General features: G+C 37.4%; 16 protein-coding genes and 1 long non-coding RNA gene across 33 annotated transcripts; 9 read left to right on the top strand and 8 right to left on the bottom strand.

Moving 5' to 3' along the window:
• Positions 1-22,443: 22,443 nt before the first annotated feature.
• LOC117602850 (S-methyl-5'-thioadenosine phosphorylase) lies at positions 22,444-26,465 on the top strand. Of its 2 annotated transcripts, XM_034321365.2 has the most exons (7): positions 22,444-22,627; positions 24,857-25,017; positions 25,111-25,331; positions 25,397-25,599; positions 25,667-25,777; positions 25,860-25,876; positions 25,959-26,465. In XM_034321365.2, the coding sequence occupies exons 1-7, from the start codon at positions 22,607-22,609 to the stop codon at positions 26,017-26,019; spliced, it is 795 nt and encodes a 264-aa protein (XP_034177256.1). In that variant the 5' UTR covers positions 22,444-22,606; the 3' UTR covers positions 26,020-26,465. The 2 variants fall into 2 exon arrangements, with proteins under 2 accessions (XP_034177256.1, XP_034177255.1); XM_034321364.2 differs by having other exon boundaries at positions 25,667-25,876.
• On the top strand, positions 22,998-24,827 carry LOC117602857 (uncharacterized). The gene is made up of 3 exons (XR_004581056.2): positions 22,998-24,241; positions 24,341-24,516; positions 24,614-24,827. It is a non-coding gene; the product is annotated as an uncharacterized LOC117602857 (long non-coding RNA).
• A 1,587-nt stretch (positions 26,466-28,052) lies between the features above and the next one.
• Positions 28,053-36,658, bottom strand: Vha44 (V-type proton ATPase subunit Vha44). Of its 3 annotated transcripts, XM_034321362.2 has the most exons (9): positions 36,476-36,658; positions 35,369-35,691; positions 32,806-33,408; positions 29,478-29,664; positions 29,256-29,354; positions 28,961-29,169; positions 28,735-28,879; positions 28,531-28,666; positions 28,053-28,399 (listed from the first exon to the last, which is right to left on the bottom strand). In XM_034321362.2, the coding sequence occupies exons 2-9, from the start codon at positions 35,652-35,654 to the stop codon at positions 28,304-28,306; spliced, it is 1,761 nt and encodes a 586-aa protein (XP_034177253.1). In that variant the 5' UTR covers positions 35,655-35,691; positions 36,476-36,658; the 3' UTR covers positions 28,053-28,303. The 3 variants fall into 3 exon arrangements, with proteins under 3 accessions (XP_034177253.1, XP_034177251.1, XP_034177252.1); XM_034321360.2 differs by lacking the exon at positions 32,806-33,408 and having other exon boundaries at positions 36,476-36,649; XM_034321361.2 differs by lacking the exons at positions 32,806-33,408; positions 36,476-36,658 and adding an exon at positions 35,800-36,013.
• A 242-nt stretch (positions 36,659-36,900) lies between these two features.
• On the top strand, positions 36,901-38,069 carry LOC117602849 (replication termination factor 2). Its single transcript, XM_034321363.2, has 3 exons — positions 36,901-37,093; positions 37,169-37,552; positions 37,635-38,069. The coding sequence occupies exons 1-3, from the start codon at positions 37,025-37,027 to the stop codon at positions 38,031-38,033; spliced, it is 852 nt and encodes a 283-aa protein (XP_034177254.2). The 5' UTR covers positions 36,901-37,024; the 3' UTR covers positions 38,034-38,069.
• On the bottom strand, positions 37,805-43,802 carry S1P (membrane-bound transcription factor site-1 protease). 4 transcript variants are annotated; one of them, XM_034321343.2, is made up of 14 exons: positions 43,664-43,802; positions 42,660-43,192; positions 42,436-42,567; positions 42,141-42,350; positions 41,884-42,068; positions 41,506-41,803; positions 41,278-41,429; positions 40,918-41,198; positions 40,723-40,834; positions 40,371-40,629; positions 40,029-40,303; positions 39,612-39,901; positions 39,245-39,521; positions 37,805-39,158 (listed from the first exon to the last, which is right to left on the bottom strand). In XM_034321343.2, the coding sequence occupies exons 2-14, from the start codon at positions 43,179-43,181 to the stop codon at positions 38,789-38,791; spliced, it is 3,363 nt and encodes a 1,120-aa protein (XP_034177234.2). In that variant the 5' UTR covers positions 43,182-43,192; positions 43,664-43,802; the 3' UTR covers positions 37,805-38,788. The 4 variants fall into 4 exon arrangements, with proteins under 4 accessions (XP_034177234.2, XP_034177232.2, XP_034177231.2 ...); XM_034321341.2 differs by having other exon boundaries at positions 42,660-43,189; positions 43,664-43,799; XM_034321340.2 differs by having other exon boundaries at positions 43,429-43,797.
• Positions 43,491-52,983, top strand: DNAlig4 (DNA ligase 4). Its single transcript, XM_076691290.1, has 12 exons — positions 43,491-43,506; positions 47,507-47,671; positions 47,757-47,914; positions 47,995-48,263; positions 48,335-48,649; positions 48,711-49,017; positions 49,094-49,223; positions 49,299-49,556; positions 49,616-49,804; positions 49,864-50,169; positions 50,244-50,486; positions 50,565-52,983. The coding sequence occupies exons 2-12, from the start codon at positions 47,516-47,518 to the stop codon at positions 50,904-50,906; spliced, it is 2,673 nt and encodes an 890-aa protein (XP_076547405.1). The 5' UTR covers positions 43,491-43,506; positions 47,507-47,515; the 3' UTR covers positions 50,907-52,983.
• Positions 43,808-47,384, top strand: LOC143305206 (general transcription factor 3C polypeptide 3). Its single transcript, XM_034321351.2, has 5 exons — positions 43,808-43,947; positions 44,250-44,690; positions 44,761-44,964; positions 45,053-46,854; positions 47,000-47,384. Exons 2-5 carry the CDS (start codon positions 44,287-44,289, stop codon positions 47,278-47,280), a joined length of 2,691 nt encoding a protein of 896 aa, XP_034177242.2. The 5' UTR covers positions 43,808-43,947; positions 44,250-44,286; the 3' UTR covers positions 47,281-47,384.
• A 729-nt stretch (positions 52,984-53,712) lies between the features above and the next one.
• On the bottom strand, positions 53,713-55,392 carry LOC117602844 (uncharacterized). 2 transcript variants are annotated; one of them, XM_076691291.1, is made up of 8 exons: positions 55,021-55,392; positions 54,896-54,955; positions 54,709-54,758; positions 54,548-54,595; positions 54,340-54,438; positions 54,184-54,239; positions 53,922-54,111; positions 53,713-53,844 (listed from the first exon to the last, which is right to left on the bottom strand). In XM_076691291.1, exons 1-8 carry the CDS (start codon positions 55,116-55,118, stop codon positions 53,837-53,839), a joined length of 609 nt encoding a protein of 202 aa, XP_076547406.1. In that variant the 5' UTR covers positions 55,119-55,392; the 3' UTR covers positions 53,713-53,836. The 2 variants fall into 2 exon arrangements, with proteins under 2 accessions (XP_076547406.1, XP_034177246.2); XM_034321355.2 differs by lacking the exon at positions 53,713-53,844 and having other exon boundaries at positions 53,854-54,111; positions 54,312-54,438.
• A 2,029-nt stretch (positions 55,393-57,421) lies between these two features.
• Positions 57,422-58,718, top strand: LOC117602851 (uncharacterized). The gene is made up of 2 exons (XM_034321367.2): positions 57,422-57,854; positions 58,441-58,718. Exons 1-2 carry the CDS (start codon positions 57,422-57,424, stop codon positions 58,716-58,718), a joined length of 711 nt encoding a protein of 236 aa, XP_034177258.1.
• A 286-nt stretch (positions 58,719-59,004) lies between these two features.
• LOC117602841 (uncharacterized) lies at positions 59,005-62,858 on the bottom strand. Of its 5 annotated transcripts, none has more exons than XM_034321345.2 (8): positions 62,428-62,858; positions 62,151-62,314; positions 61,688-62,064; positions 61,426-61,621; positions 60,068-61,317; positions 59,584-59,954; positions 59,271-59,510; positions 59,005-59,208 (listed from the first exon to the last, which is right to left on the bottom strand). In XM_034321345.2, exons 1-8 carry the CDS (start codon positions 62,524-62,526, stop codon positions 59,005-59,007), a joined length of 2,901 nt encoding a protein of 966 aa, XP_034177236.2. In that variant the 5' UTR covers positions 62,527-62,858. The 5 variants fall into 5 exon arrangements, with proteins under 5 accessions (XP_034177236.2, XP_034177237.2, XP_034177238.2 ...); XM_034321346.2 differs by having other exon boundaries at positions 60,068-60,736; positions 60,818-61,317; positions 61,426-62,064; positions 62,428-62,857; XM_034321347.2 differs by having other exon boundaries at positions 60,068-61,000; positions 61,121-61,317; positions 61,426-62,064; positions 62,428-62,857.
• Positions 62,859-62,875: 17 nt separating this feature from the next.
• Positions 62,876-63,589, top strand: mRpL54 (mitochondrial ribosomal protein L54). The gene is made up of 2 exons (XM_034321371.2): positions 62,876-63,039; positions 63,220-63,589. The coding sequence occupies exons 1-2, from the start codon at positions 62,943-62,945 to the stop codon at positions 63,501-63,503; spliced, it is 381 nt and encodes a 126-aa protein (XP_034177262.1). The 5' UTR covers positions 62,876-62,942; the 3' UTR covers positions 63,504-63,589.
• Positions 63,590-64,164: 575 nt separating this feature from the next.
• On the top strand, positions 64,165-66,799 carry LOC117602846 (chitinase-3-like protein 1). 3 transcript variants are annotated; one of them, XM_034321358.2, is made up of 5 exons: positions 64,165-64,302; positions 64,886-64,949; positions 65,142-65,803; positions 65,932-66,221; positions 66,302-66,799. In XM_034321358.2, the coding sequence occupies exons 2-5, from the start codon at positions 64,886-64,888 to the stop codon at positions 66,681-66,683; spliced, it is 1,398 nt and encodes a 465-aa protein (XP_034177249.2). In that variant the 5' UTR covers positions 64,165-64,302; the 3' UTR covers positions 66,684-66,799. The 3 variants fall into 3 exon arrangements, with proteins under 3 accessions (XP_034177249.2, XP_034177248.2, XP_034177250.2); XM_034321357.2 differs by lacking the exon at positions 64,165-64,302 and adding an exon at positions 64,680-64,774; XM_034321359.2 differs by lacking the exon at positions 64,165-64,302 and adding an exon at positions 64,761-64,779.
• Positions 66,800-71,215: 4,416 nt separating this feature from the next.
• On the top strand, positions 71,216-72,278 carry RpS16 (ribosomal protein S16). Its single transcript, XM_034321370.2, has 5 exons — positions 71,216-71,330; positions 71,427-71,471; positions 71,552-71,683; positions 71,879-71,993; positions 72,074-72,278. The coding sequence occupies exons 1-5, from the start codon at positions 71,322-71,324 to the stop codon at positions 72,217-72,219; spliced, it is 447 nt and encodes a 148-aa protein (XP_034177261.1). The 5' UTR covers positions 71,216-71,321; the 3' UTR covers positions 72,220-72,278.
• An 816-nt stretch (positions 72,279-73,094) lies between these two features.
• On the bottom strand, positions 73,095-93,887 carry Bruce (BIR repeat containing ubiquitin-conjugating enzyme). Of its 4 annotated transcripts, none has more exons than XM_034321336.2 (43): positions 93,606-93,887; positions 92,682-93,001; positions 92,360-92,604; positions 91,942-92,281; positions 90,375-91,872; positions 90,129-90,300; positions 89,838-90,056; positions 89,341-89,764; positions 89,127-89,277; positions 88,898-89,048; positions 88,588-88,812; positions 88,259-88,513; positions 87,916-88,189; positions 87,673-87,834; positions 86,969-87,280; positions 85,846-86,142; positions 85,557-85,768; positions 85,330-85,486; positions 84,847-85,253; positions 84,515-84,768; positions 84,256-84,434; positions 83,982-84,178; positions 83,768-83,912; positions 83,447-83,606; positions 82,966-83,335; positions 82,757-82,892; positions 82,512-82,676; positions 82,030-82,193; positions 81,714-81,951; positions 81,339-81,639; positions 81,088-81,263; positions 80,816-81,014; positions 80,509-80,736; positions 79,904-80,434; positions 79,563-79,833; positions 79,187-79,446; positions 78,806-79,088; positions 75,858-78,730; positions 75,554-75,774; positions 75,228-75,467; positions 74,960-75,148; positions 74,769-74,903; positions 73,095-74,555 (listed from the first exon to the last, which is right to left on the bottom strand). In XM_034321336.2, the coding sequence occupies exons 1-43, from the start codon at positions 93,790-93,792 to the stop codon at positions 74,268-74,270; spliced, it is 14,211 nt and encodes a 4,736-aa protein (XP_034177227.2). In that variant the 5' UTR covers positions 93,793-93,887; the 3' UTR covers positions 73,095-74,267. The 4 variants fall into 4 exon arrangements, with proteins under 4 accessions (XP_034177227.2, XP_034177228.2, XP_034177229.2 ...); XM_034321337.2 differs by having other exon boundaries at positions 82,757-82,880; XM_034321338.2 differs by lacking the exon at positions 86,969-87,280.
• A 315-nt stretch (positions 93,888-94,202) lies between these two features.
• On the bottom strand, positions 94,203-95,309 carry mRpL11 (mitochondrial ribosomal protein L11). Its single transcript, XM_034321368.2, has 3 exons — positions 94,940-95,309; positions 94,608-94,797; positions 94,203-94,550 (listed from the first exon to the last, which is right to left on the bottom strand). Exons 1-3 carry the CDS (start codon positions 95,075-95,077, stop codon positions 94,285-94,287), a joined length of 594 nt encoding a protein of 197 aa, XP_034177259.1. The 5' UTR covers positions 95,078-95,309; the 3' UTR covers positions 94,203-94,284.
• Positions 95,310-114,508: 19,199 nt separating this feature from the next.
• On the bottom strand, positions 114,509-117,941 carry LOC117602918 (uncharacterized). The gene is made up of 5 exons (XM_034321481.2): positions 117,674-117,941; positions 115,948-116,708; positions 115,052-115,903; positions 114,761-114,933; positions 114,509-114,692 (listed from the first exon to the last, which is right to left on the bottom strand). The coding sequence occupies exons 1-5, from the start codon at positions 117,939-117,941 to the stop codon at positions 114,509-114,511; spliced, it is 2,238 nt and encodes a 745-aa protein (XP_034177372.2).
• Positions 117,942-118,086: 145 nt separating this feature from the next.
• Positions 118,087-118,836, bottom strand: LOC143305949 (uncharacterized). The gene has a single exon (XM_076691282.1). The coding sequence runs from the start codon at positions 118,834-118,836 to the stop codon at positions 118,087-118,089; it is 750 nt and encodes a 249-aa protein (XP_076547397.1).
• Between the last annotated feature and the right edge of the window lie 20,336 nt (positions 118,837-139,172).

Below are 139,172 nucleotides of genomic sequence, written 5' to 3'. Positions count from 1 at the left end.
TTTATGGTATAGTAAGGGCGGGGGACGCAGTAGAGAGAATGAGATGCGTGGAAGGACTTTGGAAGAATGGGTGTTAGCGAATGGCATGATTGTGTTAAATAAGCCAAGTGAGTATTATACTTTCTCAGGAGTGAGAGGATAGAGTGACATTGATGTCACTCTGGTGAATGAATTGTCAGCCAGGTGCCGTTTTGAATGGGAAGTGAAGGGAGACTGGGGAATAAGTGATCACAATGTGATATTAATTAGGATGATGTGCGATGAGCGACAGCAGAGTGCCTCGAGTGTGCAAGCGATGGGTGTGCAAGGACGTGGACTGGGAACGATACAAGAATGATTTAATGGAATATGCGTCGACGTGTGATCAGGATGTGTAGAATGGGACAAACGTGGATAGGATGCTTGAGTGTATGGTATGGTGCAATGGATCCAGGGCGTGAATGATAAGAGGATGAAAGAGAAAAAAAGAGTCAATGACAGGAAGACAGTGTGGTGGACGGATGATTTGAGGAAGTTGAGAGCTAAAGTGCGAAGGAGTAGAAAGTTATGGCAGAGAGCGAGAAAGAGAAGAAGCGAGGATGTGGATGCGCGACTGAGTAGGTATAAAAGTTTGATGAGTGAGTACAAGCGGGAGATGCTGAGAGCGAAAGAGGAGGACTGGCGACAGTTCGTGAGTGTATCGTCAAACCTGGATCCGTGGGGCCCTGTGTACAGGGTGTGTAGAGGTAAGACTGGGCGGGAGAGAATGAGTTCGCTGAATGTTGATGGAGTGAATTATTCCACGTGGAGAGAATGTGCAAAAGTGCTGTTGGAGCGATTCTTCCCAGCTGCGAGTATGTCAGGAGGAGTACGTATTGTGGCTGAGAGGACGGATGAGATAGAGGAGTTTGAATGGGATGAAGTGAATGAGACAGTAATGGCAGCGAAACTGGCTAAGGCACCTGGCATGGATGGAATAACGGTGAAAATGTTACGAATGCTTTGGTATGCAATTCCGGGATATCTGTTGAGACTGTATAATGAGTGCTTGAAATCTGGATATTTTCCGAACGAGTGGAAGAAAGCGTGTGTGGTAGTTCTCCTGAAGTCCCTGGAGAAACCGCGTTCGGACCCTGCGTCATATAGACCGATTAGCTTGTTGTCTGTGCTAGGGAAAACCATGGAACGAATGATGATGAAAAAGCATGAAAAGAGAGTGTGTGATTGTTCGGGATTAAGCGCGCGTCAATTTAAAATAGGCAAAGTTATGCCAGACGCCGAAAACACCTCGGCGTTGTCATTGCGCTAACGATTATAAAAACCGCGACGCGGCGACGATCGGACTACTCTTTCGCTCTTCACGACGAAAACAAGTGTTATTACCACAAAGATTTTGAACACGCGACTAATTCGCTCAAAGTACTTCAACTGAAAGTACAGTTTAATACTCAGTTTTGCCTTTACTAATTAAAGGCCACGCAGTGTACGGTGACTAAACACTCCCTTTTTTTGTTTATTAAATTATATTACGTGCATTAAAAGTGTCTATAAAACTTTATTAAAACTCCTTCCTTCCTTACTAAAATTACCGGTATTTTGCCCAGAGAAAAAATTTATTCTCTGCGCGCAACAGTGATAGTATAGATGATGCCCAGCACGGCTTTCGCAGGGGCCGTTCGACGGAGAGTGCTTGGCTAAGAATGAGAGGGTATGTGGTAGAGAGTGAGTGTAAGTATGTGCTTGGAGTGTTTGTGGATTTTAAAGGAGCGTTTGATAATCTAGAGTGGAGTAGTGTGATTGAATGGTTGAATGAGACAGGTTGTAAAGAGATGCCCCTCTGGAAGAGTTACTTCCAGAGGAGGGTAGCGTATATGTGTAGTGCGAATGACGTTGTGTGGAAGGATGTTGAGCAAGGGTGTCCGCAGGGGTCCACTTCCGGTCCATTTCTCTGGATCGGGAGGATGGACAAACTCCTGCGGCGCCTGCGAGAATGCGGGTGCAAGTGTGTTGCCTTTGCGGACGACCTGACGTTGATTGTGGAGAGACAGAACCGAATGGAAGTTGAACGAAAGGGAGCAGAGTGGATGGCAATAGTGTGTGAGTGGAGTGCGGAAGTGGGTGTTAGTGTGTCCGAGGGTAAAACTGTGGCAATGCTTTTGAAAGGTAGTATGGCTGCGAGTAGACGTCCGATTGTGCGTATGAATGGGAAACCAATCAAGTATGTGGTAAGTGTAAAGTATTTGGGAATTTGGATGAGTGAGAGAATGCACTTCAAAGTGCACTTGGAGTACTTGAGGACTAAAGTAATGAATGTTGTAGGTGCGATGAGGAGAGTGTTGAAGAGTGAATGGGGTATGAGCAAGAGAGCGGTGAGACTTGTATATAAGGGACTGTTTGTTGCGTGTGTTATGTACGGTGCGAGTGTGTGGTATAAGGTGATGCAATATGCATATGCGAGAGATTTGATGAATAGATGTCAGCGAGTGGTATTGTACACATGCTTGAATGTATGTAGAACCGTTTCGACGGAAAGTATGCAAGTGTTGATGGGCACCTTGCCTTGGGACCTGGAGTGTGTAAGGAGGGGTGTGTGTTATAGAATAAAGAGTGGCAGTAGCGTAGGTGTGAACGAAATCGTTGCTTCGGACGACTTGGATGGAAGAGCGGTGGATGACTGTGTGAAAATGGTAGATGAGAGAGCGTATGATTGTTGGCAGAGAAGATGGGACGAAAGCGAGAAAGGGTATGTTACGTATGAGTATATTACGAATGTTAGGTTTGCGGAGAGGTGTGTGCAGTTTGAGCCGAATGTGTATGCATGTTTCTTGTTGACTGGGCATGGGAGTATGAATGCATTTTTGTATAAGCGTGGCCTGAGTGTGAGTGAGCGGTGTTTATGTGGAGCTGAGCGGGAGGATTGGAAGCATGTGTTGGCTGAATGTTCAATGTATGAGGACCTCTGGGACCTGAGTGAATGTGGTGTGGTAAGGAAAGAGGATGGTAGTGTGGATGTGAGTGGTGTGCTAGTATGCAAGGAAAAGTATGAACGGTTTTGTGCGTATGCGAGAGAAGCGTTTGAAAGAAGAAGAAGAATGTGTATGCATATTTAGCGTGAGTGTGTGGGTGTCGAGAGGATGGCGCAGGGGGGACACGAGCAGGTTGAAAGACCTGCTTCGTGTCCTTTGGGGATTGGCGTCCCCACGCACCCGAATCGCTGGCTGACCCCGGTCGTGGGTAGGACCATCGCGGGGGCAGTGGTTAGGCCGCATGCTGGCAAGAGGGCCTGGTGGTGCGTCTCGACCTCTACTCAGGCCTTCGGCGGGTGAACTGCTTACCCTCAGCTCGGGAACCAGCTTGCATAGCTGGTAGAGTGTTGGAAAGTCACTCGGCCCCACCAAAGGTCTGGTACCAGGTCCCGTGATTACCTGGTGCCGATCTGGTAGCCCTCCGCCTTGGCGGGGACGCGCTGATTGGGCGTATCCCAATCCCACGCCTATGGGGGCCGTGTGGTGGAACCGTAAAGGTAGTAACCGCACGTAAAATCACGAAAGACATCTGTACATAAAGCGACGTATGCTTCCCGATAAAATCTTTTAAGATTTGAAGCTAAGTGTGCTTCCCCAAAAATGCCACGTAACTCTAGCACGGTGTCCAAAAACAATCTGCCCCTTAAGGACATTTTTGCTCCCACATCGATGTGACTGTCCCCACTCTTTGAACACGTTGAGAGTGGGGAACAAGGGGTGATTTTAGATGAGCGGGCCCTGGTGACGTTTTTGGAGTTCCCCAAGTTCGCTTACTGGTACCTGTGACCCTAACGGTTCACGCGAATTGAGGAAAAAACCAATCACGCTTGCCTGGCGAAAACTCCATCATTTATGACACGGCTATTTGATCTAACTTCTTGAACTGAAATAACTTGACGATATTAGACCCGGATGTCCACTATCCTTTGAAATTGTAATTTTTCATTTACCTGCATTTTCCACGTCCCTAAAACTCTAAAAACGGCTGGCCGAGTGTCATAAATGATGCGAGCCGAACCTCCAACATAATTAATAAACTGTCGTTCATTTGTGTTTCAACCCTCTACACCAGGTTTTCAGCACCCACGCGCACAACATAGCTAGACTCTCTCGCGAGCCGCGTGTTTGCCCGCTAGGGTGCTTGAGACGCAAATCCGAACACAACCATGTGCGCCATATTTCTTTTGTCTCTTTAAATTTTGAAACAATTGAAAAACGGGGCGACAAATTTCGTGGGAACATGACGTCACGATATTTTAAGTTGTGTATGTTAAAATCAATGATACAAGCTATGCATGTAGAAAAGCGACATCAGCGCCACCTGGAAGTCGGAGGGTGAGTAAAAATTTGCATCAAATTCACAATAATGGAGTTTGGAGGGCCTGGACCTGACTGCACTGCTGTAGCAGTGATTATAGATAGTAGAAGACTGGACATGACATGCCTTTGTTCTCAAAGGCTCGTGAATTTGTGCTTCGAGAACGAGCGCCATCTACTCTATCCTAATATAAAAATGTGAAACACTTCGCACAATAAAACACTAATAAAACATTACGATTGAGCATGTACTATCGTGTGTTCACTTGCCAATACTGAAATAGTTCGGCATAGTAATGAATTAAAGTGAAACACCGTATATGTCATAAAAAAATGTAATAATGTGATCATCTGATATACTATTATCAAATGGTTTCAACAATTTTTTAATATATTCTGAATCACTTTTTCCTTATACATAATTTACAGAGTCCTAGAAATTGAATAAAAATATTATCAATGTAAAAAAAATTAATGTCTACAGAGGGATTTAAACCTGGTACAAAACCGTTACACTGTCTTGGCACTCTGATACATTGCCTCAGAACTACTAACACTGTCGAAAATATGTACAGGGTGTAAAAAAATTAAATATCACAAACCATGTGGCGTGATTCTACACCTCTGGATCAGTGGAAATCTGTCAAAGAAAGCGACCGCAAAATTGACCTTGACCCTTAATTTCAAGGTCAAATTTTTTTATTGGGTTATCGTATAGTGCTCATCGAGGGGATAAAAAGTCTGAAAGGAACCATGCCCGGAAATCAACCCTTCCTCCAGAAAAAAGCCGTCAAAGTTTCCCTATACGTTAATGCATTAAACGTTGAGTCGCGTGGTACCCCTCTCCAGTGGCCTCGGCGCGTCAGTCTCGCGTATCGCTCGAATTTCATGTTATAAGACAATTTTTGAATTTCAATCACAATGCCAGCATATAGGAAGGGTAAATTCTAAGAGAGCATATTTAAAAAGATAAAATAACTACTGCGTTTAAGGGGGGACCTCTATGTAGGAGGAGTAAAAAAAGTAATTTTTTTTTATTGCCTAAAAAGTTACTTTGGAACCTATAGAATACGAAACGCATTGGTATTTGGAGTGGAGCACAAAGCTATTGCTGTGAGAGCCTGCACCCGTGACCCACTTTCGTCCCGATCCGAGACGCGCACGCTAGTATAATGACCGGGGAGCTGTTTATTTACTATCCCTGTTCGAAGTGCTTCTATATCTGTAATAGGGTTTAGTCAGATGTTTCGGAAGAAATATTTATGCGGAATTTTCAAAGTAATGGTAGGTATAAAAACCGTTCAACCTCTTGTGCTGAAACACATCCGAAACACCTCCATTCTGGATTGAAAATAGTGGAAATCGCTGCATTTAAAGCCGGTGGCATTTTTAATGAAGGGTATTTTTCAATCTTAAAAATAATGCAAGAATTAAAGCTGACAATTGGAAAACAAGCGATGGATTATGCCGAGAAATCCAACCAGCGCCGGATTCAAAGGCAAGAGAGGCGCAGCTCGTTGTCCACAAAAGAGGCCTGCAAAGCACGTAGAGAACAACTGGCGGAGCAAAATGACTATTTTGAGGAAGGTGAAGGATTATTGTACGGTGCTGGAATAGCAGACTAGCCAGCAAGTCACAAAATCATACATTTTTCTCTTGCCGAAACTTTAAACGCGATTTTCTCGAAACTTGTTTTTTCGCTAAATTGAAAATCGGTGTACACGATTACTCAAAACTTACTCAACGGATCGGACTGAAATTTTGTACACATTTTAATGGTAGTAATGTCTCTTGGATGAACCTCAAAGTAAGTTAAAATCACAGAAATAAACATTTTTTTTACTGTAGAAAAGAGTACAATGTTTCTTCAAAATATTAAGCTTTTTGTTCTGAGGTCTGCCATTTTTCCAATTTTTAATTTTTGCTCGATATCTCAGGTTCATCCATTTACTACAGCTATAATCAGATTTCTTTGCTTGGCTGTTTCAAATAATAAGAATCGACACTAGAGTGTACATTTAGAAGTCGCTTCACGATGCTTCTGGCGCATTATGCTGTATTTCCGCCATTTTGTATCTTATTTAAACAAAAAAAATTGCAAAATGAAGATAAAGTACTTATTAAATAATCCTCAAAACCTTGAAAATATTTATTCATTCCTTATCCTTCAAAATAATTATTGAAAATCGGCTTAATTTCGGCTTTCTACATAGAGGTCCCCCTTGAATAAAAATAAAAATGAATTTAATCGAAACATTCGTAATATAATATAATATAATACAAGTATGATTTTATTATAATTATTATTGGTCAGGTTGAGGCTAGCCGGGCACTCAGTCCAGGGGACCATTGTACCCGGGCCGCTAGGCAGCCTCTTTACTGGCTGTGCCTTGGCAGCTGGGCTTCTGTAGCAAAATTTAGAAGCACCGGCACCAGGCCAGCTGAAATGCTTAATGATGAGGGTTCCAAGGTCCCCAGGATTGATCCTCTTAGGGCCCTTAGTTCCCTGCACCTTAGAAGTACGTGGAGAGGTGTTTCGTCCTCTTCCTCACACCTCGGACATGTTGTCTCCTCTGTGAGTCTCATGCGCGCGAAGTGTTTCCTCGTGTACCAGTGTCCTGTCACTAGGCCCACGAGCATGCGCAGTTGTGCCCTGTCCAGGTGAATTAAAGTGTCACCCAGCTTCTGTGACGGTCCCTCGTGTGTCTCATGCCATTAGCGTTATGCTAGAGCCTGGTGAATTCCTGGTTTAACCAGTCCTTAGCCAGGCCTTTCAACGCATAGGTTGAGACACCAATGGGGTACTCATGGCATGGCTGGGAGCTTGTCGCCCCCAGTCGTACCAATTCATTAACCCTCTCGTTTCCTGGGATACCAGCGTGACCTGGTACCCATAGCAGCTTAACTCTGTTGTTCAGAGATAGCTGTCTCAAAGTCAGTGCATAGTCCTTGACTAGCTTTGACCCAAATTCTACTTTGTGGAGGGCTCTGAGCGCGGCCAGGCTGTCACTGCAGATATATATGTGTTTGCCTGAGTGGACCCTTTCCAAATTATATTTAAGGATCTCCAAGCCCGTGGTGGCGAGGTACTCCAGCAGTGCTGTGCCTCCACCGTTGATATTTGTACTGCCCCATACGGTGTGGTGCGAGTTGGCGTCGCTGCCGATCACCAGGTGCAAACCGTTGATGGCACAGTGATCTATCAGAGCCCTGAGTTCCCTCGTAGGTGGAGGTTCCTCAGAGTCGTACGGCAGGTACGCCGAGCATACCACTAGCTCTGACGTGTTCCCGCCGAAGTTAAGTTTAACCTTAACCGCTGAAAGATCAGCTGTACCGAATTCATTGAGTTTCAGGGCCGCTATCTCCTTCTTGACGAAGATGCAGGCCCTAGGCCTTGTGGATGTGGCATCGTAGTAGAGTGAGCCGCACCCCGTGTTTAGCCTTCCTACACGTTCCTTTTGGATCCAAGGTTCTTGTATGAGGGATATGTCTGTCTGCCTCATCGCTATGCGGCGATGGAGAATGTCCGTCGCCGCCTTGCAATGTTGCAGGTTGATCTGCGAGATCTTGGTACCATCTGACACCTTATTGGTGCCAGCATTGGTCCTGTCTCGCTTATTTTTGGTGGGTGAAGAATGTTCCCCCCAGGGGCCCATTACACCTACCTTTGAGGGGGGCCCTTACCAGAGCTCTTCCCTCTCCATACTTTAGTACCGGCCTTCATGGTGCTCGGGAGGGTACGTTGATTACCCTTCTTCACTCCCAAGAGTCCGGTCTTTTTCGTTGCCTCCACTGCGGTTGGCCTTTCCCTGGACGTCGCTGTCCTGGGGATGCTCCCGCTTTTCGAAGGTCCTCTGTTCCTTGGGAGGATCCAGCGGCCGCCACTTGTTCTTTATTCTCCCGGGGTGGGGTGGTGTTGGTGCGGGGGATGAGGGTTTCCGAGAGCATCCCTGGCGGCGCCCTGATATCCCCTTCGTTGTTTTTCACTTCCTCGCGCCCTTTTCCTTCCTCTCCCCCCGGGGCCGTTGTTGCCGTTCCGTGCCCGGCTTCCTCTGAGACTTGTTTGAGTTCCTCCGTGGTTCCGGTCGGTCCCTCTCTGAAGAGGGCCCTCCGTAGTCCCACGTGGACCTCAAACTTTTGCCTCTCAATGAGTCGATGGGAGGCAGGATCAACCCCCAGGACAAGGGTGACCGAATTTGGTCCTTCCCTTCTACTCCACACCCTCCATAGGTTGGTGTGGAGTCCCGGGTTTTGTCCCTCCATCATCCTAAGAATGGTCTCCGTCTTGGTCGGGGGTCCCGGGATGACCGTCATCATCCTCTTTAACTTTGGGAGGCGTTTGCTGTCCAGCACCTGGAGTGCGCGCCTTCCCAAGGTTTAATAGCGGTCGCCGTGGCTTTCAGCCATTCTACCGCTCTTACGTCCGCGCACATCACCAGAAGGACCCCGCCACCAAACCGGCACTCGTCAAAGCGCGGCATGGTTCCCTCCTTGTGGACCCCACACATCGCCTCCATGATCGCCCGTTCAACGGCGGAGGCCTGCACCTCGTTAAGTGTCGACTCCGGATAGTTGGCCGGCACAATTGCCAGCCTCCTCTCCGCAGTCAACGCCTCCTTGAAGCTTACTGGCGCTGGGAAGATCTTTTGTTCTCTTTTGGCGAGCGGTTGGGTGTTCGGGGAGGTGGAAGGTCGGGCCCTTTTTAGCCCTTCACCGTCCGCCTCTCCCCTTCTTTCTTTCGACGTCACCGCAGGGGGTAGCCCGGTTTGCGAGCCTCCCCCCACAGCGGTCGTCGTCGGGTTCGCCCCAACCTCGCCTGCTTTCACGGTGGGGATAGCCCCGCTGGTGTTCCCTTCCAGCGCTGCACGCGCCCTTCGGGCCCTCCGCTTGGCTGCCGCACCGAATTTTTTCTTTTCCTCCTGCACTGCCTGTTCCGGGTTTGGGATATCTCCCTGCCCAGCCCCGGCAGCACCTGAGGAAGGTTTCTCGCTGAGGGTGAGTGTATCCAGAGCCGGCAAGATTGAACTCTCGCCCGCTGCGGATATACCCTCTGCATTTCAACCCAACAACGGTTCCTCGGAGGCGGTTCCCGTGAGTGGACCCCTAACCTCTTCAGACACCTCGTCCTTGGGTGTTTCTGTGTTTGTTTTTGTGGTTTGTGTATTGTTTGTTTTTGTGTTTTCTGTGTCCATAAGTGTCCCACGAGTAGTCGGGAAGTATAGGTCCGCCCCTGCAGAGCCCGCATGCAGAGGTAAGGCTAAATACAATGGGGGTTCGCTTGGTACCCCAAGGGCATCGTTCGTGACACCATTACCCCGGTGCCATCCAGCTCTCGGCACGATTGCTTACACCTTAGCTTGGGGAGCTGGTCCGCGACGGGGCTTTTATTTCCCACCTTAGGTTTTTGGGCCCAAGGGGGTCCCTTATAGCGCCCGCTGGCCGGAGCATTCCACAGACACGCCTTTCACGTGTCCCGGTCACCTGAGGCGAACCGTTCCACGTTATACGGGGTCCGCTTCACGCTCCGGTCGTCCTCCTATCCGCCACCCGGAGACGCGCTCGGTTGGGGCTCAGCCTGGTACGACCGAAGTCGACCTGGTCCCCCTCGCCCCTTGCGGGGGTTGGGCAACTCCGAGATATATACAAGTATGATAAGTAATATAATATATAAATAACAATAATAAAAGTAATACAATAATAATAAAAATATAATAGAAAAGAATTATATAAAATAATAATATAAAAAGTAGATAAATAGATAGATAGATAAGTTTATTCCGCATCCCTTTCGGGCTTGCGGGGCGCTTTATGGGTAGCGTTCGTTCCCAACCTTACATCTAATTGTTTCTGTTTATACATGTAACGTACATCCTAACCCTGTTTTTCCTTATACATCTTTCTTTAGTTCCTGCTTCGCCTTCAATACCCTACCCTTCTTTTATTCTTACTTTTACAATACTGCTTAACTCTATCCTATAAGTCTTATCTCTCTTAGCGTAAATCAAAAGCAAAACTCAAAAGCAAAAATAAAACAAAAACTAATATCACAGCATCATAGATCATAATCATAAATCACTCGACATACATATTGCGTCGTTGCTCAGGATACCTTCCTTAAGCATCCTGTTTCAAACTAAAAACTAAAGCAAAATCAAAATCAAATACAAAAAATACAAAAACAACCAAACCTAGATTGCCATGAGACCATAAGTGAAAAGAACATAAAAAATAATAACTTTGCACTGTTGCTACTGTTGTAGAATTACACAAAGATAAAGCACTTATGCAGATAATATATAATATAACAACAATATAACAAGAAACTGTAGAGCATGTTTCCAGGATTCTCTGCTTTCTTTTCTCTTCTATTTCTTTGGTACGTTCTTCCATTTTCCTTCCTCTTCAAGCCATTTCCATTCTGTCCCGTCAACCCAGACCCTCCTGTTGGTGAACTCCACCTTTTTCCCTTTGCTTTTCTCTTCTCTAGCTTTCTCTTTGATCCTCCATTTCATCTTTCTTTCCTCACATGAAAGATTTTCCTCTACTACGACTCTCCACCTTTCCCATATCTCATCCTTCTTCCATAGCATCGTGTCCCTGTCCTCTTCATCATCCAATTCCATCAGGATGAGCTTTCGCCCCCTTCCCTTACCAGTTCTGTTGTCTTTCTTATTACTACCTTTTTTCCCATCTCCATCTGCAGTATAATTTTAGTTCTCCTGGCTCTTTCTTCTGTACTGCTGCCTCCTACTCCTTTCCAAACGAGGCTTCTTTTCCTCCTCCCTCTTCTCCCACTTTCTACTTTTTCTTTCCCATCTCTCCCTCCAGTCCTCCTCTTCACCCTCGTTCTTGCTCGCACCTTCACTCTCTTCATTTCCACCTTTTTCCTCCTCCTTGTTTTTTCTCCTTTTTGTCTTCATCTCCCCCTCTTCTATTTCCAGCTCCTCTGCTTCTTCTTGCTCATCATTCTTTTCTCCTTTTGCTTTATCTCGCTCTTCTCGTCTTTCTTCGGTCTTTTCCTTGTTTCGGTTATCTTCCTCTTGATTCCGCTTGTTGCCATTTCCCGGTTCTTCCTCTTCTGCCCCTTTTTCTTTTCCCATTCCTTTTCTCTCTACTTTCACTTGCTCTTCATTGTCTCTTCTTGTTCTTCCTCTTTTCAATTCTTTCTTTATCTCCTCCACGTTTTCTCCTATCTTTTTCAATTCTTTCAGGACCTCTTCTCTCCATTTGCTTTCCATTTTCTGTTACTCCCTCCTTCCTTGTCCGCTTCACACACCCTTTTCTTTTCTCTCCTACGCTTTACTGTTCTATATCCCCGTTTTATCTTACTTTCGCTTTCCTCGACGTTTTCTTTGGTCTATTCCGCACTGAACCCGTCTCTTATCTTGCACTTGTAATGCCTGTTTATCTTGCTCTGCCGTTCACCTGTTGCGCAGTTGAGCAGTCTATTGCCACGTGCTTTTTCAGTAGTGCCAACTGCTTTTCGGCTTACTGGTGGCGCCTTCCCCATCTACTTTCACCTTGCCTCTTCCGTTCGTCGTAAGTGCTGCCGTCAGTGTTAACGACGCCTCTCTTCTCTGCTACTTAGTTTCTGCTTTCTTCTTCTTCCCCTTCCCCTCTCCTACTGGCTTCTTCTATTATACGCGTCTGCTAAGTTGAGACTCCTAAGGAATTGGGTCTGATTGGTCGGAGCTAGATGGGCCAGACTTAGACACGCACACTTATACAGTTGACCCACACGCATTCTCGCTATTCGCTCTCTAGGTTACAACTACTAGTAGAAACTACTACTACTACTACTACTAGACGAGGGTTCGAGGTGAGGATTAGGCGGAGCGTTTCACACCTCTCAACTTAGTAGACGCTTACAATACGTCTTTCACCCACGCTTCCCTTGCTCCTTCTTCTTCCAGTAGCTCCTGCACTTTTTCTTGCCACCCTTCTTTTCTTTCTTCGCTCGAGCTGCACCTCTCCTATACGTGCTCCCATGTTTCTTTTTCCCAACCACATTTTCTGCACTTTCTTTTCTCCTCACTCTCCCAGTATCTGGCCTCGTTTATTTCGTTCCCCAGTCTGAATCTGGCGATTCGTCTCCACCTCGCTTCCTTCCATCCTTTTTCTAGGTATTTAGGTTACCCGGGCTTCTTAATCATCTTATACCACTTATTGTAACTCGATGTCTATCTTTTCCCATCTCTCTTTTTCTTGCTGTTGCATGTCTGCCTCTTCCATCTCCTCGTAACCCATTTCCCCCTCCCTTCTTTTTCTTTCCCGTGCTTCAATTCCTACGCCAAGCCAGCTTTCCCGCTTTAGTCCTCATCTTCGACCTTTGCAGCTCCTCCCTCATCATGTACCCCGGGGTGCACCAATCCACTCCTAACGTCCACCTCAAGTTAACACTCCTGCAGCCCTTCTATTTCTTTCCATTCCCTCCACCCCCACACTTCCGCACCATAAGCTATTACCGGCCAGACCAGCCTATCCCACAGCCATAACCTCCTCTTCCAGTCCTTTCCAAATCTTCTTTTCCCGATTCCCCATATTTGTCTCATTACTATTCCTGCCTTTCCCACCCTGTCCTTTATATGCATTTCACTCCCCCCATTTCTTCTTATGGTGTACCCTAGGTGTTTAAAGGCTTTCACCTCCTCCATTTTCTTTCCCTTCCACAGCCAATCCCTTTTCTTCCACCTCCCTCCGCCTTTCCTAAATCTCATCACTTTTGACTTTTCTCGGTTTAGCTCCAGCTTTTTTTTGTCTAGATACCCTTCTAACTTCCTTATCATCACCGCCATGTCCTCTTCTTTCTCCGCCAGCAGCACCACGTCATCGGCGTACGCCAGGGTGTATATTTTCTTTTCCCCCGGCTTAATTCCCCCTACCCCTCCTTTTCGTATCTGCTCTTCCATGTCCGCCGTTAATATGTTGTACAATAACGGACTCGGTGGGCACCCCTGTCTCAGACCTCTCGCTGTCCAGAATGGTTCCGTCATTCCTTCGTTTGTCCTCATCTTGCTCTTGGTTTCTCTCAGTAGCTCCTTTATTTTTTCTCTCAGCTCTTTACGAACTCCTCTTTCTCTAAACGCTTCCATCAGCACACCTCTGTCTACCGAGTCAAAAGCTGCTTTCAGGTCGATAAAGCAGGCGACCATCTTCTCTTTTGCCTTCCTTACTTGTCTGTTTACCATGTAGTTCAGCACATATATATTATCCATGGTGCCCATGCCTTTCCTGAAACCTGTCTGATTTGGGGGCAACAGCCCTTTTCGCTCCATCTCCTCCGTTAGTCTCTCCGTAAGCACTGCCGCGTATATCTTATACGCTGTTGGCATCAGGGTCACCCCCCTGTAGTCTCCGGCCTGGTTACCATTTCCCTTCTTTTTGATCGGGGCTATTATCTCCTCTTTCCATCCTTCTGGCCAGCCCTCTCCCTTCCATACCCTGTTGCAGATCTCCCTTACCCATTCCACTACTTCACCCCTCCGTATTTCCATACTTCGTTTGGGATTTCATCCCCTGCTGGTGCTTTTCCGTCCTTTAGTTTAGCCACCACCTTTCTTATCTCTTCCCTGCTGATTTCTTCTTCCCCGTCCTCCTCTGCCTTTCTTATGCCTCCCAAAACTACCTTTTTCTCCGTTCCCCCCAGCAGATTCATGCAATGGTTTCTCCATTCTTCCTCCTTTATGCTTTTTTGCGCCTGTCCTTTCTTCTTCCTCTCCCTGTTTACTATTTTCCAAACGTCTTTGTCTGTTCTTACCCCCTCTACCTCTTTTATGAACCTACCATTTTCTTCTTTCTTCTTAGCTTCACATAGCTTGCTGTACTCCTTTTTTGCCTTTTTGTATGCTTCACCCTTCTCGCTCCCTCTTCTCCATTCTCTTAGTACCTTCCTTGTTTTTCTTTTCTTTTCCATGCACACCTCGTCCCACCATCTTTTAGGCTTGACTTTGCTGCTCTTTCTGCTGCCTCTCTCCAGTCCATTTCCAAATTCCTCTAGCATGAGGTCCATGTCCTCATCTAGACTCCCTTCCTTCGATTTCCTCCATGTTATTTCCTCTCTGAATTTCTTCCTTCCTTAGTCCGTCCAGTCACCTTTCGGAGTAACTTTCCTTTTTGTTTCTTCTTCTCTCCTTTCTTCTCTTCCCCCCTTTAACTTTACTATTAGGGGATGGTGGTCTGAATCTATCCTACTTCCATTCTCTCAATTCTCTCCCTCCCTTCCTCTTCCGCTATAACGTAGTCTATTACCGTGTCCCCTCTGGCTTCTATTCTTCTTTTCCCCTGTCTCCTCCCTTCTCACTTTCTGTTTTCCTTCACTCCCCTCCGTCTTTCCCCTTTCTTCTTTTCCGCTCTTCTTTTCTCTCCTTTTCTGTCCTGCGCCTTCCCCTTTGACTTCTCCCTCTATGTCCCTTATGATTCTTCCCCCTTGTTATACGATCTTTCTTACATGCCCCCTCGTTTTCTGCCTTCCCCATCTGTCAGCCTCCCACTTACGTCGTCCCATTTCCACCACTTCTCCTCTATTCTTATTTTCCCATGTTCCACCCATACATATTTTCCTTTCTCTCTTTCCTCCCTGGCAATTTTTCTCAGGATCCACTGAGTTCTCCCCTCCGCCAATGTTTTTTCTTCCATTATTCTTCTTTTCGAATCTACTGTTTTTATTTTTAGTTGTACCATGTTGACCCCTTTTCCCCCTTCTGTAAGTCCTATCGCTTTTGCCTCTTCTACAGCTTCTTTTACCCCTATTATTTTTAGGATTTCTTCCGTCTTTTCTTTCATCTCTTCCCTTGTAGTTTTGATTCCTTTAATTATTACATTCTTCTTTCTCTCCTCTCTCTCTTTCCTCTCCCATTTATTTTTTAGTTCTCTCACTCTTTCCCCTAATTTCTCCCCTCCCACCTCCTCCTTTTTTTCTCTATTTCCTCTTGCACTGACTTTTGCACTCTCTCATCTATCTCGTTCCAGCCTGCGCTTCCTGTTCCTTTCCTTCCAGCTCCTCTATCTTCCTCTTCATCTTTTCTATTTTCCCCTCCATTCACTTGTCGTCTCTTCTCTTCATTTCTTCTTTCAGCTTCTCCATCTCACCTCTTAGGTCCTTCCCCATCATCCTCATGTTTTCGTCCATCCTCTCCATCTTCCCTCCTAGCTCCTTGCCCATTTCTTTTATTAGCTCTATTATTTTTCCCTCTTCTCCTTTCGATTCCTTTCTTTCTTTCTTTCTTCTTCTCCGGGGATCTCTCTGTCAGATTGCTTTTATTGAATATCCAATCGCTTGATCCGCTCTTCTCGCCCCCGTTTTTCTCTCTTTCCTCTTCCTCCCCGCTTTCTATGTCTCTTTTTCTTTTCCATATTTCCTCCAGATTTGTCATACTTCCTATGCTCTGGCTTCTCTCCCTTCTCAATACCTCTACATTCGAGGGCCTTCCTCTTCTTCCTCCTTTTTCTACTTTTCCGGGCTCGTCCTTCGTTTCTGTTTCTTTTATTTCTTTCGTCATTTCTGCCATTCTTTGCTTCCCACTCCTGCTTTCTGCTCCTGGCACTGCCTTACCGGCCAAACCTCCTTCATGCTCTGCTTACTTTCATCTCCCCTAGATGTCGTTCGCTTCCGCCACTATTTCCCGCCTTCAGCTTTTTCTTTGCTGTCTCACTCCTAACTTCGCTTCCGTTAACTTTTTCAACCTCCTTTTACCACCCCTTCCACTTTCTTCTTCCCTTCTCGTGAACTTTCCCTCCTACACCGGGCTTTTCCGCCATCCAGCGCACTGATCTACCCCTCACCAGCACCTTTACTTTTTACTTTCCACCGCGTACTACTGCACTAGCACTTAAGGGGGTAGACACGGATAATGCAGCGAGGTGACATTACCGGCAAAAATGGGCCTATTAATGGGTTTACGGGAATCGGTTATTTGTCCATATATGAGAACACTTAGGGCTGAGTGAAGGCTCATTCGAAAGAGGAAGGTCCAATGCAGGGGGCTCAACCGATGGTTTAACGAGATTGTGTTAATATCTAATAATATGAGTGTCCAAAGTAGAGGAAAAATCGAGAAAATACGCCCGTTGAATCCAAGTACATTTTAAGTAACTATAGGAGTTTTGTGACTAAAACGATTTGTTGAGCCCCCTTCATTGAACCTTCCTCTTTCGAATGAGCCCTTATTCAGCTCAAGATCTTCTCATATAAGGACGAATAACCGATTCCCGTAAAAGCATTCCCAAAGACGAGTTCCGCCATTATCTGGATACTACAGAGCAAGTTACGTGACAAATTTAGTTCAGCTAGTAGTTATAAGGTGGCGTCTAAATAGAAAGGCTGCCGATTTGGAATCGTAGTCAGAATCAAGCGTTAGCTTGATTACGTCACTCGAACTATGCTGCGAAGGCAAGCGAAAAAGGCAACATCGCCCGAACGCTGAGTGAGACGCACTACAGTCATGCTGTCCTTCTCTCATTCTGAATGTTGAGATTGTTCCTTTTCGCTAAGTTTTGACTGCAGCCCGCCTGTATTTTACACAGCGCCCCATAACCTCGTCCCATTCAAACTATATTGTGTTTGGTATCATTTTAATCAGAAAAGTTTCACCAATGCGCTAGTAAAAGTTTCAGTAAAAAAAAGTCAAAAAGAAAAAAGTTTTATAATTGAATTAGTATTAATCACACCGATACGTTTCGGCTCTTTCCTTTGATCATTAGACCTCTCTCTCTCTCTCCTCCACTATCTGTCCCTTTCTACGTTCACGCTTGGCTGGTCGTTCCATCTAATTCGAGATTCGACATCTCGGCTGGATATGTCAATGCAACGTCTGGTTCCCAATCTCTGTTGCATATATTCAGCTTTTACTGTGTATGTAGACGCGAGGTCCCTCCATTTATTAGTTCTAATAGTACCTTAGTACTTTTTTATGCAGAATGTTTCAAGGAGTTGACACAAGTAAAAAAAAAATGCAATTCCATTTAAATAAAAAGTGGATCATCGCGATGCCTCTGGCGAGATGAGTGTTTGAATGTGTTTGTAAAAATACTTGAGGCGCTGTTGCCCTCCTAGATCGTGTTGCGCGCACGCTAGCTGAGAATTAAACCTTTCAAGTTCATACCAGACCACGCAAGTGGCTCCACCAGGCCCAACGAAAAAACTGCTGTAATACCGACGTCCCGAATCGGAGAGGTCACGTGTCGTGTCTAACCCCTTAACACGTCTTACCGCGATCGTTTCCAACATGGAACCCCCATAATATAAAAAATAATAATATATGATTTAAAATAATATAAAAAATAATAATATGTGATACAAGATAATAATATAAAAAATAATATGTAATATAATAATGAATATAATAAGGTAATAAATGTGATAAAATAATTTAATTAAAATAATTTAATTATCTGTTGACGGACGGGTGTGCTATTGACGAAGCGGGACGAAATTCCTTTAGCTCGTAAGATATGCGTTTATATTCGAAGTGCAAAACTTCAGTGAATTAAATTCATTTTTATTTTCTTTTACACGCAGTAGCTCTTTTGTCTTTTTAAATATGCTTTCTTAGAATTTACCCTTCCTATATGGTGGCATTGTGATTGAAATTCAAGAATTGTCCTATAGCATGAAATTCGAGCGATACGCGAGACTGACGCGCCAAGATCACTGGAGAGGGGTACCGCGCGACTCAACGTTTAATGCATTAACGTATAGGGAAACTTTGACGGCTTTTTTCTGGAGGAAGGGTTGATTTCCGGGCATGGTTCCTTTCAGACTTTTTATCCCCTCGATGAGCACTATACGATAACCCAATAAAAAAATTTGACCTTGAAATTAAGGGTCAAGGTCAATTTTGCGGTTGCTTTCTTTGACAGATCTCCACCGATCCAGAGGTGTAGAATCACGCCACATGGTTCGTGACATTTAATTTTTTTACACCCTGTACTTTAATTTCTTTAATTTCTATGCTCGTTTGTTGCATTTACAAATATTAAAGATTGCATAAAACACTTATTTGATAAAGAATGAAATTTCTGTATATATGTATGTATTCTTACATCTGTTCTTAAAGACGTACAGATATAATATAAAATTTACATATTAAGAAAGAAAAATTCTCCTCTCTTTTGTTTAAATACTTCGCAAATTAATAATTATCAAGCTTTCATTTTTTTAAAAGGTTACAAACTAATTAAAAATAAAATTGTCCCCGTGGGATTCGAACTCGATCTTCTGAATGTGACTTCTGTATTCAGATTGCTCGGGAGTCGCGTCAGAATACGTGAATTGATGGTGGAAATCACCGAAGCGATAGCGCACACAGATGGAAGCAGATATATGCTTGTGTGTGAAGTGTGAATATTAATTGGAATGGACTGAATGGAAGTAGATGTGGCAACACTGCAGTCGTACTAAACGTGTGTACGTCTCTTCACCTTACCGTAATCGATAAGTTAGTTGTGCCAGTGAGGTATGGTAACAGAAGAACTGCCAAAACAGGTACATACGACTGTAATTCCGACTGTGGAAACCTCTCTTCATACTGGGGGGACACTCGCCCCAAAAATTACACATTACATTACATTATATTTAGGCTTTACACGGGCGAAGCCCGAGATGGCGTTCTGAAGGAGGGCTCCCCTCCTATATTGCCCAACGAACATCGGCGGCCTTATTGAATATATCAAAAACATACCATTTCGAATACATGATTGACCTTTCACATGCACTCACATTTCTTTTTAAAGCGTATTAAAGAGAAAAGAGTAGCAGAATGAGAGTAATCCTTACCACCTGCGATCCGTCCCGTTAGACTAAACGAGGTCTCCAGCCCGGTACCTTTCCAAAATCAGAGTCAAATTAGATTGGTTTACCTAGTTTATCAAGGAATTTGGACACCTTTTTACAGGTTCCCAGGCTCCCTTTCATTAAAATTTCCAACACATCCATACCATAACTAAACCCTTTTTCTTCCAGATATCCATTTAATTCAAGTCTTTCTTCCACGAACCTATCACATTCCCATAATACATGCTCGATCGATTCTTCCCTGTAACCGCATCTACATTCTTTGTTTTCTACCAAATTCTTCCTATACAGGGTGTCCAATGACTACGTGATCAACGTTTGAGGGATGATTGACAATGTGATTCTAAACAACTTTTTCCTTTGCCAAAATGTTGACGAACGTTTCGTTTTCGAGTTATTAACAAAAAACACTGGCCAATCAGAGCGCGCCTTTAGCACGGGCTGAACCATGAGTGTGTTGGGTTTGTTCTGCGTTCAAGCCGTGATCAAGTGCATCGGCACCACGTTGGTATAGTAGGATTCGTCGGGCAAAAGTTGTATGGAATAATGAATGAAAAAAAGAAAAGAATAATAGTATCGAATTATTGGTTGCTCATGAACAAGCATGCTGATGCACTTGATCACGACCACGGCTTGAACGCAGAACAAACCCAACACTCTCGTGGTTCGGCCCGTGCTAAAGACGCGCTCTGATTGGCTAGTGTTTTTTGTTAATAACTCGAAAACGAAGCTTTAATCAACATTTTGGCAAAGGAAAAAGTTGTTTAAAATCACCTTGTCAATCATCCCTTTTCGGTTGTTGACGTAGTGGTTGGACACCCTGTATAAATGTACATACGCGCAGATGGTGTTTAAATTTCGCTCTTGATTTATAACCATCGATACAAAAGATCCTCGACTGATACTCGAGACATATCGATACTACAGACTATCGATAAATATTCCCATGGCAGTGTCGCCTTACCACTCTAAACATATTCACGTGATAACGTTTCACGTTACACTTACAAAAAATTGTATGGCCTCATTGTCGTCTTCCAAAAACTCCGTCACCCATTCCTCGTCGTTTCCAGGTTACTCTACATCTTTATTCTTCTCTAGCCCAGCGGGTTCACCCTCACTGCGACTTCTAAAGGGTATAGCAGGATAAGATGGTCAAAAGTGCCCTTGAGCCGAATTTGCTTCGCAATGCACCATTCGATAGCATATCCCAAAAAACCATGGTACACCAAGTTTCAACCCTGTACCTCAACCGGGAGGGTAGTTACAGGGTAAGAAAGAAAAAGTAGTTTTTGCTATATTTTCCCTATTTAATGGCATTCAAAAAATCTGAAAAAATTCTAGAATATTCTAGCCATGTTTCTTTATGATTGTGAATTTTCTCAGATTTTTCGATTGCAAATCCTAGGCGTGAAAAATCAAAAACGCAAAAAAAAGTCGAAAAATAGAGATTTCGAGTAGAAGCTTTCGAGACACTAGATTTTTACTTTTACAGTAGTTAGATATTAGCATGACTGGTGTCCTCAAATTTTTTAAGATTTTTCATTCTGGTGCGTCAAACCGAAAAAAATCAAAAACCGATATTTTCGACATATTTCGTGCGATAACATGAGAAATACTTTCAATTTCTACATTTCCTTTACACACTTAGTGCATTATGTGATTTCGAACATTTTTGCACTGGATGCAGTAAAATCTGAATGGAGAGAGTGAAGTTATTATAAATAATTGAAAATTACGCACCTTATCCTGTAAAATATTAGAAAGTTTTTTAACGTTGACGATGGATAAGTCGGTAAGGTGTCCGACTATGGAACCGCTGGGATCTTTTTTGTCACGAGTTCGCGCCCCATGAATGTACAATTCTATTTTTTGTCATAAAACAATTTTTTTTTAAGTTATTAATTACGTAAGAATACACAATAATCATTTAATAACGTATGAAAATAATTTTGAAATATTTTATTATTAAGTATACATAAAAATCAGTGGTACACAACCGACTCTTTGGCTATATGTACAATTAAGGTAAAATATACATATCTGTATTGCTTTCAATATCCATCATAAACCAACAACCACACAGCTTTTCAATTAACAAAATATTGGGAGCTATCCGTAATTAGAACAGTACGAAATCAGAAAATCGGTAGTGCACCACTTATTTTTATGTATACTTAATAATAAAATATTTCAAAATTATTTTCATACGTTATTAAATGATTATTGTGTATTCTTATGTGATTAATAATTTTAAAAAAAATTGTTTTATGACAAAAAATAGAATTGTACATTCATGGGGCGCGAACTCGTGGCAAAAAAGTTTCCACCGGTTCCATAGTCGGACACCTTACCGACTTATCCATCGTCAACGTTAAAAAACTTTCTAATATTTTAGAGGATAAGGTGCGTAATTTTCAATTATTTATAATAACTTCACTCTCTCCATTCAGATTTTACTGCATCCAGTGCAAAAATGTTCGAAATCACATAATGCACTAAGTGTGTAAAGGAAATGTAGAAATTGAAAGTATTTCTCATGTTATCGCACGAAATATGTTGAAAATATCGGTTTTTGATTTTTTTCGGTTTGACGCACCAGAATGAAAAATCTGAAAAAAATTGAGGACACCAGTCATGCTAATATCTAACTACTGTAAAAGTAAAAATCTAGTGTCTCGAAAGCTTCTACCCGAAATCTCTATTTTTCGACTTTTTTTTGCGTTTTTGATTTTTCACGCCTAGGATTTGCAACCGAAAAAACTGAGAAAATTCGCAATCATAAAGAAACATGGCTAGAATATTCTAGAATTTTTTCAGATTTTTTGAATGCCATTAAATAGGGAAAATATGGCAAAAACTACTTTTTCTTTCTTACCCTGTAACTACCCTCCCGGTTGAGGTACAGGGTTGAAACTTGGTGTACCATGGTTTTTTGGGATATGCTATTGAATGGTGCATTGCAAAGCAAATTCAGCTCAAGGGCACTTTTGACCATCTTATCCTGCTATACCCTTTTAGACGAATTTTCTTCTTAATTTTACGGCGGTTACTCCCGAGCGACGCATCTACATTGCCCGGGAGCGCGCCCTCCCCCTGCCCCTCAATTCCTGGACTGAGAAAAATTCTCTCAGCCCAAGTAAAACCTAAGGTTTTTCACCACTCCACCAATGCACCAACAAGAGTTCTTGGGAAAACTCACCAAGCGTCACCTCTAGATGCACCGTACTCACAGGAAAAAACCAGTAAAAATTTATCTCTATCGCACCCGCCTCGATTCCGACCGTTCGTCTCAACCGTCTCAGCGGAAGTCTCGGCGAGACTGTCTCGCCCCAAAAATGACCACCCTTCGGTAACAAAGGCATGTGACAAAGACATGCCGCATGTCCAGTCTTCTACTATCTATAGTCACTGGCTGTAAGCTGATAAACTGAAATTTTTATCTAAGAAAGCAGAAAATGGTATACTGAGAACAGTAACGAGAACAGTTAAAATGGCTAAACATAATGTAAAGGTAAAATCAATTTTTGTTGTATAATTAGAAAAATTTTAAATATTTATTCAACTTATTTTAAGGTATATTCCTAGGAAACGGCCCATTCAGCAATCGTGACAAATTATACGTCGTTTGATTCGTCTTATTGAGTATATTAATAATTTGTAGTGATTATTTGCGGAAATTCATGGTTTCGTTGAAACTTTGCTGTAAAGTTACAATAAAAAAGTAAGGTTAAGTAGGTTTTGGTACGTTTATGGACGAAAGCAAGTGACTGTCATATTGACCTCTACCCACGCACCAAATTGGCTGAAAAATTTAATCTAGGCACCCTGATTTTTAAATAAAGATAGTACACACTGTACTTCAAAAGGTGGATGAGGTTGGTTTGGTTATATATTTTTGCGGCCGCCAACACATGTGGCATTTGTGCATTGAACAAACATTTTTTTGCATAACTTTTGAACCGTCTCTCATTTGGCGGCTACACATTTTCAACTTTGATCATTGTCCTTTATGTAATGTAATGTCCTTATGTTAATGTAATAATGACAACCACTTTGCTATTTGGATGCTTACAATATCCACTTTTTTATAATTACAAGCAGAGTATAGGTATCTCTACTTCCAACAGGTACCAAAGATATCTATATTTCTGGTTTTCATCCTTTATCATTATAGCATTGCCACATTATGAACAATTCATTACTTTCTTTATTAATATCTAATCCTGTAGGAATTTGAAAAGTAGAATTCAAATAATTAATAAATGAATCTTCTTCTGTTTATCAAACTGAAACTTCTGATTTTCTTGTTTTTCAAAGTTTGTGCATGTAGTGATTTGTAGTAAAAATGAGTGCATACGTGGTTCCAAAAATGTGGAATTTGATAAAAATTCGTGAGTTTTGCTAAAATCATAACTTATTTTTCAAATTCCTGCAGGATAAAATGTTACTAAAGAAAGGAAAGAGTTGTGCACAATGTGGCAATGCTATGAAAATGATGAATGGAAACTGTAGATGTAGATTAACTATTCCAGCATCTTTAAATCTTAGTAAAAGAAAAAAGTTTGTGATGCCAAAATCTCCATAAAAGAAGGTACATGGTTTTCAAAAACAAAACCAAGTTATGAAATGGTATTAAAATTAACATACATGCTTGTATATAATTACGACCCTTATTACATTATAAAAAAGCTGGAATTAAACAAAAATACTGTTTCGCAATGGTCCCATTTTGTTCTGCATGTCATGGTTGATTGGTTACAAAACTGTTGTGAAATGATCAGTGGAGAAGGAAAGATTATAGGACAGTGGGTATTCGGTGGTATTGAAAGGGACAGTGGAAAAATATTTTTGGTGCCTGTCAAAAGCAGAGGTATTAACACCTTGATGGCTGTGATAAAAGAGTGAATTAGGCCAGGGACAACAATCATATTCGATAGTTGGAAGGCCTATGATGTATTAGAAAAAGAAGGTTTCAAGCATTTAAAAGTAAATTATAGATGAATTTAGTCATAAATCATTTAGTAAATTTTGTAGATCCCGATACCGGTGTCCATACCAATTCAATTGAAAGTATGTAAGTACTTGGAGGCACACAAAATATTTTTTACCTGAATACATATTGTTGGTTAGTATTTATAACAAAAATTATTTAAATGAGAAAAAAACAATCATTTTGTCTCCCTTAAAGTAATGTTTAAACATTATTTTTATTATCTATTTCTAGAAAGAAGAATAATTTCATAGGTTATTTAAGCCACTATATTTTTACTAAATGGGCCAGAGATGATAATTTATATTTATTTGACACGGTTTTAACAGAAATAGCAAAAATATTATTTGATTCTGCTGAAAATCAAAATATGTCGAATTTGGAGGATTGATTCTGTTCATATATATTATGTAAATATAGAATGGATGTAGTAATGACAGTCACTTGCTTCTATTCATAAATGCGTCAAAACATACTTAATCTTACCTTTTTATTGTAACTTTACAGTAAAATTTCAACGAAACCACAAATTTCCGCAAACAACGATATACAAATTAATAACATACAGAATAAGACAAATTGAACGACGTATAACTTATGATTGCTAAACGGACCATTTTCTAGGAATGTTCCCATTTCTGTTATGTAAAATATTTAATTAAAATCATTGTGATTTTACATGTGGCTGATATTTCTTTTTTAATTTAAAGAACACCTGTTTATATAGATTCACATAATTATAAATTACAGATTGGAATAATTGGTGGTTCTGGTTTAGACAGTCCACAGAATCAGATATTAAATTGTTGTACAATCACCATACGGGAAGAAGCAAAAAATGATTTTGGATTACCATCTAGTGATCTTTATCATGGTAATATTAATGGCGTAGATGTCATCTTGTTATCGAGGTAATATTTCTCTCCTTAAAATATGTGAAATATATATTCTAATGTAACAAAGAAATATATTTAAAAAAAGAAATTTGATGTAATTATGTATAGACATGGACCAGGTCATAAAATAAGCCCCAGTGAAGTAAATTACCGAGCAAATATTGAAGCTTTGAAATTAGCTGGATGTACTCATGTACTTGCATCAACAGCCTGTGGTTCTTTACAAGAATCCATTTCTAGAGGACAACTAATTATTCCTGATAGTTTTTTAGATAGAACAATAGCTAGAAAGGTAACTTTATATGATGGTGCTTCACCAAAATATAAAGGTAAATGTTTTATTTTAATATAGCATTAAATCTTCAATTATATAAATTATAATGTAAATTTTCAGGTGTATGCCACATACCAATGGAACCAGCTTTTGATCCAAGTACATCTGAAATACTATTTGAAATTGGAAAAGAATTAGGATATGAAATAAGAAAAGGTGGAACAATAGTAACTATAGAGGGACCTCGTTTTTCCTCAAAAGCTGAGAGTAATGCATTACGCCTATGGGGCGGACACTTAGTTAATATGACTACATGCCCAGAGGTACTATTTCATTAAAATGTTTAGCACATATAGAATAGAAAATACACTGTATTGTATTTTTGATTAGGTATATCTAGCAAAAGAAGCAGGACTTTTATATGCAAGTATAGCAATGGCAACAGATTACGATTGTTGGAGAGATTGTGAAGATAATGTTCATGCAGCAGATGTAATAGCGGTATTTAAACAAAATGTTAATAAAATAAAGAATATACTTGTAAAAGCAGTTGAAGTTATTAATGAAAGACATTGGGACAAAGAAATTAGTTGTTTACAGGTAATATTTATCAAATATTTAAACAATAACGAAATGATAAATTGATATCAGACAAATAACCATCAATTTTTTCTTATTTCAGAAATTGTGCCAAACCAGTAATGTCTCTTCTTGAACTTCATAATTTAGTATTATTCAATTAACCCTTTGCAGACGGGACAATTCGAAGCTGAGCGCTTTGTAGAGTAGAGTCGCTATAGCAGCTGTTTTCGTCGAATTCATATATGCGTTATCGGCTGCATTCATGGTTTACGTTGAATATACATATATACATACAGGGTGATTCTCTCGCTACGCAAGACAAAAGCCGTGCCGCACAATGGAACCCCCGCTGTTCCGTTTCTTGTTGTCTCAGTCATAGACACACACGGAGCAGTTTTGGGTCCGGCAATATGGGCCCTGGGTCTCTTTACCCGCAAAAACAGCAGATTGTGCGGCACGGCTTTTATCTTGCGTAGCGAGAGAATCACACTGTATATGCGTCGATCGTCCCTAAAGGATTAAATAACTATCATTCCGATTTATATACATATTAAAAGGTTTTAAGAACACGTATTATTTTTTTTAATAAATGCGACAATGACAAGGACTTTGCATTTATTCTTTAATAGTATTCACCTATATAATTAATAAAAGCAAGTCAGTTAAATGATATATCTACAAGCTGTAATGGCATAATTCGTCATATACATATAAGAACTCATTTATTCATAAATTCAACAAATAGGTGTGCTTTAACTAACGCTATTATTGCTTTAACTATGGAGTTTTTACAATCGGAATTTAAAAATAATACAATACAAAGATTGTAATCGATTTCGGGATATATGTATAAAATATAATAGTACATTTTAAAAATTATTATTATATGATACACGTAACATTTTTAATACATGGAATATTTTTACCGCATGACGCATAGGCAACTGTTCTCTGTTCTTCCTTCTTCCACTTTTTTTAATTTTTAAATAAAATTTAATCGATGACGATACAATTTTATGTTCTTTTTTTTATTAACAGTTTATCGTCAACAATATAATTACATTTGGAATACAAGTGTTTTGTAACACTGGCTAATTATTGAAACAAGAATTATAAACTGTGTAGATTATTTTTAATGAATTAAAACATGTTGCACAAATTAGAAACAGTGTTATCATACCTCTAAGCCATTCTGTTTTTAAAACATATGTACAGATTATAATATTTAAACATACACTTTCGTTTATGCTTGTGTACCGGAAGTATTATTTCGAAGAAAATTAGATATGAGCAATATTTAAAATAATATCGCATGATATACTTTTTATACACAAAGCATTTATAATACAATCTGTTCAATCACTTGAAATTTACTATAGTGATTTATTAATGGTACTTTTTCAATTTTTGTGCAGCCTTCAAATCAATACTTTAATACTTCGTTTCAATTCATTTAGGTACTATCCGAACTTGAAATATAATGTTAATAGTAATACTTCAACGTTTAACTAATATTTTATAATTTTATAACTCCTAGTTAGTAACACTGATACTGGCACGTATCTGTATACTCTGGATTGTTAAAACATCAGTTTTCAATGTTTTACGAAAGGAATTCATATATTTTAACATTTATATAACACTTACTTTGCTGTTTACCTCATAATACATGCATTATGAAGATTTTTTGGATGAACACAGTGAAAGCATATTGATCCATATTATAATATATGTTTTCGTAATAATATGAACTCTTCCTTTCAATATTAACAATTTTCTTAATTTTATAGATAATACATAAAATAATACAGTTTTATGTCGGAGTATTTTTATTTTGACATAGTTTTCATTCCTTTTTCTCTTGTTGTAATACTATGTAAAATAGGTTGTGCTATATTTAACGGAAACTTTAATAAATTAGCGTATATAGACATTGCAAAGAATATATCCTTATTACAATAATAATAATAATTTCGATATTTTCAGTTTTTTAAACATGGAAAGCCAATACAACAATTGTATTATGAATTTCATTTGTACTAGTATTTTGTTCGGTTAAATGTAGCCTGTTCAAAAAAAAAGGAAAGTTTTTAATGTGTTTTCTAGAATTTATACAAATAATTGTACAATCTATTATGCACAGTTTATATTGAGCTAATAACAAATTACATACATCTCTCCAGGCATTTTGATGCACTATAAAAATATCATTTTTTTTTTTTCAATAAATATTTTTTATTTACTCCTGGAAGTGAACCGATGAGAATTACGTTTAAAATTGAAAATGAAAACAATAAAACGAAACAAAATGCAAAATATACTTCATGTATATAACAATATTATTTTGCAGTACGCACCTTTGTTAAGTACCTGGAGTTACAGAAGTATGTATTATTTAAATGAAAATATATTTAAAATATAGGGAAATAAATTCATCTCTGATGATTAAACCTTATTGTCGACCATATCTACGTTGATTTTATAATACACATAAGGAAAATAGTCATTTTGACCAAAACCTAATCCTGGTATATCCACACTCTGCTTGAACAAACCAACATGAAAAAAGGGTATTAATTCAAGTACTTTAAGGGAACAAACTTTCATTAAAAAGTTAGGTAAACGAATAAAATATATTGATAAAATAATGTTATCAGAATACTGTAACTTACATCTTGATTTCCTGCAGAAGATGTAGCAGAGGAATCTAGATGAGCATAAAGCTGATTAAGAACATCACGTAATCGTCTCGCACATTTTTTATGAGGATGCAGTAATATTGCTTGGAAATTTACAGGCAAGCCGTACCTATTTATTATTATTTTAATTAGTATGTAAATATGTTCTTAATAATACCAATTATTGCGCATTATTACCTTAGGACAGACTCTACAAATACACGTAGGGCTTTTACATGAATCCATGCACAGAAACATTCACTGAAATTAACTTTCAACCAACGTACAAGCGGGCCAAATTGTTTCTTTTTATCGGTTACCAATTTTGTTATCTCATTTTTTCCTATAAGACAGTTTAGTTAATTTGACAATTATAAATAATTAAATACGAATAAAAGTAGGCCAATATCGAAGTATATATTACCTGCCGCTAATTCTTCTTCATTGTATGTAAAATCACGAACGATAAATTTTTTCTCACGAGCATGTAACTTAAATTCATCAATGACTTTCTTGAATAAAGTAATAGTAAATAATCCATAGTCAGCATCTTGAATAATAAGCTGTGAGCTACGTGGTACAATCATATTCGTTAACTTTTCATATCCGCTGTACCAATCATGGAAGTTTGCTCTAAAAGTTTCATAATCATTATTATCACAGACAATTAAACATTAACAATAAGTGTTAAAATAAAATATATAAATAAATGTATATACCTTGGCACAATTACAAGTAAAGTAGTTAGATATTCACTATCCAGGATGAAATGTTCTTTTTTCACCAAATCTGCCAAATTTCTTGTTAATAAACTTCCTCTGTATAATAATAATGTAATATCATTATTTCATATAGATTTTTTAATAAAATACCATGCTCAAGATTTAAAGATATGTAAATTATTAAACAATACAACAAACAAATATTAATGATAAACTTACGTTTGTTTCTTTTCAAGATTTTGTAAACTGCCTTTTAAATTGTTGTATGTTGTAGATTTCGTTTTGAGATCTGCATCAATCTGACCAACTTGTTTGCTGATTATATCAGCAATGTTTCTTAATGATTGTTTGATAGGATATTTTGCCATATCCCACTGGAATCGAGTTATATAAGATGGTAGATCACCTAGTAAATTTAAAATCTTAGTATAGTTGTCTTTTGGGATAACATTTTTTTAGGTGTCTGCATAAGTATTCGAACAGAGCTCAATAAAACTTTGGAAATATATGAAAGTACAAATAACATGCAATGTTTAAATCACATGTAATGTACTAAGTGCTTAAATGTGTTTACAAATGCAATACTGAGTAGATTTTAAATGATTTGATAAAATTGATAAGCTAAAAATAATAAAGCTCTGTTGAATTGTATGGTGTATTGGTCAAACACACAAGCTCGGTGAATGTTTTACATACATCATAATACATTTTCTTAAATACAAATATTCTGTTAATTACATTTTTAAACAATTTTGTAAAATAATGGTATGATTAATAATTTATTTGTATCATATCAAATGATGAAGAACTTTCGCATTTTTAAGTATGTGTGTATGCACAATACAGTATGTACATAAATACATATCTAATTAAATTAATGTTAGCTGGACCACAATTAAAGTAATTCTTACGTTGACTCTGTGATAAGGAGAGTATTGATAATAATGAGATAACAGAGAAAGACTGTTTCTACTAAACTTATTTTTTGATTCTAGTACGCTCCTTACTTATTATTAGCATTACAAAAATAAGCGAGACATTAACAAAATACAGCATGCAAACATTAATAAAGCATTTTACAATATATTACCAATTTATTTTTTTTTTATTATTAAATTTATTTCATTTAAACGGAATTAATCATTTTTTAAGTAAATAAATCTTTAAGCAGATATTGGTTTAAAATAATCATTTCATTTATATGTCTGTATGGTAAAGAATTACTCGTAAATCACGTTTGAATGAATTAAGCGGCCCCAGCTAGTCCCTTTGATTACTGAAGATTATCTTAAAAAAAAAGAATTTTTAAATTACAGATCTTAAAAAAATGTGTATATGTATAAAATATTCATTCAAACAAAATTTATGATAACTCTCCAGCTATTGTGAGTTTTGAACTACGTTATTATGTTCTTTTATAGAGCTGCTAATTGATAATCTGGGATGGACAAACACCCACGCACGCATGCACGCATACGCATGTATATTTATAACTTGTTAAAGTGTGACTCACATGAATACTATAAAATGTAGTGATGGATACATAGAATGGATTCTTAGAGTTTTTTAACATTTTCTTATCAAATGTTATTTTTCTTTTTGTAATCAATGACCTAAACGATATAGTATGAACAATATTAACATATACACAAAATATACAGCTAAGCCAAGATATTTAAGCATTTCATGCTGCTCATGAGGTACTTTATAAAAGTTGATCAGTAGGATGTTTTCTGTGACATGAGTGACTTGTAGTGTTGAAGGATATTGAGCACCATACTGTCATCAAAATTTATCTGACCATGCGAAACAGTATTTTATTAATTCCATGTACCGATCGATAAGTGTTTTAAAATTTTTGGTAATTGTGTCTCCTCTGTAATCTGTGCTAACATCTATAATACATATTATTGTACATGTATTATAGTTTGTGCAGTAATGTCATCTATAAAAATCATAGAAAGTAACAGTAAAAAAGCATGTGGAAGCTGGATATGAAAAAAGAATGCTAAAAAATATACTGAAAGAAATAAAGTTTCATATGTATAAAAAGTGTTACTATATTCAAATATAGCATATCTTTCACAATTATTCTTAAACCATACTTCAGATTTGAATATTTTATATTTAGACGTACATTAAGTTTTAATATCAGTTCACTTAAATCATTGAGGTAGTTGAAAGTAATGACAAAGCAGTTATATTTCAAAAACGTATTACATTAACACATACTTATTTTTGATCATAAAGGTTTTAGATTAAAGCAGAGTAGTATGGTATAAGAAAATATGAAATAAGAGATTACAAAAAGAAGCAATTAAAATGTAAAGAGGTTGATAATAGTCAAGGTAAAATACTATGTGTTCATTCATTCGTCCACAGCACCTGGAAAAATTGATTGAACGATTTTCAAAAATATTAATTGAATGTGACACTTTCAAGGAATTTTTTAAAAAGAAGTTGAACGATCACTGAATGATTTTACTAATTTTAAAAAAAACCTGTATTTATTCATAACTAGGACGCAGGAGTGAAAAAGAACTAGCTAAGAACTTAAAACATACTAGAGCATTTTCCGAAAAATAAACATTAAGAATGTACGCACATTTGCTGCAATTAAAATGTGCTAGAACATGGGTAGCTGTCTTTGTTATCTTCCAATTTTATAATTCCTGCGTGCACAAGAAATCAAATGTTGTTGGTAACATCAGTGAAGAAATTACTGTGATACAATATAATACAAAGTATCTGATATACTAGGCTTTTGTATTTTGAAACGCAAGCTAAGTAAAGTAAGTCAAGTATTTTTTCCTTTTGGTACTGTCTCACTTCGTGTATGCTGTAAGCACTGGAGAGAGATTGTCATGACTTTTACAGGGCGTCCTTCAACTTTGATTAGATAATTGAAGTATATACAATTTATATTTAATAATTGTTAATAAAAAAGAAACTATCTTTGATACAATGCGGATTCTATCACAAGAAAGTGTAGAAAATTTTTAATTACAGTGACAAAACAAAAAATAATATGTAATAAGCAATGCTTTCTCATTTGATACAGCACAATAACATTTAAGAAGACTTTTAATAATTTCTTACATTAGAGGCAAAATTTGGCATAAAATATCTCAGCATTACAAACATTGCATATGTAGTGCAGTTGTGCAAAATTGACATTGAAGGAAATGCGCACTAGGATCATCAAAACGATTTTAATAGATATGTGTACATATATATATATATATATATAAAGTGTCTAGAGAGAACCGTAATAGACTAACGTGAGTTTCAATTATTATCTTTCTTTTCTTTTTTTCTAAGCAAAAGCTGCATGCGAAAGTCGTTATTTAAAAACTCGAATACCATTAAATGACAACCTCTCTCTCTCTTTCTCTCCTATAACTACCTCCAAAGGAGATAAGACAAGACAAAAATCGGTCGCTAAACGGGCGAATCACGAGGTGCACAGGAACATAGGTCTGAACAAGTCTCGCAGCTATGTTGGGAAAGGTTTCGATGAGTGACCTGGCGGTGATAGGACGGGTACCTGGATTGGGCAAATTGCCGCTATGGTCTTGGTCTTGGTCTTGGTCGTTGTTTTGATCCACATCGTCTTCGTCGTCGTCGTCGTCGTCGTCGTCGTCGTCATTGCCGAGCGATTTTCGATTGGAGGTAGACTGATCTGCTTTCTCGGTAGTCCGATGACGCAGCGCCGACTGCCATCTGGTCTCTCCTTCGCTGCTACAGTTTGATGAAAGGGAAAGACTTGGACTTGTAGGAGTAGGACTAGGAATAGGTGTGGAAGAGGTAGAAGCAGCGCACCAATGCGCGTGGTAGCATGAATATGCTGATAAGGGATCATTTGATGATCGAACATCACAGATGCCTTGAGGGCTGTGTGATGACTTCTTCTCAAAATCAGAAGTGTGATTATGATGTTTATGACTGTGATGATGCTCGTGATGATGATGATGACGCTGGTGATGATGCTGACCTAAACAGGTGGCCGGTTCTGGTTCACATTTCTCCGATTCCTTCCACTGCTTGTGGTGCTCCCTTGAAGTCTTGTGTGATGGGGTGACGGGGGTGTTTGGCGGGGTGTCCGGACCCCCTTCGGGGCTCGAGCTCTCCCCATCCACTGACGTTTGACCTATCCATTACAGCCCAGTCCCAATCTCCGCGCGATTTTTCTTACGTCTCGTTCAACTATTATTGCGTCCTACGCAAATGCCTAACGACAATGCTGTCGAAACTCAATCAAAATAACTCAAAAGAGAAAGGAAATAAACACGGAGTATTTAGCGTGTAGAAACCTATATGTATACCCTAATGACCAAATTGTAAAAGTATGACAATTTTTAAAAGCATTTAATTTCTATAATCCAATTCTAACAAGTGTACAAATATCACTATCGCTACAATGATACATATTAAAAATAGTTACTTTTTTATTGAAAAGGGATTTAGATTATTCATAAAAATATGCATCTCATGATTATATTATTCAACTAATAAAATATATTTATAGTGATACACTATTGACATTTTTTATTTTCCTTATAAAAACTTGAAGTACAATAGTTACTATTTATAATTTCAACTAGCTGTTTCGTTAAATACTCCGATATGGGGGAAAATAATAAAGAAACGAAAGAAGAAGAATAAAGACAAATATAAAATGAAATATAATCAAAATGAACAGAAGAACCAAAGTCTGTATGAGCAAATGATATGCAGTGATACATACTTAAATTGCAAATGATTAATAATGCTAAGAGGTAACAACTAAACAAACTGAAGGAAAGAAAAAGAATTCTTATAATAACTAAATGGAGCTTGGTGACCACAGTAACCCAAGCAACTCCTTGCGTCCTTTGTAAATTTTTTGATAACAAGTGTGGTCCATATAATAACAGGTATGTTTCTATGTTTCTATATGTTTGTAATCTTTCTTCCATATCATAATCACGCGATAATACTGCATGTTTGTGTATTATAATTTTTTTATAGCTTTATACAACATCTTTGATGGTGCACATGTATGAGCATTTGTTAATAAAATAATAAGGTAGGGATATAGGGTTAATGTGGTCCAAATTAAACAAAGCAAGCCAAGCAACACCACAAATATAAGAAATTATTTGTAGTAAGTAATAAATTAAATGACTTCTAACCCAATTATAGTAATAAGCATTCTACAGATATATATCTTATATGCCAAAATATAATGTGTACCATTATATTTTATACTTTAAATGGAATCTTTTATTTTCGTTCCAACGTGAAATTAAATAAACGTTATTTAACAAAATTAAATAAAATAGAAAAATAATTATTACAAATTCATATAAATTACATGAAATGGTTTTTTGGAAAACCATCAAATTGTTAAAATATTTTTACTAATTAGAAAAAAAAAAAAAAAATGAAAAATGAATATAGTATACAACATAAATAATTATAACATTTATGGTACACATCATATTTATGAATGTTAATTACTATGTGCTATAGCAACAAATTTTATTTTGCCTGTATATTATCCTCAACAAAAATCACATATCTAGTCAGATAGATTTATAAAAAATAATATTGTTGTCATATAAGAATTAGCTTACACAGACAAAATTTTGTTAATCATCTATCAATCTATTAATGTAAGGTACTGAGGAGAATAAGGATCAAAGATTCTAATTGTGCTATTCATCATTTTCAATGAATAAATTAAAATTTTTAGAACTCAACTGATATACATGTTTAAAGAGTATTATTAAAACAAAAATCTAAATTGTGTGCATGTTTTGTGTTGTGTATAGTATTCATTGATGTCTTTGCCAACCAATATTATTTTGTATTAAAACATCATACACAAAAAATCGATCGATACCTGTTTGCAGGAGTCCAAAAAATGGTACTAATTAATTGTACTAACTTTATAATCTTAAGAATTTCATTTGACAAAATTTTAATACTGGAGGAAAAAACTATCGTATATGTAGTTTTGGACCCCTGAATTTTTCAATAACGTATCCTCCTTTATTAGAGGATAGATATAAGTATAAATTAAAGAGGAAATTCTAACAATACAAGCCCAACAACATTGTACTCACTATTGTTAGCCATAAGATTTTCATGGAGCTTGTCCCTTTGATCTTCTAAAACTTCTCCCAAATATGTTGCCACCTTGCGTGTCACTTGTTCAACATAGGTGTCAAGCTTTCCTAAATCATCCGAGAGACCAACCAGCTGATCTAATGTTCCAACCTTCAGATCAGGGATGTGAAATTTGTAATTGACCGACAAAGAATGTTGCTTTGATGTTAAATCGTTCATGGTTTCCCATGTTTGCTGACATGTTTTGTCCCCTGGTGCAGATATCAACCAATATTCTGTCATTCTGATATGTTATTTTAATGTAAACGTTTTATTGTATCTGAAATGTAATATTACGCTGCATTAATTAGATTATATCAACTGCAATTACATCATTTTGTACAACAATTGTGTTAATAGAAAAATAAGTAGTTTTGTCAACAACCACCTGCTTCATTTTCGAACTTTATTAGTTTATCAAAATGACATGTATATAATTCCACAATCTTAAAAATATTAATTGCTCTGTTGGTTAATCGGGTACGAGGCTGTCAGTAGTACGAAACTTAGGTTTGAAAATAATTTTAAATGAAGTAAAAAATTAAATGAAAGAAGGGGGTGTGGCCCAATATATTTCTTCAACGATGGTATTATGTAATTAAGCGCGCTTTCCACGTGACATATACTAAGTGCAAGAATGGCGCGCTGAACTTACATAGCGATCAATATAGGGAAATGACAAATGTACATGAAATTGCATATGAAAAAAGACGTCCTTGAATTACTGTTGGCCGTACAAAAATTTCAACGTAAAATTAACCTTATCTCTTGGAATGACTTAATAATGTCCGCTAATGTATTACTACAAAAAAAATCGATAACACGATCAAGTACATCCTTTTCTTCAAAAAATGCGTCGAACTTCGAATAATATTCAGATCTAATGGAAATCAGTACAGCTAACGTAAACGTTATTTCGTCGTAATAAAAATGTATATTATAAATGTTTTACAATAACTTTCAATCTATTAATCATAAAACATGGGTTAATACTAATTTTTTATTTGACCACAATATGTTAATACTGACTCATTCTAAATAAGGAACAAATAAATTTTACTTACGAAATGTTTAAAATTTCAACGTTTAGTTAGAGAACACGGCAGATGCTTGAATTTCTCGAGAAATTCAAAACATTCGCTGTTCTGATCACTCGTCGTCGAAACTATCAGAAACCATTGTGACCTCACGTGATGACAATTGTGTGCTGCTGCCTTACGACCCACCCGGCAACTAAAGCATAAACTAAGGCACGGTATCATCAGCTGACTTGGAATTGTCTGCAACGATGATCACTCTTACCAATCTATTTAGAAATTTAACGTTTACATTCCGATCAATACGTTAAAATAAACATTATTTTTTACTACTAACATTTGTTTTTGTATATCCGTATTGCAAAGGTTGGACGAGCGAATACAAATTCTTTTGATTTGAGGACGTTATATTCATCAAAAAAATGATTTCATTATCAGAAACGATTGGTAGCACTGTAACACGCTACGCATCATCGCTCATGCGTGAACGTTGCTCAGTCTATAATAACATTTGACGTTTTTGATAAAGTCAAGTAATTTGTAATCGTTTCTTAATTTTACAAAGAATAATACATAATGGGTTGCGATGGTGGAACTATTCCTCGTAGGGATGAACTTGTAAGAGTTAAAAAGAAGCCAGAACAGGTAGTTTGTTATTAAATTTTTACATAATTGACATGCTTATGATATCTACAATAAATGTATAATTCCCTTTCATAGAAAGATAAGGAGGCAGAATTAGCATTCAAATGGAGACATTGTTCAATAAAACAATTACCACTACAGGCACCAGTTGTTGGCTGTGCTCTAGGACGTCTTTATAGCAAAGAATCTGTATTGGAAGGTCTTCTTGATAGAAGCACACTTCCAAAATCAGCTGAACATATCAAAAGCTTAAAAGATGTAAAGAATTTAAATCTGACAGGAAATCCAGCATTCGATGGTAATAAAGCTAAAAAGGGTGACTGTTATACAGATGAGGGTAGAAGTCCTTACATTTGTCCAGTTATTGGATTGGAGATGAATGGCAAATACAAGTTTTGCTTCTTATGGTCATGTGGATGTGTAATGAGTGAACGTGCACTTAAAGAAGTCAAAACTACAGTAAGTATCAATGTAATATAAAAATAAATGTGTTATAATAAGACATAATTATTTACATGTTAAAATGTTTTTGTTTTTTTAGATTTGTCATCAGTGTCAGCAACCTTTTACTGAGACAGATATTGTTATTATAAATGCAGAAGGTGATGATTTCAAATTGATGGAAACAAATATGATGCTTAGAAAGACGCTTAAGAAGAAATTTAAAAAGCAGAAACTTAGCGAGGATAATCAAACTGAAGATGTTAAACAGGAAGAAGCACCAAAGAAAAAAATTAAGAAAGATGATAAGGTTGCTGCCACTAAAGTAAATAACAGATGTGAAGCTGAAGATCCAGCATATAAAAAAGTTAAAGATAATTACAGTGTTGCTAAAGATCCCAAGGCATCAGAAGTTTTTAAAAGTATTTTTACTACTCATAAATCGGCAGCAGAACAAGATAGAGCGCATTGGATTACATACAATCCATTTTACAATTAAAGAATAATTGTAATATAAAAAGTTTTAAAAATGTATGATTATATAGACAGGGAACATTATATGTATATGTATAGAAATAATTATAATACATTGTAATGTTTTTATATCATTAAATAGTTTCCTGTATAAAAACAAATGGTTTTATTATTATTTTTGTTATTTCAATAATCTGTTTTATCAAATCGTAATATTTACAACTTAAAAATGCTATATTATCACTTATTAAAATTACTTATGTAGCAAAAAAAAAAAGATTACGTATACATATGATTATTGGATATCACAAGGTAATAATTGTTGATATATTTTTTGCACATATGCTTGTTCACTACAAATAAATGTACTATGAATTAAAAGAATAAAATATAAAAAATAAGTATATAAAATTTATTAACACTTAATTTAAGATTTTATCCTTACGACTTTATAGCTTCAGTTTATATTTACTTTATTTCATTCACTTTATTAACACATTGTGATATTCGAGTTAGTAATAACGAGTTAGTATGTTAACTTATTTTAGATAATTAAGTGAAGGAATAAATGCATTCTTGATGCATACTGACAGAAATTTGCGCCGTTTAAAATCAATTAACAATACACAAAATTTATCAAAATAATTTATATAATTTCCAGATTTATATTGTTTACTATGTATTCAAAGGCACATAATATAGTTTGTTTTATATTTAACCGTTTACCACCTGATAATTTAATATTATCTTGAATTAGTTAAAGGTTTATCAAATATACAATCACATTTGAGGCACTCTGCGTAGAGAAATTGTTTGAATAACTCTGCGTAATCTACCGACTGTTCGTTTTCTCCGAGAATGCCTTTTTGATATTAAGCAATTCCATCGATTTAATAAACAGAGAAAGATACTTCCTATGATAATTATTCCTGCCATATAGCTCCACTTACTTGTTAATATTTCACTGTTATCTTGATTATTTTCTTTCAAATCATCGATGACAATATTTCGTTCTGGATAGTGCAATGTAGGAATGTTTGCACCCCCGACTCTTCTTCTAAGCCATAAAGGGCTTGCATCTTGCAAAACCGGATTTACTACAGCTACCGTATCTCCGATAGACAGTAACTTTTGAGGTTTATAAAGATTTCTAAAATAGGATTAAATTTGTAAATCATGTTAATATTGTTAACTTATTAATTAGATAAAAATTTAACAAAATGTCCAGTTACATACATGGGGACAGATTCGTTTAAAGGTTTTGGAGTAGCAAGAGTAATAGTGGGACAAGGTGGTAGCGGCCGAATACGTCCAACATTAATGTTTTCTGGTAATAATACTTTACTATGACGTCTTAAATGACTTCCTTCCATACGTTGTGGCAATTTATTGGTGTCTAAAATACTAGATTTTTCAAGAATTTTTGCCTTGGTTTGACTTTCGTCTGTAAACACGGTTGCGATATGTCCTGCTGTTGTGTATTCCAATATAGCATCGAGCATCCAAAAGCAAGCTAAAGATACATAATAAAATTAGTACACATATTTGATGAAAAAAAATAATATAATGATGATTGAACTAAAGATTGTTTTCAGGAACATACGTTTTTGTAAATGACTGTCATCAATGCAATTCGAATCTCCATATACTACAATTCTACCGGGTATAATATTTGCTTGATCTTTCATAATATTTTTTTCTGAATTTTCGTTCGTTGGTACTTCATTATTGCTGAGATTTTCATTATGCATTTCTTTAATACTTTTATAATCATTTGTCTGAAAAAGTCCAAGAATTGGCACGGACATTGTTGACTTTGAGTCTGATTCTAATAAGAGTTCTTGCCCCTGATCACGTAGTTCCGCATAAAGGATAACTCCATCCTTTGGAAATCTTGATTAATGAAAAAATATATACATATATTTTTTTTTCTTTTCTTAGTAACTTATTTACTAATTCTGTGAATTCAACGTAGTTCAGTTGTAAGCAATACAATAACTAAATTTTTTGGTCCTCCTACCGAGTAATTGTAGTACCGGAAGCAAAAGTTACAGGGGGATGTTGACCAAGGGTAAATTGACCATTGCGTACTTGATCCCCAAATGCTATTCCCCAATTAGAATATAGTAAATCATTCAGAGCCGGTATATTTGCACCTCCGGTATCTGGTATCCACCACTGTCTAGTATTTTCATCATAAAATTTCACTTTTCTCATAACAGTGACATTATACCAATCTGCAAATACAACTACAGAAAGACCCTCCTCTTCTACATCTTTTTTTAATTTAGTCACCTGGAATAGATTTATCATTGTTTTTAAAAGATTACCGTCGACAATTGCATAATATATGTAACATTACCTCTTCAGGAAAAAATTCTTCTTCGCTATCTACAATAAGTAAAGTACCATAGTTCTTCGCATTAAAACAAGTAAATGGAGCACCAAGTACTTCTAAATAATAACCAGCATTACGTAAATGCTGATACATATCCTTAAAATTGGTGTGAATATGATCTCCATTCCAATCAAGAGGATCATTTTTTGCACGTAAATCATCTCGTGGGAAATATCCAGGAGGATAACGCAGATTATGATATTGATCCCATAAAACACGTTTACTATCAGTAAACAAACGTGTAATTTCATTAAATAAAGTGTATGTTACATAATAGTATATTATTTAATATTATACAGAAAATTTGAGTACTCACTGTCGTGGAGGTGTAGGAATAACTTTTGCTTTTAAAGGCAATTCTATTTTAGACTGTCTAGACTTTTCTTCTCCATTACTTGATGGTGATTCAATTGTAATAGATATGTGACCTATATACCAAAATAACTATTGTATTTTTTTCCCTATGTAAAAAGAAAAATATAAGAAATACGTATCATAAAATAGATATAACCTTGTGCTATGCCTTGCCAGTCACGAGCAGATGATGGAACTGTTATAGCAACTGCTAACCATCCAGACCACGGCCAAAGAACATCGCTATAAGTTACTGATACATCAATTCGTTCACCGTTGCCATTACCAGTATAAGGATGCCATACGAATTCTGCTACATGGCCAGATACTCCCAAACCATTTATTATAGTTATATTTACAATTGTAGGCATACCAGAATGGTATACGGCTTGTGTACAGTATGGCCACATGTACTGACATTCGGTTAAATCTATATAACTGTTATTATTACAGATATTATTAAAGCGTATGGTATATTATGAATGAATTATATAATATAATCAAAAACGACAATTACCTCGGACTAAGAGTAGCGACTGGTGTATATGAACGGAGAAAGTGAAATGCACGTAAAAGATCTAATTTTCCAGCACCTTGTTCAAACATTCCAACTCCGGGTAAACGACGTGCAGAACCAAGTAATGCCTGTTTCATACTTGCTGGAGTTACCTGAAAATACAAATAACTTTTATATAAAATTGTGATTTTACAATATAATGATGATATAAATTTTGAACATAATTACTCTTTGTTTTACTGATTGAGATCCATCTGGTTGTACAAACCCGCTGGCTAAAAGTGCTACAGCACCAGCAACCACGGGACTGGCAACAGAAGTTCCAGATAATGTTCTGCAACCTGTTTGTAATGCCGATCCTCGTACTCCTGATCCATATGTAACTAAATCAGGTTTTACTCTTCCATATCCAGACGGTAATTCCCATGTAGTCATACCACGTGACGAAAATCTTGCTATTTGATCTTCCCAATTAATTCCGCCTACTCCAATAACGTCCATTTGATCCGCAGGGTTATTTAACGTGCTATATTCATTAAAATCAAACTTATTTATATCATACAATTACAAAATTTAAAAACAGAATAATGATTTTTAGTTTTTTACCCATACAGAGGTCCATCGTTACCAATCGCGGAGACCATAATCACACCATTTGCTGTTAATTCCCATACTTTATCAACAAATGGATGATCCATAAAATCTGGTCCTCCAATACTAAGATTCAATACTGTAACTTTTGTTAGAATGGCATAGTTGAATGCATCCAAAAACCACGAGGTATAAGATACCTGTTAAAAAACACATTTTTTAATATTTTGAAAACTGAAAATGTACATATCAGAAAACAATAAGAAAGCTACCTGAGTGTTTGTAAAGACACGAAAAATATGAAGTTCGGCATCTGGTGCAAAACCAAGGCAGTCTATACAAGAGGATGCAATAACTCCGGCTACGAATGTTCCATGACCTAAGCCATCTTCCAATGTTTTTTCATTTGTCCAGTTTGAACGTTCTTTAATTTTTTTAAAATGTGGATGAGTAGCTGCTAGTCCTGTATCAAATATTGCTACCTAATGGTGTTCATCATTTGTGTTACATACAATTTTACTTTCTTAAATTTTATGAAAATTTATCTCAAGCTATAATACTATATACCTTAACACCATTTCCAGTAACACCCATTCCCCATAAAGCATCGGCTTGAAGAATGCTTGTAATCTGCCTTGGTATAGCTCTTAGTAATCTACGTGATGTATGTCTATTGGTTGATTGCCAAAACTGATTGTTCTAAAATTCATTACATTTTAAGACATCTATTGTTACTATATTCTTAATTATACAAACTGTTATAAATTTAATTTTGTATGCGCAAAACTCACATAATTGTTAATTTTTCTTTTAAAATTTTTATATTCTGGAAAATCAGCATCTTCTGATACATTGACAAATTTCAAACTTCTCTGTACAAGTCTTTGAGAAGTTACCCTCCTAATAAGAGGATGATCTGTTAAGGCATCAAGACCACTATGTTTGTCTGTTTCTTCCAAGAGAACAACATCAAAATCACTGGGAAAATTGCTAGCCAAATTGTCACGAAATATAATCTTCCAATTATGAATACCAGATGAATTCAATGCAGCCTTTATATAATTCTCGCGTGTATGCGGTTTGTAATATCCTTTGAATGCAACAATATATTCATTTTCAATGATTCTGCTAGCAAAGTGAACCTTTACCTGTTCAGGGCTATTGCCACAACATGGTAATTTGGCATTGTTATGTAATTGTGGATTTGAATCTTTGCTTTCAACTAAACAATTTACTTGATTGTGAGACAGTTTGATGATAATATCAAGTACTAATAATAAAGTTATATATAGCCAACATTTATGTGGCTTCATACTATCATCTGCTGAAAATAAAGCAAAATTTATTTGAAAGGCAAAAGAAAATATGTTAAATTTCATTAAAACTTGTTATAAAAAGTATATTAATTAATATCCCTTCTAACTGTAAAAATAAATTATGTATTATCTATTATACTTACAAATTACTTACAATGTTCAAAGTACTCAATTATTAATTTAGTTAATATAAAATTAATTCTGTTTATTATAATTTGTGCATATTGTGGTGTATAAAACTTACATGTAGTAGAAAGACATAATTTATGAAACAGTATTTTTCCAAATCATTCTGTATTTTAATATTTTGAATAATAAGAAGGTAATATGTAATCTGTTTATTAAGTTAGTGTTTAAGAAATCTAAAAACGATGTAAAGACGTTTTTTTGTTGCTAAAATCTTATTTTGATGTCATAACCTCAATGTTCTTAAAATAAAAGCCCACTTCAATTGAAAGATTAAAGTATTCGAAACATACATTTTCATTGCATATTCTTGTGCTCCTTATTTTCCTGAAATATAATTGATACACTTTACTGTATATAAACTATACCAATGAATAACGAACAAGTAAGACATAATGCAGTTTATTATCGCACTGTTTACAGAACTTCGCATAAGTGATATCAGACGTTTAAGTGTACTCTATTGTCATCGACATAAAAATTAAAATACATTCATTATGTACTATATTTAATGAAAATTTACTTCAAGGAGTTATATTTACTGAAACAATTAAAGAATTTTTATCGAATTTTAACTGTGAGTAAGATATACAACTTATAGCTTAACCTTTAATATGAATTTGTTTATTATAAACTTCATTAACAGCTAATTGTTATATATATGAATATATTGTATATAAATATTTACATCTTTAATAAGTGATTTTTACAATATATTCCTCATACATATGTGTATTATTACTTGTCCGATGTTTTCTACAAAATAGAAAAATAAACTGTCTAATAAATTATTTATTTCATTATTATTATATGACAATAATGGTCTATTATTAGTTTTGTTTAACTATTTTAAATATATTTTTCAACAAATACTTTTAGTGTTCTGTGGTGTGTGCAAAAAGTAAATAGTTTGATAATGGCATTTAGTGTGTACAATGACACGAATGAACTTAATTCTCAACTCTCAACTGAAGAAAATAATATGACAGTTGATGAAAACACTACTATAGCACCAGTAATTATAGAAGAACTGGATGAAAATGCTTTAAATAATATGAATGTGGATATGACAGAATTTGTTGAAACAAAAGCTTTAAAGATTCAAGATATACCTCAGAATGTTATATCAGATGTTTCTGAACAAAGTAGCTCTGCTATGGATATTACTACAGATTTAGAAGATCAGGATATGTTATTAACAGCAGATGAAGAAGAGCAATTAACAAAACAGTTTCTAAATGGAGAATTAACATTCTCTGAGTATTCTTCAAGAATGGATCAAAGTGTAGGCTTAGAAACTATAGAAGTTGATTCTCATAGGTAGTCTCATAAAGAGTCTCATTTGTAATTCGCATATCAAACATATAGTTATAAAATTCTTTGTTTATAGAAGTAACTATGAAAATGAAGAAATAGAAACAAGTAAAACTGTTCATCAGAAAGCATTAAAATCACAAACTGGAGCACAAGTACGTTATAAAAGGAAAAAAAGAACGTTACCTCCAGTTCTGCAAGGCCTTATGGGTGAAGCAAATTTAAGATTTGCAAGAGGAGACACAGAACTAGCTGCTCAAATATGTATGGAAATAATTAGGCAAGTCTATTTCCCAAGATGATCAGTACATGATATTTTAGGAGAATGAAATGAAATGAAATAATATAAATATTATGACTTTCTTTAGACAAGTGCCAAGTGCTCCAGAACCATTTCATACACTGGCAATGATATATGAAACAGATCAACCAGAGAAATCATTGCAGTGTGCCTTGATAGCAGCACACCTTAGTCCAAAAGATGCTGATCAATGGGTAAGATTAGCTAATATGTCACTGGAAAGTGGAGATATAAAACAAGCTATAACATGCTATAATAAAGCAATTCAAGCAAGTCCTAAAGATGTACGTTTATATGAAACACGAGCTGAACTTTTAGAAAAATATGGGGATAAGAGAGCTTATTTAAAAGGATTCTTGAAATTGGTTCATCAGTTGGAACCTGAGAATGGTGAACATATAATTAAATATGCTAAAATGTTAGCTAAACGACACATGGAAGAAAACAACAATGAACAAGCATTAGAAGCAATGGAGAATATTTTTTTTAAATGTCCCTCTTTTATTACTTTAGAAGAAGTTAATATTATGACTGAGATATTAATAGCTCTAAAGAAGTTTAAAAGATGTTTAAATATTTTGACCAGATATACAAGTATTTGGGTTAAAAAGAAAGATGGAAATGAGAAGAATGAAGAATCTGAAGATCAGGATATATGTGAAATAGAAGCTTGCGGAGTACCGGACGATGTTGTCGTCGACTTAAAAGCAAAATTTTTAATAACACTTATTGAATTGGATCAGATGAAACTAGCTGTAACACTATTACCTAAGTTTTATCTATACGAAAATCCAGAAGTTTCTGGAGATCTGTTTTTAGACATAGCAGAAGCTTTAATGGGAAAAAAGGAATTCGAACGTGCCTTAATGTTATTAGATCCTTTAGTGAATAGTACCAATTATAGTTTAGCTGCAGTGTGGTTACGGCACGCCGAATGTTGGGTTGGCTGTAAAGACTTAAAAAAAGCAATAAAGTCTTATGAAAATGTCAGAAAACTATCACCCCAGCATTTAGGTGCAAGAATAGCGCTAGCTAAACTATATCAATTGAAGGGTCAGTATAATAAAGCAATAGAAATTCTTCATCAAGATCCTGAATCAGACACTTTAGATCTAGAAGTCATTTATCAAAGAACATTGCTGCTTTTCAAAGTAAAAAGATACAATGAGTATTTTCAGTCTGGTATGTTACTTTTCTCCAGACATTGTGCACATATAAGAAACAAAGTTGAAGTGAGTGCATTAAGTAGAGCGTGTGTATTGCGACAACGTTTAGAAACTTTACAGCTGCATCGATTTTCGCGCGGAGAAAAGTTTGAAGAAGAAAACGCACCAATCTTTTCAAATAATTCAGAACTGAGCGAGAAAAAAGAATTCTTCTTGCTTCTACAAATGTGTAAATTAGCTTGTAGATTAAAGAAGTATGGCTTATTGCAACGGATCTGTTTTAGCGCTTTAACATCAAAAAGATTTGAGAAAAGGAATTTTCATATTATGTTTTTATGTTTACTATCTTGTATTTACAATAATGATTCCTATCATGGGTATAACATCGTGCGATCGTTGATACGGGCTTGCGAAAAGCCAAGTTCTTGGAATTTGCTAAATATCATTGTTCAGAAAGCAGAAGATTCAAGACACAACAGATTTATAATGCGTCTTCTTGGAAGAGAAGATATATTTTCTTATCTGAATATAATGCATGCAAATAATTGCCTTATTTCTGGAACATATAAATATGCACTCAATGATTATATTTCTCTCTTCAAAGTAATGCCCAGTGCTCTATTGGCATTACTTATTGGTGTAACTTTATTACAAATGTCATGTCAAAAATTTTCATCTAAGAAGAATCAACTTGTAATTCAGGGTAATTATAATTATGTCTATATATATATATATATATATATATATATATATATATACACATATATATATTAGAAAACATAAAATTATGATTTACTTAATGATTTTATGTCATAAATAAAATATAAATTTCTCCTTTTGTGTTTTAGCTATTGCCTTTCTGAAGAAATATTCTCAGTTACGGGGCAAAAATGGGGAACAAGAAACATACTACAATATGGGACGCGTATTTCATCAAATTGGTTTATTACCCGCAGCCGTACACTTTTATAAATTAGTGCTCACCAAGGATCCTGGAGATTTAATTGAAAAAAACTCGCATCTCTTGGACTTAAAAAAAGAAGCTGCTTTTAATTTACATCTTATTTATTTACAATCTGAAAATTATTTATTAGCAAGAATGTATCTTGAAAATTACATTACAGTTTAGTTTAGGAGTATCGATTTATAAAACTAATTTATAATTTATTGTCTGTAAAACAAGAATTTTGTATGAAAATTATAAAAAGCGTGAATGTAATTTAAATTATAGTATTGTAAATAAACATGTAAACATTACAAATATATTGTAAAAATTCAAATATTTTTCTAAATGAACCACATCTTTTTAATTGCAAAAATGTTATTGAATGATTAATCAATATTATCTTTTATAGAAAAACGAAATGTCATTAGCTTCTAAAATTGAATTTAAGAAACTGTGCAATGTCTTTAAAGAAACTGAAAAAGCATCCAGCGCTAAGAAGGTTGAGGTGTTAGAGAAATTTATCCAACAATGTCGTATTATCAGCCTCAAATTAAAAGCGGAATTTCCAGATATGGTACAATTTTTATATTTTCTAATCGAATTTCAGCAACAATAAATAACAAGTTTATTATGAAACTTAATTAAACTTGTATGATTAGGATGTTTCACTCTATCCTGTAATGAGATTAATCTTGCCTCATCTTGAACGTGAACGAGGACCACACAATTTAAAGGAAAAATCACTTGCCGGTCTTTACATTCGCGTGTTTTGTTTGGGTAAAAATAGCAAGCATGCAAAGAAACTTCTGCAATACAAGTAAGATGATTAATTGGTGTCTGTTTTATTTAATATTATTTGTATTACTATTGTATAAAATAAAAATAAATTTGTTTTAGAGCACCAACAAGGAAGAAGATTGCTGGATGTGATTTTGCAGGAAAAGCTTATTATATTTTACAAAATCATTTACTACGTAACAGTTCCAATTTCACAATAGAATATATTAATGAATTTCTTGATAATATATCAGGTGAAAGTATTCAACATAAGGATGAAATATTTAAGATGTTATTGGCAAAAATAAACCCATTAGAATTTAAATGGATAACACGAATTATTCTAAAAGATTTAAAACTTGGTATTGGGACAAAGAGAATATTACAAGGTTTATTTCTATACAAAAATTTTACATAGAATTGTTTAATTGGATATGTTTAAGAATATTATACTTTTTAGTCTTTCATCCTGATGCAAATAGATCGTTTGAAGTATCATCTAATTTGCATCAAGTTTGCGATACATTATATGATCGTCAATTGAGATATCATCATAATATTAAAGTTTTCTTTCATTTCAAACCTATGCTGTTGGAAAGATGTCACATTGAAGATGTAGAGAAACTTTTTGATTCAAATAAGGAGTATTTTATACAAACTAAATATGATGGTGAACGATCTCAAATGCATATGAAAGATGGCAAATATAAATATTTTACAAGACAAGGATATGATATCACAGATAATCCTAGTTATGGTGAAACTAGTTCTTTAGGTATGTTCATACTTTAATTGCAAAAATATGTGTTTGAAACACTAAAACTTTGTTATTTTAGGTTTCATGAGTGGTGTATTTAGTCGACTATTAAATCCAGAATGCAAATCAATCATTCTTGATGGTGAATTGATGGGTTGGCATAAAGAAAGGAAATCGTTTGGTTCAAAAGGAATGAGTTTTGATGTTAAGAAGCTTTCAGAAAATAGTCATCATCAGCCATGTTTTGTTGCTTTTGATATTATCATGTATAATGATACTTTACTTAATAATGAACCTTATGCAAAAAGATTAGAGATTTTAAAAGATGCATTTAAAGAGGAAGAAGGATGTCTAATGTTGTGTAAATCTACTAAAATTTCTAACAGGTATAAAATCAATTATTACTGGCGACTATAAAACAGCATTTTACGTTCATAATTTACAATTCTTTTTCTTTGAAAGTGAGGAATTACGTAAAATATTTAATGAAAGTATTCAAAACAAAGAAGAAGGGATTGTATTAAAAGAATGTAACAGTAAATATAAACCAAATGTGCGCGATGGTAATGGTTGTTATAAAATAAAAGCTGAGGTAATTGTATTCTTTAAAGTATTGTTAAACATTGTTGACATATTCGTTCTGTTTTCATAAACAATATCATTTCAGTACTCCGATGATTTAGTGCAAGATGTAGATTTAATTATTCTTGGTGGTTATTATGGCGAAGGAAAATTTATGGGTTTAATGAAAAGCTTTTTAATGGGAGTAGCCTCACCACCAGAAATTTCTGGTGAGAATCCTACGGAATTTTTTTCCGTTGTATCTGTTAGCAACGGTTTTTCTCTAGAAACATTGAAAGAACTTTGGAAAATGTTTGAAGGAAAATGGCACACAGAACATCCACAAAATGTGGTGTCTCCTAGGGTAAGCCTTAATTGAAATAAATAATTAAGTATATAGTGTCTAATATTAAAATTTTCTAGCTTCAGCCGCCAGATAAATGGATTCGGCCTGTTGATTCCATTATTGTGACAATACGAGCTACAGAGATGACGCAAAGTAATGATTATCCAACAGGATATAGTTTACGATTTCCTAGAGTTATGAAAGTTAGAACTGATAAACCATGGTACAGTGTTTGTACTACGGACGAACTTTTATCTTTAATTAAGGTATATATGATTTGATAAATAAATTTCATTTGATTATGGTATATTTCATCACTGTTTAGGATACACGACCAATTCAGAAATTAACAAAACGAGAAGTAAATTACGAGGACATAGAAGAATCCCCTAAACAAAAACTACGCAAAATAAAATATCGTTTACCAAAATTCGAAAGTAAAACAATGAAATTTAGCAATTATGACAATTGTCTTACTCGACTTTTTGATGATAAAGAAATTTATGTGATAAATGGAGATAATGAATTACCTAAGGAACGTATTGAAGAAATTCTTTTGCAGCATAAAGCAAAGGTTGTGCAAAGCCCGTCGAAAAATAACTATTGTATTATTGTTGACAATCCTAGAACGGTGAATACATTAAAAGTTATATTAAATGTTTTTCTTTGATTGTGTCACAAATAATATGTAACATATGTTTTTAGTCCAGAGCAAACAATATCATAAAGAGTAAAAGGTATGATGTAGTGACATTAGATTGGTTCAGACGAGTTACTAAAGAAGAAAATTGGCCATCGTTACAAGACTTTTTACCATGGGACTTAATATCCAGTCGTGAATCGACAAAGCAACGATTAGCACAATATTATGATGATTATTACGATAGCTTTACTGTAAATGCGAACAAAGAGAGTTTGTTACGTTCGTTTAAAAGGATTGAAGCAATGGTATCATATCGAAATGATATTTTATCCTATTATTATATAAGGTATATGATGTAATAACTTTATATGAAATTGTTTTAGAAGATAGCCCATGAACTTGATTGCGCGCAAATGAAAGAAATAGATGAAGAATTATTTGAGGATGGCATATCACCATATTCCAATTTTCGAGGCATAGTAGGCTACTTTGATGATCCGTCAAATGGATCAAAGTTTGAGTTTCATTTTATGGGTGGAACGATTAAAGAAACCCTGGACGATTCCGTTACACACGTATTTATTAGTAAAGATTTCATAAATCCTGAACTTGAAAACTTGATCGAAGATAAGTCACGGGAATCATTAACAGTTGTTAAGAGCGAATGGATTGGAAAATGTTTCCAACAAGGAGCAATTATTGCTAATACGTCGTATTTAATTTAGAAATGAAATTGTCAATAGATTTTCATTGATAAGTACAATATTAATTTGTATATACATCTTTATGTATTTATATACATATAAATCTATACGAATGGGAAGGAAGTTTATTCTAAAATAAATTTATAAATTTAAGCGCCGTGGTTGGTCTTTTATTGTTGAAATACAATTTTGGAATCGAGTCATTAACAAAAGAAAATTTGACGTATAGGCGTTACGAGTATATTTGTAACATGAATACCGAAAATATATAGATTCATTTTGGCTCATATTTTCGTTAAGTGCTAAAGAAACTGGGTACTAGACGGAGTGACAGTTGGACAGTTCTCTCATTTAACATCCCGTTTCGAAATATTTCTTCTCGGTTCAAGTCGGCACCCCTTACTGTTCTCGTTTTATTTCATCGGAATGCGTGCAAAATACAAGGCAACGAAAGGGACGCAGCTGCGACGTTTCCTTTACAAAGCCCGCCATTCAGAGAGATTCTCGACAAGATTAAGACGAGAGAAGCTTGCGAAAAAATGGAGTTTGCAAACACCGAACATTAATACGTCGATCAATTGCAGCTTTTTATTTCTTGGTTGATTAAAACGCGAAGATGATGAATCGTCTTTTTCGAGTTACGTTTAAAATCTAAAATTAATATTCTGGATGTAAGAAAAGTTAGCAAACGTTTTATTTGTTAAAACAAATAACCAACATCTATATATCAAACGAGAAACATCTATAAAAATGTCTACTGAAAAACCTACAAGCGTTATACAACGAATTAAACATATTTTTCTTCGTCGACTAAATTGTAGCTGAAATTTTTGGCAAAGATGTATATCGTTGCATTGCATGATGCATGTATAGTAATAACCATTGTGGATATCTCGTTAGGTTAGCGTTAAAGGAAGACTTTCGTCTACCAGGTCAGAACATATAATATATGAATATGAGTGACGTTCGTGTCCGTAGAAGATCTACTTATAGACTCTTCACCTACAGACACGACGCGTATTAATCGAGTTTCAGATTTTCCAAGCGTCCAACGAGACACGTCACTCCTTTGCACCACGTCCAATTTATTCATGGAGTTTCAGTGCTAACTCGGTACCTGCCAATTATGTGTACTCGTTACTGTTATTGCTTACGCTTTTCTCATTGTCGCACAATTTAATTACAAGCGTCCACGCTTGGATTCTCTATGCATTATCTTACTGTATAAAAGAATCATTTAAACGATCGTTGTTACAATATTCTTCCATGCTCCAATTTATCGTTTTCTTTATAAAGCGCATAAAGCGAGATTATTTTCTTCTACACTGTTTATATTATTCTTACTACTTATCTAATACGTATTCTTAAGGTTCCAAGCAACGTGAGGTTTATCCGTGTATATTATTCTCCCCTCCTGTTCACAACACCTTGGCCGTCGCCACGATTTTTGTGTTTCCTTCAATTCCTTCACTTCATCAGTTAATCTCTTCATCACTCTGTTGCAAGTGGTCTGATTAATATTACTCCTTTCTAAGTTATAGTTATCTCTGTACGTTGACAGAGATGTCAAGGAACACGAGGATGAAGGTGAAGAATAGCAGATTTTTGTTCTTTTCTCGATCCTTGGGTATCTTCTTTCCCATCGTGGTATACGTGTACAGGAGGAGGAGAAGGAAGAAACTGATCGTTGCTCGTTGTAAACGGAATTTTGTGACATTATCGCCGAAGAATGACATCGTTTGGACGAAGATAAACACGACGACGAGGATACTAGTTCACTGGGATTGATTCTTGTGTTGTACTTACTATATTTCTGTGGACTGGTTGAAGACACATAACGAGATGATTTGTAATGGGGATACCAACAGACAACTGGATCGTCTTGAAGAGAATTTACAGTAATGTCTGTAAGAATCGTCGACGAACTGTACGACGACGAATATGTGGAGTTATCGAATTTCGTTTCTTCAAGAATTTTTGACCTGTTGGATTTATTATTCTTGAAAATGATTAATGTAGGTTTTTCTTTGTAGCGCAGTGATTGTGCTGTATACTTGGACGGACGAGTTTTAGTGACCGAATGATGATTATTATTATTATTATTATTATTCTTCTTCTTCTTCTTCTTCGTGTTTACATGTTCACACGGACAGTTATTCTTTCGCAAATTTGTAAACACTTTATAACGATGATAAGGGCGTAGTTTTGAGTATGATGACTCTCGAGAACTGTTATAATTTGCGGTGCAAAAGCAATTTTGAGAAAAATGTTTTGACAGGTTTTTTTTCTGTAACGTGTCATCGTTTTGTCGATCAGTAATGGAACATGTATCTTTCCAATGAAATCTATGCTTATTTACAAACCGTTTTGATTTGCATTTTTGTTTCTGCCTCGAAAAAAACGATGATACATTATCAAACAAGTCTTCAGTCTTTTCGTCGATATTTTTTCTATTTTCTACGCATTTTTTACGTAATTCGCGATATAAAATGGAATCCATGCCATTATCCGTGATCATTGATTCACTGATACTCGTGTCGCTTTCCGATTCCTTAAACAAGGTCTTTCTCGAAGAATATTTATCTACATCAATTTTCTCGGTTCTACATACACTATCGTTCGCGTGCACTTCAAGAGTACCTTTACTGAAGCATTTCGGCCAATGTTTCTTCCTTCTAATGTTGGCTACTTCTGCAGAAATATTCTGTTTATTAACACACTGACAAAAAGTTTGATTCAGTTCAACATTGTGTTCAATTTCAGACAGTTTAGAAGAATTGTAATCAATGCTAGCTTTTTCTTTGCAAACGCATAAAGATTCAAGCAACGTTTTTGATTCTGAATCTGTTTTATCTCTGCATAATTCAAAATCTTCTTTTCCAACATCCTTTTGTTTCTCTTCATTTTCAAAAGAATTCATATTACTAACACCTTTGTTTGCAATTTCTTTCTCAGATTTCTGTAACACCTTTATATTCTTATCTTCTGCATCTACACGTTTTTCGTGCATTTTTGCATCGTTAACATTGCTCGTACCTGGTTCCAGTTTATCGCATGTCTTCCAGTAATCTACAACCATGTCTTGGGAGACACGTATACGAACGCAGGGATGCTTTCTTCTTCTTCTTTTCATGAATTTCTGAGGATATACGGTTCCGCTACAGTGACGAAACAAACAATTTCTACGCAATCGTTTTTTTCGTACGCTTGTGGACGAGTCTGCAAGCTGAATTCGATGAGGTTGTTAACATCGTGATTAATGAAACAGACTGAAAGGTAGCTTTTTCCTTTAATTTACCTTTGTTCTCTGATCGTGCAACGTTGAGCAGCACATGCAATTTATCAATAATATATCTGCAATCGAAGCAACCACAGAATCATTGAACTTGCTTTACAGCTGAATTGATTCATTATGGTAAGACTTACAGCGATTCGCTGGAGAAGTCGAAATTACCATTGTCATTTTTAGGAAGACCTCTGCTTAATGCAAGTGCAGTCTTCGATATCATCACTGGATCGTTTTCGAGGAACCATTCCCTTATCCTCGAGTACCCTAAACATTTATTTATTTATTTATTTATTTATTTATTTATTTATTTATTTATTTATTTATTTATTAGCATCAGTAAGAAACACAATAAACGATTAATCATAATTCTCACATGTCCAAACGTTTTCTACACCCGCAAGCATAGACTTTGTCTCGTGCTCTGTAAATAATAATCAATAAAATTCTTATTTAATTTACTTGTGATAAGTATTGAAACCCTTTGAACAACTTAAAGAGTTTCATAGTATTGTTATTGTTTCTTAAATAACTTACCCTTCTTTGCATTCACATCTGCATGGTCGTCTATGGGACAGGAATTAGTACTAAGTATTAGAACTTATGATTATGCCATGAACATGATATTGCTGGTCATACGATACGTGATATTCTTTAGGAGTTCTAAGAGATAAGACAAATGGTTCCTTAGAGAAATCTCGCACGTATGACCAACGTGACTCACTTTTCTCCTTTACGACGCACGAACTCTCTCATTCTTGCTTTACACAAACATTTATATTCCCTGGAACAAATACATCTTTTTATTAAGAACTTCCCTTCTTATTTGTCCATCAAGTTGATACTTACCTCTCTTTCAAGAAACCAAAATAGAAGAAAAGCATCCCTGTGAATCCTGCGATGAACTTTCCCAAGTACCAGGCAAAATTGGTGGTGCAGTGGGGCATCGCAACCAGTAAATTAGTTTTGTTAGATGAATGAAACAGTATCACCTACGATCTGACAGTACTTTCTTCCTATGAAAAATTGCACGTACATATTTTTACAAGGGCTCGTACAAACTCGAATTTCCTCAAGGCTTTTCGCTATTTCTTCGTTCGTCGTTTTAATTAACATTTATCCTTTGAATTTTGAATTACATAACACGTTTACAACTTTCTACGGGCTACGGTTAGTTGTTCTCCGGTGACGCGCATTTGAAAGACGCGCGAGCCCGTAAGAACGTTCACCGTGGATGTTTTCTCGCAATAGTGACCACGGATTTGCGGAAATTTTCGATACCACGGATCTGGATAAAAACGTATCGCGTGAACAAATGCAAAGTGCGTTGATTTGCAAATGTCAAAATTGGTCAAAATCATCGATACGCTGAGAACATCGCCTACTCGATCTAATTTATTTTTTAATTTAGAAACAGAACGCTTGTCTTTTTTGATCGTCGCATATTCTATTCAGGTTCTTTCAAGTTCCCTTCCCTGTTATTAATAATTCTCTTGTTAAAATTCTTCGTCCTAAACAGAGTAAGTTTTTGCAGCAGAAGTGAGTCCAATCTTAGCTATGGATATTCTGAGGTGCAACATCGCTTCAGTCACGCATCTTCAACCGGGGATCCTCCGTTAGCAGCAGCGGAAAGATGTTGAATGACCTGTCAACATATTTGCCGTACTGACAACACCCCCAGGAGCAAAGCTGTCCATGTCGATGGGAAGAGGAAAGAGCGTCTAAAATGACACCCCTTCGTTCCACGCTCATTAGGGCAAATTCCTCGGTGCGTTTCACGCGTGCCTACTGGTGGATGTAAATTTAAACTTGTCCGATCGTTTCATTCTTTTCATCGTCTTGAAAAAGATCATTCATAAGAGTTTATCTTTAGTCGAAAGAAGAAGTCTCTGTTTTATTATTATTATTATTATTATTATTATTATTATTATTATTATTATTATTGACACTTTTGATGCAGCTGTGGCTCATCCATGGTTTATAGTGTTTGTCAGAGGCGTAACTTTAATTAATCATTACAATATTATTGCAGCAGAGTATAAATGTATTTTATCCACAGCTGCTCGAGTAAAGTTTCGTGCGAAACGAATACGCTTCCGGCCCATCCGACTAACATCACGAGGTGTCCAAGAAGCCGGGCTCACTTTTGGTTACAACTAAAAATAATACGATATTGCCAAAGTATCGAAAAGCGGAGAATAGTGCAATATCATCTCCCTTTTTCCTTCTATTGCGTACTGCGAAAATAGAAGAGAGGAGAGAATCTCGTTCGACTAACAACGGTATACACCGCCAGCTGCGGCCACATGGCATTCTTTCTGTGATCTTACTCTAAGAGCTCGTTAATACGATCCTCTCGGATGTTGCCAACGCTCAGTTAATATTAGTTTCGAGTATGTTTCCTTAACGTATGAGTGTTCTTTCAAACGGGTAGGTTTTAAATGCTAGACACACCAAATATTATGTTCTTCCCTTGTTTTGGATAAAAATCTATATACTCTTCAACAGGGAGGAAACATCACGTCGATTCACGTTTCAAAGAAGAGTGAAAGATAACTGGAACATCTTTGCATACCATTTCCTTTTTTCGAAAAAAATGTTAACTGTATTATAGAGGTATTATGAGTACATATCTCAATTAATAAAGGAAACAATGATCTTTTATTGAACTTAAAAAGTGACTTCTTAATTTTGCTTGGCAATAAATTGCTATAATTTGCTCGTAAGGAATCATGCTCGATAAATCTTTCAACTTCATGTAAAATGACCCTCTGTGTCTGTTTGGCCGGGTAAGACTGATACGCGGGGGCTGTAATTAAACAAATCGTTCCCGTTTAACGAAGATCCTCCGCTTTTTCTCGAGATGATACAAGTTGACGGTAATAAGAGCAGCAAGATGGAAGCTGGCCTCGATTGGCTCTTGGTCCAGGACGGTGGCGGAGTTTCTTCGCGTTTCGAGCCAATCCAAACGTGTTTCTTCTCTCTAAAAATACATTTTGAATCGGTAGGAGGAGACGGAGATACACCTCCTTTAACGAAAGGAAAAGATTCCTCTGTGTATATAACTCATTCAACGGTGAACACCGACTGTTTCGTGCCGTACCCTTACAGGAAACTGGAAAGGAGGGAACGATTAGATGAGTGTTCCGCGAGTTATTCGGTCTATGTATCGAAATGTTTCGTCAACATTACCATAATAGTTAATTAGTGAAACTGTAAACGAGATACCGCTGATCGAAAGAAAGACAAAATGAAGACCGAAAACGGCAGCTCGAGCCAAGTGAATTCTGGAATCGAGCAACGTCTGCGGAGTCCAAAGTGTGCGAGATGCAGGAACCACGGTGTGATTTCCGGTTTGAAAGGTCACAAGAGGTCCTGCGCATGGAAGGACTGCCGTTGTCCTTGTTGTTTGTTAGTGGTTGAAAGACAACGGGTGATGGCAGCTCAAGTTGCCTTAAGAAGGCAACAACAAGCTCATAGTAATTATTTCGGTGATAATGTCTCGACGGTTTGTCACACACCTATGGATGCAGCCAATTCATCGTATTTGATTAAAAACGATCAACCTGTGTGCAGAAGAACGAAGAACTTCCAGCGTCATCAATTACACTTCACTCAAACCAGCATCAGCGTGACCCAAGGATTTTATGGATTAAAGACCATACATGGTTTACCTGCAGCATGTTAGTAGTCGATGTTAATTAAATTATAAATAAATTACTTAACATTTTGATGGTCACATATTTTCAAATTGAAATTAAAAGGTTCGCCTGTACCTTAGGTATTTTTTTAACTACAAAGAAACGAAGAGAAAGAAGTACCCTTGTTTTGTCCATGTCCTTTATGTGTGAAGACAGCAGGTTTTAGTTCAGGCTCGCCTTAGATTCTCCCGAAACTGAAGACAAGGGGTGGAAGACTCCTCCTACATTTTACCCTTAACTAAAAGAAATCTATGTTTCATCTAAGTGTACATAACATAATAGATAGAAATAAAGTACATTAAAAATTTATATACCAAACTTATGAATTTGGCATCTATTATAACACTATGCAAATCGAGAACCCACACTTTGAATTCTTCTTATTCGAATCTATGTATATTTCTTGGTACATTAGAAGCAGAAGAATTTGGTTTATAGGAAATCAGAAAAAAGTAACGTCCATGTGGTGTCAGCTGTTGTTAATACGTATACAGTATTTCAGGGAATTGTATTTTAACATTTCTTCAGCAATCAACAAAGGATAAATTGATGTTTCCTTTCATTTCAGTTACCGCAGATCCTCCGTTACTGAATGGTTTGTCGCATAATCAAGAATATAATCAAGAGCCTGAAAGTTCAAAAAAACTGCAGTCTTTCCCTTCGATGTATTCCACGATACCGTGGTTCGAACACGTCGCTGAACCTCGTAAAATGAAAAAAAATTTCAACAATTTTGCTCCCACTGTGACGGAACATGATGATATTTCTGCATCCAAAAATGCATCTTGCATGGAAAAGAAATCGACGATTTCTTTTAGCGTGGAATCTATCATTGGAACGAAGTGATATGAAACGAATGATTTCTTTTTTTTTTTTCTTTTTTACGTGATTGCATTTCATTATTATTGTAAATAGGATTAATTCTTATGGTTTGTTTAAACTTATAGAATAAAAGTATTAAGTATAAGACGCAAAAGAACCTTTCAACGGCATAAAATATTAAACAAACAACAGATGTATAGATCGTATTCTATAATTAAACATTAACAAAATACATATGAACGTATATGCGAATTCATTCAAGCTAAATACTTATATATTATCAATTAGTGTATAAACTAATGTGAACTAATTATTTATCACCTTCAAGTGTTTTGCAACAACGTTTCATATACGTATCTATATCAGAAAAATCAGATAAAGTAGTGTGAATAATTTCATATAAAATACTTGGCCATATATTATCAAGTAACTGTAATTTTTGTATTGCATCCACAGTAAGATTTATTAAATTTAATAGATGTATTTTTCCTTTGTGCCTCCAAATAAGATCTTCCTGAAAGAGAAAGTAAAAGAAGAAATGTAACAGTTAAAGTTAAATATTATTTATTTTATTACCTGTGTTATATTTCCTTTTCTCCACTGTAATGCCTCTTTAGCAACAACACTTCTAAGGGCTGGATCGCTGTTAAGTAAAAACTGTTTGGCAGTAATTTGTTCTCCATTTTGCTTTTGAATTTTTTCTAAATGAAGTCTTTGTAATAAAGGTTGTAATAAAGATTCGGGCAGTGAACACATCACAATATCAACAAGACCAGCGTATTCTTTGTTTGCAAAATCAATCGCTTCATTTGTAATCTACATATAAAATTAATATGTTCATAAAAATGTTTTATTAATATAAGTTAACATGAGTTAACAGAATATTTACTTCTTTTCCATTAATAACTTTGAGTCCCCAGTGGACCAAACGAAATATAGCATAAACTTTCCAATCTTTTGATATAATTGGATTTCCTGTTTCTAAATGAATACTTGTTAATCCTTGTGCTTCAGCTAAAGCATTAAGCTGTCCAAGGTATGTGATATTAGTTTCTTTAAACATAAAATGTTCTATGTTCGGAAATCTATTTTTTACTTTACACAAAACTTTGGCCACATCGTTAAATTGTACATAATTAAATTTAATAACATTAACATCTTCAGCTTTTGAAGGATCCCATGGTCGGTCAATAAAACGTAACGCACCTTGACCATAAATATTCAAACATCGACCAACTATTTCTATCAAATAATCTCCTCCTGTGAAAAATGTTCAATAAAAAAAGTATTACATTTGTATACTGGCTACAGTTAACAAATATGAAATTGATTGTAATGAAAGTATATAATAAATTATAACATATGGTGTATACCTTGTTCTCTTTCTTTTGATGGATTTTGTACAGGAGTTGGATTTGGTGGTGATATTGCTCTATATTTAGCTCTAGCAGTTGCTGCTCGATTACTTTTATAATATACTACTTTCTTTAATTGAGCACTCTTGACTCTATTCTTATCTTTCTCTAAAGTCTTAGACTTTTGCAATACAGTTTTAGCAACAGACGATGTACTAGAATCACTTAATATTGACTTACAACTATCCATACTATTAGTTTTAGAACTTAAAGAACAATATCCAGAGGAACCAATACTAGATTTTGATTGACAATCACTCATGATATGTTCATTGTGAAATCTTAAAACCTGTTTCTCGTTTATTGATAATTCAGAAGATTTAAAGAGTGTACAACTCTTACTTTCATTGACATCAGCAGCAGCTTCTGATGCAGACGACAAAACATTCATGAAATCAATCTTATTAGCAAGGAATTTATCACTATCATCTTGAGAAACATGATTGCTAGAGCTTTGTATATGAGGTTTTAAACAGCTCTTTAAATTTTCATGGCTTTCTATAATTTCTGAATCGCTGCTCGATCTGCTGTTAGTATCATTTCCAGTTCTTCCTTTTGTTAGACCTTCGTTACTTATAACTATTTTTTCATCGAATTTACTATTTAATAAGTTATCTACAATTGAACCTAAAATAGGTGGCAGTTTAAATTCTAACGGATACGCTTTAGTTGTATCTTTTAATCGAAATAAATTATTACTAGAATTACTTCTTTTTTTAATGTTTATTTTCGTTGCTTCTATATTTTCATTTATAGATGTCAAGCTCCCAAAATCTTTTGCTTTTACTTTTTCTAAGTTTTGAGGTCTTAATATATTAAATTTGTTAGATTTCTGAATTTGTAATACATTAACGTTATTAAATCGAACGTTGTTTTCATTGTTACTTTTATCTGTGGAGGATTTAGTATGACATCTAAGAAATTCCCAATTTATTTTAGCATTTGATATTATTTCTTCCCGCCGAATATTCATACAAACATGTGTGCTAAGATTTAAAAAAGTGGAATTACTTTGTTCTTTTGTTGTCCTCCAGGCTGTAGCAGCTCTTCGAATTTGTTCAGTAATTGGCATAGTAGATAAACGCTGTAAATGTGGTAAATATGATACAAGAAATGAAACATAGTCTCCAGTTAATGTTACAGGATTTCCATCAATTGCTATTTCTCTAAGTTGTAATGCTTTTGCAAGACTGCCTATATCTTCAATTCTAAAATATGAAGTATTAATAAGTGTACAGTTATCAATGAAAATTGTGTATTACAATTTTTAGAACATACAAATTATAATGAATTTGTAGTATTTATCATATACTCACTTATGAATATCATTATTACTTAAATATAATTTTTGCAGTTGTGGAGTTTCATTAAAACCTAATAATTTTTTTATCTTATTACGTCTCAGGTTTAACTCTTTTAGTGATATTAAACCTTGGAAGTCATTGTAGCCTATTACTTTGATATTATTTCCAGCTATATTCAAAACTTTTAGAGATACTAGATTATTTAAATCTGAAATTTGTACAATTTGATTGCCATGAAGATCTAGAACTTCTAACTTAGATAGGGACTTCAGACCTTCAATTTTTTTAATTCTGTTTTTTCCAATCAATAACACTCTTAAATTTTCTAATAATTCAAAATTACAAATCCTTTCAATTTGATTATCGTACAGGTCAAGAAATACTAATTTTGTCAATTGAGAGAAGTTGGAATTCTCAATCTTTGTTAGAAGATTATGTTGGAGAGATAGTAAACGTAAACGTGGCTCTCCAACTATATTTGGGAATGTAGTGAGACCTCGTCTATCAAGACATATCCTATCGGGGCTCTTTTCTTTCTCGGCAGCAATTCTTGTTGCCACAATATTATTTCCTTCACTTGTCCATTGTAATGTAACTGCATTGGAACCTTCAACTTTGTCATGTTCTATATTAAATGGAGAATCTGCTAGGCTACATAACAAAATACACACAAAAAAATATTAGTAAAAAATATGTAACATTGTAATATATATTAATTTATAATTGTTTGTTAATACCTAAATGAATTATAACAACGTTTAGATAATTTTGGAGGTACAGGTGCTCCAGGTAAAATAGGCAAAGCAGGTGCAATTGCTAAGAAATGATCCTCTTGATTATTTGTATGAGATTTTGTTGATCTTCCGTTTATTATGTTTATGTCAAAAGCTACTATTTTTGTCTATAATATTAAATAATATTAATTAAATTGTCTTTTCCTTCTTTTATTACATTCAATAATGATAAGTACATATATATATATACATATGTAAAATTGAAGAAAATTGAACATACCCGCGTCGCCCTGTCACTGCTCACTGGCATTACATAATAGAAACATAAAATGATGATTAATACATTATCCCACAGATTAAAAGATTCTGTTATAATCATTTAAAACGAAACTGGTATTTATAACATATAACGATTCGTAAATTATTCTATCAAATTGTGATACAATCAACTCTTGTGAAACTTATTTCATTGTTTGTCATTGCGCATTCAATACTGTTGTCCAACTGTTGTCGTTGTCAACGTTTGAAAATTCCGCGTCATGTGAAAACTACAATGCGAAATAATTAGAAACTACTCTAAGGGATGTAACAATTAAAATAATTTAAAATAGTTTTCTATTGAAAATAGAGAATAGACAAATGCAATATATTTATATACATATAATTAAGACTAGACGTTTACTAAGTAAATCATATATATTCATTTCTCGAAATAGAGGTTAAAGCGTTCGATACTTTATCTATATATATATATATAAATACAATTTGTTGTGCATTACAAATAAATACATATAAATGAATATGTCTCTTTTTTCTGTTTTGCGGCTGTCTCTGACGAGAACAAATTTTGTTATTTCAGCACAATATGCGACATTGCCAAAAGCTGTTGGAGGTAATAATACCTTTCAATTAAATTGTAATTTGAACGTGAAATTCATACAAGTACAGGTTATATCATACTTTATATGTTTTCAAATTCATGAAGTTTATTATATTTTTCGTTTTTTAATGTAGTTGAAAAAAAACATATGCAAAAATAACATCGTTATTCATGTGTTCTTTTTTTTTTCAGGAGCAAAAACGAAGAAGCAAATGAGTAAATCCGAAAAGATACAAATACCAGTTGAAAAAGATGTTAACAAATTGTTAACTTATGTGTGTGGATTAAATTATTATAAGGAAGGGGAAGAAGTTCAATTGAAGCCTGATGATCAATATCCAGAATGGTTATGGAACATTAGAACTGAACCAGTAACATTGGAAGATTTAGATCCAAATACAAAACAATATTGGAGATATTTACGTAAAGAAGGAATTAGAAAGAAGAATAAAATGATAAAGCATCGTAAATTATAAAATTTGTTCCACTGACTGATCTAAATCACTATTATTTTATTTTGTTCATTGATATCATACTACTTTATCAATATTCATTAGTTTTATGTACATTGAATTGTGAACTTAAATAAAACTGTATGTAAATATATGTAAATGATATATTGTTTTTTTTTATACATACATTTGTATGCATATTATTTGTAAAATACTTTGCTATTGATTTATAACGTAACCCCTGTAATCCCTCAGAGTATTTATAAAGTTATCCTCAATGATTTAAAACAATTCACAGAATTTTTATGAATCAACTGATAAGCAGTATTTGATTAATAAATGTATTGAAAGAAGGATGAGCTTTTCTCATGAATACTACAATCAAGTTTTTAACAAAACATTCTTTATCATCACTTTTCTAACAAATAAAAACAATTAACTAGGATTATAATGTTGATTATAATGTTTATTACATTTTATCAGTTTCATATTCATTTTCCTGTATATAAAATAAAATAGTTACATCTGACAAGATCAATCTTTTTACAATGTATTATTGGATAAATATATGATCCTTTGATAGTATATTAAGAGGAAATAATCGCAATAATAAAAATACGATTTTAGTATATAAAGGCCTGGGTTAAATACAACACATCTATGAAAAAATTGTATAGTTGTATAGTTCAATATCAGTGTCTGCTACAAGATAAACGAGTTCAAGATAGCTAGTGAAGTTCAGAAACGACGAGACGCCTGAAGTATTGTAACCCGTTGACATTGTGGAACTAGATCGGATCTCAAACTAACAAATTTGACACAGGTAATGAGATCAAATTCACGATTGACTTCATTATCTTCAATAATATTCAACGATAGTTTATTATTAATAGAAATTTAGATTATTTAAATGATAACACTGTTTGTTTTCCATAGAATATACTATAAATAGTTTTTGCTATTTTGCATTTAACAAACTTTTATGTTAAGTACTCTATTATCTTGATTTAGTTTTATGTTGTACATTTACGATTCATGACTCATAAACTACGGTACGGTTTTTCAAGATTCTGGCATGCACCTGTGACAATTCAAAAGTTAAGAAAGTATTTAAAAAGTAAATATGACTTTTGTTCTTTAACATTCCAAGTAAAGTGATATGTACCAAGCAAAGCCCCTCCTGTATATTTCTGATTAGATTAACTTAAAACAGGATGTTTTGTAAATCTCATGTTGAATATAAATTCAACTGAGTGATCACTTTCGCATATTATATAAAACGGATGTCGTTGAAGCTACGGTGAGAAGCTTCATAATTATAAAAAAGAACAAATTTAAATAAATCTTCAGTTTGCTTCAATACTGATGACAAAATTTGCTTGGGTTAAAAAGTGATCTGTTTTCAGATGATTAAGTCAGCGTTTTTGGTTGCTTTTCTGGTGTTTGCCGGCCCATGCGTCATTGCCGACAGTAAGTATCAGATTATTACTGATAAAACTATATAATGAACTAAATGTAATCTCCTGTCCTTAATCTGAAAGTTGTATCGTTATCTATAATGAAGGTCAATCTCGTAACTCTTGATTTTTATATGATATTCGATTATTCGTCGATTATAAGGATAGATAGATTTATGATAACATATATTTTTTCTTCTAATAGAAAAGATTGTCTGCTATTTCGGTAGCTGGGCCGCGTACCGTCCTGGCAGGGGAAAATTCGAGGTGAATGATATCGATCCAATGCTATGCACCCACATGATCTACACCTTTGTCGGTATCATTACCGATGGTAATGTCAATGTGTTAGACAGTTGGATGGATTTACCTAATGGCAAGGATGGTTTTGGGAAATTTACCAGACTCCGTGAGTCAAGTCCAGGCACCAAGGCTATGGTTGCGATAGGTGGCTGGAACGAAGGATCCGTCAAGTACTCTCAGATCGCTGGTAACCCTGCTACGCGTGCTACATTTGTCAAGAACGTAGTCGCCTTTCTGAAGAAATATAACTTTGATGGTTTCGACGTCGATTGGGAATATCCAAACCAACGCGGCGGTAAACCGTCTGACAAGGAAAATTACGTTGCTTTGTTGAAAGAACTGAGAGAAGAGTTTGATAAACATGGCTTCATTCTGAGTATCGCAGTTGCCGCTGCCGAGGGGTCGGCTTCTAAATCGTATCATATTTCACAAATATCGAAATACGTTCACTTTATTAACTTGATGGCGTACGACTTCAACGGATCATGGAATAGATTCACGGGAATGAATGCACCGTTGTATCCTTCTGCAAGAGACACTGGGGATCAAGCCAAGCTGAACGTGGTAGGAATACCTTATACCTCCCTTGCTGAAATTGTTTCTATTAAGTTTCAATTCAGACCACCGTTCCCAAGTCAATGTTAAAATGTTATATTACATTAGTCTTGATACGAGATGCAATACCATTCCAGGATGCGGCTGTCCATTACTGGCTCTCGCAAGGTGCATCTACTGACAAGATTATTCTTGGTATTCCCACGTACGGGAGATCTTTCACTTTAGTGAATCCCAGTAATACCGACGTAGGTGCTCCGGCTAATGGTCCAGGAACTGCTGGTCCCTATACAAGAGAAGCAGGAATGCTTGGTTACAATGAAATCTGCGAATATCTTCGTCAAGGTTGGTCCGTTAAACGTAGCAAGGAACACGGCGTACCTTACGCTTTTAAAGGCAACCAATGGGTCGGATACGACGATGTTACGTGAGTGTTTATCGACAATATTATAAAAGTAACGATTGACAATGAGATATAATCAATCATATATTTACGGTCATTTTCAGGTCTGTTCGAGAGAAGGCCAATTACATTAACTCTAAAGGTCTTGGAGGTGCCATGCTATGGAGCGTCGAAACCGACGACTTCAGCGGTAGTTGTGGTGACAACTATCCTCTTTTGTCTGCTCTAAACATTGTATTGAGGGGGGTGACTCCAGCTCCGGCTCCACCAAACCGCCCGAAACCGGATGTAACTCTACCACCACCATCGAGTTCTCTATGTAAACAGGAAGGCTTTGTTAGAGATCAGAAGGACTGTTCGACGTTTTATCAATGCCAATTAGTAAACAATGAATACGTGGCACATAAATTCCGTTGTGGTGCTGGACTCGTTTTTGATCCATCGATCGTTGCTTGTAATTACAAGTACCTTGTTTCAGGTTGCTGAATCCGCAGGAATGAATGAAACCTATTAAAAATAAGTTTTAATTAAATTAAAACAGAACATATTGTTAATATGTTTTTTTGCATATACAATGTAATAAAATATTATTATCAAAATTTCTTTAGAAAATTAATTTGTATACTTCAAAAAATGAGAACATACATGTACCTACATATGTAATTATAAGCCATCTATACCGCAGTTCACCAGAGTCCAGTGATGCCAGAACCGTGGGACGTGGGACAAATCTTTACCCTCTCCACGACGTCCCACGACGTCCCAGTGACTCCCCTACCGCAGTTGTTTCATCTAACACAAGCGCGTTGTCCCACGTGTCCGTGTGAGCTCTGCGGGTTTGGCAGAGTTCGGCTGCTCTCATCATTTCTACGTTATTGGCTCGATGCTCAAGCCGCTAAAGCACGTGGCAGCAGCATCGACGAATCGACAAAATAATATAATTTCGTCCATGGCAATATGGTAGAAATGAGAAACCAGGAGATTCAGTTCGAATCCAGATTCTACGGTTTCAGTTCTGATTCTTAATGCATTAACGTTTTTTTAATACATAAAAATACATTTTTAATACATTAATACTATGAAATACATTAACTTGGGAAGCAGTTAAAAAAAGGAGTTGAACTGCATCCTTCTTTGATATTTTTTTAAATATTTAAGTTTTATATATATACATATGTATGTACGTACATATGATAAAAGTACGTGACACAGAAGTAATTTCTTCAATTAGATATTACTGTTATTCTAACTATTACAATATGTAAATCCGAAGACATACGAGGAAAATTGGTTAGGTTAAATTGTAAGGATATAAAGAAATATCAATCTTTAACGGTTTGTTAGTTTTATTTCTTATTCCTTACAACTATTATAATTTTATTCTCTGAATGGTCACTACAATGAAAGATGGATTAGATACAATTTGATTCCTCATTTAATTTGTTATATCCATATCAGGTTTCTTGGAACTATTGCAACTAGTCCACGCTTATACGATATTGCATATTTTACTTTCCTGTAATACAACAAGGAAACAAAACTATAATATAGTGATTACCATAATACAATAGAAAATGTTAAGCTCGCTATAAACCTTATGTTTTTTTTGTGTACTTATGCTGCACTTTCGCTTCGTTGCTTTATAATGACTAATGACTGATTTTTCTTTTGAATGAAACTTCCACTAGCGTATTGATGAAATTTTTCGATTAAAACAAGATCAAACACGACATAATTTGAATTATACTTAATTTATATATTTGCATTAGGTTTTAAATAAATAAATAGATATAATGCAAATTATGTCATGTTTGGTCTTATTTTAATCAGAAGAACCTTACAATTACATTGGTAAAAGTTTCATTTAGCAAAAATGAAAAATAAAAAAGTTATGGTTAAATTAATATTGTCTCACTCAAATGTTTTTTTTCGGGCCCTTTAATTCTCGGACCTCTTTCTTTTTCGCTATTTGTCCTTTTCTACGCTCGCCAGCATTCAAGAACTCGCTCGAGCTATGTCGTTCTGCCAGCGTCACATTTTCGTTACCTATTCATCGAATATTTGGGTGTAACGCAAAATCAAGAGAGTCCAGTATAATAACACATTCTATGCTGAAAGAATATACTAAGTTATCTGTCTAAAAAAATTTTAATAAATCTGACAACAGATTTATTTTCGGGCTGCTTTTTTTAAGTAATCAGCATTTTACCAGTCTCCTGTACGGATCGTGTGTAGCAGTTTGTAGCAAACTCAACATGTTTTCGATATTACGTCGAATTCACAACCGATCGAAAAATATTAAAAATCCAGGATATTTTGTGCCGTTTTTTATATGTTAAAGGCGATTGAAATGAAGTAAATGACTAACAATGAATAGTATAATAAAGGTGATCGCTGTTCATCTATTTCCTTTCTACGATGTATTTCTTCCACAAGAGACGGTTTCCTAACAATTTACAGTATAGTAAAACCTGGGTACAGTAAAACCTGGATAAATTCAATGAAAGAATGCTTAGATAAATGCAACCACTGGGTCCCAATCTTGGTTGAATTTATGCAGGTTTTACTGTACCAAACTATATTTTTATTTGTTTCCTATATATATTATAGAAAGATAAAATATTCAGCATCGTATAAGCGTGGACCAGCTGCAACAGTTGCCGGAAACCTGATGAAATATGTAGTACAAATTAACTAAAAAATCAAACTGTACTTTTCTGTCTTTCATTTTAATGACTATTCACAGAATAAAATGATAATAGTTGTAACGAATAAAAAATAAAACTAACAGACCGTAAAAGATTGAAAGGGTATAGCCGGATAAGATGGTCAAAAGTGCCCCCAAACCAAATTCGACTTGCAATGGCTCATTCGATAGCTTATCAAAAAAAACCAGCCTGTGCCAAGTTTCAACCCTGTATGTTATCTGGGAGGGTAGTTACGGGTAAAAATGTAATTGCGAGGTTTTTGGCCAATTTCTCCTATTTAATGACATTCGAAAATTCTGGAAAAAATCAGAGACATTTCTGTTTGCGAGGTACATGTTACAGAATTTTTTCAGATTTTTAGATTGAAAACTGAAGCCGTGAAAAATCAAAAATGTCTAAAAATTCGGAAAAATGGCGATTTTGTATAGAAGGAGTCGCGGATCTAGATTCATATTTTTTTCATAATTGTATATTATCGATACTATTATTCTCAATTTTTTTGAGAATTTTTGGTCAGGTGCGCCATAGTTAAAAAAATTAAAAACTGAGTTTTTCGCTGTTTTTTGCGTGTCAGAGTTACTTGTACTGCGAATTTTCGTCTGTTCTTTATCAAGTAAGTGTGTTATACAATGTTTAATGTTTTTACGTACAGTGAAACGCAATAAGAATTTTAAAAACTTAATAAACCAGAATTATTGAAAGTACTTTATGTGCGATATATATCAAAAAATCGAAAGGATTTCCAACGGCGTTGGTGGTCCAGCGGTTAAGGAGGCTGATTGCTAAACCGCTGCCAGGCTTTTCGTAGGTTAGAGTCCGCTCTTGCTGATTTTTTTTTTTCTGTAAAATACATGTTTTTCAATATACTAAGTGTATAAAAGTTCTTTTAAAAATTGAAAGTGTTTTTCATGTTATCGCACGAAATATGTCGAAAATATCGGTTTTTTAATTTCTTAAACACGGCGCACCAGACTGAAAAATCTGAAAAAAATTGAGGACACTAGTCATGCTAATATCTAACAACTGTAAAAGTAAAAATGTAGTGTCTCGAAAGTTTCTACCCGAAATCTCAATCTCTCGACTTTTTTTTGTGTTTTTGATTTTTCACGCCTAGGATTTGCAACCGAAAAATCTGAAAAAATTCACAATCATAAAGAAACACATCCAAAATATTTGAGATTTTTTTCAGAAACATGTATTTTACAGAAAAAAAAAATCAGCGTGAGCGGACTCGAACCTACGAAAATCCTAGAGCAGCGGTTTAGCAGTCAGGCGCCTTAATCGCTGGACCAGCGACACCGTTGAAAATCCTTTCGATTTTTTGATATATATCGCACATAAAGTACTTTCAATAATTCTGGTTTATTAAGTTTTTTAAATTCTTATTGCGTTTCACTGTACGTAAAAACATTGAACATTGTATAACACACTTACTTGATAAAGAACAGACGAAAATTCGCAGTACAAGTAACTGACACGCAAAAAACAGCGAAAAACTCAGTTTTTAATTTTTTTAACTATGGCGCACCTGACCAAAAATTCTCAAAAAAATTGGGAATAATAGTATCGATAATATACACTTATGAAAAAAATATGAATCTAGATCCGCGACTCCTTCTATATAAAATCGCCATTTTTCCGAATTTTTAGACATTTTTGATTTTTCAGGGCTTCAGTTTTCAATCTAAAAATCTGAAAAAATTCTGTAATATGTGCCTCAGAAATAGAAATGTCTCTGATTTTTTTCAGAATTTTCGAATGTTATTAAAGCGGAGAAATTGGCCAAAAACCTCGCAAATACATTTTTACCCGTAACTACCCTCCCAGATGAGATACAGGGTTGAAACTTGGCACAGACTAGTTTTTTTTGATAAGCTATCGAATGAGCCTTTGCAAGTCGAATTTGGTTTGGGGGCACTTTTGACCATCTTATCCGGCTATACCCTTTGTCCCACGTCCCACGGTTCTGGCATCACTGGTTCGGCCCGCGCTCTGATTGGCCAGTGTTTTTCGTTAATAACTCGAAAACGAAGCCTTAAACAACATTTTGGCAAAGGAAAAAGTTGTTTAGAATGGCCTTAGCAATGATCCCTCTTCGGCTCCTACCCCAGTTCTGGGACATCCTGTATATGGAGAAGTTACCAAGAAGTTAAAGTACACAGCTCTCACTTTGTGGTCATATAAAATCGCAGAAAATAAGTTTATACGATGGGTCAAAAGTGAGCTTACCGTATTATTTTTCTGTATAAATGTCCAAATGTTACAATTTTTTCAATTAAATTTGGGTTTTTCACATTTGTACTTTGCGCCAACGTTCGGAAGTTAGAAAGAAGCTTGCATTTGATTAGCGTAGTGCTACTCTCGAAAACATCGTGCCGCCATCGTAGAACTTCCTTTCTACGACGTGGTTTCCAAAATGCAGAAGGTAAGTTTTCTGTTGTGCAAATTATAAGGATTATCTTAGTTTTATAAAAAATAAATATGTATTTTCACATCAGGCTGACATGTAATATTTTTTCAGAAACAAAAGGAACCTATCCAGTCCGTACAAGTCTTCGGACGCAAAGTGAGTGTCATTTGTTAAAAAAGTAATAGGGAGGTTATGTTTGCGCGTGTTCCTTGAAATGTATACATTTATATTTACAGAAAAGTGCAACCGCGGTTGCCTATTGCAAACGGGGCCGTGGAAATCTTCGTGTAAATGGACGGCCGTTAGAATTGGTAGAACCCCGCGTGTTGCAATATAAATTACAAGAACCAATTTTGTTGCTTGGCAAGGTACGTACTACTTGATATTGGAATTTCATTCTGTGTTACACTTTCAGATTTTGTTAAGATTGCACTCTATGATGTTCACTTATTCCGAACATGATTATCTGTGATTCCAAATACAGTTACTGAGGAAATGAATCATATAAATTTGTTATGAAAAAGCTAATTTTAATAACACTGCTTATATTATTTTTTGCATAGGAAAAATTTTCTGGAGTTGACATCAGAGTGAGAGTAAGCGGCGGTGGTCATGTTGCCCAGATATATGCCATTCGTCAAGCTATTTCCAAAGCACTAGTGGCATACTACCAGAAATGTAAGTATCAATGGAGAATGTGAATTTGAGAAAGCATATATGTATATGGACATGTTCATAGTTGAATCATCTATTTTCAGATGTTGATGAAGCAAGTAAAAAGGAAGTAAAAGATATCCTAATTCAGTATGATCGAACTCTTCTGGTTGCTGATCCAAGGCGGTGCGAACCAAAGAAATTTGGTGGTCCAGGTGCCAGAGCAAGATACCAGAAGTCTTACCGTTAATTTACAAATTTCACATTACATTTTATTCATATTATTGAATAAAAAAATTTAAAAACAAACTTTGTATTTGTTTTTAATCCTTAAAAATTCAAGAGCTGAAATTTTAAAAATTTTCTATACCAATAATTTCTATTAACTTTATAATAAATAGCCCGGAAATGGCGTGATAATAATCGTTTATTATAAATAACTATTAACACGTTCTCCTGCCACGTACAATCGTTTTACGTGTTTTTTCTTTCGTTTTGTTCATTGCTTAGGAATCCATGCAATAGTATACGTTACATTGGAGCATTATTTTTTTTTTCTTGTTATCCAGTTTACTTCGGAATTACAAACATTTACTTGTAATGCAGTATTAATTACTCGTGTGTGACGATTATTTACAGAAGAAAGAAACGATCATCGATCATTTGGTAGCGCAAATCGATTCAGTGATTTTTACAGCTAATCCGTGTAATTAATTCGCTGATAGAGAACGAAGGGAAGTAGGGGGACAAATACTAATTATATAAACAGGAATCCAAATATGAATCGTGGTAATTAGTCCACGATACTTCTGTGGATATCACCTGTGTCTTCGATAATGCCATAGTTGTCGGTTTTATATTAATTACCCACATCAAATGCAACGGTGTTTCGGATTATCCGAATTATCCATAGTTTTGCTCTTTTCATTACGAACAAGTGTCCAATATAATCGAGTACAATCCATATTTTGGGTTTTTTTTTTACTTTTCCTTTCGATCGATTTGTTTGAAGTTGATAAAAAAAAGAAGAATGCTTTATCGTTCGAATGAAAATTTGTATCGGTTAAATGAAGGCTAACTTGCGTTTGTTCCTCGATGAAATAGTTGAACGAAATTCGGTGTTTGAAAAAAAAAAAAAAGATACGCGATTGCTTTCGAGCCATGAGAACAGTCGTCGTACAAGTTATTTCATGTAAAAAATACAATGCAAGACCGTAATAGATACAGGCACGATAAATATTAAATCACACACTGCGCACACGCGTATCAATTGCATAGCTGGCATCTTTTGCGTTATGGAGCAATTTTCTGTCATCGTTATTTTTATTTTTCCATTCATTTCTCTACTCGAAAATCGATCGCAATGCGACGCTGAGATAAACGGTTGAGACGATTTGTATAGAATAAATGAAAAGAAAACACACGCACGCAATGAAAACAGCAGCAGCAGCAGCAGCAGCAGCAGCAGCAACAACAACAATAACAACGATGAAAATTAAAGTAAATCGCAAATTATGCCTTTCCGGTTAGGAAAAACGATTCAAATCTCATTGATCAATCTTTTGTTTGTTCAAACTGCTAGATCTGGCCTATTTCTCGGAAACAAATTTTCGTATTGTTTAGCCAAATTATTTAAAAAATTGTCTCGTTTTGTTGAAAGGTATAGTCAGTTAATGTCAGCCGCATTGCTGGTATACGGGGGGGGGGGGGGGGGAGTACCGGCTACGTAAACGAGAACACGTATAATAAATATTGAATAACAGTTGTTTCTTACAGTAATACGAAGTAGTAGAATACAGCATACATATAGTATATGCGGTAGCCATAGAAAATACGTGCTACGTACGAGTTTTGTTCACATTCATACTAAGCTTTTAATCGTTTGCTATTTCTTTCGCATTACTACTTTCAGGTTCAATTTCACAGTTCATTCAATCATTCGATCACACGTTGCATTCCTTATCTATGTTTACACATTTTTTTTTTAATCATTTCATCGCCTCTTTTTTTGTATTTTTTTTTCCCTCCTTTTTATTACTAAATCCCTTTACCACGCACATCATACGCGCACGTTTATTCGGTTCATTCTTACTGGTTCTCCCGTATCATCCATATCTCGGCAGGTAGCAATCTTTCACTCGACTTTAATTCATCATTCGTCAATCAACTGAAAATTCGAACCATATTACTAGGATCTCCCTTTCTCCGCCTTCGGTCACAGTCCGTTATTTTGTCCGTCATAACACAAACAATATAGACTTTTCAAAATGTCCAACAATGTCTATTAACATCCTTTAGCTATTCACACACTTTTGAAACCATCTTCTCCATCTCAACGTCCGTGTCGATATCGTGGTGTACGTGATTACTACCACCGGCGTTGCTGATGGGAACAGCAGGATTACTTATCGGAGTAGAAACTGTGCTGGTCGGGGGAACCGTCGACGTTGGTGGCGTGCTCGGTGTGCCAGGAGTGCCTGACAATTCGATAGGCGAGCCTGGGGATGCGAGTGGTTCCACTAAGTCTTCTAAACCTTCGGGTGTTGGCAGTTTACTCAGCTCTTCCCTCAGCAATCTATAGTGTCTCTGGAGAAATTACATATCACCACATAAAATGATAATCAACTTCGTGTCTTTACCCGTTTGCGACGAAACGAGAAATTATTCGTAAGAATTACTTACTTTTAATAAAAATAGATATAGATCAGAGAATAAAGGGAAGAAGAAAGAGCGAAAGAGGAGCAAAATTAACGCATACAGCTGTAAATATGTAAATTGATAATAACTACTGTCGCTTACCCTTAAAGCTAAAGCATTCAGAGAAAGAGTACGGCCGGACCTGCGGTCTGATCCGTGCAGTTCCATATCCCTTATCCACCCCTCTAATTGTGCAACGATTTCGTGTCTCTTTATCCAGAAATGGGTGTGTATAACCTGTGAATATTATTATTAGATATGCTAGGGACAGGTAGAAAATTTTCCTTACTTACCTCTTTGAAACAAGGACATGGATTGCGAATTTGGTCAAGCATCGCCCACTTAGCAGTAGCCTGGCAAATGTTCGCATTGTACTCTTGACTAGATTGAGCCCCGTTCGTTGTACCACGTGACCGTTCATACCCCGGTTCGTTGAAGTAAGGCTCAGATACCAAAATCAATGATTGTATCGACACTAAAACCTGTTTTCGTAAAAAACTATGAAGTATACAATTCGACTTCCTATGACAATATTCATTTCTTCTTCATCCTTGATTTTACCTGAAGGAAACTACTGGTATGTGCATTCCATTTTTCCTCAGGACGACCATGCCAAGTGTTCAATACACTCAGGCAAACTTTCCCATCGTTGTACAAATTGGGATTGAATCGTACCGTGTGGCGTCCAGTGGTTTCCAAATTAATTAACATCGGGCTATTGGGATAGTCCGGAGGGAAATACACGTCGAATTCGAAGCACCCATTTGCGTACGGTGTTTCTGCTGGTCCTGTTATCAGTACCTGAAACGAAATTTTATATTATTCTCGAATAGAAGGTGCGTCAATTTTACGTTTAATAGCTTGGTTATCTGTCTTATTCCAAGTACCTTCATTACGTCTAATCTGTCTGCATCGCACCTAACGAAAACGCTACTACTGTACGACAAAGGTAACGCAGTGGAAAGCGTGACAGCTTCTTGTGCTAGTCTCTTAACCCTAGTGGGGTGACTTCTCTCGTCTGCTGCTCTCATAGTCGATTCAAAATGATAGGATACGGCAAATTTGTATCCACCTGTTTCTGGATTCTCCGTAATCATTTCATATGTATCTACGATCAATCATATATATCATTAGCATGAAACAGAAAATAGTTATGATTAAAAGCATCGGTATATTGCGTGACTATCTTACCGAACTGTAAATTCTTCATTACTTCCAAGTATCGTTGTTCAATTGAACGTAAGGGTAACTCTGGACCCGTGGGGCTGGGACCAGGTAATTCTTCTTCGATTCCTGACAACCTTGAAGTAGCATTTTGTACTATAGTAGCGCTTTCTTGAATGTCAGGGATCAATGTTGCCAAACCTTCGTCTTGTTCAGTGTCGTCCGGATATTTAAACAGTGTCTTCGACTTATTACTCCTTGTGCGGTTTATTTTGTGAGCGTAGGTGTCCACGCAAACCCTCATGTTCGACAAAAGCGAGACAACGGAGGGTTCGCTGGACTTTCCACCTCTCGGTAATAAAAGCGGAGCCAATTGATTCGAAAGAGCCATAGCCCTGAGTAATTGCAACACGGCACGGTACAGAGGAATGTGCCTTGCCATGTCCAACACCGAATCGTTTCTCAAGTACGAGGACAAGGCTGGAAGTAAGCACGATCTGGCTAACAGATCGGGGAAAGGAGTTGGTAGTTCTCTTTGCGTCTGTCCACCAGATCCGATGTAACTCGCTAAAACTTGCAGTAATACTGTTACGTGTTCTTCTTCGGATTTCTGTCGCATCAGAGCTTGCTCTACGTTCCACGATTGTTGAGTAGAACCGGTACCAAATCCAGTGCCCTTCGCCCAGTACGATTGCGAACTATCGTCGCTACGTCCTGCTGCGTCACCTTGATTACCACTCGTTTTCTGTTCTGAACTTTCACTCTGACTGGTTTGGTGTGTGAATATAGCCAGACAGTTCAGCAGAAGAAGCATAGCGCCCACTTTGATGGTAGTTTTACGCAAAAGGAGGCCGTCGTCGGTAGTCGCAGGCGTAGCATCGAGTAACTGCTTTAAAACCTGGAACGGCAAAGTTGGCAGAGATGCAGCCAACGGCGAGGTTATCACGTCACCGCCTTCGCCATCGTCCGTGACGCCTAGAGCAAGCCGCAACAAACACTGGGCTCGTTTTCGATCCCTTAATAATACTTCCGCGTATCCGGGAAGTCTAAGGAACAAGCCGAAAGCAGCCAGTGAATGTGGTGGCACGTAGACAGCTGGAGACGATGCTCGCGGAGAATTGTTTCCACCCTCTTCCAACACTTCGCAAGCATAATCATTGATGTCTAATTTAACCCATTCCTCTTCGTACGTTTGTTCAGGCGAAGGTAGAGATACCGATGGTGGTCTATAATCTGGATATACCAGAGGCAGATGTCGAGCCAGTACTGCTAAACCACCGCCAGCACTGAACACTCCTAATGAACTCTCTATACTTCTGTAATTCAGTAACTCGCCCTCGCTTTGCTTTGCTATGTCCTCTTTGGAATCTTTGTTACGCTGACGTAATATAAGATGCAAACAAGGCTCTGATAATGATACACCACTGTCTTCAGCGATAGCCAATAACTGGGCAATGGTCAACTGTGGTGGCAGAGGAGTATTCAAACGCGACGAGTGTATCAGATATTGTTCATTGGTAGAATTGCTGGAATTCTGTTGAACGTTGTTGCTAGACGTTTTACTTGTGCTTGCCACTCCGTCGGAATTCATTCGTGATTTCCTCACAGCAGGACCGCGAGCTTGTGCTCCATTAGATGCTTCCTTAGCCCTTTTATCTTTTGCTGTATTTCCCGCAGCTACGCTTAAAGTATCTACCACGAAAGCCATACCAGACTCCCAAAGCTCTCTGGAACGATTGTTGCTCGATCCACTTTCATTACCCTTGTACGTGTTTGACAATAACAAAAATAACCAAGTACCAGATACTTGTTGCAATACATCCGCTACAGTTGATTGGGTGGACATGTATAACAACTGATGATAATGACCGAGAAGGTGAGCTGGATGCGGTGGCATAGACGGCATATTGTAATTGGTTGCTGTCTTTGAAACTATCATAGGTGTATCCGATGTTACAGACACTAATACTTTCTCACCCTCCAGAAGTAATTGCAAGATCAATTGTCTGGTGAAACCCGAAATTCCGTGGAGATAGCGTATATTCGAAGTTGTTCGTTGTTGAGATATTACGTCGGTCAATAATTCGGCTAGTAACTTTTGATTATCTAGATGACACCAACAACATCTTGATAAAAATTTGATCACGGCACTTTCCAACGAGGCGTACGACATGTTTGTTTTAGAAGACCTCAATGAGGACAACGATGGACTTTCTATCGATCGATTACTTAGAAGTGAAAGAAGTGGCAACCAAAAAGCACGGCCTTCTTTTCCAAGCCAGTCACGCATCCTGCCCTCTGTGCAGATAAGCGTTAAAAACTCCAACACCATTGCTATACTTTCTGGATCTGTCATGTTAAGACCACCAGCATGATTATTTGTTTGCGTGGAAGATTCACCAGCTTTATCATTGTCTGTTAAACTTCCCAATGAATTGTTTTGGCAACTGTCCTCGGTAGACATCCTTTCAACCTTCGGCTGTGATTGTTTTGTTTTCTCCAAGTTACAGAATTCAGTGATGGATGCCGCTAATAAAGCAGGTAGCCCAGAATCAATTAGCTGTTGGATACCAGGCGGAGAACGAGCCGCTGCAGCAACAGTTAGCAATTGCCCTTCCGTCAGATTTAATCGTTTGCATTCCGATAACACATAGCGGCAATACCATTCCTCGCCATTAATTTCACACTTTCTATCGTCTGTTTGTCCTTCTCCTTCTTTACGATCATCCGATATGGACGCAGAATGATCTGTCGCCATGTTAGGTACCAAAATTCGTACCCTCTGAAGGAGTAGAGGAAACAGTGTCGGTCTTACATAGCAAAACGCGCAAAGAACAGAATCAATTGCTTGTTTTAAAGCTGAATTTGTTCCTAACGTTAAGGTCCATTCGTACAAAACACTGTAACAGAAAATTTGCGTTAAGACTTGTTACCCGATTGACAATTAAAAAATCATCTTCGGAGCGATAACTCACTTAAAAAGTTCATCCGTTAACAAAGCTGGCAGGTCGTAAATAATATTCTGCTGTTGATGAGCTTTCCATATAATAGAAGACACGCAATGAATATATACAGCTGGTGGATTGATGGCGTTAGGTCCATTACTGGATCGAGAAATTCCATTGATAGCTGATGCTCGCAGCCATGATAGTACGGCAGACATACGAGCTTCCGTACAAGAGTCTTGAACGGAACAGAGTTGCTGAAGTAATCCAACAACTGACTGAACAATGGATGTCTCTTGTTTTGTAACAGCACCTGTAGAACATTGACCAACGTGAATCTTAGTTTCTTATGTATTTAGAAAAGTATCTTATTGTTCTAAGAAAACAGATTACCGAAAATAAAAGCAATACCTTGGAAGAAAGAAGTAGACCTGTTGCTGAGTAAAAGACCAATGAGACGAAGTCCAAGCTCTCGAGAATGTAAGCCTAGTTGCAATAGAACCCTCTCCAAGTCGGGAGTGAAAAGAGATGGTGCTGGGAGTAACAAGAAATTACAACATGCCTCAATCAGCCCTTCGACCGAAGCCGCAGAATTAAGAACCTTGACAGCAAGATTGTTGTTCAAAGTGTTCACCGACAGACATTGATGCAACAATCGTAACCAACCCAAGCTGGACAGATAAATAATAAAAATCGTATTTAGATACTAGATATAGCGATTCCCTTAACGGTGTAATAATATTATCAATGTCGAATTACTATGTACAATCATTCAATACAATGTTACCTTCTTTTCGTTAGTTGTTCCTCATCTATTGTATCATGATTCGTTTTTATTTCACCAAATGCTGCTGTACCCAATAATTTGATCTGACTTAAGCTTATGTTCGTTGAATCACGAGGTTTGTACAGTCGAACGAGCACAGACGTTGCCACCTCTGGTTGGGATAAAGTGATAAGTATAAGTGTTAAACCCGCTGTTGGCATAGGTGGACAAACAGGAGTTAAAGGACTGTTGCTTTCCCTTGAAACTTCAATAGCTACAGCTGATGGGCACGCTGTGAACAGGCATTCGTATAGTGAATACGTTAATGACGTTATTACTGGTAGAAAAATATTAGTACTTACTAGCTAAGGATGTAAGATGAGGTTGCAACTCGACTTTCTTCAGTAATATAGCACAAGGTAAAGTGATCGTAAGATCTACCCATGCTTCGTCAGGGTAGCAATGATACAACCACGCAGCTGTTCTTGCTCGCTTGTGAGGCGTACAGTTTTGTATGAGAACATCTGCCGATTGTGTTGTAGGATTTAACCAAGATATTGTTCCCAAAGGAGCAAAATTTAATAAAGTTTCCTCGTAAATTTTGCATTCTTGTGTATTCTCAGACTTCTTGCTACTCGTAGAAGCGACTGGTACCATGTTAGGAGCATTTGATAAATGTTCCATCACCAGTGCAATCACACCGGGCGATGGAGAATTGTTACTGCCGCTGTTGCTCGATTTTACCAGATTTTCACAAAGTACTTTAACACCACCCATCGCTGTGAACATTGCTAATGATACTTCGTTATCGAGAACACTTAAGATGTACCAAAGAAGAGGTTCGGACAGCTGCATGATGCCCAACTGGCGATCCAGTTTTCTTTGTCCACAAGCTGAAAAATACAAAATACAATACAAGCATTTCTAAAATCATAATATTTTAAAGGCTAGAAATTAGAATTCTTACAAGAGGAGAGATATTGATAAAGCGGATTCAGGACTAAAGTACGATTGCTCGCTTTTTTAGTAAGAGTAGTCAAAAGTTGGAATGTAGCATCCGGTATTGAAGCAGGATCATCGAGTTCAGTTGCTGCTCCTGCATCGGCACTTTCGCCTAATAGCATAGCCAAGGAAGAACCAGTGCTATTGCCGAGAGCACTTAACAATCGCATCATAGTAGGTTCGTGTTGCAACACTGAAAAATACACAGAAATATAACAATGAAATCTTAAAGAAAAACTAAGAGAAGAAAAAAATTACAGTTTTATACTTACCAGTGTCTGCGACACATCGCACACGGGGTTTGTTAGATGTAGATTGTTGTACACGAGACGAAGACTGTTGCTCGGCCACTTTACTTTCGTCTGTTTGCGAAGTATTTAGTTTCATTTCAGAATCATTAATATCGCTTGATGAATTGAGATTTGTCTCGGAAAGATCGATTCTCATTGCATCAGATCGTACTGCACAACTCTATAAGTAACAGAAACAGATTACAAGATATTCCTGTTTGGTATACAATATTTTAGGAAATAATAATACATACCTCGGGCAAAGGAGTTTGAATGAGTCGGCATACTAATTCGATAAGAGCCACTACTAAAGTGTCCCATGAAACTGGCCGACCTTGCCTTGTATCACCACCGAAGACACAAGCAAACAAACCGTTGAACCGACGTGATGGATTTTCTAAGTTAACCGTGCCACCACACTGGGCTCCCACTATTGAAAAAAGGGAAAATGTATATTTAACAAATATTTATATCAACAAGTTCGATTTGCATTTCAACATCTTACCTCCAGAACCCCTAACATAGGTAGAAACTAATACTCCAACACATTCAGTTACACTCATTGCAGTTCCCAAATCTGTATTAGCGAAATTTAAGTTCGTTAACGAAGTTATAAGTTTGTACTGTGCGTCTAGAGGTCCTCTCCTTGCAGAAAGTGCCCCGCCAGGTTGTACGAGCTGATACACCACCCACAATAACAACCCGTTCAATGCATTTCCTAAAGAGCTACCAGGTGTAATTACATCGCATCTCATCTTTAACCTAACTAGAAAATCTTGTAGTGCTTGGCATACAGTAGGTCCAGCCTAAAAATCCGATGTCGGGTAACAAATTTGTTTTACAAAAATTTAATGTCAGAAAAAAAGAATATTGGGTTTACCATAATGTATTGTTTGTCCATGGCATTAACGCTTAATCCACTACCAGAAAGTAGACGTAAGAGCATAGGACCCATCATGCGTTCTTTCACGATATATCCAGCCATACCACCCAAAAGACCATCTAGTGGTTGTCTACTGCTCGTAGCTTCCGTAGAATCTGTCTGTAACGGTTGGTTACTTGCCAGGGTCAAACATTGGAGAGCAAGGCACCAAGCTCGCAAAGAAACTCCGGGGTGCCTGAAAATTCATTTTTATTTCTGTTGATTATTCATGTTTTTATGAACAACATTAAAAATACTGAAATGGATTATTTACCAAGATAATGCGGATATAAGACTGGAGATAGCTGCTGAACTCAGTGGAATAACAGGTGATAATGAAGGATCAAATTGATTCGAAGAACTAGGCTGTTCTGAAGATGCATTCAAATTTAGTGTTAACCATAATTGAAGTACAAGCTCTAAGTTTGTTCCTACGCTCTGTTATAAAGGAAAAAAAATGTTTCAAAATGCAATTTTCAAAACAGATTATACAAACTGTTTATATTATTATATTATTTATTAGGTGTACAAATTAATTCGGTGCCTTTTCTTTTTTTAATTAATGGCTAAATTTTTAAGAAGTTATAGTAACTACAATTATTGAATTTATCGTTATCGATATTATATTCTCGCGCCATTTTTCAAATTCACAATAGCGCATGAAAAGTATTCGAATTTAAAATAGTAACTAAGAAAGTGTAATATTAAAGGTACCGAATTAATTTATACACCTAATATATTATTTATATTATTTACCTGTAAATATAAGTCTGTAAATATTTTGTCAAAGCATCTTGTCAACATTAATAAACTTGACGACATTGTGTCGGATGAATTCCAAGTATCCTGACTCCTCTCATTCCACCCAGATTCAACTCTCGACGATGATTGTTGAGAATATCGGTTTGACTCTGGTGGTGCCTTCCAAGCAGAAATTAATTAATCAGTTTTCTCCAAAACATACATTCTCCAGAAAATATAAAACAAATTTAATAACTTACATGTATCGAAGTACTTATACTGTAAGGTAAATTATACATGCTAAAGGTAGACAATATTCTCAATGATATCTCTATTCCCATTTCAACTCCGTATTCTAATCTTGCATCCATCGCCAAAGAAATACTATAAAAATAGCTAATTAATTTAATTCTTCATAGATGTATCTACATAAAAATATATTTAAATCTTTAAGTACATTAAAGCGTACCCAGAAATGTTCACGTTTTTAGGTAATGGATGACCTTTCTTCAACAGATTTCTACCACGCTCTAAAATATCATCTAAGAAATCTTCGAATTCACTGTCATCAGATTCTAAAAGAGACGGCAGAAAACCATTTGATTTTGATGTTGAAGCGGCTGCAGGTGGTACTACTATACTGTCTTGAGCATCCTCCTCCCCTTCGCCCTCTGCAAATCCTTCATCATTACCAAGAGGAACAGTAGTATTACTTGTTTCAGCCGCGGCAGTGTATTCTTCTTCCGGTGTTCGATTTTTCTCGGTAACGAGACACTCGAAATTTTCTTCGGATGGACTTCCTTCCTGGGTGGAACACGTTTTTGGAAGTAATTTTTCACCTGCAATAAAAGATAATGTAATTAACGGAGGATTAAGAATAGCATGACATGAAAAAAAAAAAAAGAGGTAATAGATACTTGTTATAGTAATTGAATGAAACTTTTCTATACCTTCGAGTAAGTCCTGTAAAAGGCACGAGACCGCGTGCGAAGACCAGGCAGCGTCGGAAGTACCCGTTGCCAACCTGACTAATTTTAAGAGCTGTTCTTCGCTCATAAGCTCGCACAAGCTAATTGCGGGACGTGTAGATATCACTAACCTAGCGACTACCTGAATGGCACATAATACAATAGTTCAACAAACTGTCCCATAAAAAGCATCGATATGAAGCTATATCTTAAAACATGATATCTACAAGCTAAGAAATTTCTTTTAACTTCTAAGCGTGAATAGGGTATTCACAAATTAACTGACAATACATATATACACACCTTGCAAGCTAATAGGAACATATCCACATTAGCAGAATTATATAAAATAAGAGCAATAAGTCCACGTGCAACTGGTAGGACGTGTTGGTGAGATAAGTTAGATATATATTCAACGTCCATATCTGTTCCTTCCGATTTACTAGAACTTCAAAAGATATAAAACAATCATATGAAATGTTACACGTTGAATTTTATACAAATTTTTATTACCAACCTGGTATTAGCCTGTGGTTGTGTACGCGAACCGCGCGACACGTGCTGCGTATCATTTTTACGAATACCGAGGAAATCTTTGAAATGCTTGGCAGAATTTTGCTTTGATGTTTTTATAAAGAAACGTTCCTGTGATTTTAACGTTGCTTCTACTTTACTAAAAAACGAGGCTGCATGCGACGAAAGATTGCCCCATCCCTGTAAAATCCATTAATATTTTTTAGCTTCTGTTTTATTTATTCTTATGAAAGTATAACAGAAATAACACTCCGTACCTGTGATGATGTCTGAAATACTTTCTTTGCTTGTTCTAGCTCTTGAAGTTGTTGTTTGTGATACATTATTCGTTTCTGTAATTTTTTATAACTATAGGAAGCTGGAGACCGACTGGCATTACCATATTTCCTTTGCATTGCAGATTCTCCTTGAATAAATTCCCAACGGGATAGTAGACCTTTTAAGAGTACAATATTACAGAAGTTAAATTACAATTTAAAATAATTTTTTTTAGCCTTATATAACAATATACAGTACCTTGCTCTCTACTTTTTTCATTATTCCCTTCCAAACAAGGAGGCGAAATGGCTATGGTGTCCAAACATACCGATAGGAAAAGCAATACCCAACCAATAAGTGTTATATCCAGATGATTAGTATTAGAAGTTTGAGCATTTGATAATGGTGTCAATAATTTGCCTAAAGTTTGAACCATTGCATCTATCACAGAAGATCTATTAACTCCCGCAATCAATGATTTACGTCCAAGAAGTGTTAACAAAATAAACACTCTGAAAATGAAAGATAAAATATTAATTTCTTTCGAATATATTATTTTACAATAAAAAATAGAGAACTTTGTAACAAACCTGTCTTGTGGAAATATATGCGTGGACGACGATGAATAGAGATTGATGAAAATATTAGACAAGAAATTACCCCACCAAGGTTGATGACCAGCCATACGTGTTAATAACGCAACAGCTTGTAATTGCAAACGCGGAGCTGGCGTAACAACGCAAAGTGAGTGGAAAAATTTCTCGCAAACCGTTGGTGTAAAAACATTACATATTGCTGGTGGTATGCTAGGCATGGGACCAATTTCATATACCGCAAATAGAAGAATATCGAGTAAAGTCTCGCCGAGAGCTCGTAATTTATCACTGGGCGCGTTTGCTAAAGATGTTGTTGGAATGGTTTGAGAACCTTTCCACGATTCTAATCTCCGCCATACACCGCGTACAACATTTAGTTGATGTTGAAACATTATACATTCCTAAAATGTTCAACATATACATGTTTCTTCTCACTGATACTTTCTTTTCTAACAATGTTGATATAATTTAACTTACTTGATACGTTGCCAATATTTTCGTCGATGGTTGCTCCTTCTTCCAATTAGGTATTTTACTAAAAGAAAGATAATGCTGCATATGCATAACATTAGTGGTTTCTGAACACAATAGTGGATCCAATAGGCTTTTTAATCTTTCAGTGGCTAGGCTAAATCTGAAAGAATGAATATGTATAAACGGTAATATTAACGTACACTAAGAATATGAAATAGAGTATTAAGTACCTGCATTGAACATCTTCTGCAAGAGCTGATAAAATATTGCACTGTGTATTGATAGTAGCTTGTACAGCAGAATCAAAAGTATTATCAAAAACTGAAGTGTTATCTAATTCTGCGTAATCTTCTCCAGGTAGAACTACCATGTGCCCATAAAATACTCCTAATGGAATTTTACACATAGTAGGAGACATTGCATACCGGCCTATGATGGTAATCTAAAAGCAACAAAGCTTGTCATTATCATTGAAGAATTTTTGTTATATGTATAATTGCAAAAAAATATATTAACTACCTTTAGATATCGACACACAGGTGGTGGTTGAAGATCGCATACAACTAACGGTCTGTTTCCAATATCACCGGCAACAATTAATTGCGTACCATCAATTTCCTCGCTTTTTGACCATATATCTATAGACAACGATGCCAAGTCGCTACAACAAGGGATAATCAAGTCTGTAAGTAATACAGGTGATCCAAAATCAAGGATAACAAAACGACGGGCGCCAGAATGCATTCGATCGACCACAAGTGCCTGTTGAGGTGGTGAACATAGTAATCTTCCCCATGGAAACGTAACATCCTCTCGCTGTAATATATACACGTAACATTTGTTACTTTTCTGATATCTCTATCCTAGCAACTGTTAATTAAACATCTAAGTATCTAACTGAATGTATAATAAAATAAAAAAATATATATAAATCATTTTATTCTACAACACAGTAATTCAAAACAGAATGTCTCAAAAATACTGGAGTTAGAAATTTGGGTAAATTCAGTTTTCTTTTCTTTTTATACCTCTTAACATAATAAAAGCAATCTTATAATAAAAGTAATTCTTTTATTCGAAACATTGCTAAACTGTTACTCAAAATTAATGGTGCAGTAAAGAATATACACACTGGTCACATTTTGTGTGTAACATTAAAAGCATTAAACAGAAAGAAAATCTACATCTTTCGTTTAAAATCAACAAAGCTTATATGGAAAATGAAATTAAGAAAAGTGTTGCAAAATCAAAATCAAAATAGATATAGGCAGTTCTGTAATTGTCAAAATATCTGTTCGTGCGTTGAATCCAAAATAAACCATTCAGCACAGTAACTTAATAATCTGTTTCATCACACCTATGTTTGAAAAATTTTTTATGTACATAACTTATATGATACGATGTGCAATATGAAAAAATGATGTTAAAATGACACTGATAGTAAATGCATGGTATTTCAAGGCTGTCATGCAACTTGCTATTTATGTATCTAGATTCCATATTTGGTACATTAATAAAATTATATAAACTCAGTTACAAACAGCATATTAATGAAGCTAGAATAATTCACAGTAATGACATAAAATCGTCAAACTGAGAAACAGAAAGAAAAAGGTACAATTTCTCATCTATAATAGTCTACCTTTTTAAGATTGCTGTCTTCAACTTTGTTTACAGTAGTACTGATACTTTGTACAGACGATTTTTCTTTTGTTATAGTAGAATTTAATATATGTGAATTAGGCATATCGTTATGTGTATTATGCCATGTCTGATTGTTGACAGGCATATCATTAGCCTCATCACAGTCTGACTGGTCATCAAGTGTGAATATTAGTTGTGGAGCTGGCTTCTTTAACATTCGTCCTGTACATAGACTAAGCAGATCGCTCAAAATAGGTGTCGACTTACAATAAGTTTGAACATCTGGTCCTAGCGATCCAGCATCCATGTTCTACAATGTACAATGATTTCTACCTGGATTATGCTTTTTCTCATTGAAAAAACATCTACACCATTTATATTTTACTGCACAATTCTAAGGTACTTTAAAACTTTTCTCGCTGCTTTAGATGAAAAAAAAGGGGGAAAAAAAAAAAAAGAAGAAAAGAGAAATAGGTCATGTTCAACTGTCTGTTTTATGTTACTGTGTTGCTTTGTAAAGAATAATTTTCTTTACTTTTGCCAATCTGAATATTACCACGTTCATACAAAATTTAAAAGAATTTCATGCTTTATGAAATTATTCAGATTAAAAGTCTAACAAACAGAGGAGAACAGAAAAGATAGAGCAACTCTCAATGCACTAACATTAAAAACGAGAAATAGATACTTCATTAAACTTACATAAGAGTGGTGAATAGTTTTGATATCGGATATGCCATTATTGCTTGCAGCTGTGCTATCGTAAAGAGGTGCTCCAATATTAATTGTATTCATACCAGGATCAATTTTCTCCATCTTGGTACCGTCGGAAGCAGAATGACAAGTAAAATGAAGGGGTTCGACCTGTATATCGATAATTTTTCATTAATATCCATAATTTAATAGTAAAAAAATACTATTCATAGCATTAATCTTATTAATCACCTCGAGGAGTCCTTTCATATTGTGATTAGCACATAAAGCTTTCAACTTGCTAGACACCACCAGCTCACTAGCTGGATGTGTAGGCAGTGTAAGTAGGTCTCTCAAATCAATAGCATCCTGAGAATACACAGAACTTGATGAAGCAGCTGACGCTCCGCTTTGTTCATTAGTTGCATCAGACACGCATGTTGGAGGTATTGGACTATATTTTGGAGGCATCGGTGGTTCTATGTCGAAAAGTTCTGTCTCGAATGGAGTATTATACAAACCGAATCTGTAAAGGTATTATTTGGTAATGTCGTTCTCTGAAAATCTAATAAAATACATAGAAGTTTAATTATACCTCGTTGAAAGTAGTAAGTGATAAGGATTGACTCGATTCGATATTTCAGCAGCTATTTGCTTTATTAGAGAAATACATTGACGGGCAATGCTATGATTTTTATCTCGTGGTAAGATTCCATTAATTAATAACTGTAACCATCGTAATGAGCCAGCCCATTGAACCTCAACTATAGATGGTAACAACGATACCAAAACGGATACAAGAGCTTCGTCAAAAGAAGGAGATGGAGGGTCTTCTAGATTATAAAATCCACTGAAAAGTAATTTATATCATATAAAATAGATTTCATATTTCCTTAATTCAGCATCGGTGTACTATAAACTTACGTGTTGCAAAGCATAATTAATTTGATACATTTGTGCGCTATACTCCGACCAGCATGCAACAGGCAAGTTCTTAATAAACTAGATAACCGTGCTTGCACAGAGCGAATTGTTTCCAACTGGAAATTTCTTATTTCGGCATTATTTTGACTGCTACGTAATCTCTTTAACCTAATAGCGGTAATCCATACAAGAATATCTAATGCAAGTGACTGTGCAATGGGAGACCTGTAACATTCACATATATTGTAACACATTTCCATAATATAAATTTATAGTTAATTGTAGCAATAATTCCATCATTTTCGCTTACTTGTCAGCTGTCTTTAAACAAGCTACACTTAACAAATTATGAAAGCAACTTTTAGATTCTAACATAGTACATCGCTGCGCTCTTTCATTTGGTATATTAGTAGGATGTACCGTTCTAACGGTGATTGATATTTCATGTATCCAATCGCAACCTGGAAGAAGATGAATAAAATGAATCGCGAATCATATAGAATATACAAGAAGAAAGCAATAATAAAAATTATACTTACCAATATAACCGTCTAACTTCTTACTAGTTGCACCTGCTACAAACTGTTCAACTGTACTGCCAGGAACTAATGGACGAACCTCGGCTATTCTTAATTTTTTAGACGTAGGTGGTTTGTTATCTGACGAATTGGTTTCCGATTTTGCTGTTGTCTAAAGGTGTACGAAACTTTGAAATAAAATACTCTTATAAAAGAATTTTATTTAAATACTTACGCTATCTTTCGTAGGGTCGACTAGAGCCTTGATGTGGACAAGAAGCGTTCTAGCTTTAGTTCGAAATAGCTTTGGGCTGGTTAACGTAATACAACCAGAACGCCAAGACAAATCTAAACTTCGATGTAAATCGATCGGTCCACACAAAATTTCAGTATTATGTTGTCGTTGGTATTCCTCTGTAACTACAGGATTCTCTCCTTTCTGTTCATTACCTATGTTAAAGTCTATTCTTTCATCAACCGGAGTCAACAAAAACTTTTGATGACCGATTCTTTTAATATTTTGTTTTAACAGAGTAATTTGAATTGTTGGTAACTCTTGACAAACTGAATGCAAACTAAACCAAACATCTATATGACCAATATTTCCTGCCGCATTTCGAGGAAGAGTTAATTCAAATATGTGTTCATCCCAAGTAGTACTACAATTTTAATTAAACATAATCAGAAAGATAAATAAGATAAATGTAAATTGTTTAAAGTATTAATGTGTACCGTTCATTGTGTAAACGCCACGTTCGAGTATGATGTTGATTTTCCGATTGATGAAAATGTTGAGGATGACGACGTTGTCTTTGAGCTTGCAACATCTCGTTCCAACATGGTGGAACGGTAGCACCGTATGCAGGAGAATGTCGATCGAATCGTGTTAATTCATAAAGAACACGTAAATCCGCATAAGAGAATCTCAATTTGTGGGCAACTAATTGATCTCTGCAAAAAATATAATATTTAACAGTAATGACATTTGTTAACCTTTTTTTTTAAATCTAATTTCAATCTTACTGAGTAGATGACGTTGAAGTGCTAGGTACTGTATTCTTTTTACTATTTTCCTCTGTTGTCATCATATTAATATCTTCGATATCTTCCTTATCTTCCATAAAATCTTCTTCATCTGTTGTGATAAAAAAGTGAAGTTCACCATCGCTTGTACACGCACACAATCTTTCTAAACCTGAAAATCATCATCATCATGTTATGAAGAAATTTTATTAATAATAAAAACAGATACAAACGACGTAAACTTACTATTACAATAAGCTGCAGAAATAAATTTTTTTCCTTCTATTCTTGCTTCGCTAATAGTTTTCAATGAATTTAAATTTAATACTCTGATAATGCCATCTTTGCATACTAAAGCTACTTGTCCAACGGGTTCTGGTACACCTGAAGTAGTCTTGCCAATATTTTCACCAGGCGGGGAACATTTACTTTTCTCCTGAAGAGGTAAAAATACATGCTCGATGGGTGCCTGATCTGCCGGTAACTCGCGTTTTACCACTGGTTCGTTATAAACTTTTACTACTTGACCAGAAAAGTCCAATGCGTACACAAGTAGTATAGCATTTATATTAGTTGAATCATCGTGCATATCATCGTTTATAAATCTATCAGATTGTGTATCATTATGGTCCCAATACACGTAACCTTTTTGTGGGAAAAATTCACTCTCTTCATCAATATCCATTTGATTATTATTTGACATCGATGAATCTGTGTTGTCTATTGTAGGACACATGGAAACATATAAATGTCTTCCATCTTTAGATGGCTCAATGTGTGTAATTTTAAGAAAATCTGGGGCTTCAATAGGTAAAGTCTTTACAACAACTGGTTCAGTCTTTGTCATTTTTATAATATCTAGACTCTTTTTGTTAACTGTTGTCAAATCAGATGTTGATGCAAAATGTTCTGGACCATTGATAGGGTTGAAATTGGCATCAAATGAACTTGAAGTTGGGGGTACTGTAATACCAATTGGATTTGAATAGATACCATTAGAAGATGATGCAGTAAAAACAGATGTCGGAAAAACACCCTCGAAAGGTGTACTAACTACCATATCTGAATCTACATCCTCTATCACTGGAACATCATAAAAAAATTTATTAACTAAGAATTCTTGGTATAAATTCTCTTGACGTTCTCCGTTTGAACTAGTACTAGTTTCCGTTCCAGACAATGTCTTTTTTGTTTTGGAATCCTTAGTATTGTCTTCTTTCATTGGTTGTGGTATTGCCATTTTATGATAAAAATCGTAAAATACTAAATAGTACAATTTCGATGGTGCATATTTATCACCTGCTACCTTCATTATATCTAAAGTATCACTGGCAGCACTATTTACACTGTTCATTGCATGAACAAGAGATGAAGAAGGAGCTAAATCTGTTGAAGCAGCCCACACATTTTCTAAAGTTCTCAACTGTGATGGGTTATTAACTATCACTGTAACACCACACACTACACACGGCCTGATTTTAGAGTCTAATGCCTCTACAGGTAAAAGCGTAGAACCAGATGTTGTTACTTCGCTAGCTTCAGACTTTACAGAACCTACTACAGACAAAGCTGTAAGTTGCACTTTATGAGATGTTGGGTGTTTATACTCAGCAAAGGGATCTGTTTCCGAATTAAGTGTCCTTAAATACGATGCCAAATTTCTTGCAGAACCAAATTGAATAGACTCTTTATTATTTATTTCTTGATCTACAGGAGGAGAGACCACATAAAATGACACTTCCCTCTGAAAAAGAGATATCATCTAACACTGGTTTTAGAAAGTACCAATTATTACTTACAATTAAACACTTACCTTTAACTGATTTGTCACATTCCACACAGTAATAAAACCATTATTGGAAGCTGTAGCCACAAGACCACTGACATTTGTAGTGCTAATTACGTTTACACTATCATCTGCTTCTTGTGCAGGAGCTGTGGCAAGGATAACAGATAAAGGAACATTTTGCGTGTATTCTCCTTTAACAAACGGACATGCCGGAGAATGACGTTCATGTTCTGACCAAGGTTCATCCGTTGGTTCCCAACAAACTAAACAAACGTTGCATGTAAAACACATTATCCTATCATCACCTGTTGCATTTGGTTGATGATAAAAACCAGCTTGAGCCATTTGATCCGGTAAAGCCCATCTACAAGGAAACATAGGTATTAGACTAGCGTTTATTAAACTAGCATCAATAAATACAATAACCATTCAAAGTTTATACTTGTAATTCATATGTGGCCATTTTGAAAAAGTTTCTCGACGTGTAGCTTCACTAAACATTACTACTTTATCAGCAGGACCTCCCTCTAATGGCAGGCCTGGTAATAGGCCATTTAGTCGTTCATTGATAGCAGAAGCAATTGGCAATGCTGGAATATGTCGATTTAATCTTTTCAACTCCATTACTAATCCTGAACACACAAGCTTCAGAGAACCATGTGGTAATTCCAGGCATATCGTGTTCCACTGTTACAAAGGAAATAAAAAATGATAGAGATTCAATTGTCTTAAAATATATATAATATGTTTCCTTCGTCGCTTACTTTTTGAGCTTTAATTCCCTTTTTCCTGTTGGCTTTCACTGTAAAAGTTTGAGTTGCTAATTCTTGAATTACTTCTTGTACATGATCTACACCTGGTAGCTCTACACATCGTAGACATTGATATAATAAAGTAGCTTCAGAAAACAATAATTCTAGTTTTACAACATCTTCACTTCTTGAAATAGGTGTTTGTAAAAGAGTATCCAAAAGGAGTACACCATTGTAATCACTACGTACTCCAATTCCTCTTCCATCTGTATATAATATTTTATCTACACCATTTGATAAATATGTACCTTGAAGTTTTCCATTTAATTTGCCTATAAGAATAATAAAAATTGCTATAATGTCATACTTTAATTCAATAACATATAACATTTTTTTTCTTTACATAAGTAAGATCTATTTGAAAATTTATTACCCTAAAATCATTAATAATCATACATAAGTATAACACAAGAGACAAATATTAATGTAAAATATGTTATCTATCATAATATGTATGATGAAGCATATTCTTAAAGATTATAATGTTTTTGAGATTCTTGTGATTATAAAAGAATCAATAATGAAAAGATGAAAAATTACGTTTTTTACAATAAATAGAACAAAATGCATAGATAAGAAACAGTAAGAGATACTGTTTAAATCAAAAACTGAAGTAGCTGTAGGAATTTGCCAAAATATTCAAGACTGAGAAAGGTCATGAGAGGTAGTCATTAACAAAAAAGTAATTGTTTTATCAATAAAACATGTAGATTAGAGGAACTTTAATCATGCCTGACGTTTTATTCACACAATACGACCTTGACCATGATGCGTGATTGAATAGTACAAGATCTATTATCTACAGAATATGATAAAATGAATCTTTATTAGTAGAATATTCATCCCTGTAGGCTGAAAACGTATTACAATGCTTACCAGATAAAGAACTTTTTTGTAAAATTACTCCTGAGTTGACATCAAATACGTATACTTGCGCCCTGCTATTAGTAATTAGTAACACATTTAGATTAGCATGATAGATTATACTTTTACACTCAGTATACACGTCTAAATAACCGTCTTCCTTTAATAACCACGGATCATCATCAGCCATTTTGCTCATACAGATTATAATTCTCAAAAAACTTGTCTAATGCGCGAACATCACAAAAAACATGGCGTACTCGTCACCGCCATCTTTGAGTAGAACGTCAGCAAATCTCCCTGAAGTTAGTTAATAAATGTCAAACGATTATTTCTATGACGATACATCGATATGTAATTCCCCTGATGTTTATACGTATGAAATTTTTTCAAATGACCCAGGTACTTGGGTGCAATATTCAGTGTCTTTAGTTTAAGGTGTAGAAAAGGATCTTCTATCACTTGCTTTCCACCTTGGGAGAAACTAGGGAGCTTCAAAGAGATTCAGGAAACTTCAAGGAGTACTTCATGTACAAAGATAAGAGCAAATAAAGCAAGCGGTGGAACATTCTTTCATTCTATGTTTCATAAATAAAGAAAAGACATGATAAATGTTATAATATTATGATATATAAATGCACATTACTATATTTATCATAAATATATACAGATTATTAATTGGGTAGAGCAGTTAGGCAGTTCCCCTGAGCACCTTAGCTTCTTTAGCTAATCGTAATTCTTCTAAGTGCTGTTGAACAGTTTCTTCCCTCTGTTGCATAAATTCTTCATGTTCTTTAGGGTCTAAAGTACGTACAATTTTTATACCACAAGAGCGGGCAACACCAACGAGCATTTCACAAACTTGTTTTAAAGACAGCAATGCCATTGGTGGATCTTGAGCTTTAATGCAAGCAATTTCATACAGATGTTTAAATGTTATTTTGCCAGCTACTTCTCCTAAAACAGACATGTAATGTAAGAGTTGTATTAGTTATTATATTTAACTGTTATTACCTGAACTTATTTTTCCTTTTGCAATTCCAGCTGCTTGTTTCAAGAAAAATGAACTTGGTGGATGGTAAATTATTAAATCATAACTTCCATCAGCTTGTACTTTAACACGACATGGCAAAGGTATACCCTCTTTTATATGTGCTGTCTTTTCATTAAACTCTTTGCAAAAATTTGCCACATTAATGTTTCTCTGAAAATAATATAATAAATCTGTTAAGAATATAAACAAATACATAATTTTAAGAAAGTTTAAACAATTCCTGTCATATAATGCTATTTATACATATAAATATAATACAAATTTATCATATAAAAATAATAAATTTTATAACCTGTCCAAGTTGTGATCCAAGTGGTGGCTTAGCATTTGCCAACCCTGCAGGAATATATGTCTGCAAGGGTGAAGAATGATCCACTTTTGGTAGTATCTTCTTAAGTGTACCACGTCCTTTACTCACTAGTTTGGACATTTTTACAAATTTCTACCTACAGAATATTTAACCTTAAATTAGTTTGAACAGTGATGTATCGAGTTGTAGGAAATCAATTGATAAGTTAGCAAATAGTTTCCGCTGCTTTTTAATAGATGACGCTACTAGTTTATCCCTTGTGGGTACTAGGTCCCACGGGAAAGGAATAATGAAATAAGAGCGACACGAATTTACGGTAAAAATATATCTTTTAATTGCACTGGCTCCTACGCCGTGTTTGTACTCTGGCAGTTACGCTTTTTGAATGCCTGGACGCTTGCTTTTTTGCGTCTTGCTAAAACGTACAACAAGCTTACCAAACTAACTATATACTAGAAACTAAAACTAACCTAACTTAACCTAGTGACATTTAGAGGGCGTATAAGAGCGCGCCGATGGTCGCTACACCCTTGTGGCGTTCGAAGGTTCAGTAATAACGTGGACGCTGATTCTTGGTTTGGTAAAATATATGTATGTATTTCTCTGTCGACCGTTACATTCGAACTAGCTAACTATTCAGTCTTTTTTCTTTGAGCGTTTGTTACACTGTGTCTTATATCTAGAGAGTAAACCTAATGTCCCTAACTTAACCTAGTGTGTCCTTAACCTGTATGTATGTACATAGTCTGTGGCTAAAAGGGGAATCGCCTACACCCTGTTGCGAACCTCGCCTGTATGTATGTGTGCAATATCGTGTGAATTTAGCTGCAAGCTTGTAACCACAAGCATTGAATGAAATGTAATATGGCGACGATGCCATAAGAGTATGGTTGCAGCATGTCTGCATTATGTTCTATCAATGCTCATAAATTAGGAGCCAAATTCAGAAGTAATAAACAAACAAAAGATAGGACATTGTAAATCGTTCAGCGCGGGTGGTCGTGCTGGGAGAGAGTTGGAAATCCGGAGAAATAAGACTGTCACACTTGAAGTTTCTAAGAAACTAATTTATTGCAGGCCGTATCTAATTCGTTACTCTTAACGAAAATCATGTTGATTCTTGAAACTGTCGAAGTCTCTTCGACATCCTGCTTATTTACAGAGGGTCGTAAATTTTTTTAAGGATTGCCTTGGCTCACTAGCGCGAGACCTTTTTATCTTTCGTTCTCTCCGGATCCCACGCTTTCTCTTAGCACGTGTGCATGAAATAGTTCTCGAGTCTTGGCGGAGCACCACCATCTTCCACTCGCCTGAGGGTGGACCGAAGCCAGGGAGAGGGACCGCCTCCGGACAAAGATGGGCTCCCCCACCATTGGGCCAGGGATGATCCTGAGGGAGGATTCAGGATCCAGCGAGGAGGGGATGGCAGCCAACATCGATCGATGATCTTCACCGCCAAGCTCAGAACGATTCAAAGCTTCAACCCGACTAGATTTTGAAAAGCAAATAATAAAGTATTTATCAAAAAATATCTTTTAAACGCAAAGTGTTTTCATTTATTAAACGCCGCGCCACGAGCAAAGCGCTTCAGCGTTTCACGGGCACCTTACCCACGTTCGGCCTTTTATAAAGAAAATCCCTAGAACATTAAATCTACACGCAACATCCCTTGTAGGCGATTCCCCTTTTAGCCACAGACTATGTACATACAGGTTAGGAACACACTAGGTTAAGTTAGGGACATTAGGTTTACTCTCTAGATATAAGACACAGCACAGCCGACTCTAGTACTAGCCGTGCTGAAGTAAAAATGGCAACACCGCGGGAGTCCGGTCTGAATATATCAACACCTACCCTACTCTATCTGCCTCCCGGACTCCCAGACTCTCAGCCAATCAACGTCGTCAGACAACCGACTACTCTCTGGACTTCACATAACCTCTTTGGTTTCGTTCCAATAATTTCGCTTGTTTCAAGGTTTTTGTTAACTTATATATACGTTCATCAATTCTTAAATGTTTCAATTTGATCCAAAGATGGTTTCATTTTGCTTCATACCTAAATTTTCTTGAAACCACTGTAAATATTTCAAATATCATGCTTCACAACACCAAACTACTTTGAGAGTACACAAAATATATATCACATTTATAATAATTTTATACTACCACATCACTTCTATTTGCCATAGTTGCAACGTTTATATATTGTTTATACATAATTAACACAAAATAGTGTATATTACTACAGCTTTTAATTAAAAAAGACGTTAATTACAATTTCGAGCACAGGACTCTGTTTTTGAAAATAGGACTCCCGATTGTCACGTGAGCGGTGTTGCCACGTTGTTCAGCATGGCTAGTACTAGAGTCGGCTGTGGACACAGTGTAACGAACGCCCAAAGAAAAAAGACTGAATAGTTAGTTAGTTCGAATGTAACGGTCGACAGAGAAATATACATATATGTTACCAAACCAAGAATCATCATCCACGTTATTACTGAACCTTCGAACGCCACACCCTGTGGCGATTTATTTAAAAAAAACTATTTACTTTGTAATTTATCTTATTTACTTTTCTTTTTCAAGTTATTGTAGGAGAGGACTTTCCTTTAGGAATTTGTCAGGTTCTAAATAAAACTCCAAGTCCTACTATAATATGGTTATGAGTATATTTTAAAAGGGTAGCACGGCTCGCTGAAGAGCCGACCGTTCGTTTCCGTGTTTGTGCTGTGACTGCCCAAAAACGTTCTGTCTTGCACACCCTAAAACTCAGGGGTACTGGCCGTCGTCGCCTGGCCTCGAGTCCCGCTATTTTATGACTCGGCCACGATTGAAAAAGTAGCGAACCTATAGGCCCGAACACATGGTTGGGTGGAACTTTCTCCAACCTTGTACCTTCATGGGCTCCAAATGCCGTTAAAAAGCCTACATTATTAAGAATTAATTTAGTCAAACTGCGTCTTAAGGGACCAAAAAATATGTTCTTGTAGTTTTTGACCTGAAAAGTCCGAAAATGCAAGTTTAGGAAACCAATAGTTTAAAAGATACGAGTATATAAAAATGTGTGTACTTGGAGTATTTTGACAGGTCAGTACGATGCCATATTGGCTCTTCCCCGCATCCAATCCTTTGTTTGGACTCTATTTGTTGGGTGTGAGTAGGTACCATCAGTTCCTATCAAATCCGAGGGGATATTGCTTATAAAAATAAAAACTTAACCTTAGGTATACCGGGTCACCGACGAGATACTGTTAAAGACTGCCATCTCCTGTGTTAAAGTTCGGCACGCCAAGTGGGCCCAGTGGGCCTGGGGTACGATCGGTAAATAGGAATGATGGATAATGTAGACTAGTGATATTACCCATTGTACCGCCGAAAAAAACTGTTATACCACCAACGAGATGATTTAGCTTTGTCACAGTACAATAATTATCTCGTCGGTGCTGCTTGGAAAACAATTATATTTTACCTTATAATTGGATTACATTTTTATTATAATACAATAATACAATTATTGTAATAATCGATATTAAATAAATATATGAAAAATAAGAATATTTGATACGTAACATTGTGAAAAAAATAGAAGAATTGAATAAAAAATAATTCGAAAATTACTGTTATATTTATAAAATAATGATTCTTAAACCAAAAATATCATTTAACTGTTAACAGAGATTTGTCTCTTAGCATTCTGTTAACAGGTGGGCATTTTTACCTTTTTCACAGGTAGCGGAAGTAGGCATTTTGGCTGTAGTTCCGAATACGACCGGTCGCCGATCAAGATGAAAGGGTCTAGCCGTATAAGCATAGTGAATCGGCCCCAGTAACAATTTCGGTTGATATTGATATCACATATTGCTTTTTGCCTAAACAACAATTGTGTGCAATTTCAACCCCCTACCCCCTCTGATAAGGGAGATATGAGGGTAAAACTCAAAACCTTTACCATTTTTTTTCTCGGAAACTATTTAAGATATTTGATCACGTTAAAGTGCAAATAGTAGGTATTCATTAGTTGTATATCATATTTTTTTTTCAAAATTTTTATTCGATGATTAAGGGTTGAAAATTAATAAATAAATCTTTGAAAATGATTTTTATAAACAATCCCTTGGATGACACCCACCGAAAAAATTAAGAATAATCCTTTACTATTTAACTATTATCTGTAAAAATTTCAAGAGTGTCGGATTGGTACATCATAGTTAAAAAAAAATAAAACCAATGCAACGCCCTTTCATAAGGCAAAGCCGGCCTGAACGTTAGAGGCGCTCAACCTAACCGACCTACAGGGGAATACGTAGCGCCGACCCGCCACGTTTCTCGTACCAGAAACAGCTCTCAGAAAAGTATGAGCTCTTCTTTCCCTAAACTGTGTGTTAATTAACAGTCATTTATTTAAATAATATATTAACAATTTAAATTTTTTAATTAAGTTTTCTGGTCCTAATTTTTAACGTCCGTGTTTTCACGGTGTTTCTCGTTTTAAGTATGTCTCGCATGCATATTGGTTTATACCCGCGTAACTATTTACGTTTGAATTGTATTCTATGTAACAATTGTAAGTTTTACCGTTTATATGTCGCGACCGAACTTTCATTTTTATAATGTTATTGTTTTGTTGTAAATATTGTACATTTAACGCGTCATGTTCGTCCAATAATTCCGCAAGATAACGTTTTTACCGCGAGATTTTAAAGTTTGGAAATTCTATCCAATTAACGACTCCTCTATATTCGGCAACAAGAGGGAACAAGACAGTGGACACTAAAATCATGGACTCAGGATCGTACGCTTTACCCTTTATGATGCGTCTATGTACACGCCAATTTAGGCTCCGTGATTGCGTAAAAAAGTATCAGGGCATATAAACCGCATTGGAAAATACACCATTTGTACCATAAAACGCGCTTAACTCTTTTCTGGACACCCATATACTTAAAACGAAGGTCACCTTAATTGCAGCCATTTCCAGGTAGTACTGGTACGCTATAATATAATTAACCCTTTTCAGGGCGACCATATACTTAAAACGAGGAAAATCTTAGTTACAACTATTCACAGGTACCAGCTACAATTTAATTAAAAGTAATACGTACGTGAAAAGGTAAAGACGGAAATAGTTATAGAAGTCTATGTTCTTTACAGCGTTGAATAGAATGATATTGCATTTATAACTGTGATACCTTCTTTGACTATTAAAAGGACAACTAATGGCATCTAACACAGTGCCATTGTTCAAGACATGGTATAAATCTGTGATTTAGGGCTCCCACATACTTAAAACGAGAAAGACTGTGAAAACACGGACGTTAAAAGTTAGGACCAGAAAACTTAATTAAAAAATTTAAATTGTTAATATATTATTTAAATAAATGACTGTTAACTAACACACAGTTTAGGGAAAGAAGAGCTCATACTTTTCTGAGAGCTGTTTCTGGTACGAGAAACGTGGCGGGTCGGCGCTACGTATTCCCCTGTAGGTCGGTTAGGTTGAGCGCCTCTAACGTTCAGGCCGGCTTTGCCTTATGAAAGGGCGTTGCATTGGTTTTATTTTTTTTTAACTATGATGTACCAATCCGACACTTTTGAAATTTTTACAGATAATAGTTAAATAGTAAAGGATTATTCTGAATTTTTTCGGTGGGTGTCATCCAAGGGATTGTTTATAAAAATCATTTTCAAAGATTTATTTATTAATTTTCAACCCTTAATCATCGAATAAAAATTTTGAAAAAAAAATATGATATACAGCTAATGAATACCTACTATTTGCACTTTAATGTGATCAAATATCTTAAATAGTTTCTGAGAAAAAAAATGGTAAAGGTTTTGGGTTTTACCCTCATATCTCCCTTATCAGAGGGGGTAGGGGGTTGAAATTGCACACAATTGTTGTTTAGGCAAAAAGCATTATGTGATATAAATATCAACCGAAATTGTTACTGGGGCCGATTCACTATGCTTATACGGCTAGACCCTTTGGAGGGTTGGTTGGGAGCAGGTAGACGACCCCAAATATAAAGTGGTATCTTCGGCTTCCTATTAGTTTCCGAGATATTAATTAAAAACTTTCGTACAATACATAGAATTTTTCCTATACAGACGTCACTAACACTACCGTCTTCGCTGTAGCAACCGTCATCGTAAAGTGTCAAACAGCCGTTCACACCATAGCAATATCGTCTTCCGTTTCTGTAGGGTGTACTATGTAAAATCCATTTTTTTAGTTACATTACATTATGTTTTATATTGTATTACTAATTCTCAAGGAATTAAACACATTTGATTTATACGTAGGTTAGGTTAGGCTAGATAAATTTCTGGCCGCCGGTAGGCGGCCGGCAACGCTACAACAGTCGTCGTATCACCAAAGTTTTAAATAGGACACCCTATAGATAGTCAGGTTGGAACCCCCGCTGTGTCAACGGCTGTTCGGCACTTGACGATGTCAGCTTACTACAGCGAAGACGGTTGTGTTAGTTACGTCTGTATAGGAAAAATTCTATATATTGTACGAAAGTTCTTAATTAATATCTCGGAAACTAATAGGAAGCCGAAGATACCAGTTTATATTTGGGCCCCTCCCCCTTAAAATTTCATCTTGATCGGCGACCGGTCGTATTCGGAACTTCATCCGGCATTTTTAACAGAGAATGACATACTAAGCGCTTAGTGTATTCCCTTATTCTGCCATGTGGTGAACAGAGTCGAACGTCCCAAACGTTTGAAAGTCGCGTCCTTGCGAACCCCGCGCTGACACTGGCGCACTCAAAGGGGGCTAAGGGGCTCTAGCATCCCCCAAAGAAAAAGGAAGGAGAACAACAGAAAATTTTCTAAAATCTGTTCCTAATTAAATTAGTGTTACTGTTTATGCCACATATTAATAACACTGTTTTTTGTACTAAAAATATTTTTATTCGTTCAACTTAGCTCCCTTCAAGAACAAATTCTGAGTGCGTCATTGCACGCACATACCCCATCATGGCCCATCATTGACTGTCCTTTCTTTTTCAAAGTTTTATGGCAAGACTTTATAACAGAAAACAGACCCCGAATATTCTGAAATGTCGCAGACTGTGTCAAGCAGTGGGCAAATTTGTATATACTATTGTGGTAATTTTAGATATTTATTTTTTCGTGGAATACAAATTTAACACTGACAATACAATCTTGACAATCTCGACTCACAATCAAACATGGAATAAAGTTAAAAATAAAAAAGTTTTATCGTTGAATTACTATTAGTCATACCGATATTACGGTTCGGATCATATTACACGGCTTCCTGGTTGAGCGTCTCGGTTCGCCTAGGGGGGTCCCCCCAAGTGGAAAGGATAGCGATGTTGCACTTATCCAGCCAATCTTTTGTTGCCATTATCCAGCTTTTACTTATTATTATATAAAAGATTTTATTGAAATACATTTCTCTTCTTTTCGACACATATTATTATGATTATTATGATTATTACATTATTATTATTATTATTGATTATATCCTACAGAACCAATGTAATATTTTTTATTCATTTATATTTCTAAATGATTTCTAAATGAAATTAGAAGAAAATAATTTTTTTTCTAATTTTTTTTTTATTCATTATTTTTTCTAAATTAATATTCTTTTACCTTAAACACACATACCCTAAACTCAGAACTAGAGTTCGTCATTTATTAAAAAAATAATTTCCAATGAACTAAAGAGGGTTATTAAGTTACCTCCTTTAAAATATTTTACGTCTTAAAAAGTATTTCCGAAAAGTTTGTAAAACGAACTTAACTCGAATCACCGAAGAAATAATAATAGCATCGACCAGATAAAATATCATCTCATGTCTCATGATACAGTTTAGCACCGAATCTCGTCGTTGGTAAACTCACTGATTCTGGTTCTGTTTCTTACTGCGGCTGCAATATATTCTAGAGGGCGTAAGAAAACGTCGAATTTTTTCGCCGCCGCGAACTCCCATAAGGATGGCAGTCTTTAAGGGCACAGACTCCTTGTGCCATGACCTGTATGCGTGCACTCACACAATCAACGGAAAGCATGCACGTATACGCCATGCGTGAGAGAGGCACTCGATTTCGTAGATTTCGTTTTTCGTCTCGATAATTGCACAAATTAAATTTTCGCGGGTACAGAACCCACGGGTAGACTTCAGCACAGGGTGGTCTGGTCCGTTTGAACGCTAATAAACACCATACGTTGAGAAAAATAATATTTTCGACACTGTAAGATTGAGACACACGCTGTTGTAAGCAAACAACATGGCTGCCGAATGCTGCGTTCGGCTGCATTTTAGCAAATATTGGACGATTTAATGGTTTTTTCACCCATAGCATACCAGACCACCCTTCCTTGAACTAGCACAATGTCACTGAAATTCGATTTTTCACAATTTATCACTTCTGGAAGACGTAAAACGAAATTTACGATTTGCACGCATCAGACGTCAAATAGACGGAAGAATAGTTCACTGATTTTCCGTCAGAGGCATTGATGGTATATTTGACCACGTTATCATCGGGGTCGATAAAAACAGAAATCAGTCAATAAATGTAAATTCTAATTTGACACATTTGCTTGCAGGTTTTCGCAAGCAAAGAGTGTGACCTACTCCCCTTTTGAGAGTATAAGTTATCGGTGCAACGCAAGTACGCCAGTTCCGTGATAGCGTAAAGCAGAGACGAAGTTCTGCTCGTTCGCGACTCGCGTTTTGGCTAACTCGAAACCAGGAAGATCATCAACGACGTGCTCGGCCGACGGTTCAACACGAGTGTATCCCCAAGGTCTGAGGTTCCAGGCCTATAATAGGACAAGCTCCAGGAGTGCACTCGTGTGCTGTGCAGGACCACCACCAACCGCTTGCATCTTCCAAGGTCGAGTCGTAGCCACGCGCCGCGAGTTTAGTGTTCCGTCGAATCTGCGAACTAACAAGGAGAAGGCAAGCACTTCGGGTCTCAGATTTAGTTGAAACTTCCTAAACTTATAGATCTTGTTCCCCTGTTTACGAATATGTACCATTATAGGCATAGATACTCAATAGTTTTTTAGATATTTATATTTGAAGTTTCATTATACCGAGAAATATAGATTTAGTGAAATCTTTCGACAAGAAGTAAACTGGCGAAGTGGCAACGTACCTGATACAACATACTCAGAAGGCTCGGGTTCGAATATCTTCGTGGTATGTAATTTTTTTTTTCGATTTATTTACTGCAATTAATTGGATTTCAAATATATATGCAATGATATTATTCATGACAAACAAGAAATAAAAATTGTGTGCAAAATTAATATAATAAATAATTAAATCAAAGCATACCTCGTTGACTGTGCTTGAAAACAAAACATATAATAACGAAAACATTTCCACATCTAATAAATGTAGTTTTATTGCACGCACATCTGCTCGTTTTGTTGTTAATGTCCTTCCTAAAGTGTGCTTTGATTTAATTATTTATTATATTACTTTTGCACACAATTTTTATTTCTTGTTTGTCATGAATAGTATCATTGCATATATATTTGAAATCCAATTAATTGCAGTAAATAAATCGAAAAAAAAAAATTACATACCACGAAGGGATTCGAACCCTTGCCTTCTGACGAGGGGAACTACCCAAGTGTTATGCTCACTTATTAATAAAACTTTGCCACCTTGTAGAGCTCGTCGTCCTGAACACGCCTATACCCCCTTTTGGGGGCAGACGGCTAATTGTTTAAAAGATATTAACAATTAAAGTTAGTTACTCCTTACGTTGAGAAGCATGACAAACTAACACATATAAATGCTTAGCTCCGCGGTAAAACGCTTGACTCGCAATCTAACTGTTCACGGTTCAAGTCCATGGTTTCCAACTTTTTTTTTCTTTTTTGTTTTTAATGATAATTTGTCTCTTTTTGAATAACTATTACAACTGTGCTATAATCATTGCATTTATTAATAGGTAATTAATTACATGTGCTGCAATTTTTATAGAATTTAAGTTATCTTATCTATCCAATACGTACATTAACACCCTTACCGCATTCAAAATTTACTCGCGTTTATTTATTATTATACACTCACACACACACACACAATTAATTTCCATAAAATACGAATATAATTTCTGTCCTATTGTTTTGGATTCTTCACTGTTAGAATGAATAAATGATTTCTTTATATAATTAAACATACAAAGTAGGAACAAATAGAAATATAATTATCTTAACGTCTTAATATCTCACGACTTAAGGGGGTAGACACGGCGACTCTAAGAAAATTCACCGTCAGCAATTCAACGTCAGCAATTCACCGCCACCTCAATTCATCGCGTCCGCAATTCACCGCCAGCAATTAATCGCTGGCAGTTTACCGCCGCGTTATTTTATTGTATAAGCAATTTATAGCCTAAAAATGATCGTGTCACGTCCTGAGACGCATTCTTGAAACTTCTATTTCACCATCGAAATTCATCGTTCCGCAAATTCTGAGTGAGCAACTCAGCCGGGTCGTCGTACGGCGAGAACGCTGACGATCCGAACGAGGTGGTTCACCCGAATTGCCAAAACAAAAATGTTGACCTCGTTCATCAATATAAAATAACGCGACCGAGCTCGCCCGCGCGCAGTTCATCAATTTATCAGTATATCAGTATAGCAGTATAACGGAACTAGTACGAAACCCGAAAGTATCGCGATCAGACCAGATAATTCCAACAATCCGTAAATCGTTAAATCCGCGAAGATAATCCGCGAAGTACCGCTCAGAGTTCGATACTCTAGAATCTACACGACTCTGCTACGAAGCTCAGGGCTTCGACACAGCAAGATTTCGGTAATATCAATAACTTAGTCAAGTCTAGCGTATATGACTCTGCTACGAAGCTCAGGGCTCCGATAGAGCAAGATTCTGTAAGACTCAATTGTAAAACGCGCGCGAATCAAGAACTGTACTCGTAACGAATAAACATACATTGTGATCGGAAGTGCGTGATCTTCATTCGTAACATCTACCCTACCATTCCAATACCTGGACTACACACCACCACAGGTTCCGTCCACAGATAGGTTCTACTCACCCAGCGAAAGGTAAGTGAGAACCTCTATCTAACTGACAGCGTAGATCGAATTCCATAAAGTACGCCGAGGACTCAGTGAGAGAGAGAGAACTCCGCGACTTTACAATCGCTAGCATATCTTACCGTCTATAAGCAGTGAAATGTGTTTGGTCAAATCATAAAAAGTAATTTTTTATTTAAGTTTTTGTGTTAAATTATGATTACCATATTCTTGGAATTCTATGAACTATGAAGAAATACAATGTTTTTTAATTCATAAAAGCATACAGGGTGCGTCACGCAATTGGGACGGGTTATATCTTGAATTTGGTAAGAGATAGGAAACAGCTGTTCATGTAAAAATTCAATGGTATGATAATGTTTATTACTCTATGACTTCATTTTCTTCGTGAATGCGACGATGCACTGTTTATAAGTGCAGATGCACTTTTTGTTTAAATGGAATTGCATTTTTTCTTTACTTGTGTCAACTCCTTGAAACATTCTGCATAAAAAAGTACTATGGTACTATTAGAACTAATAAATGGAGAGATCTCATGTCTATACAGTAAAAGTTGAATACATGCAACAAAGATTGGGACCCACACGTTGCATATATCCAGCTGAGGTGTCGAATCTCGAATTACATGCGATGGCCAGCCAAGCATGAACGTAGAAAGGGACAGACAGTGGAGGAGAGAGCGAGAGGTCCAATGATCAAAGGAAAGAGTCGAAACGTATCGATGTGACTAATACTAATTCAATTATAAAACTTTTTTATTTTTGACTGTTTTTCATTGAAACTTTTACTAGCGCATTGGTAAAATTTTTCTGATTAAAATGATACCAAACACGATATAGTTTGAATGAGGCGAGGTTTGTTATGGGGCGCTGTAAAAAATCCAGGCGGGCGGCGGTCAAAACTTAGCGAAAAGGGACAATCTCAACATTCAGAATGAGAGAAGGACAGCATGACTGTAGTGCGTTTCACTCGGCGTTCGGGCGAAGTTGCCTTTTTCGCTTGCCTTCGCAGCACAGTTCGAGTGACGTAATCAAACTGACGCTTGATTCTGGCTACGATTCCAGATCGGCAGCCTTTCTACTTAGACACCACCTTATAACTACTAGCTGAACTAAATTTGTCACGTGACTTGCTCTGTAGTATCCAGATAATGGTGGAACTCGTCTGTGAGAATGCAATCGCGATTTATCGCTTTTCGTCCTTATATGAGAATATTTGAGGCTGGGTGAGGGCTCATTCGAAAGAGAAAGGTTCAGTGCAGCGCGCTCTGGTTATCGTTTGAGTCACAAAACTCTTTTAGTGACCTAAAAATACCTTGGATTTTGCGGATGTATTTTCTCGATTTTTTCTCTACTTTGGACACTCATATTATTAGATATTAACAAAATCTCGTTCAATCATGACCAGAGCGCGCTGCATTGAACCTTCCTCTTTCGAATGAGCCTCACCCAGCCTCAAATATTCTCATATAAGGACGAAAAGCGAAAAATCCCGGACCCTTTTTTAGGCCCATTGTTGCCGGTAAGGTCACCTCGCTGCATTATCCGTGTCTACCCCCTTAACGAATAGATCCTTTCGAACACTTATACAGGGTGTCCTAGAACTCATTTTCACCCTGTGAAGAGGTGATAGCTGGGGTGATTCTGAATAACCTTTTCCTTTGCGAAAAAGATGTTTGAAGCTTCGTTTTTGAATTATTAAGCAAAAACACTGATCGATCCGAGCGCGTACAGCGCGCGGGCTCAGGGACGGCAGCGTTGGCTACGAAAGCGGGGCTTGACGTAGGTCGCGGACGAACGGCTCGGCACCCAGTTGGCATAGTACAATAAAAACATTGAACTGGTTGAACATAACGTAAAACAGGAAATTCTAAACATTCTAAACAACAAATAAAAATGTTTGAAATGGAATAATTAATAAAAATTTAAAAACAATTTGAATGAAACTTACCCATTCGTTCCTAAACTAACCTGCTATGCTGAAAGCAGATAATTCCCACTAGGTCACTGTGACGATCTTGAACATTCGAAGAGGGAACAAATGACGAAGAACAGCTGATCTCCAAACGAGATCATTGAATTCACTCAACCACACGGTCACTATCACTTTTCACAGAATTTTCTTTCAGGTAAATAAACATTTTTATTCACTGTCACGACATTATTGGTCTTCCTTTCCAACTTCAAATGGGACTGCTCTTCTGTTTCGCTCTTTGTCCTTTTCTATGTTCGGTGACTTCAAAGGGTCAACACGAGTCTCTCTCGGTTACTCTTGGATTATATATAGGTATTCTATAAGGTAAAACTTTGCTCGAAGGGGACTTCAACCCGATCTCACTAAACAGCAACTGGCTCACGATCGTATACGACTTGCTCAAATTAGATGAACTTTGGTACTGCCCCAGATCATTGGTTCGAGCGGGTTTATATACTATAATAGTTAGTGTTTAAAATTGCAACGGCTCGTTGCTCGACACCGTTCAGCGCGAAAACACCAACAAGTCAAATCAATCGTTCTGTTTGCTCCTTGAATCTGGGCGACCGTTTATTATTGCCTCCCAAATTTGTTGTGCTCTCCTAACGCTTCGGTACCCCCTTCGCCCTTCGTCTCCTCCATCGGTGTTCTCAAATTCTAACCGGCGTGTATGGTTTCGTTCGAAATCCGCCAATCGCGATCTCCCACACAACCGTTTCGCTCTGTATATATACTCCCCAAAACCAACTGATATAATAATCGAGAAAGAAAAAGCAAACGGAACGGATCTGGAAGTAACGAATTTTGCGAATTTTGCGAGAAATCATCTGCACGCGCCGAGCGTCTTCTTTGCGTTTCTCCGTTCGTATCGTTCATCAAAATTGTCCGAGTCTCGTGTAAGTCTGTATTTTCGCGTTAGTCCGTCTTTTGTGTTAAACAGTGGTCGTTTCGTTTACTCGCGAGAACTCTCCGCTTTTCTTCTGCACTCCATCTCAACGTCCTCTCCTTTTACGTGCTCGCTCAGCGCTGGGCGTTACCAGCATTTTCCGGTTCCGTGAAAAGACTGCATTCCAGTGCGGAATAGTTAGGAAGGGGTGATCTGGTTACTATTTAGATGATAGGGCTGGACCCATCTGTTTGATGATGTTTAGAGTAGTTGCATCTGCTGTGCGATTACGGTGGACCCATTGCTTTCCCAAAACATTTGGTTCTGTTATCGCTGGGCCTTCTGTTTATTTCAAGATCAAGTGGCCTGTTTGCCTGAGAATATTCCTTTCCAGATGTTAAAGGTTTATTTCTTAAGGGAGGCATGTTTGATAAAACGATCTGCCTATGTGACACATGTCTCTTAACATCTTCTGTGATGTACAATAAATTGTGAATATTATGAGATACATTTTCAGATCTATATAGTACTTTAAATGTTGTAATAAAATGTTTCAATAATTGTGACGCGTAATCAATATGTACCTGGAATTTGTTAATATAGTCAATCCTACGTGCAGCGAAAAAAAATTTAAATAATTGTGTCTACTTAAATTGTGAATTAAAACTACCGGACCAGTGTAAAATAAAAATTGTCGAAATTCTGTCGCTATCCACCTTTTCACTTCATATAGAGAACGAAGTTTTCTATTAAATTCTACGGGAATACATTTCCGGAATTCAATCAAGGTGTTAGATATATTCGATACTTTGGCATTGGATATTTTGGTTGAAGGTTTGCCACAACACCACAAATTAACCAGTAATTTCTTTGTTACGCCTAGACAAACAAGGTGCATATAATCGAACGGAAAGCTATCTATTATATCGATCCCCGGAATATGTTCCAAAATTGATGAACCCGTATGATGGTCTTCTTGCAATTTTAATCTAAACTCAATGTCAGAGTCGGTTCTTAAGCGAATGTTTGTCACATCAGGAAAACATATTCTATTTTCTATGAATTCTCCTTTAGATTGACACTTAGTGCAAGAAAAATAGCCTGTATGCCCTTTCACGCATTTAATTGAGGATTTAACAGGAGCATCACATATGAAAGATTTAATTTTTAAACGATGCAATTTTCCGTTTATTAAAAATCCGTTCGTAATAAAAATCATTTCAAAAACTATTCATATCTTTGGGTTTCTCATAACCATGATAAATACCAACCATATCTACTACATTTTTATGCCCTACAACACTATATAAAATCGGATAGACTTGGCTACTTGAACTTTTAGATAGTGGCAATCCGTCAATTAATATTAATCTGAATTATATTGTTAATAATAGAAGACATATCTATGATTTTCACGAGATTTAAAACACTGTTTTTTCGAAATGGTAATACTTTCCCAGTTCAACAGACGTTGTATTTATTTTTCTTGTTGTTTTTTATAGTGTCCAGGCATCTGAAGGTAAATTTTGTGGAACTGATTTCTTTAAAATGGAAAGTAAATCATTTACCGCGGAATGAGGAATGTTATATTGTAAAATCCACTCCACTAACAAATTTTGAAAACTATCATCTAACGTTTCTTCCGATGCAAGTGTATTATAGGTATTGAATGCTGTACTTTCTTTGATGCGGATCGTTTGTTCGGAAATTTCGTTTTGAAAATCAGTAGGACAATCTACAGACGCAAAATCATTTTCGGAAGAAGAACGGTTGTCTATAAAATTATATGTATCCCAATTTGCTAAGCTTACTGTGGATGCTGTAGAGGTTTCCTGATGTGAACGACTATATAAAGCGAGCATAGCTCTGTTTCCACACATGTAATATTTGTTGAGTTTAACTTTTCCTGACATTTTTAGGTTGATATAAACTAGTTAAGCAGGAGTTTGAAATAAAGGTGTTAATGGTGTCGAAACTGCGGAGTTATTTTTATTAAGGTGATGCTAGCGTGGAGGCCGAACTCCGAATTCCGCGTTGGTAAAACAGTCAACGTTTCATCGAAAATTAGGCCGAACAGAAACTGATTTCAGTTATTAAAACCAACTAACGGCATGCTATGCTACGTCACTTTTCGCATACACCTAAATGACAGTATGCTACGATGGCTATATTATGTACGATACAAAGTATAAAATACGATACATACTGCACACATGACCTAGGAAATGTATGAATGACCTAACTCCTTCAGCCGAATATTATATATACATTTCTTGTAATATAACATAACCAAGGGAAGAATATTCTTACAAATCGAATGTCTACAGTTTTTTTTTTTTAATAATATGTCCCGATATTGCACTCCGAATTCCTATAAATCGAAAGCCTAAGGTTAGTTTATTCTTCTAAAGGAAATCGTCAATGTACCCATGTACAGGCACTCACAGCGAAAATCGTCCATCCGCAACGGAACATATATAAACAATAAATACAAATAAAATACACTGATTGTGCATGTCAAATTATTCTACAAACATAATTATATAACATAGTCGAAAAGCAAAAGATTTTGTTGAATAATAATCGAGACATAGCATGTTTAAATAATAATGGAACGGGGAGAGACGCACGAACGTCTGCTGATATTTTTCAATTTCAAAAACTAAGAATCTAGGAGATTGTATGTGTACATACATCGTCAGTACACAGGATAAGGAATAGGAAAATAAATGACAACAACGTTATGTTTTCATTAAACTTGGTTTATTTTTAAGGTATAAAATAAAATTATAATAAAATTAAAAATAATAAATTTTAAATTGAAAAATTAAATTTTATTAGATAGAATGATGAAATATTAGAAGAAATAATAAAATTATAAAGTTTAAAATTAAAGAACTTTATATTGTCCCGTCTGGAAAATTTTGTAAATTTGTCTACCTCACGTGCACTTATTAAGCCTTCGGGTTGTAGGAGTCTCCTCATATAAGGGGCGTGAGGGGGATGAATCGCTACTACATTATTTCAATTTTCTCCTCGACTCTGTGCTTTCCCATCAAGCCTTCGGGCTGTGAGAGTCTTCTTCATGTGGGAAATGCACAGGGAAGAGTTTGAACTTATAATTATTCTATTTTTGTCTTTCCTTTCCTTTACTTCTCTTTTCATTTCTCAATTCTTTTCTTTAGTTTATTACCCCTCCTTGACACTATCGTCGTGCTCAACTGCGTAGTAACAGAATCCGTTCGCTGCGCAGTTAGCCAGTGCTTCGCATTATGGGGGTGTCCTCAGGTTAACTGCGCAAAAGCGTAAAGATCAATTATCTTCTAGATTTTCATTCAATACTCTCCTCTTTTTCACGCGTAGGCGCCAGTCCGTCCCTAACCCGATTATATGCATGAATTGAATGCTGAAATGAAAGCGCGAGATAGCTCAGCAATTTGAATATTTGTTTGAATGAAAGAGTGAGGACTGAGAACCCTCACAAGCGAGCGTTAGCAAGCATTCGAGGACTGTTTAGAGGCGAAGGGTCGAACGGGGCAATAAGTTTTTGTATCGAATTCCGAGAATTTGCCTGAAACAAAGACCCAACGGTAGATTTCAAATAGCAAGAACGTTCTCGAACGAATTTCGCTACAAGCGTAACAACGAATATTCGATTAAAGTATATTTAATAAGTAAAGATTATAATAAATGATGACTGTATTTAGACACCGAATGCTATTGTAATTTTCACAACGTCCGTGCCAGCGCAATTCGTATTGCTGATCGATGCCTTGCGAACAAAATGATTATGAAAAAGCCAATTGTTAATTAGGAAATCCGTGATTGCTGGTTCATTACTCAAGCATAATAGTACAACATTATAATTCATATTCATAATTATTTACATATTTATAGTTCAATAGTTCAGATTTAAACTATAGTTGATAATCGTATCATTTCAGAAATTCCACGGCGTAGAAACACCGAAAAGCCGTTAGACAGAGATGGAACACCAGAAGAGAGAGATAATTCTAGTCGAATTTAGCTAGCACGCGCCCTTGGCCAATAGCGGCACACGCGATGCTGTCGTCACACGCTATGATTTATCGAGATGTCCCTACGCAGGACATCGTCCTCGCGACGGGCCCTTCCGACTAGGATCGCGATCGATTCTGATCACTCTTCGTCGAACAATCGAGTAAGTCGTGACGGGAACCCGTGCGTCTAGAGATAGAGTTGCTGATTGTACTTCGTGAAATTTAGCTGCGCGGCAAGTCCTAATCGTAGGCAGAGTGTCGCGAGGGTGAAATTCCGGATACGCGGCAAAGACTCAGAGACGCGCACGTTAAATCATTTTCATACTATTAAACCTCTATCTTTTCTCTTTTTTTTAAATCGTTTGATCGCGTAATTTTCGTATTAAATTCACCGCGTTGTTATTATTTAATTATTCAATTTTTCAAATATTGTAATCATCTTTGTGAACGTCTTAGTAATCGCAGTACAAACGGCCAAGCGCGCGCGACAAGTGCAAGTGCGACAACATTCCTATCATCTCTCTTAGTGTTCCAGATCTCACAGCGATATTTAACGATCTCACAGCGAATTTTCAAAGCAATTTTTATCGTATATTATATTCACCACTCTCACGGTAAGCCTGTTCTGTACTAATTTGTCGAGCACGGCATTATAATTGATTTTCAACAAGGCAAAACGGGCGATCTATTAAACGGGCGGGTTATAAGAGTCTCTTCATTTTAGATCGTCTTGTTTTTCACGTTAAGGTACCGAATTATATATATTTATGCTTATTTTCGTATTTTCAACTATCGCGATTTTGTGTGTGACGATTGTTTCAATTTCAACATCTTATCAGGGACAACCTGTAAAGCCCTCTCGGGGGTTCTAAGAGCCTCTTCATTCAGGTCGTTTCCTTGCGGATAGACACCGCCAAGTTTTCATTGTTCCTATTTAATCGGGGCAGTCGTCTAACGTTAAAATTTCTGATTAAAATCCGTTCAAATTATATTGGAAAGCCACATTGTAAATCAAAGGCAAATCAAAGGCAAATTCAATCACATTTATAAAAAAAAAATAGATTAAGCATCTTTACCCTTGTTAAACATACTTGTTCTAGTCTGAAATAGTATTCATCAGTATTAACAGAATTTATCAGTATTGAATTAATAGTCATTTGGAATTCAGTTTGTATTAGCTTCAATATTTACTTTCTTTTGCACACTAATCAGTTTCATAATTTCTTTCGACTACCGTACCAAAAATCATTTTACATTTCAAATCCACGTACGCCAACATAGAGTTCCAAGGAGGGACCCGTATGGGACTCAGAACACTTGACGAATCCAACGAAGATAAACTAACATCTAAATTTCCGACTTTTAATTTGTTCTTACCGTAGAGGACGCTAACGCGTCATACGCGGTCAGAACTAGTGGCAGTGATAGCCCAGAATTAAAGAAAGATTTTTTTTCTTTTACGTTGCGCGCTCGCCTCGCGTCGTGCAACGTAACAATATTATTATTTATTATTATTATTGTTAGATGAGGCTAGCCGGGCACTCAGTCCTTGGGGACCATTGTACCCGGGCCACTAGGCAGCATCCTTACTGGCTGTGCCTAGGCAGCTGGGCTTCTGTTGCAAATTTTAGAAGCACCGGCACCAGGCCAGCCGAAATGCTTAATGATGAGGGTTCCAAGGTCCCCAGGATTGATCCTCTTAGGGCCCTTAGTTCCCTGCATCTTAGAAGTGCGTGGAGAGGTGTTTCGTCCTCCGCCCCACACCTCGGGCATGTCGACTCCACTGAGAGACATATCGGACATATTGTCTCCTCTGTGAGTCTCATGCGTGCGAGGTGTTTCTTCGTGTACCAGTGTCCTGTCACTAGGCCCACGAGCATGCGCAGTTGCGCCCTGTCCAGGTGAATTAATGTGTCACCCAGCTTCTGAGACGGTCCCTCAAGTAGGGCCCTCGTGTGTCTCATACCGTTAGCGTTTTGCCAGAGCCTGGTGAATTCCTGGTTCAGCCATTCTTTAGCCAGGCCCTTTAACGTATAGGTTGAGACACCAATAGGGTGCTCCTGGTATGGCTGAGAGCTTGTCGCCCCCAGTCGCGCCAGTTCATTCGCCCTTTCGTTATCTAAGTTACCAGTGACCTGGTACCCATATCAGCTTGACTCTGTTATTTAGAGATAGCTGTCTCAGAGTCAGTGCGCAGTCCCTGACTAGCTTAGACCCGACCTCCACTCTGTGGAGGGCTCTAAGCGCAGCAATGCTGTCACTGCAGATGTAGATGTGTTTGCCCGAATGGGCCCTTTCCAAATTGTATTTGGCGCAGGCACAGATGGCAAACACTTCTGCTTGGAAGATCGTAACGTGGTGGCCCAGTTTGTAGGTCATTTCGACCTTTGGGCTCTCCCTCGCTACCCCGGCTCCGGTGCCAGATCCGGTCTTGGAGCCGTCTGTGAACCAGACCAGCCCCCTCGGAGTCAGGATGCCGCTAGGGTCCCCCAGCCATTTCTCCCTATCTGGGATGATTAAGTCATATTTCCGTCTGAAGAGGTACTCCGTCTTGCAGCGATCTCCACCGTGGGTCAGAATTAGCTTCGATCCCCGATCCCTTAGGATCTCGGTGTGCCCACCGCTCGCCGGGTACCATTCTTCAGCTTGATGCAGGCGGATGGCCGCTCTCCAAGCCGTTGCCATCACTGCTAGATGGGGTGGCTTGATATCGAGCAGCGCACCTATTGCCATAGTGGGCGTGGTGGGGAGCGCACCTGTTATCCCCAGCAACGCTATTCGGTATATTCTTTCTATTGTCCTTCTGTGTGCTCCCCTCTTCATAGAGGTCCACCACACAATCGAGGCGTATGTTATAATAGGTTCAAGGATGGCCTGGTATATCCACCTGACCATACTTGGTTTGAGTCCCCATGTGGGGCCAAACAGTCTGCGGCAGGCCCAGTAGGTGCTAATTGCTTTCTGGGTCTGCTTGTTCACGTGGTTCTTCCAGTACTTCCAGTGAGTTTTTTATCTAGTATCACACCAAGATATTTTACCTCATTTGTGAGTTGTAGTTGCGTCCCAAAAAGATGAGGAGCTTTAAAATAGAAGTGTCTTCTCTTTGTGAATAGGACCAGCTCCGTTTTGCTCGGGTTTACCGAGAGCGAGTGTGATCGACACCAGGATTCCACAAGTGTGATAGCCTTTTGCAACCTCCTCGCTAAATCCAGCGGGTGTCTGCCTCTGACCGTGATCGTAAGGTCGTCGGCGTAACCCTGAACCGCAAAGCCTTCTGTGGTGAGTATGCATATGAGTTCGTCAACCACGAAGGTCCACAGCAGGGGGGATAGGACTCCTCCCTGCGGGCAGCCCCTCGCGACGTCGGCCCTCACCGTCTCCTCTCCCAGGCTTGCTGTGACTGTTCTGTTCGTCAGCATATTGTGGATCCATCTTACGACGGAGTTCTTAATATTGTATCTTATCGCGGCTTCCTGTATAGCATCGTGAGGGGTGTTGCCAAACGCCCCCTCGATGTCGAGGAAGATGCAGAGAGCAGATTCACCGTTCGACAGTGCACCTTCGATAGAACCTACCAGGTTGTGAAGTGCCGTCTCGGTGGATTTGCCGTTTTGGTAGGCGTGTTGAGAGGGGTGCAGCGGTTTGCTGGCCAAAACCTCGTCTCTGATGTACCTGTCAACCAGCCTTTCCAGCGTTTTAAGCAAGAAAGAGGTGAGGCTGATGGGTCTGTACGACTTGGCAAGGTCATAGTTGTCCTTCCCTGGTTTCGGGATGAACACTACCTTGGAGTACCTCCAGGCTTTGGGTACATAGCCCTTCGCTAGGCAGGATTTGAAGATCTGGCCCAGGCGCCTGTACAGGTCCTCCCCGCCCTCTTGAAGGAGTGCTGGTGTTTAGTATCGGAGTAAGAGAGAGCCGGCGATCTCTAAATCCAACTGTCGCCCCGTGTTGACGTTGAGTCGTGCGCTCTCTTTCCAGCATGCATGATTATCACCGGAAACTCTTTCTCTCGGCATTCTGGAAAGATCGAGAGACACCGCGACGCCGTTAATTCTAATCGAATTAGCTAAGCCGCTTATTGGGTATTGTTGACGATCGGAACAAGTGGTGAAAGCTAATTGGCTCATGACGTCACAATATCTGTAACGGCTTAGCCGAATTCTGGAGCTCGCTGAGCCCTCGCGATTATTACCTACCCAACCGTATACCCAATAGAACTACCCGAACTACCAAAGACCGCGTCCTTACACCGTCGCTTTATCAGCGTTTCATCGCGTCGGTATCTCGTGTTCCCGTTCAGTTTCGTCCATCTATTATAGTGTGTGTTAACCGTTCGTGTGCGTATCGTGTGTGATCGTGATTGCTCGTGTGTGGTGTGCGTCCCGGTGTGTTCATGTACAATAAACGTTCAAAAACTGAAACCTGTGGTACAGTCACTCTCGAACCTTACACTCATCTCCCGGCTATTGAACAGCTGGATAGATCCCGTCAGTGCCTGGGCTCTTGAATCTTCTGAAGAAGCCGATGGCCCACCTCACCCTGTCCGCGTTTATCACCTTCTCAGCTATTCCCCAGTCCGCAGGAGCAGGGTCGGTGCGCGTGGTATCGCTACAGCGCCGCTCCCGATCCCCTGCCACTGAGCCTGGGAAATGTGTTCGAATAAGGTGTTCTAGTGTTTCTCTGTGGTTGTTCGTCAGACTTCCGTTAGGGCGTCTACGACGATCCAACCTCGGTGAGGGGCCTATCGTGAAGACCTTCCTTAACCTGGCAACTCGGTTTCTTTGCAGAAGATCTTCCAGCCCGTCCTCTTGCTGGTTCTTATTAATTTTTTGTAAGCTTGCTGGGACTTTTTGTAGTTGTCCCAAGCTGGCTGCGTATTTGCCTTCGTGGCTTTATTCAGTAGTTTGCGGGTATCCTTCCTGGCTTGGTCCAATTTCTTGTTCCACCAGGGGAACCTTTTGCTACTGTTCCTGATTCTGGCCGGGCAGGCAACCTCATAGGCTTGAGTAATGGCGGAGCTCAGATGCTCCATCGCTTGCTCAATTTCGCCTATGGTCCTGGGACGCTGACAGTTCCCCTTCTGCTCCCCTTCCAGGCCCTCTTTATAGAGTGCCCAGTTAGTGGCCTTTGGGTTCCTGTAAGCCTCGCCAGTGCCGCCCTCCCTGTCGCCTGTTAATTCAAAAGTGATAAGGCGGTGGTGTGAGTGTGCTCTCGTCCCGTACCTGCCAGTGTTTAATGATCTGTGTCACCTTGGCGGAGCCCAGGGTCAGATTAATCACCTCCTGTGTGCGGTAGGTAACAAAGGTGGGAGAGGAGCCTATGTTAAGGATCTCCAAGCCCGTGGTGGCGAGGTACTCCAGCAATGCTGTGCCTCTACCGTTGATATTTGTACTGCCCCATACGGTGTGGTGCGAGTTGACGTCGCAACCGATCACCAGGTGCAGACCATTGACAGCACAGTGATCTATCAGAGCCCTGAGTTCCCTCGTAGGTGGAGGTTCCTTGGAGTCGTACGGCAGGTACGCCGAGCATATCACCAGCTCTGACGTGTTCCCACCGCGGTTAAGTTGAACCTTAATCGCTGAAAGATCAGCTGCACAGAATTCATTAAGTTTCAGGGCCGCTATGTTCTTCTTGACGAAGATACAGGCTCTGGGCCTTGCGGATGTGGCATCATAGTAGAGTGAGCCGCACCCCGTGTTTAGCCCTCCTACACGTTCCTTGTGGATCCAAGGTTCTTGTATGAGGGCTATATCTGTCTGCCCCATCGTTAGGCGGCACAGGAGAATGTCCGTTGCCGCCTTGCAATGTTGCAAGTTGATCTGCGAGAACCTGGTACCATCTGGCACCTTGTTGGTGTCAGATGTGGTCCGGTCTCGCTTGGTCGAAGTAGGTGTGTTATGTTCCCCGCCGGGGCCCATTACCATTACCTACTTATGAGAGGGACCCTTACCGTGGCCCATCCCTCTCCTTCCCCTGGTACCGGCCTTCAGCGTGTGTATCAGGGTACGTTGATTCCCCTTCTGCACACCCAGAAGCCCGGTTCGTTTCGTCGCCTCCGCCGTGGTCGGCCTTCCCCTTGACATTTATGCCTTGGGGATGCTCCCACTGGACGGAGGGTGTGTTCCGGCGGCCTTCGGTCCTTGGGAGGATCCGGCAGCCGCCATCCCTGTGTTACAGCCCTTGGGTGGGAGGGTGTCGGCGCAGGGGGCGAGGGTCTCCGAGGGCGCCGTTACCAGCGCCCTGCGCTCCCCTTCTCCCTTGTCCACACCGCTCACCCTCGCCTTCCCTTCCTCCATCACCGGGGCTGTTGGTCCCGGTTTATTCCCGGCGACCGTGTCAGGGTTCTTCGTGTCCTCCGTGGTCCCGGCAGGTCCCTCTCTAAAGAGTGCCCTGCGCAGTCCCACGTGGACCTCAGAACCCTGCCTCTTGATGAGGCTGTGTGACGCAGGGTCAACCCCCTGGACGAGAGTTACCGAATTCGGTCCCTCTCTCCTGCTCCACACTCTCCACAGGTTAGTGCGGAGCCCCGGGTTCTGACCCTCCATCATTCTTAATATGGCCTCCGTCGCCACCGGAGGGCCGGGGATAACCGTGACCATCCTATTGAGCTTTGGGAGGCGCCGGCCATCCAACACCTGGAGGTCCGCCCCCTCCTAAGGCTTGATTGTGGTGGCAGTGGCCCTCAGCCATTCCACCGCTCCGGTGTCCGCGCAGGTCACTAGTAGCAGGCCCACTCTGAAGCGGCACTCGTCGAAGCGCGGCATGGTCTCCCCTTTTTGGAGCCCACACAACGCTCCCACAATTGCCTGCTCGATGGTGGAAGCCTGCGCCTCAGTGAGGGTCGACTCCGGGTAGTTGGCCGGCGCGATTGCCAGCCTCCTCTCCGCCGTCAGCGCCTCACTGAAGCTTTTTGGCGAAGAAAAGACCCTTTGCCTTTTCTTCGCGCAAGGCTGAGTGTTTGGGGAGACGGATGGTCGGGTCCTTTTGGGCCCCTTACCATCCGCCCACTTACCGCCCACCTACGACGTCTCTGCGCGGGGTTTCCCGATAACCGGGCCTCCCCTCGCAGCGGCCGTCGCAGGGGCTATTCCAGCCTTGCTCGTGGTCTCAGCGGTGGCAGTCCGGTCAGAAGTCCCTGGCAGCGCTAGGCGCGCCCTGCGGGCCATCTTCCGGGCTGCTCCGCTGAGCTTTACCTTCTTCTGTGCTTCCGAGTTCGGTTCCGGGGTTTCTCCCTGGTCGGCCCCGATCGCGCCGGAGGAAGGCTCCTCATTGAGGGTAAGCATGTCCAGAGCCGGTAAGGTTGTAATCTCGCCTGCCGCGGACATGCTCACCCCAGAACCGCCCGTCAGCGGTGTTTCGGAGGCGGTCCCCAAGATTGGGTCCCTTCCCTCCTCAACCAGCCCGCTTCCGGGTGGGTTCGTGTTGGTGTTTGTTGTTATGTTCGTGTCCGTGTTCGTGTCCGTGTTTGTGTCCATGTTTGTCTGAGTGTTGTTATTTTTAAAGTTTTTGTTTTTGTCCATGTATGTCCCACGAGTAGTCGGGAAGTATGGGTCCACCCCTGCAGAGCCCGCTTGCAGGGGTAAGGCTAGATACAATGGGGGGACGCCTGGTACCCCAAGGGCATCGTTCGTGACACCATTACCCCGGTGCCATCCAGCTCTCGGCACGATTGCTTACACCTTAGCTTGGGGAGCTGGTCCGCGACGAGGCTTTAGTTCCCCTCCGAGGGTTTTTAGGCCTTCAGGGGTCCCTTATAGCACCCGTTGGCCGGGGCACTCCGTAGGCACACCTTCTCCGTATCCTGGTCGCCAGAAGCGTCCCGTTCTACGGTACTCGGGGCCCACTTCACGCACCCGGTCGTTCTCCTATCCGCCGCCCAGAGACGCGCGCAGTTGAGGCTCAGCCTGGATCGACCAGAGGTCGTCCTGGTTTCCCGCGCCCCTTTCAGGGGTTGGGGCACTCCGAGAACGTAACAATATAATAATATATAAATATTTTTAAAAATTAAGTAAAAAACAGTTTGTTTTAAAAAAATTAAAAATTAAAAAAATATTGAATCAAAATTAATGAGGAATAGGGGAAAATGTTATAATTTGTTGTAGTCATAAGTTTAATAATAATAATAATGATAATAATAATACTAATAAAAATAATGATGATAATAATAATAATAAAAATAATGATGATAATAATAAAAATAATAATAACAACAATGATAATAATAATAGTAGTAGTAGTAGCAGTAATAGTTCCTGAAATCAAACAAATTATAGTTTTGTATTATCTTCGTCATTATCACATGTTATGTATACATTATCATCGTACTCACTTTTTACGGATGCCGCTCGCAAATGCAGCCACTAGGCCCTAAAACTACGTACACCGTACCGCGGGCTGCACCGCAGTTGAGCGCGTTCAGCCCACCCGGGCCACCAGTACGGTCGCGTCGGTTGCGACCGCGATTTAGATTGGCCTGCCACCGCAGCTGGCGGCATTCTCTGACCCGCTGCCGCTCCAGCTGCCGCTGTTTCATTGATATGTATGTCTGGAAAAATAAATATTATGTTATTATATATAAACAATGAATAACAGAAATAACGTGCAAACAGGAACGTAAAAAAAGACTTACAGTATATTCTGTTTATTGCTGTTGTGCCGGCGGCTGGTGCGGCTACGGTTGTTGGTGTGCCAACTGGTGCTGCTGGAAAAATAAACATTATGTTATTATATATAAAGAATGAAGTGCAGAAATAACGTGCAAAGGAGGAAAGTAAAGAAACGACTTACGATATACCCAGCATGTTGCAGCATGTGCATAAAATTCTTTATTTGCTGCATGTCTTGCTGCAGCTGCGGCTGGGGTTGCGGCTGCTGGTGCGGCTGTGGTTGCGGCTGCTAGTGTGGCTGTGGTTGCGGCTGCTGGTGCGGCTGCGGCTGGGCCTGGGGTTGTCGCTGCGGCTGCGCCTTTGGTTGCGGCTGCGCCTCCGCCCCCAATGATTTTGCTTTTTTGTTTTCTAAAAAAACATTGAAAAACATTGATAATACACCGGAAGACAAAAATTGTCTCTGCACAAGTTATCGCATAAAATTAAAACAGAATATGTACCTCAAATTGGACTAAATGGCTTGATTAATTTATAAAGATATGTACTTTTGTCGTTTTAAAAAATTACAATTTTTCGAAATCGAGAAAAAAATAGTAAAAGTGTAGACGCGTGTCCGCGAGACAATGAAACAGACGACTATTCCAACGGTTTCTGTAACAATTGCTGCAGAAACCGTTGGAATAGTCGTCTGTAACATTGTCTCGCGGACACGCGTTTACAAAAGGCAATTTTAACTTTTTTATTTGAGCCTGTAATGAAAATGTAAAATATGACATTTCTAAATTTAAGTTGTTATTCTGTTTGAAACGGTGAGCGAATAATTTTGTGACCTACTCTATATGAAAAAAAGGAAATGTTGAAAAAAATATTTCTGTAGCAAATGCTCGCGAAGTAAAGATGAAAAGATGAAAAAACACTTACTGCGATTTCGTAGATCCATATTTCCGTTATATTTCTTTCACACCTCACGACCTCACTCGTTCGTAGCACGTGTGGAACTGTTGCTGCCAGTGAAATTTGAAAACGCCACAGCGTTGGCGTTTCGTTTTTGTTTCACATGTACGTAGCGCGTTGCCACGGCCCGCGTTGTCATCTAGTTCTTTCTAACAATAAGACGTCTTCGCGGTAACGTGGAAGACATATTACTGAGAACATTTCCAAGCATTTGTGAACAAATTAAACATAAATGGGAAATAAAAGAAATAATAGTTGTCACAGGTTTCCGGGAAGTAAGAGGCTCTCCTTCAAAAGTAGTTGTAGAAAACTGTAAGTGTTTTAGATTTATACATTTTAATAATTTGTATGAATTATCCTACAAGTATTTCTAACTTTATGCGTTTTACCTTGCAGGCGACAGAAACAACAGCAATCGTCGACGACGATTCAAGCTGCTGCAGTTTTCGAAGAGAGATCTTCTGTCCCAGTGAAATCTGTAGCAAAACATGTAAAGGAGGATAGTCAGACAAATATGTCTGACTATCTACTAATTTGTAAATGTTATAATAAAGATCCGTTATTTTCCCCAAATAATCCTAAAGATGTAGGGCGCATCACAGATCACGTCCTTCGCGAAAATACAGATGTAGGGCGCATCTCAGATCACGTCCTTCGCGAAAATACAGATGTAGGGCGCATCTCAGATCAGGTTCTTCGCGAAAATGCAGATGTAGGGCGTATTTCAGAACACTTCCTTCGCAAAAACGATGAAACTGTCGTTGTACAATGCGAATCTACAAGTGTGAGACCCACTGTGCAAAACGTCCTGGATGATACCGACGACAATCTCGTCGTAAACGTCGGACACGTAGATATAGGACGTATTTCGGAAAATGTGCCAGATGGCCGCCGTATTGTTGACGTTCAGTTCTTCTGGAATGAAATACATAGAACGTTCGACAATCATGCGCGAGGTATTGAATGCCATTTTCGTGATTGGAAAATGATCGGTAGTCGCCAGCGTGGGTGTCTTACACAATTCTGCTTCAAGTGCCAAATGTGCAGTTACGAAGCTACTGTTTGGTCGAAACCTATGCATTCAGATATAATGAATGTAAATGAGGCCATGACGACCGCGACTGTTACAGTCGGAATCGGCTGTGCACAATTAGAAGAATTATGCGCCGCCCTGAACATGCCCTGCCTGGCTGAAACGACGTACCAGAGGTACCGTGAAAAACTTGTAGATGAGTTTATGAAAAGCGCAATGCATACCATGCAGGCAGTAGGTGAAGAAGAAAGACGATTAGCTTTTGAAAACAATGAAGTCGTCGAAGGTATTCCATACACACCTGTCATAGCGGATGGTAGCTGGATGAAGAGATCGTATGGTACGAATTATAATTCACTTTCCCGTGTTGGTGCCATTGTAGGTTTCCGCACAGGAAAAGTTCTGTTTATCGGCATACGCAATAAATACTGCACAATATGTGATATAGCGGAACGACAAGCTACATCCCCAAAACATCATAAATGTTATAAAAACTATGATCGTTATGCTAGTTCTAGTAGCATGGAAAGTGACGCTATTGCTGATGGTTTCAAATGCAGCATTGAAATGCATGGCTTGATATATAGAACGGTTGTTGCCGATGGTGATAGTAACGTCTATCATACTATTGTGAATAACAGACCTTACCGAGAGCAAAAAGTACCCGTAAGAAAAATTGAGTGTACCAATCACTTACTTCGTAATTTATGTAAAAAGTTGAGACACGATGCGGAGAAAACGCAAACGAAGGGTCACAGAGATCGTGGCTTTGTTGTGCACCGAAATATCGTTAAAAAAAATATTTTAAATATTCGTAGAGCTGTTGTTTTAGCAGCCAATGCGCAAAAACCAGAAAAAGGGCCTCAGCATATCAAAGCTAGAGAACTTCAGAAGGACATTTTAAGCATTCCTAGCCATATATTTGGTGAGCACAAAGAGTGCAATAGCCGCAGCCATACGTGTATGCGGGACGAAAACAGAGCTGAGAAAAATTACGTTCCATCTTTGAAATTATACGGTCTGTATAGCGAAGTCGAGAAAGCCATACGATTCCTCAGTTGTTATTCGGATAGTTTATTAATGAATGTGACAAACAATCCCGCAGAAACATTTAATTCAATTATCTGCAAAGAGATTGGTGGAAAACGTATTAATTTTGGTGCAAGAGGTTCCTACAATGCTAGAGTTGCAGGAGCTGTTACGCAATACAACACGCAACAAGTACTTACACAAATATGTTCCACCACTAGTACAGAGATTGGAAGAACGGCGGCAGAAAAAAGTTGCGAAAACGAAAGAATTTCGAATGACCTATGGCAAGAGAAGGAAATTTAAGCCAATACAAGGTACGGATAAATATTATGGTCCAAACTTGGCAAAGACCAGATCTTCCGAGTGATATGCTGTTTCAACTTCGCAAGGAACATTTTGAAAAGCTTGCTGACAATGCAAAAAATCGTACAATCGTACAGATTTATGGAAGGCTTTAAAGGAGAAAATGCTAACTGCTTCGAATTTTGGAGCAGTATGTCGCATGAGACAAACAACATCCTGCGCAGCAATGGTAAAAAACATTTTATATCCTCCATCTGTCGATACTGCTGCTATGAAATATGGCCGCGATAAAGGGCACATTGCAAGAAAAGACGTAGCGAACGCCATGAAAACAAGGATTCGAACTTGTGGATTGTTCATTGATCGCGACATTCCATACTTGGGTGCCTCTCCTGATGGACTTATCGACGATGACGGTTTACTGGAATTGAAATGCCCACTATCTGCCGAGAATTTGACAGCGATGGACGCAATAGAAACAATACGTCACTTACGAAACATCTTCGATTAGGGAGATATACAAGAAATGAATAGCAAGCACCAGTATTTCTACCAAGTACAAGGTCAGTTGCATATAACGCAACGGAAGTTATGTATTTTCGCTATCTGGACACCTACAAGCATACATATGATCCGCGTAAATAGGGATGACACGTTTTGGACAAATCATATGGAACCTTTCCTAACGCGTTTTTACGAAGAATGCATGCTTCCAGCAATATTGAACAACCGCCACAATAGACACATGCCTATTAGAAATCCAGAATACATACTACGGGCAAAAGAAGATGTATCCATTCAAACATCTAACAGAAAAATCCAAAAAAGCGTACATATGAAAACATGACAGAAGAACAGTGTTGAAGGATTAAATATGACCGTTGAAGCAGTAACTAGGGAGTTTGTCATTGTCAGTCATTCAGACCAAGAAGAAAACTTCATAGATGATGATGTAGGATACTATACATATATTGGAGACTACTGTTTGTTCTGTAACTGACCTACAGAAAAATGTACTACCTGTTCTAAGTAAATTAAACGATGAATCGTTAGATCGATTTTTGCGTGTCGTCAGAGAAACTACTCCTTTTGAAACGCAAAGTGTCCTATACTTACAGTTTATAAAATTTATCAATCCATGCTGTACTGACAAGCGTGCAAATAATTGGAGGCAACTGTTCTGACCGCAAACTCCATGTATACGACAGTTTACCTGGCAGTGCATACGACAAGCTCGTAGAGGAAGAAAAAAAATGTATTGCGTTACGATTTCCTCATGTTCGCAAATAGGATATACTTTTCGAAAGAGTTCAGGCGCAACCGGATTGTTACAGTTGTGGTGTATACGCGACGGCATACATGACTACCATATTTTTGGGTGGAAATCCTTGTTCAGAAAACTATTCCCATGATGTACAACGCCTGAGACGTCACTTTGTGAATATTATTGAAAATAATATACTATTGCCCTTCCCGACAGAATAAGAGAATAGTAGTATATTATGCAGTGTTGGAGCATAGGCTTATTAGTGAGGTCGTCAAGGCAATTAGTCCGACAATGCGTTAGTAAAAGTTTCATTGAGTAAAAGTCAAAAATAAAAAAGCATCAGTCACACCGATACGTTTCGGCTCCTAGCTTTGAATTCTTGGACCTCTCGCTCCTCCTCTATCTGTCTCTTTCTACGTTCTCGCTTGGCTCGTGCCGCATGTAAACACAGAGTTGACGCCACTGTACATTTTTTTTTTGCCTCTTCAAAATCGAGTGACATAGCCCTTATCTATGCTTCAACAGTTTGTATTCATGTATATTATTTCCTGTAAAGTATTCTTTTTATTCACGGCCACCAGCAGCATAAAAATGTGTAAATACAGTAAAATGTCGGTTAGTGCATTTCAATTGGAATTGAATACAAACTCGAATCATGTACAGAACACGTTTCCCGAGTGAGTTCGGCTCGCGTTTGAGTGGTGACAGCCAAGAATTGAAGCAGAGTACAGGAAAAAAGCAAGTTTAAATACCCGTGTATGTGTGAGACAATACTAACGCAATCAAAATTTTTGAATTTTTTAAATGAAAATGTTACTAACGTATTTGTGAGATTTATCAGATTAAAACAAGATCAAACATGACATAATTTGAATTACAATTATTTATCTACTTACTTATATCTTAATAAGTAAAAATAATGCAAATTATATGGTGTTTGGTCTTATTTTAATCAGTAGAACCTTACAATTACATTGGTGAAAGTTTCATTTAGCAAAAATGAAAAATAAAAAAGTTATTGTTGAATTAATATTGTCTCACTCAAATGTTTTTTCTCGAGCCGTTTAATTCTCGAACCTCTTTCTCTTCCGCTATTTGTCCTTTTCTACGTTTGCCAGCATTGAAGAACTCGCTCTAGCCGTGTTGTTCTTCCAGCTTCGCATTTTCGTTATATATTCGAATATTTGGGCATAACGCAAAATCAGGAGAGTCCAGCATAATATCACATTATATGCTGAAAAAATATACTAACTTCTCTGTCTAAAAAATTTTTAATTCCGTGATGCTTTTCACAGATTTATTTTCAGTATTTCACAATTCTCCTGTACAGATCGTGTGTAGCAGTAGTGACTGAAAAATATTAAAAATTCAGGATAGTTCGTGCCGCTGAAATGAAATATGTAAATGACTAACAATGAATAGTATAATAAAGGTGATCGCTGTTCATCTATTTCCTTTCTACGATGTACAGTAATGTTCAGTATGCGAGTGAGGGAGAGAGAGGATGTGTGCGAGAAAGAGAGAAAGAACGAAGTGTGCATGTTCTGTAACAAGCGGGTCAAAGCAATATTTCAAAACCATGTAGTATTAAAAATCGACAAATGATAAAAAAAAATGTCAAACTAACTATTAGTGAATCGATATTTCATTGTGGGTATATTTGTATAAAACCACTTTTTCCCGCGTTTTGAGTGCAAATGCCCCACTGTGCGCCGATACGTTTCGGCCCCTCTCTCTCTCACCTTCATTGACTATCCCTTTCTACGTTCACGGTCGGCTGGAGCTGCATGTAAACATCGAATTGACACGATTTGATGCTTAGGTCCCACTTCCCCTTGCATCTACCACTTTTGACTGTATACGAAATACATGCTTTCAGATCAAAAATTATGTAATGGTTCGAATGCAGATATTTTTACTGCAATATAAGATATTTTTATTTTCATTCGCTATTCGTAACTTCGGTATAACACATTGAATTCTGCCTATAGATGTGCGCCTGCGACAGCACATGCATAAGTGTTGGTAGCCATTCGCTGGCCATTTGCCTTCTGTTTAGAAACGAGGGTTGGGAACGTAAAGGCCCCGTCATAACTGAATATACATACGAGACTTCGAGAAATGTGTATTCAAATTCAATTAGAAGTGAACATTATTGAAGTGAATATTATTAAGTAAGGCTTTATATTTAAATTCGGCTGCTGTAAAGCGGCCGGCAACGTTTTCCTGAAATAATAACAAATTCATTATTGTTGCGCATAGAGTATTAATTTTTGCTCTAGGCAAGAACGCCGGTTAATTTTGTAAGGAAAAAGAGTGCAGGTAAATGAATTCGACACTGACAATACTTTAGTTGGTTAAACTTCGTCTTAGGGGACCAAAAATTAACGAGTCCAAAATATGTGTTCTTGTAGTTTTTGACCTGAAAAGTCCGAAAATGCAAGTTAAAAGTCCAGGAAACCAATAGCTTAAAAGATACGAGTATATAAAAATGTGTGTACTTGGCGTACTTTGACAGGACAGTACGATGTCACATTGACTTTTCCCCGCATCCAATCCTTTGTTTGGACTCTATTTGTTGGGTGTGAGTACCTTCAGTTCCTATCAAATCCGAGGGGATATTGTTTATAAAAAAAAAAACTTAACCTTAGGTATACCGGGTTTAGGCCACCACTTATATAATTCTGTTTTACCGACGGCGACTCCACTCATTGGACCAAATGGCGTCGTACTGACCTGTCAAAGTACGCCAAGTACACACATTTTCATGTACTCATATTTTTTAAACTATTGGTTTCCTGGACTTTTAACTTGCATTTTCGAATGTTTCAGGTCAAAAACTATAAGATTTGATACTTTTCATCCAGAAATTTTTGGTCCCCTAAGACGAAGTTCAGCCCTTTAGTTAATAAACAAGTTCACTTGATACTTTATTCTCGTCTTTAATTAGTAAAGAAGCCTGTAGTGAATTAGTCGCGTGTTACGGGTGTCGTTTGGTTTGAGGAGCGCAAACGGAATAGTAAGACGTTTGTCGCGGCGTCGGTGTTTTTATAAACCGATCGACCGACGACAACGCCGAGCCGATGGTGTTGTCGTACACTAATTAAATTAGGTTTTAAATTATGGCGCTCTAAATCCGGAACAATTATAAAAAGTATAAAAAGAAATTGTAAGAAGTGAACAAAAGCCATTAAAAATGCGTATTGTTCGCGAGTTTTTGCGTGGTCGGAGCGGGCTGAGTGAGACACGAGCGTGTAACGATAACGAACACTTAATTTTATTCACAGAAACTATGTACAAGAGTGAAGAACAAAATACAAGCGTGGTCACAGGATGTAAACGAATGATATATACAGCGATACTTAACTAAATTGATACACTAAATACGCGAGGACTCTTATAATTACAGAACGGCGCGGACTGAACGATTCCGCGTCGCGTGGACTGAAAGGTAGAACTGATTCGAACTTTATCTTGCACGAAAGCGTGGACTGAATAGCACGTGTGCATGTATCAAGCGATCGAACAAGAACAAGAATCGATCATGGCGTCGATCGTACCGGTTCCGCATGGAAAGGGGACCGCGTGGACAAAGTGGGCCCGAGAGGTGCTGCCGCTATCGGTAACGACGCACCGACGAAATACTTTCGTTCCCAACTTCGTATGGTCTGCGATAATTTGGGGAATTTCGCCAACACGTATTATATTGTTGCGTGTCCGTTTCGCGGAAATAGGGATTTTCGGAATTGAAGCGCAGGTAAGGTGATTCGTGGAGCGCGAATGCTATTATTTATGCGCGAAACTATTATTTACTGTTCACTATGACTTAATATTTCAACTCTTTATTTGGACAGACTTGGAAACTTTGACTTTAAAATGCGTTAAACATAGCGCGTGAGAAAGATCTGTTTATTTTGACTGACAAAATCATTCTGCCGGTTCTGCGCTTGGCGGAGGAGATCTTCGCGCGTTGTCCGTCGATACCCCCTCCTTCGTGGATCCTGGATCCTTCCTCAGGATCATCCCCCTTTTTTTTTTTCGTGGGGGAAATCTTCCAAAGACGCCCCAGCCCCCCTGGGGAGGGGCTGAGGGTAGTGCTGGATTTTTACCGGCTAAAACCCCCACGGTGACCCGCACTGGGCGTAAGGAAGGGCCCCGGGACCTCTAACGAACAACACCGGGACCCAACCACCCTCGGCGCATAGCGCCCCATCACGGGAGAGGGTCTAACCTTTAACCCTCCCCCTTAGTGCCAACTCCGCCGACGACGGGGGCCACACCCGGCGCCGGCTACTCCTCGGGCTGCGTGCAATGGTGACCGGAGCCCCAGCACCGGCCACCTGCGACCCAGCGACTCCGCAAAAAGCCGCCGATCTGCGATGGGGGAGAGGGGCAAGCCCCTCCCCCCTCCTATTCCCCTGGGGGAGGCCGAAGCCTCCCCCCACTACATCTAACCTGGGGGGGAAGCCGAAGCTCCCCCCTATCCCATCACCCTGGGGGAGGTCGAGGCTTTCCCCCACTACATCTACCTTGGGGGAGAGCCGAAGCTCCCCCCCTCATCCGGCAGGATTATCAAGGCCCACCGCCCCGTCCTCCTCAGCTTACTGTGCCGTCGGGGGGCCTACCCCGACCGCGTCCTCTTCTGGGAGTGGGGTCGGCTCTCTCCGCCCCGCGTGGGAAATAGGAAACAACCAGACCTTGTACTTGCCAAAGGCAACTCTTGAGGAAATTTGCGACCCTCTTAGAGTGTATGAAAAGACAGGATATCGAAAAAAACTTCGTAGCTTTTAAGGACCGTTCGTGACTTGGTCGAAAACAACGAGTTGGCTATGGTCTATCATATATTAGTCGTTCAGGAATTTTAAAAGTGAAACCATTCCATTCTCTGGATTTCTGGCCTTCTCTCAGCTCTATCACCCACGTCGAGGGGTTTACAATTTAGGCTTTGTTTATTTTATATATGAGTGTACACGCAGATGGTTTAAACTCCGCTCTTAATTTATAACCATCGATGCAAAAGGTCCTTAAAGAACATTTGAGACATATCGATACAATAGACTGTCGATAAATATTCCCATGGCAGTGTCGCCATACCACTCTAAACATATTCACGTGATAACGTTTCACGTTACAATATATATTATTTAAATAATTTGTTATTACTTCGCGTTGCCGACCGCCTAACGGCAGCCGGACGTACATATATACCCTAACCTACCTGATTACATCAATAACATTCACTTATAATTGAGTTTTAATAGACATGTCTTGGAGTCTGGTATATGCAGTTGTGAACGAAACCTTTACTCTCGCTCGACCCTCGTTTCTAAACAGAAGCCAAATGGCCAGCGGATGGCAACCAACACTTATGCATGCGTTGTCGCAGATGCACATCTATCGGCAGAATTCAATGTGTTATATCGATAGTTTTTTGATGGTTTTGAAATATTGCTTTGACCCGCTCGTCACCGACATTCACACTTCCTTATTCCTCTCTGTCGCACACATCCTCTCTCTCCCTCACTCGCATACTGAACATTACTGTCTAGAAAGGAAATACATACAGCGATCACCTTTATTACATGTACTATTCATTATTTCATTTCAGCGGCACAAAATATCCTGGATTTATTTTTCAGTCACTACTGCTACACACGATCTGTATAGAAGAATGGTGAAATACTGATTACAAAAAGCATCCCGAAAGTAAATCTGTTGCAATTTTTTTAGACAGATAAGTTAATATGTTTTTTCAGCATAGAATGTGATATTATGCTGGACTCTCCTGATTTTGCGTTACGCCAAAATATTCGATGAATAGGTAACGAAAATGTGACACTGGAAGAACGACACGGACAAATAGCGAAAGAGAAAGAGGTTCGAGAATTCAAGGTGCCGAGAAAAAACATTTGAGTGAGACAATTTTTTCAACAACAACTTTTTTATTTTTCATTTTTCCTAAATGAAACTTTCAGCACTGTAATTGTAAGGTTCTACTGATTAAAATAAGACCAAACACCATATAATTTGCATTATTTTTACTTATTTAGATATAAATAAGTAAATAAATAATTGTAATTCAAATTATGTCATGTTTGATCTTGTTTTAATCTGAAAAATCTCACAAATACGTTAGTAACATTTTCAAAATAAAAATGTTTTATTTTGATTGCGTTAGGATTGTCTCACACGTATACGGGTAAAACTTGCTTTTTTTCCTGTACTCTGCGTCGATTCTCGGTTGTCACCACATCAAACGCGATCCGAACTCATTCGCTAAACGTGTTCTGTACACGGTTCGAGTTCGCATTCAGTTCCGAATGCACTAACCGAGGTTTTAGTGTACGTATACCTATGCTCCAACAGTGCATATATTACTATTCTCTTATTTTGTCGGAAAGGGCAAGAGTATATTATTTTCAATAATATTCACAAAGTGACGTCTCAGGCGCTGTACGTCATGGGAATATTTTTCTGAGCAAGGGTTTCCACCCAAAACTATGGTAGTGATATATGCCGCCGCGTATACACCACAACTGTAACAATCTGGTTGCCCCTGAACCCTTTCAAAAAGTATATCCTTTTTGCGAATATGAGGAAATCGTAATGCAATATATATTTTTTCTTCCTCTGCGAGCTTGTCGTATGCACTGCGAGGCAAACTGTCGTATACATGGAGTTTGCGGCCGTCAAAATAGATACTTCGCCAGTGATCAGAACAGTTGCCTCTAATTATTTGCACGCTTTTGTCACTACAGCAGGGCTTGATAAATTTTGTAAACTGTAAGTATAGGACACTTTGCGTTTCAAAAGGAGTACTTTCTCTGACGACACGCAAAAATCGATCTAACGATTCATCGTTTAATTTACTTTGCACAGGTGGTACATTTTTCTGTACGTCAGTTACGGAAGAAACAGCAGTCTCCAATATATAGTATCCTACATCATCATCTATGAAGTTTTCTTCTTGGTCTGAATGACTGACAATGATACACTCGCCAGTTACTGTTTCAACGGTCATATTTAATCCTTCAACACTGTTCTGTGTCATGTTTTCATATGTACGCTTTTTTGCTATTTTTATACTAGATTTTGGAATTGATGCGTCTTCTTTTGCCCGTAGTATGTATTCCGGATTTCTAATAGGCATGTGTCTTTTGTGGCGGCTGTCCAATATTTCCGAAAGCATGCATTCATCGTAGAAACGCGTTAGGAAAGGTTCCATATGATTTGTCCAAAACGCGTCGTCTCTATTTACGTGGATCATATGTATGCTTTTAGGTGTCCAGATAGCGAAAATACAGTACTTCCGCTGCGTTATATGCAACTGACCTTGTACTTGGTAGAAATACTGGTGCTTCCTACTCATTTCTTGTATATTTCTCTTATCGAAGATGTTTCGTAAGTGACGTATTGTTTCTATTGCGTCTATCGCTGTCAAATTCTCAGTAGATTGTGGGCATTTCAGTTCCAGTAAACCGTCATCGTCGATGAGTCCATCAGGAGAGGCACCCAAGTATGGAACGTAGCGATCAATGAACAATCCACAAGTTGGAATTCTTGTTTTCATTGCGTTCGCTACGTCTTTTCTTGCAATGTGTTCTTTATCGCGGCCGTATTTCATAGCAGCGGTATCGACAGGTGGAGGATATAAAATGTTTTTCACCATTGCTGCGCAGGACGTTGTTTGTCTCATGCGACATACTGCTCCAAAATTCGAAGCAGTTAGCATTTCCTCTTTTAAAGCTCTCCATAAATCTGAATCGTTTTGCTCTCTTGTGTTCGTTTCTATTATTGTACGATTTTTTGCATTGTCAGCAAGCTTTTCAAAATGTTCCTTGCGAAGTTGAAGCTGCATATCACTCGGAAGATCTGGTCTTTGCGAGTTTGGACCATAATATTTATCCGTTCCTTGCACCGGCTTAAATTTCCTTCTCTTGCCATGGGTCATTCGCAATTCTTTCGTTTTCGCAACTTTTCTCTGCCGCCGTTCCTCCAATCTCTTTACTAGTGGTGGAACGGTTTTACACATGTTCTTATGCATTTCTGTAAGAATTATAATAAGGTGACCATTTGTAACAAAAATATTTTTTTCTTTGTCTCATATACAGTTGGTTTGTGTGAGCCTATAATGAAAATTTAAAATATGTCTTTCGTAGATTCAAATGGGTTATGTGCATGCTTAAAATTTCGAAAAATATAACAGACGATTATTCCAACAATTATTGCAAGAATTCTTACAGAAAACGTTGCAATAGTCATCTGTTCCATTGTCTCTTGGACACGCGTCTAGAAAAGGCAAATTTCTAACTTTTTCATTTCAGTCTGTGATGAAAATTTAAAATATGACTCGTAAAAAATATGTTATGAGGACGCTAAAAATTCTATCGAGATCGGTCAAAAATTTCAGAGAATTGCGACTTCTTAGATGAAAAGTCACGATTTTCAGAAATAAATTACTTGTAACTTCTCAGTGCATTGACCGATCTCGATTAAAATTTTTAGCATACACATAACATATTTTTTACAAATGTCATATTTTAAACTTTCATCACAGGCTGAAATGAAAAAGTTAGAAAATTGCCTTTTCTAGACGCGTGTCCAAGAGACAATGAAACAGACGACTATTGCAACGGTTTCTGCAAGAATTCTTGCATTACAATAATCGTCTGTTATATTTGTCGCAGTGAAGTTGGCCACACATACATTCACTAACACACTCACGCTTTTGTCTTACGGAGTATCACCCATATTATTCAATTTTTTTTAGATACTAAAGATGATAAAGAAGAAGCAACGCAACCGCAGCCGGAAATGCTGTTGCAGCTGCAGCAACAGGTACAACAACTGCGGTTGCGGACGCAGCCGCAGGAACCGCGGCAACCGCAGGAACCGCGGCAACCGCAGTCGCAGTCGCAGGAACCGAGGCAACCGCAACCGCAGCCGCAAGAACCGCGGAAACTGCAGCCGGACCCGCTGCAGCAAATACAGGGGCTTAAAAAGAAAATGGAAGGGTTGGAACAAAGAAAACAACAGGCTGGATATATCGTAAGTCGTTTTTTTTACGTTCCTGTTTGTACGATTTCTGATATTCTTTATTTATATATAATAACATAATATTTTTTTTTCCAGCCACAACAGACGGCACAGGCACAGCAGCCGCAAAATTATCACCGATCACCGCTAGTACATTTATACGAGCCAGATGAGTATATCGTAAGTCGTTTTTTTACGTTCATGTTTCTATGTTACTTCCTTCTTCTATCCACTGTTTATGAATAATAACATACTTATTTTTCCAGATATACAGGAGAGAAAAACAGAGAATAATACGGCAACACCGCCGTGAAATCAACCGATTAAGGCGGGAGGCAAGGCCCGGTCGCGGACACGGCAGCAGTTACTGTACTTCCGGCCCATGCGGATGCATTCCGCATAACTGCGGTACGGGCCGCAGTACAGTACATTGCAAGTGTCAGGTGCCGGGCCGGTGCTGCGAGTGTAGGCGGCACATTTGAAGTAAGTACGACGATAATATATGTATAATATGTAATAATGAGAAAGATAATATAAAAATATGATTTGTTTTATTTCAGGAAAACATTAAAAAATTTGTTTCAACATTATTGTATTCTTTTTTTTAATTTTAGTATTATGTATATTTTTCTTCATTTCATTTTATTATTATTGTATTTATATTTTCATTATTTTATTATACTTCTTATTGTATTATTGTTATTATTATTATTAGTATTAGTATTATAAGTATTAGTATTAGTTAATTTTTATAATAAATATTTTCATTGTCTACTTACATTCTTGTCATTTATTCCCCTATTACTTATCCTGTGTATGTACTAACGATGTACATACAGGTACATTGGCGATTTCATTGAGAAGGATAAACTAACCTTAGGCATTCGGTTGATAGGAATTCGGAGTACAATATCGGGACATATTAGAAAAAAAATAACTCGATTTGTAGGAATATTCTTACCTTGGTTATGTTATATTACAATAAATGTATATATAATATTTGGCTGAAGGAGTTAGGTCATTCATACATTTCCTAGGTGATGTATGCAGTATCGTATTTTATACTTTGGCGGAGGCGTACATAATATAGCTATCGTAGCATCCGTGTGTCATTTAGATGTATGCGAAAAGTGATGTAGAATAGCATGCCGTTAGTTGGATGCAATAATTGAGGTGGCGCTTAAATCAGTTTCTGTTCGGCCTAATTTTCGATGAAACGTTGACTGTTTTACCAACGTGGAATTCGGAGTTCGGTCTTGACGCTCGCATCACCTTAAGGGGGTAGACACGGCACGTGACCTCTCCGATTCGGGACGTCGGTATTACAGTAGTTTTTTCGTTGGGCCCGGTGGAGCCACTTGCGTGGTCTGGTACGAACTTGAAAGGTTTAATTCTCAGCTAGCGTGCGCGCAACACGATCTAGGAAGGCAACAGCGCCTCAAGTATTTTTACAAACACATTCAAACGCTCATCTCGCCAGAGGCATCGCGACGATACGTCTGAAGAACGAAAGCCAAACATTGGCGCGTGTTTAGAGTGAGATGTACGGTGATCGTGCTATCCCTTTTTCAACCCAATTGATAGAATTGTGCCGCTCCGATAAATTCTGACTGACTGAACGCGTGGATTTTATATAGCGCACCGTAGCACCCCTCGCTGCTGAAAAATATACGCCTACCATAAAGAACCGAAGGAACGTGCAATCTGAGAAATTTTTTAGAAAAAGTTATTAACTTCTTTAAATAAATGTTTTTTAATTAATAAAAATATACTGCATACGTCATGCAATTTCTGACGGGTTATATCTTGAATTTGGTAAGAGATAGGAAAAAGCTGTTTATGTAAAAGTTCAATGGTATGATAATGTCTATTTTTCTGTGATTTCATTTTCTCCGTGAATGCATCGATGCCCTCAAAAAATGCAAATCCACTTTTTATTTAAATGGAATTGCATTTTCTTTTTACTTGTGCCAACTCCTTGAAAGATTCTGCATAAAAAAGTACTATGGTACTATTAGAACTAATAAATAGAGGGACCTCGCGTCTACATATACAGTAAAAGCTGAATATATGCAACAGAGGTTGGGAACCAGACGTTGCATACATCCAGCCGAGATGTCGAATCTCGAATTAGATGCGACGACCAGCCAAGCATGAACGTAGAAAGGGACAGACACTGGAGGAGAGAGAGAGAGGTCTAATGATCAAAGGAAAGAGCCGAAACGTATCGGTGTGACTAATACTAATTCAATTATAAAACTTTTATTTTTGACTTTTTTTTATTGAAACTTTTACTAGCGCATTGGTGAAATTTTTCTGATTAAAATGATACCAAACACGATATAGTTTGAATGGGGCGAGGTTATGGGGCGCTGTGTAAAATCCAGGCGGGCCGCAGTCAAAACTTAGCGAAAAGGGACAATGTCAACATTCAGAAGGAGAGAAGGACAGCATGACTGTAGTGCGTCTCACTCAGCGTTCGGGCGATGTGCCTTTTACGCTTGCCTTCGCAGCACAGTTCGAGTGACGTAATCAAGCTAACGCTTGATTCTGACTACGATTCCAAATCGGCAGCCTTTCTACTTAGACGCCACCTTATAACTACTAGCTGAACTAAATTTGTCACGTAACTTGCTCTGTAGTATCCAGATAATGGCGGAACTCGTCTTTGGGAATGCTTTCACGGGAATCGGTTATTCGTCCTTATATGAGAAGATCTTGAACTGAATAAGGGCTCATTCGAAAGAGGAAGGTTCAATGAAGGGGGCTCAACAAATCGTTTTAGTCACAAAACTCCTATAGTTACCTAAAATGTACTTGGATTCAACGGGCGTATTTTCTCGATTTTTCCTCTACTTTGGACATTCATATTATTAGATATTAACACAATCTCGTTAAACCATCGGTTGAGCCCCCTGCATTGGACCTTCCTCTTTCGAATGAGCCCTCACTCAGCCCTAAGTGTTCTCATATAAGGACAAATAACCGATTCCCGTAAACCCATTAATAGGCCCATTTTTGCCGGTAATGTCACCTCGCTGCATTACCCGTGTCTACCCCCTTAAAGTTTGATTTGAATTAGTTAATCTGTTCAGAGTTAAATGCGATTAAATAGAGATCAATCTTACATATGTAGTGAGGTGAAGGTAAGAGCAACACGCTATTACCGACAGAGGATTCTTTCTGAACACTTGAACTACATTACCATCATCCCACAATTATACTCCAAGTGGCGCCATCTCTACATAACGTTATGTACTATAGATACCAAACAGACGTAGTTATCCATAGATCTTTATTTATGATATTTATTATTAAAATCAGGGAGTTTCGCAGTTATGTCTCACCCTCTAGTTAAAATAAAGCCATGAAACGATGTTTTAGCGGCAGGCCTCGCCATAAATGTTGTGAAAATGAAAATTTTCTACCAATATAAGAGGAAGGGAAAACAGTTGCGTATTGTTGTTTTTGCGAACATGTCTTGATTCAAAATTAATAATAATATTAATAATAATAAAATATATTTCATATTTTCTCTTATTATTAACAAATTTTATTATATCTAAATATAATCTAATTGTAAGTATATTTTATGTAACATACTGTCAGTAAATATTCTCAAAAAATCATTTTTCCAATAATGAACAACGATTACTTACACAAGTATTTTTATTAGTAGAGGAGTTCATTTTTTGGGGACTATATTCTGTATTCTGTAACATAAATACATCTTTTTAGATAAATTAAGGCTATTCTGTGATTATTTCTTCATTTTGAGTTTAACCCAAACGGCGCAAATCTGGTATTATACGTTTTATACGTTTTTAACGTATCTTACCGTAAAATACTGTAAAATGTAAAAAACCCTAGAAAATGCTCGGATGACCCAACCCTGGTGTTGCGTGTGGATTTGGATATTTAGGGATTTTTAGGATGTTGAAGAACGTGGGTAAGGTACCCGTGGGGCGCTAAAGCACCCTGCTCGCAAGGTGCGAAATGAGTTAAACAAACTGTTGATTACTGTTGCTT

The sequence above is a fragment of the Osmia lignaria genome, chromosome 12 (genome assembly GCF_051020975.1).
Source record: "Osmia lignaria lignaria isolate PbOS001 chromosome 12, iyOsmLign1, whole genome shotgun sequence".
Taxonomy (NCBI): domain Eukaryota; kingdom Metazoa; phylum Arthropoda; class Insecta; order Hymenoptera; family Megachilidae; genus Osmia; species Osmia lignaria.
The sequence above is the reverse complement of the archived record's forward strand: the minus strand, read 5'-3'. Positions and strand labels throughout refer to the sequence as shown.

What these genes read in the sequence shown, in the direction of transcription:
- LOC117602850 (XM_034321364.2), top strand. Translation starts at nt 22,607, where the DNA reads ATGGCTAAACATAATGTAAAG. An exon ending in ATATGACTACATGCCCAGAG is followed by an intron (nt 25,600 to 25,666) that starts GTACTATTTCAT and finishes ATTTTTGATTAG; the next exon opens with GTATATCTAGCAAAAGAAGC. An exon ending in AAGAAATTAGTTGTTTACAG is followed by an intron (nt 25,877 to 25,958) that starts GTAATATTTATC and finishes TTCTTATTTCAG; the next exon opens with AAATTGTGCCAAACCAGTAA.
- Vha44 (XM_034321362.2), bottom strand. Translation starts at nt 35,654, where the DNA reads ATGACAGAATATTGGTTGATATCTGCACCAGGGGACAAAACATGTCAG. An exon ending in AAATCTTATGGCTAACAATA is followed by an intron (nt 33,409 to 35,368) that starts GTGAGTACAATG and finishes TGTAATGGATAG; the next exon opens with GTCAAACGTCAGTGGATGGG. An exon ending in CGGCAATTTGCCCAATCCAG is followed by an intron (nt 29,665 to 32,805) that starts GTACCCGTCCTA and finishes TAAATTTACTAG; the next exon opens with GTGATCTACCATCTTATATA.
- LOC117602849 (XM_034321363.2), top strand. Translation starts at nt 37,025, where the DNA reads ATGGGTTGCGATGGTGGAACTATTCCTCGTAGGGATGAACTTGTAAGA. An exon ending in TTAAAAAGAAGCCAGAACAG is followed by an intron (nt 37,094 to 37,168) that starts GTAGTTTGTTAT and finishes TCCCTTTCATAG; the next exon opens with AAAGATAAGGAGGCAGAATT. An exon ending in TTAAAGAAGTCAAAACTACA is followed by an intron (nt 37,553 to 37,634) that starts GTAAGTATCAAT and finishes TTGTTTTTTTAG; the next exon opens with ATTTGTCATCAGTGTCAGCA.
- S1P (XM_034321343.2), bottom strand. Translation starts at nt 43,181, where the DNA reads ATGAAGCCACATAAATGTTGGCTATATATAACTTTATTATTAGTACTT. An exon ending in CTGGCAAGGCATAGCACAAG is followed by an intron (nt 40,835 to 40,917) that starts GTTATATCTATT and finishes TTTGGTATATAG; the next exon opens with GTCACATATCTATTACAATT. An exon ending in TTAAACGAATCTGTCCCCAT is followed by an intron (nt 39,159 to 39,244) that starts GTATGTAACTGG and finishes ATCCTATTTTAG; the next exon opens with AAATCTTTATAAACCTCAAA.
- LOC143305206 (XM_034321351.2), top strand. Translation starts at nt 44,287, where the DNA reads ATGGCATTTAGTGTGTACAATGACACGAATGAACTTAATTCTCAACTC. An exon ending in ATATGTATGGAAATAATTAG is followed by an intron (nt 44,965 to 45,052) that starts GCAAGTCTATTT and finishes GACTTTCTTTAG; the next exon opens with ACAAGTGCCAAGTGCTCCAG. An exon ending in GAATCAACTTGTAATTCAGG is followed by an intron (nt 46,855 to 46,999) that starts GTAATTATAATT and finishes TTTGTGTTTTAG; the next exon opens with CTATTGCCTTTCTGAAGAAA.
- DNAlig4 (XM_076691290.1), top strand. Translation starts at nt 47,516, where the DNA reads ATGTCATTAGCTTCTAAAATTGAATTTAAGAAACTGTGCAATGTCTTT. An exon ending in AAAATGTGGTGTCTCCTAGG is followed by an intron (nt 49,557 to 49,615) that starts GTAAGCCTTAAT and finishes AAAATTTTCTAG; the next exon opens with CTTCAGCCGCCAGATAAATG. An exon ending in TTGTTGACAATCCTAGAACG is followed by an intron (nt 50,170 to 50,243) that starts GTGAATACATTA and finishes ATATGTTTTTAG; the next exon opens with TCCAGAGCAAACAATATCAT.
- LOC117602844 (XM_076691291.1), bottom strand. Translation starts at nt 55,118, where the DNA reads ATGCCCCACTGCACCACCAATTTTGCCTGGTACTTGGGAAAGTTCATC. An exon ending in TTTGGTTTCTTGAAAGAGAG is followed by an intron (nt 54,956 to 55,020) that starts GTAAGTATCAAC and finishes TATTTGTTCCAG; the next exon opens with GGAATATAAATGTTTGTGTA. An exon ending in AGATGTGAATGCAAAGAAGG is followed by an intron (nt 54,596 to 54,708) that starts GTAAGTTATTTA and finishes TATTATTTACAG; the next exon opens with AGCACGAGACAAAGTCTATG.
- LOC117602851 (XM_034321367.2), top strand. Translation starts at nt 57,422, where the DNA reads ATGAAGACCGAAAACGGCAGCTCGAGCCAAGTGAATTCTGGAATCGAG. An exon ending in ACATGGTTTACCTGCAGCAT is followed by an intron (nt 57,855 to 58,440) that starts GTTAGTAGTCGA and finishes CTTTCATTTCAG; the next exon opens with TTACCGCAGATCCTCCGTTA.
- LOC117602841 (XM_034321344.2), bottom strand. Translation starts at nt 62,526, where the DNA reads ATGATTATAACAGAATCTTTTAATCTGTGGGATAATGTATTAATCATC. An exon ending in AGTAATAATGATATTCATAA is followed by an intron (nt 61,318 to 61,425) that starts GTGAGTATATGA and finishes TTCATATTTTAG; the next exon opens with AATTGAAGATATAGGCAGTC. An exon ending in ATCAAAAGAAAGAGAACAAG is followed by an intron (nt 59,955 to 60,067) that starts GTATACACCATA and finishes CATTTTTCACAG; the next exon opens with GAGGAGATTATTTGATAGAA.
- mRpL54 (XM_034321371.2), top strand. Translation starts at nt 62,943, where the DNA reads ATGAATATGTCTCTTTTTTCTGTTTTGCGGCTGTCTCTGACGAGAACA. An exon ending in ATTGCCAAAAGCTGTTGGAG is followed by an intron (nt 63,040 to 63,219) that starts GTAATAATACCT and finishes TTTTTTTTTCAG; the next exon opens with GAGCAAAAACGAAGAAGCAA.
- LOC117602846 (XM_034321357.2), top strand. An exon ending in CCCATGCGTCATTGCCGACA is followed by an intron (nt 64,950 to 65,141) that starts GTAAGTATCAGA and finishes TTCTTCTAATAG; the next exon opens with AAAAGATTGTCTGCTATTTC. An exon ending in GTCGGATACGACGATGTTAC is followed by an intron (nt 66,222 to 66,301) that starts GTGAGTGTTTAT and finishes GGTCATTTTCAG; the next exon opens with GTCTGTTCGAGAGAAGGCCA.
- RpS16 (XM_034321370.2), top strand. An exon ending in TACAAGTCTTCGGACGCAAA is followed by an intron (nt 71,472 to 71,551) that starts GTGAGTGTCATT and finishes TTATATTTACAG; the next exon opens with AAAAGTGCAACCGCGGTTGC. An exon ending in AGTGGCATACTACCAGAAAT is followed by an intron (nt 71,994 to 72,073) that starts GTAAGTATCAAT and finishes ATCTATTTTCAG; the next exon opens with ATGTTGATGAAGCAAGTAAA.
- Bruce (XM_034321336.2), bottom strand. Translation starts at nt 93,792, where the DNA reads ATGAGCAAAATGGCTGATGATGATCCGTGGTTATTAAAGGAAGACGGT. An exon ending in TGGCGTTTACACAATGAACG is followed by an intron (nt 89,765 to 89,837) that starts GTACACATTAAT and finishes TTAAAATTGTAG; the next exon opens with TACTACTTGGGATGAACACA. An exon ending in AAAAACGTGAACATTTCTGG is followed by an intron (nt 82,893 to 82,965) that starts GTACGCTTTAAT and finishes TAAATTAATTAG; the next exon opens with CTATTTTTATAGTATTTCTT.
- mRpL11 (XM_034321368.2), bottom strand. Translation starts at nt 95,077, where the DNA reads ATGTCCAAACTAGTGAGTAAAGGACGTGGTACACTTAAGAAGATACTA. An exon ending in TTGGATCACAACTTGGACAG is followed by an intron (nt 94,798 to 94,939) that starts GTTATAAAATTT and finishes TATTATTTTCAG; the next exon opens with AGAAACATTAATGTGGCAAA. An exon ending in AAAAGGAAAAATAAGTTCAG is followed by an intron (nt 94,551 to 94,607) that starts GTAATAACAGTT and finishes TGTCTGTTTTAG; the next exon opens with GAGAAGTAGCTGGCAAAATA.
- LOC117602918 (XM_034321481.2), bottom strand. Translation starts at nt 117,941, where the DNA reads ATGGAGCATCTGAGCTCCGCCATTACTCAAGCCTATGAGGTTGCCTGC. An exon ending in AACTACAACTCACAAATGAG is followed by an intron (nt 115,904 to 115,947) that starts GTAAAATATCTT and finishes ACTCACTGGAAG; the next exon opens with TACTGGAAGAACCACGTGAA. An exon ending in ACAGAGTCAAGCTGATATGG is followed by an intron (nt 114,934 to 115,051) that starts GTACCAGGTCAC and finishes TATACGTTAAAG; the next exon opens with GGCCTGGCTAAAGAATGGCT.
- LOC143305949 (XM_076691282.1), bottom strand. Translation starts at nt 118,836, where the DNA reads ATGGTAATGGGCCCCGGCGGGGAACATAACACACCTACTTCGACCAAG.